The sequence below is a fragment of the Pieris brassicae genome, chromosome 9 (genome assembly GCF_905147105.1).
Source record: "Pieris brassicae chromosome 9, ilPieBrab1.1, whole genome shotgun sequence".
In the NCBI taxonomy this organism is placed as follows: Eukaryota; Metazoa; Arthropoda; class Insecta; order Lepidoptera; family Pieridae; genus Pieris; species Pieris brassicae.
In genome coordinates, this window is record NC_059673.1 from 2,995,847 (window position 1) to 3,099,299 (window position 103,453).

The 103,453-nt window shown below is 33.9% G+C and overlaps 6 protein-coding genes across 7 annotated transcripts; 4 read left to right on the forward strand and 2 right to left on the reverse strand.

Annotated features, from left to right (window-relative positions):
• Nucleotides 1-38,643: 38,643 nt before the first annotated feature.
• On the forward strand, nt 38,644-40,774 carry LOC123714341 (proteasome subunit beta type-5). Its single transcript, XM_045668562.1, has 6 exons — nt 38,644-38,870; nt 38,939-39,040; nt 39,530-39,629; nt 39,738-39,931; nt 40,185-40,323; nt 40,583-40,774. The coding sequence occupies exons 1-6, from the start codon at nt 38,727-38,729 to the stop codon at nt 40,744-40,746; spliced, it is 843 nt and encodes a 280-aa protein (XP_045524518.1). The 5' UTR covers nt 38,644-38,726; the 3' UTR covers nt 40,747-40,774.
• Nucleotides 40,775-41,635: 861 nt separating this feature from the next.
• On the reverse strand, nt 41,636-48,995 carry LOC123714340 (probable enoyl-CoA hydratase). Its single transcript, XM_045668560.1, has 6 exons — nt 48,702-48,995; nt 48,090-48,322; nt 47,555-47,705; nt 46,470-46,619; nt 42,402-42,599; nt 41,636-41,795 (listed from the first exon to the last, which is right to left on the reverse strand). Exons 1-6 carry the CDS (start codon nt 48,838-48,840, stop codon nt 41,677-41,679), a joined length of 990 nt encoding a protein of 329 aa, XP_045524516.1. The 5' UTR covers nt 48,841-48,995; the 3' UTR covers nt 41,636-41,676.
• Nucleotides 48,996-49,461: 466 nt separating this feature from the next.
• Nucleotides 49,462-53,581, forward strand: LOC123714350 (derlin-1). The gene is made up of 5 exons (XM_045668577.1): nt 49,462-49,843; nt 49,983-50,186; nt 50,801-50,949; nt 51,179-51,289; nt 51,733-53,581. The coding sequence occupies exons 1-5, from the start codon at nt 49,691-49,693 to the stop codon at nt 51,866-51,868; spliced, it is 753 nt and encodes a 250-aa protein (XP_045524533.1). The 5' UTR covers nt 49,462-49,690; the 3' UTR covers nt 51,869-53,581.
• Nucleotides 53,582-54,878: 1,297 nt separating this feature from the next.
• LOC123714651 (retinaldehyde-binding protein 1-like) lies at nt 54,879-69,200 on the forward strand. The gene is made up of 6 exons (XM_045669009.1): nt 54,879-54,977; nt 65,587-65,845; nt 66,327-66,548; nt 67,229-67,422; nt 67,573-67,689; nt 68,179-69,200. The coding sequence occupies exons 2-6, from the start codon at nt 65,593-65,595 to the stop codon at nt 68,419-68,421; spliced, it is 1,029 nt and encodes a 342-aa protein (XP_045524965.1). The 5' UTR covers nt 54,879-54,977; nt 65,587-65,592; the 3' UTR covers nt 68,422-69,200.
• An 860-nt stretch (nt 69,201-70,060) lies between these two features.
• Nucleotides 70,061-97,333, forward strand: LOC123714006 (sister chromatid cohesion protein PDS5 homolog B-B). Of its 2 annotated transcripts, XM_045667992.1 has the most exons (20): nt 70,061-70,263; nt 72,108-72,197; nt 73,447-73,641; nt 77,883-78,073; nt 79,862-80,069; nt 80,219-81,265; nt 82,460-82,637; nt 83,863-84,051; nt 84,601-84,694; nt 85,842-86,025; nt 86,390-86,611; nt 87,207-87,344; nt 87,969-88,028; nt 88,242-88,401; nt 88,983-89,101; nt 90,081-90,224; nt 91,053-91,217; nt 91,797-91,901; nt 93,575-93,610; nt 94,835-97,333. In XM_045667992.1, exons 2-20 carry the CDS (start codon nt 72,117-72,119, stop codon nt 94,934-94,936), a joined length of 3,618 nt encoding a protein of 1,205 aa, XP_045523948.1. In that variant the 5' UTR covers nt 70,061-70,263; nt 72,108-72,116; the 3' UTR covers nt 94,937-97,333. The 2 variants fall into 2 exon arrangements, with proteins under 2 accessions (XP_045523948.1, XP_045523949.1); XM_045667993.1 differs by lacking the exon at nt 93,575-93,610.
• Nucleotides 97,334-97,847: 514 nt separating this feature from the next.
• Nucleotides 97,848-103,223, reverse strand: LOC123714654 (trypsin-like). Its single transcript, XM_045669013.1, has 7 exons — nt 103,018-103,223; nt 102,081-102,339; nt 101,107-101,288; nt 100,415-100,512; nt 99,284-99,451; nt 98,274-98,392; nt 97,848-98,066 (listed from the first exon to the last, which is right to left on the reverse strand). The coding sequence occupies exons 1-7, from the start codon at nt 103,094-103,096 to the stop codon at nt 97,901-97,903; spliced, it is 1,071 nt and encodes a 356-aa protein (XP_045524969.1). The 5' UTR covers nt 103,097-103,223; the 3' UTR covers nt 97,848-97,900.
• Nucleotides 103,224-103,453: the final 230 nt, after the last annotated feature.

The following is a 103,453-nucleotide window of genomic DNA, read 5'->3' on the forward strand; positions in this document are numbered from 1 at the left end:
AAGTGATATATGCTTATATATGTTACCCGACTTTGTCTGTCTTTAGGTATTAATTCCGATGTGTCTCGTATTGATTTGCGCACACTATATAAAGATCCTATTTCTCTAGAGATTTTCTTTTAAATGTGTGTGTTTGTATGTGTGCGCCCCGCCCCGAGCGAAAAGCGCCCTCGGTGACGCCATAGGGTACTGAAAAGCTGCGAAACTGAATTTTCTTGGTGATTTTCAGGATTATTTTTTAAATTTGACATACGAGTTTCAGTTAAACATTGTCACAATATATATTTGTATACAATTTTAAGTTTCAAAGAACTTGGGCCAGAGGGGCAGGAGGCTCACCTGATGTTTCGTGATACCGCCGTCCATAGACACTCTCAATGTCCCAGTGCGTTGCCGGCCTTTTAAGAATTAAACTGTCTTTCTATATACACACATTTAAGCAGCAATAATAAAATTAAACAATTTCTCGTATTAATTCATGATATCTTTATTTATTTATTAGCACCACATAACATATTGCTATATCTATAGTATATGTTACAAGTCTTTATAAAATATATGACGATGGTAAACAAATGTCACAAAAAATTAAAATATTACAATAAACTTTTCGTTTTGTATTAAGGAAAAAAGGAGGCATCGTAGATATTGCTTGAGCAATATATAATATATTGTATATTTTATTATAATTAACGCATATATTTAAAAAAAAGTCAATATTATTAGATACAGCATTTTGGATGACAAACGTCACCGTTTACAGTAGACATAGGGCGGGCTACTGTTCACAGCCTGCGGCCTTCCTGACCAATCACAGCGCTCCGAGCTATATTCCCCTCCTTATCTACACCATAGACATACCCATCCAACCGTCCCTCTCTTCTCCCCCGGCGAAAATCCTAGCCATAACAATCAATCACCAAACTTTTAACCTTATCACTTGTGTTTAAAGTTGAATTTCCGTCGCAGAACGCTACGTCGCTTCGGGCAGTACGTGTCTACATCAATGTTTATTTGATATCGAGCGTCAGGCGAGCGATTTTCAAGTTCAGATTTTCCTTTCAAGTGATTGTGAACCTTATTGTTATACACATTGAGACTAACAAGGACAAACGGTATCACGAATCTTATTTACGCGTGCAATGCTGGCGTTTTCATTGTTACAATTCTCGTTATTCATCGCGCAGGGAACAATCGATTCTAGATGCGGTCAATTAAGTTGGAAATCTACTGTGCGATATTGGAGTTACGCCGTTCTATTGTTGTCCAGCAATAGCCTGCGGCAAAAGCTATTTGCGATGACAATTTTGCGAGCGTCCGTGTACGAAATATGCCTTTTATCCGTACTAGAAGCGGGATTAAAGCTGTAAAACGGAATCGTTGTAGCCCGAGTCGAGTTTCGTGAATCATACTTATATCTTGCGATTCCATTAGCAGTTAAATATAATGGTTTGGGGTTATTGTTAAATACTGTTTAATGTTAACTACTAGTCTTATTACAATCACAGTCTAGTGTAGATCACAATCCTGTAGGAAAACCTAGCTCCAAAGTCTATTTATTTTTGACGAAAATCTTGCTCGTTTGTCGTGCGGAAATACTCAGAATTGTACTTAGTAAATTTTTACACGAGTTTATTTGTTACCGAGTTTATGTGTGTGTCTTTACTAAGACATCATGGAACATCACGAGCTAGGTTAGACCTAGAACTTTATACTTTTTGTCTTCTATTTTTTTAATCTCGCCTTCAGACCTTAACTAATTCACCATAGTCAAATACATCACAGTAGAACGTATACCACGGAATAATTTTAATCTAGTGTAAGGCTGGAAGTGAAATGTATCAACTCCCGGCGTCCTAAGCAATGTTTGTAAACAAATGTAACGCCTCAAATAAAAAAATTGTGTGCGTGTACTAGTGTACACACGTAAGAAGTGAAACATTGTTTGTAGTGTTTACAGAAATTGGTTAAATAAAGTTTAATTAGGTAAAGTTTAGCAAAAGGCTTTTATTATCATAGATATTAATACAGATAATACAATTATTTCATTTTACCTTATTACTACTAAGATTATTACAGAATTTCATTAATTGTTACTATCATTGTTATCGTTAAAAAGATGGCGCATAGCGGAAAAATGTGACGCGTAACCGAATAATGTGGCGAGTAATGGAAAAATATACCGATTTAAAGAAGTTTCACTTCAAATCTATACATTATGTGTTCTGTTTGTTTCGTAAATAATAATAAATATAAAATAATTGTCTATGTCTTTGATAACAAAAGGAAAAGGGATGTAAAAACATTGGAAAGATTCTTTCTGATGAATTATTAAACAACATTGTTACAAGAGGGAAAAACCAAAATTAATATAACTGTCACGAGTTGTAACTGAGTTTTTGTAGCGAATTTGTGTTTGCATTCTTCGTGAGCCTTAATATAAGGCATTACAGGTGATGTTCGCTTGTTTTTAATTATATTTGCATTGCCCGAATTTCTATTAAGATACTCCGCAAACAATCTTCTTCCAAAAGAAATTCAGAAAAATGTAATTAGAAATAACATTGTGGCTTTTCTTTTATATTTGTGTGCGTAGATAACAAATATTTGTTTGATGAACATTTATATACACAAAAATAAATTGCGCAGAGCGCGAAACTTGAAGACGGCTGGACGAATTCGAGTGATTCCTTTTATTCTTGAACTCTGAGGAAGGTGTTAATGGAGAGAAAAAAATGGATATAAAAAAAAATCTGACAGTATTTTTTGGACCAATTTTCTTTTTATTTTTATTATTACTTTACTGTATATTTGATTGTTATGTGTAGATTTTTAAATACAATATAATAAAGTAAATGAATGTGCGCTACAACTGTCTTTAGGTCACGATCTTTTGTCAATGTAATAGGCAAGTACGTGAGCAGCCTTCTGTGCCTGACACACGCCGTCGACTTTTTGGTTTCGACATCACTATGTCACTTCCTTCCCCGTTGGAGCTAATGTTAAATGCGCACATAGATCTATTGGTGCACAGCTGGGGATCGAACCAACCACCTCAGTGGTTAGAGTCGCACGCTAAAGCCACTAGGCCAAGACTGCTCATATATTTATATATTAACTTATTAAAATTATATTCCGGCTGAATGACTTGTATCTATAGTCATGTAATAAATTAAAAAAAACGATATAGATAGGTACTACTATACTTTAGAGGTACTTTTAGTCCTTAAGATTTTTCTTTACTGTCTTCGTCATTGGTTTTTCTCCTTTATCCTTTCATCTTTAGCCACTTTTTTAAAATAGATTAACTATCGATTTCAAACTTTATACATTAACAATCTTAAGCAACACCTTCTCATGCGGCTGTAGTTGCTTTTATTACAGAACAAACCGACCGATACTGCTGGCCATGGACACTCAATGCCAGAGGGCTCGCGAGTGTTGCCGGCCTTTTAAGAATTGGTACGCTCTTCTCTTGGAGGACCCTAAGTCGAATTGGTTCGGAAATACTTCAGTACCAGATAGCGTTGGTGCAAGGTGATACGGATGGTATTTTGTACTCTGCCTTGACGTCCGATGACGAAACTCATTAATCCGAACAACTCTTCATCATTAACATCAGATGAGCCTGTTCTATAAAAAAAAAAACGCTAAGTTAAAAAATCTTATTAAGGCGAAACGATGTTCGCGGGGGCAGCTAGTATACTATTGTAATGATTCTCGATGCTTTTATGGACAGAAAAATAATTCTAAGCTATTGCTTTTTTTTAATAAATAAATAATATTCTTGACCACAACATATATACATAAGTAAAATCTTATTAATCAACGCATACATTGCGTAACTTTAGTAACAATCTTTTTCATGTCCTTTCTTTCGTTGTTAGAGTTCCTGATAATTATTTACATATTTTTTGAATGATTAATTTTTTTCCACAGTTGCCTGGAAGAAATCGCTTGAAAACGATAAGGCCGCCAGTGGCCCACCTTTAAATTTGATTATGTCAATTGTATTATATTCTGTATGCACTTCGTTGAATTCGTTAATAAAGTAATAAATATATAATCAGTTGAGTGGCGTCTTTGTATATAATCTTTATAAATGTTCTGTGCGTATATAACTGCTACTGGCTAGACTGATGTTGATGAAATTTTGTGTGTTGAAGTGGATTTGAGAATGATTTACAATTATGTTATTTCTGTATTTAGGATTTGTGTACAGGACTCCGTCTGCTCTGCTAGAATTAAATTAAAAATCCTTAGTACACACTATGTAAATACTAAGTACTGTTTATACTTGTGTAAGTCCTGTACATTTTACCAAATTACGAATTCAGTATCGCTTCGATATAGTCTTTAACAACTATAATAATCCGGTGGTTTTTTTTTGCGAACCGAAAAATACACAACCAATTCATTATGGAGTATTGAAATTCTTAATTCGAATAGTGACAACATGAAAAAGGTTTTAACAAAATACAGATTAAACAAGATCCAATTTTCAAAATCCATAGACAGAACAACAATAAAGTTGTCTATACACAATTTTCACGGTGCATCACAATTCGTTACACTTGTTACATTGGAGGCTTTCAAGTGAACCTTATCTGTGTCCCACGATGATTACAAACATATAGGACATTGGAAACAACTTCGCCTTAAAAAAACCTTTGCGAATTTATGTTCTACTATTCTGTGCAGCTAAAGATTAAAAATCAATTTGCTAAAAACTTCAACAGTCCATTAAATTACCCCTTAATAAGTTAATTTGTGTGTAAACATGGCAACACTACTCGTGGGGTTATAATCCTACAAAGTGACGTCACTCGCATTCTGCCCTTTGATCCACGACATGTGGCAGAAACATGGGTTCAATTGACAAAATTCACAATTAAAGATATTAAATTTAAGTTTATATAGGGAATATTCGAGCAGCATTACTAAAAACAACAGTAAAAGACTAGACAAAGAGTTGAGAAAATAAAAGAAGAAATTATGGCGCGATTCGTCTGAATGTCATTTGTCAAAACGGACAGAAAGCCATCCGTCATTCCGTTTGACAAATAATTAATATAACAGTATAAACAATAACTAGCAGGGACCAAAATGCGTATGAAAAAAAGGAATTAAGCAAAATTATAGTTACTTTTTGCCGAGCACCACCACAGCCTTGCCAGATTTTTTTTATTTTTTATCCAAGTTGGGATTTTGCAAGTTTTGAGTGTAAAAGATCGATTCTTTTTCGAAAGCGGGACATAGTGGAAAAAAATAAAGAATCAATTTTAAATATTAATAGATAATAGTTTTAGAAAATATATTTGAACAAAAATATGAATTTTTAAATCAGATTTACGCCATTGATAAATAGTTGAGTCTTGTTTATATTCCGTTTAAAAAAGAAATGAAAATCAAAAAAGTTTTATTCGAAAGGTATTAGAAAAATATGGCGCTTCAAACAATAGTTCTGAGGAGTGAGTATTACAAATTGCAACTTACAATATGAGAATAATTAATTAGAAGAATTACTTATACATTATATTTCTATGAAGACTGGCCTTCTTTTAAAGTTTTCTTTTTCTCTTGGAGATAAAAGACTTTTTACAGGATAGCTGTAGATTTAATTGAATAATTAACTCTTTGATAAAATTTACGGAGCATTTATTTCTGGCATATGATTGATTTTAAATTCATCTGAATAAAAGGGCGTTCAGGAAAGTCAGTTTGATGTTGGGATACTTAAAATGAAAGACACTAGTCTGAACATATTCCTTGTACCTTTTTTAGGAAACTGGAAAGAGCTTATGCCATTTTTGAGCGGTGGTGGTAGTACACACTTGTCGGTGCTATCCACCCACGCTTCCTCAGCACGCTGCAGGCACGGTTGATTTATTCCCGAAAAGCGGCATTGAGCCGTGTGGGACATTAAATTTTGATTTAAAAATCGAGATGTCTCGCCAAAATTAGAATGTCTGTCATCAGTGATGAGCAAGCAGATGCCCAATGATGTATATATCCGAACCAATATCGACTTAGAGTCCTCCAAGATCAGAACGTCCCGATTATTAAAAGGCTGACAATGCAATTGCTTACTTTCTCTTAAGAGCGTATCAGCAGCTTTGAATACCTTTAAATACCAATATTGACAGAATCTACCTAGATTTCTATATTAGATTTCCTTTAGAAATTCGTGTATATCTAGAAAAATTCAATATAAATTCAGATAGATATAATGGAAATATACCACAATCGACCATTGGATTCTAAAATATTTACTTATAGACACTCACACTTTTTTAAATTTGAGCACAGGTAAGAAGCTGACTAAGTCTTGAATAACAGCAGTTATTTTAGACAGAACAACATACTTAGGCTATTCAAGAACGTCAAACAAACCTTAAGCTAATTTCAGGTGTCAAATTCCTTCTATATTTTTGACACATTTCACAGCGCTCAAGACAACATAGTAAATATAGTGTAACAATATCAAAAACATAAAGTGAAATTGATAATCTTTCATAAAACAATTATCAATAAATTAATTATAATGCAAAAATATGTTATATAATAAAAAAAAACATTTTGCCGTTTCTGCGAACAAAATATGCATATTACAAAACCACAGATAAATATAGATTATAGACACAGTTGAAAGGAAATCAATATTTTCTACGCAGCGTGCGTTGATGCGTTCGCGCGCTTTCGCACTCGTGGCGCGAAAATTATAACCCGCGCCGCTCACAAATCAATGGCGAGAACACGTTACACAGCTTGGTGTAATTGGAAAATGAATCGATATTATGCAAAAAAAATAACAGTTATTTTAAATCAATATTGAATATATTTGTACAGTCATAGGAGTTTGAGCGTGGGTCCCTCATCCCTTAGGTCGTAGGAAGCCGTGCTTATTTTAATACAACCTCGATGTTGGCCTTGACAGTTCAGCTTGACGAGCGTAGCCGGAGTGGGCTTTGCGCGCGCCTAGCGCAAGAACGTCTTCTACGAAACTCGGACCTGAGCTTGAGACGCCGCACCGCAGGATGGTGGCGCCTATAGTGCAGGTCGGAAGCTCACTGGAGTGAGCGAAGTAAAGGACCTTTCCCGATGAAAGCGGTTTCATCTTCAATTCAATCTTCATTATCCAGCTGTACACCAATGTACACCCACCGGAGGAAACCGGCAGGTCTTAGACCCTCCCAGTTAAAAGCTGACTACTTGCCGATTAGACAATAATGGTCACGAACAGATACAGAAACAAGAGCCTAAAACCAAGTAGCTTGTAGCGCCACTGGTTCTATTAAATATCGTAGTTAATTTGTTTTCAGTAATAATGAATTAAATTAGGATTTAGACACAAGACTTAGAACTAAGTCTGACTCTGACATCTCCTCTGACATACAAGTCATAGTTCGTGCCAAGTCTCGTTTCTGAACGTCACCGTTAATGTCAAAATGACGTTTATGCAAGGTGACGCCCATTTATACAACTGCTGTAAAGTGCTCAAAGTTCTAGTGAACTTTTTTTACATTACTAAAAAGCACTCGATAAATATAAGTAATGTTTAAATTTGCATTTATTTAAAATGTAGATTGTCAATACAGATTTTAGGTTTCTAATTTTGACAGTTGCTCTATGTAAAAACTTTTTAGTAAACTGACCTAGCTTCACAAAACACGTCATTAGAGTAAAGCAAACAGGGCCTGAGCGACACAGAACAATAAGCGTATGAAAGGCCCACTAATGACATATGAATGTTTTAGCGGCCCTCACTTGGCTCTTTTGATCGTATGACATGTGTTCTAACAAGAAAAGTCAAGTACTAACATTTTCGAAAAGTATCGAAATGTATGGACTAAGAACTAAATATGCATTACGTTAAGCAAGTCGACGAAAACTTACTTACCTAGCGACAATATCATGTCATCTTTATATAATTATTATTCTAAATAAAATTACAATACGATAATACTGCTAACATAAATTAAATTAATTAAAATATAATCTCCAAGATATGTTATTAAACGGAGTCCCTTTAGACAATGTGCCGAAGATACTGGCAGCGTTCCCCCTTTGAATTACTACTAATCCCTTGTCCGAAGTAGGTGGCAGCTCTTCAGGCTTAAGTCATGTGGACTAACCTTTCTGTTATTTCCTTGAATAGCCTTATAGCTTTAGGACCCACGGACCAAACGTTTCGACACCGAATGGGACAAACTCATTGCTGAATTTGCATTGCGTTAAGTGCATGCCCTTAAACAGAAGTGGCAATGGGCGGGTCATAGCATGAAGCATAGACAAAGTAGGACTTTATAGACAATTTTTTCTTTTTCATGTGTCTTTTTTTATTATTGTCCCGTTCACTGTTTACATGTTTTAATAGTATTGTCTTTGGTTAACATAGCTTTTACACATTGAAAGAACACAAATTTTTAACCGGATTAAAGCTATTTGTATTATTATAAACTTATAATATTTTTTTTACATAATCCGGTTAAAAAATTGTTTTCTTTCAATATGATTTAATTTCATTTTGTATAATTAGTTTTGTCTAAATAACGTCCTAAGTATTTTTGCACTTCTTGCGCTGACCTTATCAATTGTTTTCTCACAATGGTTGCCTGGAAGAGATCGGACGAAAGCGAAAAGGCTTCCAGTCGCCCTCCTTTTCCCTTTGCCAATTGCATTATATAATGTTTCTTTACATGCAACTAAGTGTTAATAAATAAATATATATATATATATAAAGGAGATGAAGGCGCTCTAGAAAAATGTGGATAGGAGATTGGAAACCTGCATCTTCACTTTCACATAGGCTTTATTACATTTCAAAAAAATATACCCAACATGTGAAAAAATTATCCATAAAAAATCTGTCATCGTGTGCGCTGTGTAAACTTGATGATAGAACAAATAAAAATTGTGTAGTGTTATAGAACGTACAAAAAGAATATTTTACCCGTGGGCAATTGTATGTTGGCATTTGCTGAGTCGGAACTCCAAAACATTAAATTATGTATCGGCCACAAAACAAAATTACGTCAAATGTTGTTTATAGGGAAGTTCTAAGACACTGAAGTTCTTCAAATAAATCTCTTCTCTAATATTATAGAAGAAAATTTTGCATTTTTTAACAATTCGTAGATAAAATTCCTGGACTGATTAAAAAAAATTATTTAATTACCTACTTGATTCCTAAAATTTGTCAATTTACTAATAGCAGACATTCTACGTAAATGATGTTGCGAATTTAAATTCTATTAATATTCGTTGTAAAATAAAATCTGTACATTGATTAGATTATAAATGTAAGTGTGTATCTAATATACTGAAAAGAAGTTATTAAAAACTTAAAAAACTCAGTAAAGTAAAACTTTTACGATAACATAAATACATATATGTAGAGTCCGACTTAGTAGACTTTCCACTACCACGAGATCGATATCTAAGCAAACGAAGCCGCGGGGCATTGCTAGAATCTTATACAGACGAAACCACCTGAGTAGTCAAATTTGACAGTGTATAGCAGACTAACTAAAGTACCGTTACCATGGCAACAGTACTCAGAATAACATTGTGTTTCTATGCCGTTTAAACTGACATTTCTCACTGGGCGCCAACCATCATTATCATAGCAGTACTATCAATCAATGATATTGCGTTACAGCCACCGATGTATCAATACACGACAACTTTACGAGTGTACAGTATAGTAATTGAATTACAATATTCTTGTAAACGCAAGGCGTGATGTGAACATATTAATCAAGACGAAATATCAGCGGGAGGCGATATAAAACTAAAAATAAGTTTAATAAAATGTGGTTATAACAGGCTTCTGGATATAGCCGTACGTTGACAAGACTTGAAATAATTTTAAAATCAATTCGCTATTTTGATTTCGGTTAGAACTTTTAAGAATTGTTTGGTGGGGGGAAAAGCTTTTACTCTAAAATGCAAGTCAAATATTGCTTTATTCATAACCTTCAATTAATCCCTATTATTACCAACTAAGGTAGTGATTTTCATGATTGTAGTGCCCCTTAGCCTCTACAAGTATATTTCTTCAATCTTCTTTCGTGCTTCATGTGTTCAATTTTGAACCCCCATTGTTTCGATGTCCTTGTCAACTTCATCCCACGAACGCAGCCTCGCCAGGCTTTCTCTTGCAAGTTGTGAGTTCAGTAAAGACCTTGGGGTGATGTGGTTTGCCAATTGCATTTTATGAATTGTACGTCTATAAGTTGGCGTCGTCAAGAACGTTATAAATTTCATATTACATATAATATATATATATATATATATATATATATATATATATATATATATATAATATATATAGAGTAAAATCAAATATATTAATTAGTAGAGTATATTGTTAGTCAGAACATTACAAACCCTTGCGATTTTCCGCGCCATTTGACGTGTAATTATCGGTAAACACGCCATCTGTCACAGAAGTGGCGAACCAGATAATGAGTAAAAAACTATTCCATGAATAATTGAGATCGGCAAGTGAGAGCTAGTGATGTTTGTATCGATATATTCATTAATTATAATATTTAGGTAAAGGCTTAAACATAAACAAAAAAACGTTGCTAACTTGGTCTACAGTTATTTTTCTGTAGGTGTTTCCTAGATATCACACACATGTATTATTATATATTGCACAGCCAGGATTGGAACCCACATACAGATCTTAAATGATAGATCGCTGACACTGATTAACTTGGCAGTGTTTAAAAAGCAAGAGCAAAATTCAACGCGTTCCGATGGGAAAATGATACATATAAACATAGTAATTAAGATATATCAAACAACAAAAGTAATCTTAATTTTAGTCGTTGTTACTCCTACCAAACGCCCATTGGCGACTTCCTTGGTAACACAATTATATTATAGTGTTTCTTCAACTGATTTTCGTTTTTTGTAACGTAAATATTGAGTTCGAATCAATACAAAGACGTTTAAAAAATAAACCAGAAATATAGATTTATTTTAAGAGAATCCCAACACTACACTTCCGTATATTGATCTATTCGGCACATCACTAGTCAACAGATGGTTCGCCCTCGGCAATCACATACGTGAAGCATCTTGGAATGTTTACCGAAGAGTTGCCAAAACACCGATTGAATAAAATATTGCCTTCGAAATACTTTTGTATAATGTTTACGACCTTTTGCTTCTCATAGGGATTCAGAATTCTGTATCTGTTTCATGATCATTTGTTTTGTGTAGACAAGTAGCTGGTCTTCTGACTGATGGTCCGGTGGAAAGAAATACGGACGCCCACGTGAAACCTGGGAGTATAAAAAGGATAGGAAAGAATTGGAATAGTGGCAAGGATGAGAGACAAGTGGAACGATCAGGAGGAGGCCTTCACTCCTCGGAGGTCGAGTTAATTTTAAACATATTGACAGGGACTTAATGTTATCCGGATTATGTAGTACTGGATATTATTATTTCAGTGTTGGCCTAGTGACGAACGAGACACTTTCATCCTTGAGGTCATAGACATCGAGTCTGTGCACCAATGGACTTTCTTTATATGTGCGCATTTAACATTCGCTGGAACAGTGAAGGGAAATATCATGAGGAAACCGGCTTGCCTCAGACCTAATTAGTCAACGGCGTATGTCAGGAACAGGAGGCCGAACACCTACTCGCCTATTAGATTGACAAATTATCATGAAATCTGAATGACATAAAAAGGTTGTAGCGCTACTGATCTTCTGTACCTGACACGTCGTTTTTGGGTCTACAACCAATACCTTACCATGTTTTTGTTCAACTATATTTTGTTCGGTAGTCCAAGTTTTAATACAAATAGTTTGTCTCTTTTACTTTAATTTAATATAGATAATTTGTTCTGTGTTAACTTTTTGTACTTTTAGTATAGGTAATTTTTTCCAAAAAAAATATTAAAAACTATATATAAATAGATGTAATGCCCATACTCACATTGCCAGAAGGCTCGCCTTTTAAGAATTGGTACGCTCTTTTCTTAAAACACCCTAAGTCGAATTAGTAATTTTTAAATTACGCTATAATCGATTTGGATTCGGAAAAATATCGTAAAATGTTTAAAAATGTTAATCACAATGGTATACATCCCGTTTTACACATACCATTATAACCATTTCACTATTTTAATACAAATTCTGAATACAAAATGATCGAAGAGTAAAAACTATTTTTACAAACGCATGTTAAACGTATTGAATTTATAAAAAAAAGAAATTAAAATTACAGTATCAATATGTCAGAATTCAAAATAAGAACGTAGTAGCGACGGCATTGCGCCCCCGTGGTTGGCGCCCTGCTGCGACAGTGTTACCAGTTACCGCTGTCATTAACCGCCAATGGCCAAGTGTGTCTATGGAATTTAACTTAATGTTACTTTTTTGAATCTTACATTGTTTTTGTTCCGATACTTTATACGGCATATATTCCGGTAATTTAAGAAGTACCTACTTGCGGTACTGTTTTTATTTCTCAATTCACTTTTTAAAAAGAACGCTTAAAACTCATTGTGTTCACTTTAAACCTATGTATGCATTTATATTAAACGAAACAAAGGGTTCGTTTCATATAAGTATGTAGTTATGTACCCCCAATCCCACATATAAACTAAATCCCCCTCCATTACCTAATGAAAGATCGCAGTAATCCTGATTTTGTTGAAGTGCAACGCTCGCAACGTAAATATCTTCAGGCGATAAACGATCGAATTTCGAAAGGGGATTCCAAATTTGAAATCTTTTTATTCATGTATTCTGTGTTGCCAGATGCAAAAAGATTTGAAAAAGGGAAAGATGTAATAATACATACGTTAAGGGAAATTTTGTTACAATAATAAACTCTCTGAAATAGGATTTTTTTCTTAATTTAGACATTATCCATATCAAAAATTATATTTAAGGTAATGCAATTCGATTGCGGCGAATAGTAATTTCAAAATCTATAATATAAAAAAAAAACACATTAACACACAATATTACAACAGAAGACAGGTATTTATTTCTAATGTTTTTACAATTCACCAAAGAGCTGATTCCAGACATAATATATATATATATATATATATATATATCTACAAATCTTCTGTGCGTGGGATTATCTCCACCTAAACGGCTGGACCGATTTTGATGAGATTTTTTATGTGTGTTGGACAACGTCTGTCAGATCTGCTAGTGTAAAATAAAAATTGAGTCCAAATATCGTAATAATTCATATTTGTAAAACAATGTACATTTAAAATAAAAGCTTCCAAAATTACATTTAGTGACAGTTAAATCGAAGACAATAAATATATAAAACATGTTAAAAAATGTAATTTCAAAAATTGTAGAATTCGTTGTGACGCCACGCTTTGACCTATTAGGAAAACAAAACATAGTCTGTGCCTGCTGTGACGCGCGCTCATTTTTCCGAGCTGTCAGATTTGAAAAGAGAATTTTAATTGGGACATATTCGCGCTGATCAATCGTCCTAGGTTTTTTGTTCAGTCTTTGGGGTGCGTTCGCCCGTAGGCTGTTTGGTTTTGAAGAACCCCTGTAATAAACAACAATGGGTGCTTTCGAGAAAAGTTTCGTTTTATGACTGTATTGAGAGAATGGAATGAATACTTGCTCCGCTATTGCGAAACGAATGCACCTTTTTTGACATTGGTCTGTATATGCGTTTTAATCTTTAAACTAGTTTTACGTTTCATTCAGAATTTTTTACATGATTTATGGCCCTAACAAATGGCTCAAACACGCTACACTCATACTTGTACACAACACTGTAAACTGCTAAAGTATAATAACAAAAGTCAATTCAATTAATGTTTAATATAAGACGTATTCCTAAACAGAAATTATTTCCTAATGGATTAGCCAATCAACCAATCAGTCCATTCGAAATTCGAATTCAAATTTCGAATTGTATACGCTCTATTAAAGAGCATAGAGGATAGAGATAAATAGCTGTTTCAGGAAGGCTGTCCAGACTTCTCAAGTGCAGCTAGTACCGGCCAGTGGGGGCGCCTCGCGGCTATCACGACGTATTGTCGTATAAGGACGAGTATATAATGTTTTCTCTTCTAAGTATTGCTGTCCCACTCGTGCACCTTAAAAAATTCTAATTTTACATTTTATGTAATGTCCTTTATATTAACAAATATTTTCGATTCAACAAAATTTAAATTTTAAAAAAGTATTTTATTTAAAACCGTAGAATAAACAAATCGATTATGTTGTAAGTATATCTAACGCTTTCTAGATAAAACTTATATTAAATTGTGTCTGCAATGTGAAGATATCTTTATCCGGCGCGCGACCTCTCGCTCGCGTGCCAGTAATTGTTGGACGTTCCTTTTTTGAATAACTATCACGACTTTTTCGCTCTAAATTCTTTTTTCTCATTCTTCGCATACGGACAGGCAATTTGGTTGCGTTCGAAAATTTCAGGTATTCGGTAATAGCGCGCGTTATGCCTCTTTGTCTGTAATGATGCTTTATGGCTGTTTATGATGTGGTCTGTAATCTGTGGTTATCGAATTTCAAACTTATCAATAACCATTATAAAATAAACACAAGTACTGAGTCTTCTTTTGTTGTTTTGAATAGAAGATTACTGACAAATAAATCATAAACTGGAAAGAAAATTCTAATTATAATTACATAAGTATGTAACTTTTTAAAATTAAGATAATCATTGAATTTAATAGAAATACTATTAAAGTTATAAACAAAAAAACATTTAATATCTTAGATATCTATGGTATCCCTAGACTAGTTTATTTTTTTTATAAATATAAAAAAGTATTTATATTTTTCAAACTATTCCAAATTTAAAACTAAAACACTACACAAAGTTTACGTAATAAATTGTTTAATTAGGTTCATTGTTCAAATTTTGTTGATTTTGAACTTTGTACGCAAGTTGATGTTTAGGTAGCGTGGCCTAAAATAACCAAGAATTTAATATCATTTTATTTAGTAAGTTCCTCATAACTACAGTTGAAATTGGAGTAACTGGCTTTAGGCCTCCAAAGGGAATGATTTTATTGTATATATGTTAATATAAAATAATAGTAATATAATAGTACATATACTATATTTCCTCTCGATGTTTTCTTTCATTGCAATTGCATACGTAGAAATAGTCCATCGGTGCATAGCCGTGGCTGGCCAAAACACTGAACTGAACACAAAACTGAGCTTCGATACTAGTAAAAGAGGCTGGTATATATTATTTTATTAATAATTATTTTTGATGTTCATAACTCTAAAATGCGTTTTAAAACAATACGTTTGATTAGGCGAAACAATATTTATTTCGCCAGATATCGAACTCGGTAGTACGCTTAGTAGACATCAGGGTATATACCTAGTCTAGCCATAAATACTGAAATAAAGTAAAAAAAATCTATTGCAAATAATTAAATTATTACTTTTACAGTGTGTTAGTTTAATACATAAATATAAAACAATATGAAATAAAAAAAGCTGATTCGAAGTGGTCTCCATTGGCTGCAATACAGTCCTTTAAACGTTGAGGCCTGTTATCAATAGAAGCACGCACTCAGTCCATGGGAAAATTCTTCACTGCCAATCGTACGGATTGTGTTAGAGACTCCAAATTATAATGGCGTTTAGAGCAAGCTGTACTCTCTAAAACTGACCATAAATCCAGCGGATTGAGATCGGGACTAGACGACGACCAGTCTTCAGCTCTGATAAAGTCCGAAGCGTTCCAACCAAGACTACGTAGACCGAGCTTTATGACCGAGCGCCGAGTCTTGCTGGAAGGACCATTCTTGGTTATTGAACATGGTGTTTTTAAGGTACTTCACTATTTCAAGAATGGTATCTTGATATACTTGTGCCGAAGTTTTGATAACTTTTTCATAAATGTATGGCTCAGTCACTCCTTCATAGCTCAATCCCACCAACCATCACTGAGTTCGGATAGTGCCCACGTTGCACTCTGTCGACTAATTGGAAAGCTTCCTTAGAGATGTGAGCTTAAATACGGTCTTTTTGATTGTTAAAATGTTGCTCAATCGTAAAAAAATCCTCAACCTTAAACAAAAATCTTCTGTGACCTCTCCTTGCGTACCTCTTCAGTAGTTGTTTCGGTTTTACCACCCTATTATTTTTAAAATATCAATAAATAAATAACTAGTAAATATTTTATAGGTCCTAAGGCATCTTTTAAAATACGCGATATGGTTCTAGGTGTTATCCTCATCTGCCGAGATAAAATATTTTCCTTTCAGACAAGATTTTTTCGTATTCTTTCCCTTACTGCTTTGACCACCTTTTTCGTACGAACACTACCTGCACGGCCAGATCTTTTTCTGTCACAAACAGAGGAGGTCTCGTTGCACCTATTAATAGTGTACCGGTACAAAAACATTTATTAATACCGAGCGTATGGAGAGTTAAAAAAAATGCATTTGGCTCCATACGCATGTGTAACGCACTCACAGCGATTGGCTTCTCTTTATCACCCCACTCCATTTTGAATTTTAAAACCCAAATGAACAAAAATATAGAAATGACAGATTCCAAATTCAAATTTTGTTAATTTTCAATTGTAACAGTATTTATGGCCAGAATAAGTATATGTTATAACGTTATTAATTATTTTTTTCGTATCGAAAGAATCTCCAGATTTTAACATCAAAATATAAATGTTGAAGTCCCTTTGAACATCAAAGAGAGCATTAAATAAACTCCAAATAATATTAAGCTTAACGCCACAGATGTTCTAGTGACGTTCATTCTATCGATATCGATAACTACTTAGATAGTTTTGTTACATAAATAAAAATAGTTTTACGTACGTACGTTTACGTAACTTAACTAATGATGGGTTATCGAACATTAGTTAAGTAACATATCTGTATATTAGTTAATAATTATAAGCACAAATCAAATGTTTGCAATCATCGCACACTTGAGGCCAAAATAGGCCTTTAGGTTTTCCCACACTCATAAATTGTAACTAGGTCAAGTTAGTTTTACCGTAGCGCCATCACCAGCCTGTGTTACACACGCCGTTGACTTTTTGATTCTACGGGAAGCCTCACGGTGACGTATCATAGACTGAACCTAGGACCTCAGGGATGAGAGTAACTCTCTGAAGCCACTAGGCCAACACTGCTCTGTTACTACTAATAATATATGTACAAACCAGCACTGCCACAGAGACCAATCTTTTTTTAATTTGTTTAAATCTTCTATTTATTAATTTACATTAGAAATTGTTAAACAAAATCGTTTTTATTTTCGTTAAGTAAATCATTGTGTCTTAATATTTATAGTAAAATTGCAAACATTGAATATTCATATCAATAGACAAAAAAATAAAGTTTATCGATATGAAGAACGTCACTAGCGCTAAATACACAAAAATCGTGGGGCGAACCCCACTAAGGGGTCGATAAATATTAATCATTTGAATGCTAATTTGGTCTCGTTATGATAATGCTGGTACAGTTTTTGTGTCAAAAATATGCCATAAATATGTATGTTTTTTAATACACAAAACCGAAAAGAAAATACCTTTTTTCGTATAGTCTGCTTTTACGATATAAAACACAGATTTTAAAAAATAATTCAATCTTCAGAAAAGCCAATGTTGTCTAATGTCCTATTATCGATTTTTAATGCTATAAAGAAGTGTTTATCAACGTTTCCCACGCCCCACAGGGGGATTGTTAACATACCCGAGGCACTGTAGGACCTGGTAGGAATAGCCACCTAAACCTAAACCACCATTATGAATACGGAGCATAGCGTATATTGCAAATTCCTCGGTCTAATAAAAACTATTTACGTAACTCACAAATTACCAGCAAATAGATAGAATATTTAATGTGACTAAAGAATGCTCAAAAAGTTATTTAAAAACCTCTAGTATCTTTTATTAATAATGGCTTTGTTAGTCTTCCTTTATATTAAATATTTATTGTAATGATCAATGAATCTTAGAACTTATAATCTAGAATTTAGTATGAATTTGTACTTATATTTTTTGTATAAATAGGTAAAACTGTGCTTTATGTTTATGTTGGAATGTGTATTCCGTTTTTGGCTTTTGTATATAATGTAATTGTTTGAATATTGTTTAATGAGTTAGCTGTAGGAATACTTTAATAAAATAAAATAACTCGCTCAACAAATAAGTTCGACGAACCAATTCGACTTAGGGTCCTTCAAGGAACGAGCGTACCAATTCTTAAAAGGCCGGCACCGCACTCGCGAGCCCCCTGGCATTGAGTCCATGGGTGGCGGTATCATTTAACATCAGATGAGCTTGCCCGTTTGCCTCCTGTATCGCAATACAGCGAGATGTCAACGTTAAAGGTTAGTTTTCCATGCGTTCATTTTAAATTATTATGTAGGCTAAGAATGTTGTAAATACTGTATATTTGTATTGGAAATAAATTTCACATATGAATCAATATTAATAAATTGTGTACCATGAAGTCTTATTTAACTTTCATACAGTACAGTATTTTTCTCGCCAATATTCCTATCGAAAATCTCCAACAAGTAATACATCACAATATGACAAATTAAAACACCGCAAAGGGTCGACAAACAATGGTTTTCATATCTACCCTCGGTTACGTTTGAATGACAAATTTTGCCAATTGACTACCCGCAGCGCGGTAACTAAATTATTGTGCCCCTTGTTTGGAAGAATGGAAAATTACTTTTTAATTTGTTCTTAAGTATGGATGACCTGTCTTTTTATTTTATACTAGCTGCTCAGAACTTCGTTTCGCTTTAATATTTTTACTTAGCCTACCTTTTTATTAAAAAAATTATATACGAGGCAAACGGACAAGACTCACATTGCCAGAAGGCTCCCAAGTGCGTTGTCAGCCTTTTAAGTATCGGTACGCACACCTTATGGAATATATATTTGCTTAATTACATAGAGACGGGTAAGTTACAACAAAATTTTAATATTAGGTCCTTACATATGAAATTGGCGTTTTGTCGTACTCGCCACTTTGACCTTAAATACCTCCTCTTTGGTTAGGAATTTTAAATTCAAATTAGTACAGCTATTTACTCATGTATTTGTGCTTCGATGATCGTCATTCATTTGTTTTTTTCTTGTTTTTTTTTTCTATTTGCGTCACTCATTTTACAAAATGGAAAACTTAAAGTATCGCATTATTTGCGAGTACCAGTTCCGCCGTGGCACTAGTGCTGCGGAAACGACTCGAAGGGTGAATGATGTGTATGGCGGTCATGTTGCAAAAGAAAACACAGTTCGTTTATGGTTCCAACGTTTTCGTTCTGGAAATTTCGACCTGCAGAACCAGCCCCGTGGACGGCCTGAGACCCAAGTTGATAATGAAGTATTGAAGGCTATTGTGGAAGCGGATCCATCGCAAACCACGTCCGAGTTAACTGCAGGCTGCGGTGTTAGTGATAAAACTGTTTTAATTCACTTGAAGCAAATGGGGCAGTCCAAATCGCCTTCACAGATTTTATTGATTGATATTTGTCATGATAACAAAAAAAATAGTTCAATTGTGTAATGCGTGTGTGCTGTGGTTGTAATTGGCCCTGACTCAGCTTTATGCTGAGGAGCAGAGTTGTTTCACAGCGCTGGTCATTCTGCCAGAGACCACATAAATTCATTGTCATGCTTTCCTAGCTCGACGATTTTCACAGTAAGGAAATATCAGTATTGACAACACAACCACAGTGACCAAACTTTTTAAATTTGTTTTATTTTGACGTGACAACGTCTTATAATTCGATGGAGCCGGCTGCACGCACGAAAAAACATGACTCATGCGGCGTTATCTCGCTCTGAGGCGTTCCATTTAAGGCTTGAAGTGCAAGCGAGAGCGCGGAACGAGCGACAAAGAGGCACAATCGGCCTCCGCGTTCGACATCTGTCTCTCTCCCACATGAGTGAGCGATGAAAAAAATTGACATAATTGTATTTATGCGTACAAATTAATGTAGCTTGATCAATTCAATTGTGATTTCCATTTACTTACATATATATCCATACAAAATATCTATCAAACAAATAAAATTGAAATTTTCTTTTGAAAAAGCAACCATTCCATCAGTATTTTCTTATGACGTCGTCACGTTCAACTATCGTCAGTATAGACTTTACAGACAACCGATTTTTTATTAGGTATTATTATAATTAAAACATACAAATGAAAATAGATACAGATTTCTGTATCGTGATCAGCCTTCTGTGCTTGACCTTCGATTTTGGGTCAAAAGTCTTCCTCACGATATTGTTATTCTTATAAATAATAATTAATTGGCGGACAGTTGAGATTCAAACGGACGTCCTCAGTGTTAAGAGGTGCATGCTTAGGGCACTAGGCACTCACCAGCTCAATTATTATATTACCTTTAATCAAACTATGCCTTGTCATTTAACGACTATTAATTTATTCAGGCCTATGTTTTATTACAAGGGTTGATTCGATAATTTGCAATAAATTACACGTTTATAAGCATCGTGGCTTATAACGTAATTGCTTAGTTTTTTTGTTGTGGTAACACAATTATCATCGATTCAAAATTTGCACCAATATATCCACTCCGTTCTAGATATTTCTTCATAAAAACTAGGACTGTCTAATTTGTCCTTTGACTCAGTAATCTCTCTTACTCTCAAGTTATGTAAACGCTGAGATCAAAAGAGACAGGTTAGTACCTTAGTAAAAAAAACTGATAAGTATATAAGGTACTTTACATAATATATATTTTAATCGGCAGCTCATGTCTGAGCGTCGTGATCAGCAAAGATTTATCTGGACTATCTGTGTCCACCGGTTTCTGTCCTCTCTTACGTACACTATCATTGTTTTTAATTTATTTTATTATTGTTTATTTCCTTCAGATGTCACGTGGAACATAGTGTAATGGTTGCAGCTCCTTACAAACGTTGTGTAATACAAAAAAAAAACCAGGCGATTAAAAAGTGTGGCGCAGAGTTTATTGCCAGTTCTTCTTGCTCATAACTGGCAGTAAATGTAAAATTAGAAGCATTTAATATGTATTTCTTTATTTATTAACGTTCATAAGTGTACATTGTGTTACCTATATGAATAAATGATTTTTGATTTTGACTTTTGACAGTTTTCAGGACGATAAGTCTTTTACTTGTTAATTCAGTGTTACCAACCACTCCAAGAATAACATCATTTAAAGCAATCCTATATATCAATTATTTATAGAGCTGAACCTTGTTTCATCAGTAACGGTCCCTGACTGAAAGTCTTCAATGGTCCTTGTATGGGTCTGTGTATCCGGAAGCTATATCCAGGATGCTCCCTTCCCTCGGTGAAATAATATGCGCTGGTTCGGCTGTCGCGTGTCAGTATAATAAAAAAAGGAATCCAATAATCGAAAAGACTAAAACTAGCACTTACTATCAACGGTGGCGGATCTCACTCGAAACACTATCCAGTGTTCAATGATGAATAAAAAAAAGTAAGTGATATACGGTATGCGGTATATATTTAGTGCGCACGCGACAGCGGTTAAAATTTAACTCCGGTTCGTGTGACAAAGTAAAATCGACAATTGTCAATCAAATGACACCGATTTAGCGCGAACAGTCCTCTTCACAAGACATTTATGAACTGTGGACTCCCGGTGGAGGGCTTCCCTGAGAGATAAGCCAATTAAAAAAAGTATACTTCTCCGTCAAAGGCGGGCAACGCACACACTAATATGGCCGTCCCATAGGCAGTTTGCCGTATGTTATGAAAATATAATTCAGAGGTTCGATTTCCAGGGAAATAATAGTAAAATTAAAAATATATTATATTATTTAATTTAAAAATATAAAAACATCCTTTGGTGGCCGTTTTTAATATATAATATACGGTCAATGTAACTGTACACACAGATCGAACGTTTTGATGGCAATACTCCGAGGAAAAGTTATACCACTAAAACTTTGGACTATATAAAACCCTTTTTTACAAGGGACAGAAATACTTGCCTCAATAACAAGTGCCTAGTTGTATAATTATTCTGTTATGATAAGAATAAAAAATACCTAAAATTATATAGAACTTTATAACATACTTGAAGACACCAACATAGTCCAATTCATAACAAGCAACAGAGTAAAGTGGTTGGGACATATGCAAGGCGAACGACAGCTCCCCAAGTACTCAGTACTGAGTTCAGTACTCACACCTTGGTGGCAAGCGAAAACCCGTTAGACTGAGGCTGCGTTTGGGATGTAGTTGTCAAGGATCTCGAAACGATAGAGGTTCGAAATTGGACGCAAGAAGCACGGGATAGACTGCGTTGGCGTAACATACTTGATGAGGCCAAGGGCCACATGGCTGTATTGATGATATTGATGAATAAAAATAAATAAATAAATGATTTTAAAAACCTATGAATATTTATAAGATTTAAACAGAACAACGGAAATAATACTAACAATACCCAATAAATGATATGTATATTTGACGTAAAGACTAGATAGGATCCGTCAAAAATACCAATTCCACCAAAGCATTTGAGAGTGTCCATGTGCGTCACTTAACATCATGTGAGGCCCTTGCCCGTTCGTTATATAAAGAAATAAAATACGCAAAAGTAATCAATACTTTGACGTTTCGATTTTTTTGGATCAAGGTTCCGATAGTCGATATTCTGGAGTATGACCTGGCATTCCCCTAATTGAGCTGCGTACCTGCTCCTGAGCTGGCTCCAGCATTAGCGCGCATTTTCCGGTACCGGTACTTGTCGGGAATTGTCACGAAGTGCTGGATGACCGCTTCAATGTATCCGATCCCTAAATAGGCGATCGCCCTGATTTGTCCAACTATCTCTCAACCTCCAAAATGGAAACCATTATTAATGGAAAGCTCCTGAAGTATCAAGAGGGTCATCAGCTGATTATCAGTACGGCTTAAGTCATGGTTCTATAAAACGAAAATACTTTAACAAAAGCAATCAATAATAACATACAATGTAATAAAAAATTTGAAGCGAATGTTCCTAGTTTCAGTGTTTTCTAAACGTGCGCACGCGTCGATAGCCGATAGCCAAAAGAGCAATAACTAATAACATAGACAACCAGTAATTATGCCCACGCTTTCGACATACATTGAAACATCATGCTTTATAGATCATAGCGATAGGAAATGGTTAAGTGTTGGGCGGACATATTTCTATGTCTGAAGCAGTAACAGTATATGAAAATGCCATCAAAACATAAGTTCTTCTACCATAAAAAGTTGTTAGGTCCATGTAATGCCAAGGCGGTCAATTTATTCAGTCCCTACTTAAGGGCACTGCTGTCTTAGGTTATTACGTAATTAGCCTGAGCTGACAAAATTTTAAACTGACCATATTAATATTCAAAATCTTTAATTAATAATAATTTTATTTATATAAAACACTATACTCTTATTGTATTAGATGTCTACTAAAAGCTGCCTTAGAGTTTTGATTACATGTTTTAGCGAGTGACAAAATTAAGAATACCTATACAGTTGGTAGTAACTGATTAGTAACTAAAAATTTAGGGTACAAATTTTATTTACAGTGCTACTTTTAACTGCTGCGAGAAAAGAATGGTACGGTTGTGGAGCTGTTTTGCTTGACTTGGCGGGCGCACTGTCGGTCGTGCCATGGGACACACAAATAGTAAAGCCGATATAGAAAAGTTAAAATAAACAGATTTTAACTTATAATCTATTTCTTAACTGAATAGTTCCATTTAAAAAAAAACTCTTTATCATTTGTCATCTAAGGAATTTTACGTTCTACGGTGAATTTAAATATAATTGTATGACGTATTTATAATTGTGTAAATTAATACGCGTAAGTGAATTCTGGCAATTTGTAATAAATGTTTGATGAATTCTTTAACAAGTACAAAAATAAATAAGTAGCGGTCGGCAATAACTATTTTATATTTTTTTTCCTTTTCTATTTAAAAGAAGTTACCAATGTAAACAGCTAATAACGAGTGTAACCTCATTCCAAAATCGCAGGTTCAATCTTTCTGAGCATGCTTTTAATCTCGATTTGAGGATACGTTCTCACTCTTCTGAAATTAGGTACTTTTTTTTCCTGATGTTTTCTGCAACCTGCACTGATCTAACTCGTCTCTTTAGAACATCCCAGACAAGCTGAGCATTGAGGTCAAGACTCCGAACTGGCCAATGCTTCTACGTCTTTAGAACGGTGCGGGTGTGCATTGTCATTCATAGAAATGGAAACAATTTATTTGTATTTTTACGATGGATCATTGTTACCTGTTTCAAATTTATAACCTGTATTTTTAGGGGAGCAAACGAGCCAACGAGACGCCTATAAAGGTGTCCAAGGGCAGTCACGACAGCCCAGGGATACCCATTTTAGTGGGTACGTTACCAGCCTTTGAGGAACTATGCTCCTTTTTTAAAACAATTGTATTCGAGTCCACACACGACTTTACTAACTCAGTAAAAAATCAATGAAAATAAAATATGTCGTATTGTCTTTTGTTACACATTAAGAAAAACACTTTTTGAACGGATTGAGCGATGTATTATTATTAAAAACTTATAATTATTTACATAATTCTAAATTTTTTCCGACGTTTCGCGATCCAATAATATCCAAATTAAAACCACAAGACAAATTAAATTAAATTAAATCAAATTAAATCCGCGAAAATAGAGGACACCGTGAGTCATTTTTTCAAAAACCCGTCATCTTTTAGTCGATACCAACTCCGGGGAAATAAATACAGATAACACAACTTTCTCTGCAGCTGTGATACTTTTGACATTTAACACCTTTTGTCTTCAGCACCGTGACCACGCACGCTGAAAAGCACGCGAAACGTCGGAAAAAATTTAAAATTTAGAATTATGTAAATAATTATAAGTTTTTAATAATAATACATAGCTTCAATCCGTTCAAAAAGTGTTTTTCTTAATAAAATATGTCGTTCGTTATAAAATTCACGAAAATTTTGAATGCATTCCGGAAACTGGAACCATCATTTAATGTCAATCAAAATTAATTAACGTGTACACTTTTCAATAGTAAGAAAAATAGGACTCTAATAAAACACTGTAACTTTCAAATTATTAACGATTTCAAGAAAAACACGTGAACAAAAAGGTGTTTTATATCGTGGGAAGTTTTTATGATAAAATATATTTGGAAAGTTTTAATTGTTTTAAGGACCTTAATCACAGAGCGGCACGTGTAAAGGGACAAATAAAAATATTTGTATATATACGTTATGTTTTAATTGTTATCCTATATTTTTCTTAGCAAATTATGTTTGTGTTTTTTGAAATCGACTCTGGGCGTAGTGGAATCAATAATTTCGAAATTTTATTTCCAAAGAGTTTTTAATAATAATAAAGAAAATATACAAGAATCTGCCATCATACACCAAATACAAAATAGTGAACTAGTAATTTCTATTGTTTTTTTTTAATCTATCTTAATTCACGGAAAAATAATTTAGAAAGAAACAATCAGGTTTTATAAACGTTTTTTAGTAGTCTGTTACATTGTTTCTTAGGTTTATTGCAAAATATAGTAATCCCCCTTAGTGACAATATACTTTGTCACTAAGGGGTAGCGAAGAAGGCCAATTTGCTTAATCCATTTATTTTATTCCGATTTTATATTTTTCTTATTCGAAATTTGAAATTTAGATTGTGTAGAACATTGTATCTTTTCTTGGCTGCCAGTTCGGGCTAATTACATTATCATAATATAATAAAAAGCTTTTATATTAGATTAAAATTACATTATAATATTTGAGAGCCTTTGTCTTAGGAACGTTTCAATAAATGTTTGTACCAACACATTATACCGGCACGACAAAAGGTTTAAACATTAATAATCACCCTTAATTGCCCTGACCCACCTTAACCTTAAAAACACATAATGATACCACTCCAACTCTTAATTTTCGACCTTACAACTGTAATTATCTTCGCATTTCCTAAATATAAGGATAGAGTTATCTTTTGATTTATTTTTATAGAAATTACGGGGTTCTGACCGAGCCTTAATGTGACGTTTAGTCGAAATATTTGTTCATGGAAACTATCGGTGTATGTTACCTTTAAACTGAACTTAAAATATCGCGACTAAATACTTTTTGGAACGTTATAATAGGAACACAGATCAGAAGAAAAAACAATAATAAAAACGTCAATAGATGTAAATAGGCGGTTTTGCTCGTGAAACCACTTTCTATATGTATATCTAATATATATATATATGCATAGATATCTAGCTTATATATACATATATTGTATAACAGACGTAATGTTTCGTTGATACGTTTTATGCACCAATTTCAAGTGTGCATGAACTTCATAAAAATGGAACTATTACATCATGGGTTTTTATCAAAATTGTTCTCATGAAACGTGTTAGAGTCGGTGCGCAGGAGTCGTTTTAAGAAATTTGATTTATTGATTTTTATTATTATTGTATTAATCATGAATTTATAGAACATTCACAATAAGTGTATGTAAACCTAATAAGTGGTCGTCCCCTTATCAGCTCCACTCCCAAATCTAGTAGGGACTATAAAAATATCGTATATACAAGAAATCCTAAAAAAAATAATGCAAATCGTCTAAATTTTGCATATCTTTGATACGATATTTAGTACGTTTCCCAAAGGACACTCTACACATCTATAAATCATTTAGCATATTTGCGGGTAGAATAATTTACATCCTACCCCCCAAACCGCGCTTTACTAATTGAGCCATTTCACAGATAAGTAGATAAAACACGGAATAGGGCAAGCCCTAAATTATGCGTATTATTTGCATATAATAACTGTGGGGGTGACATATTTCGAATGTAGGTTCAAATGAGCGTAAGCGACAATTTTTAGTACGGAAATTCCTATCTTAGAATTTCTGAGCAAAGTTGATTTTGTGGTGAGATAATGCAGGAAATAAATATAGAAACAATTGAGTTGGATTCTCTAGGGATGGATTGGGAAGAGTACTGGGAATGCAGTTATGCAGATTTAGTAATGATGCCAGTTATACGTTTGATCGTGTGGTTCCTTTGAGGGGACTATAAAAACACAATAAAATTACAATAATCCTGTCTTTTGACGTTTTGCAATGTCTACAGATACTACACAAGAATATGTATGTAATATATTTCAATATTTTAATATTTTTTATACATATATTTTTCTATACTATGTTCATTCGTCGTCTAAATATCAAATAATAGAATTAAATTAATGAACTGATCGATACAGTTTGAAATAAGTTTTTAAAATATTACATTCCAATTTCAAAAATATACGTTTCCGTGTGGTCGCCTTTGTTGTGTGTGTTCCAAATTTGAAACGAAAATATAACAAGATATATTTACTCTTTGGTGAATTATGACTACAGATAATTCAATAAACATAATATCTACGGAAACCCAGCTAATCATTTGCAAATCCGCAAAAGGGCGGTAACAAGCTTACAATCAGAAGTGTCCAGACTCCCAGGAGGAACGATATTTCATTAGTCCGCCCTGGGAACAGACTCCGCGGTTCTGTTGAGAACAAAAATCAACACTTACATTGTTGATCATTTCCAGTAAAACGAGGAGTTGGAGAAATGGAGGTGGTATTCTGAACCAATTTGTTACGTCATTACCTATCTTTGATTGGGCGAATTAAAGTTATGGAAACCTTGTCTAAGGCTAAATAAGTCAGGCTTACAAAAATAGTTTTATAGCAATGTAATTGTAAGTTTGTTAATTTAATAAAAAAGTACACTCGTATCCGTTAATTATATATACTGAGGATACTGTAGTGATAAGAATATACAGTAATCAATTTAGTCTGTTTATGGTAAATAAATAAAAAAAGGTTTTTTTTTGGTCTGGTCCCCAGATTTCTGTATCTGTTTCATGATCATTTGTCAATATAATAGGAAATAGATGATCAGCCTCTTGTGCTTGACACACGCTGTAGTTTTTTTGGGTCTAAGGCAAGATCTCTTCCTTAAGGTGTTTTCCTTTACCGTTCAAGCCAATGTTAAATTGCACACAGTGAATGAAAGTCCATTGTTGCACAGATGGAGATCGAAATTACGACCTCATCCATCCATCTCGGATGAGAGTTGCACGCTGAAGCCACTAGGCCAATACAGCACTTTTCAGTTTCAATTTCAGTTTATGTTAAATATAAAGATTTACTGAACTTTATTATTTTTTTTTTACTTGTACTACTTACTAAATAGCTCTGTCCACTATAATAATTAAAGCTAATGAAATGTTATCTATTAGCCCGACAATCCATATTCTTAATAAAACAATTTAAATTGGGGAATTCCCTTACTACCTAATTGGTAGTATTAATACGTGATGGAGATGTGTTTCTTAATATAAAATTGCCATATCCAATAAAAGTTTTCGGCACTCCCACATAATCCTGCGGGATTAGCTCTCTCCGAATGTCAAGTGTCACTCAGAGCGCGCGAAATATTGACATTGCAGATTATGTAGGGACTGGCCCAAGTGTTGTCAATTGTCATCTAACCTACCTTATAAATTCATGAGAATGTATACAATTGTAGCCATATTTTCCATAAAATATTTATATTTAAATTAAGAATATAATTCATAACACTTCTCTTAAATAAGTTATTTTATTTAATATATTCACTAACATAGTTAACATTTTGACTAATAAAATTAGTTAAGATAGTCTAGATACAAAACAAACTAAGAGTTTGTCAAAATAATATCGAAAGAAATGCTGTTACTTCTAGTAAAAGACTGAAATGGAAATGGACAGGACACATTATGAGAGAAGACAGAGATAAATGAACGAAGAAGGCGACAAAATAGTTCCCTCGCTTTAACAAAAGAAATTGAGAAAGACAAATAAGGAGATGGAACGATGATAGAAGTAGAGTAGCTGGCCCTATGTAGCTACTTCAAATTAGACACATAGATAATTGAAAGCTCTTAAAGGAGGCCTATGTCTAAGGACACGCTATAAAACCTAAATTAGCCGGCTTGCCGACTAATTATTATGGTTCAGAGTACATTTTTATGTACTTGGATAAATATTTTGCAGCAATAAGGGCTATTATTATTATTTGATAGTAATATGTTTTAAATCAATACAGAAGATTGGTTAATATTAATAACAATATAATAATAATGTTTGTAATGTGTAATAATACGCTTCATATAAATGTAAATAAAAAACGATGTTATGTATGTTAAAAGAGAAAAGTCTTGCGATTCAAATGCGTGTTTTAAATAAAACATTGGAGTGAAAACTCTTTACATAAAACCTCTTCAATGGCAGAAAGTTAATAAAGAACGGTCGGAAGTACAAATAAGATCACGTGACTGAACCACCGCACCCTCTGGCGGTCACGTGGCGGGACACGGATAGGGATCTTTCGCGCGCGAAATTGTCTATGCTCTATCAAATTGTCCATGAATGTAAATTGTCGTGTATAGCTCTGTTTTCTACCGAAGCTTTGTTTAATTCGAAATTTAAATTATTGTTCTAATATGCTTTCATAGTAATGTAATGTATTTCCTTTGCAGAGTATACGTTGATAAATCGTTTAGAATAAAAAGTTTAGCAAATTATAAGACTTATGACGCGCCTTATTTATCATGATATCCATAAATTATAAAAATGTCATTCGGGGAACTCCATTTCATTCCATATCTATTATAATTAGGCAATGTTATTAATGAGCAAAGCACGTGTTCTAACCATCAAGCCAATTTGGGAATTTCTAAGAAAATGAGACAATACTCTGAACAGTCAGGTGTATACTAAATGAAGTACAAACTATTTTTTTTTATATAACAGCGAGGAAACGGACAGGGGGCTCACCTGATGTGATATAAGCATATGAATACTCACATTTCCAGTACATTCGCAAGTGCGTTGCCGGCCTTTTATAAATTTCGACGCTCTTGCCTCGACGTCCGATGATGAAACTCAGCCGAGCAACTCCTCTGACTATTCTCCGTGGTAAATACGGTAGAAGATGAAAGACCATACATGTCTTCGCAACGCCAAGGGGTCAAGCCGCTCGGAAAGTTTCTGGATTCGAATCGCTCATTAATTACGGTTAAGTGGAAGGAGCTGGTACTGGGGAGCATCCACCTAGAGGTCAAAAACTCCATGTGGGGCTGAATTTGCGCAAATAGAGTTGAGTCTTTGAAATTCCTTTTTCCCACCATGAGTCGTGAATTTTTACATCAATTGAGCTTGTGACCGATTCAAACCTATACTTAGCATTTCGCTGTAGGGCTGAACTGTCATTAATGTTATTTTGGTGAGTGATTAAATTGATAATTATAGCAATTACACGCAATTAATCATTGTGAATTGAGATTTTTTGTTTAAGTGTTAATAATTTATACTTTCTACTTTTTAATAATTAAAAATCCATTAATATTTCACCAATTGGCAACAGATAATAGAACAAATTGGGATTCCATACTTTGCACAAGAGAAAAAAAAAAAAAAAAATGAGTGACGCTTCAACCTTTTTAGGTTTGGGCATCAGGTATCTGTTTCATGATCGGTTTTCAATAGGCAAGTAGGTGATCAGCCTCCTGTGCCTGACATACGCCGTTGACTTTTAGGGTCTAAAGCAAGCTCCTCAAGATATTTTCCTTCACCGTTCGAGCGAATGTTAAATACGCACATAGACAGAAATTCCATAATTGCATCGGGGATCGAACCTGGCCTCAGGGATGAAAGTTGCACTCTGAACCCAATAGGCCACCACAGAGCAATAACATCAATATTTTTTTTTAAATGGAAGGACGCGTCACATGGTCAAGATCAGTACAGCATTAGCTAAAATTAAAATAAAAACGTTGTCGAAACAGTCATTTGTATTTTACACAGCATCACGCCGGATCCTGTCCAGATGCCATGATAGTTATCCCCAAGAATCCTGACCTTTCATAAACTACTTACTTTATTTTATTTAGTTTATTTTTTAAACTGGCCATACACAGACTACATTTCTCGCTATTAGTTAAGTGTCATTTTGACATGCGTAGATGACCATAGTTACCCCGGGGGCTTAATTTGAACACCGTGCGATTTACCATTTTCACGCTATTTTATTTTTCTTCATTCGTCAATTTTATCGCCATATCATCGAAAACTGTACTCATAGCTCATTTTTTTTTAAATCTTCTGAGAAAGAAAAATGTCTCGAAGCCCAGCCAGAACATTAAGGCTAATATACGCTGCAAGGGCAGTTGTTTTAGCTATGGACAAAAATACATTACATAGTTACAACAAAATTCCTCGCAACAGTATGATGCTGCATGTATCTAAATTTGACATCAAAACGCCGCAGGGCGCAGCTCATAAAATATTTCCTACAAATAACAATAACGACATAAAGACACGCACGTCCGTCCACTTCAGTGATCGAGAGGATAATGCGCGATAATTCTAAATTTGAATTTGAAGAACGGTCGCGCACGGGCCCGGGTTGCCAGTTATATAATTAGAAAATGAAGGGGTTGCATAGCCTGCGGCGTCACTACTATCGCTCAGCATCGATACGAAGAACCGGCTAGCGATGTATAATATCGATGTTACTTTTTTTTAACGAAATTTATATAAATAAAATTAATGTGTGTTTTATTATATTATTTTATTTGCCTTATACTTTATTAGATGAGACAATAACTCTTTTATTTTTCCATTTTTTTCTACTATAGTTGTAAAAGTCAAAAGTCAAGAATCATTTATTCATGTAGGTAACACAATCAATACTTATGAACGTTAAAAAAAGAAATGCTTCTAATTTTACATTTACTGCCAGTTCTCAAATCAACGGCGTAGAACGGAAGAGGAGAACTGGCAGTAAACTCTCCGCCACGTTTTTTGTTTAACACAACGTTTGTAAGGAGCTGCAACCATTACACAAATCAGAAGACAAAAAGGAATAAATAAATTTCTTACATGGCAATTTTGTTTGACTTTCCATATATTCATGAACTAATTAAACTATAAAGAATCTATCCAACGTAAAAAAAAATTCTAACGATTACATTTCAACCCAACGACCTATGGAGACTATGATCCATATTAAAGTAATTTCTAAGCAATTTCTCTGTCAGTAATATATCATTAGCATACCACCGAAATGCATGACATTGTGACTGCCGGAGGCTGTCAAACTGTTTAAAGTGACTATGCGTTATGATTTCGTAAAGACCTTAACTAAAGATTTATGTTACAAAACAATAAAATATAAAAGATTACGTAAATCTACAGTGATATCGTTAGCAAGCGAATACATCTTTATGTATTTATTTAGATACGAATTCGGTAATTTATCATAAGCAATGATTATTTTATAAACACGTTATTGCGAATATTAGCATGGACTATTGTCATCAATATTAACACGTCAATACCGCATGTTATAGATAAAATCAAAATATCTTTATTTTATTTTTAAAACATCTATCAATGATGCTTCGCTCTTATTCACCATGGCGTATATTGCCTATGTTATTGATAATGTAGCTATATTTGAACATCTATTTAGGGTATCGTATTTAAGCAACATTTATAATATTAATAATTTTTATGTAAAAAAATGGCGTTTGCAGCGCCATCTAGTGATAGTGTTTAAAGTTAAATTTTATTTTCAAATTTTCTGTACTGGTATATAACGATATAGTGCGTATTTAATAAAAACCTAATCCGGTAAAGTCTATTTTTATTTAAAACCGTTATATTCTAATTTAGCGTAAAAACTTTGTACCCCAGGGGCGACTTGTTACTGAACTTACATTAAAATCTTATTGAATATTTACTCACATTATGTTGTCACAGCAGGTTAAGCAGACGAGATCGTGTTTTTTATTGATTTGTCTTCAATGATTTTTTATGGCAAGCCCATTGGTGTGTGGCAAGCCTCTGATGGAAGTGTATACGCTTTCTTTAAACAAATGGAGGTCGTATCTCCCATAGCAGATCCCCACTGGCAGTCCCCACAGTTGAAAAAGAAAAGTCTTGTGAAGCGGCTCGTACGGTGTTGATGGCAGGCTACTTAGTATACTGTAAAACATTTGTATTGAATCTATCAATTGGAAAATGATCTATGAATCGTGTGATTGGTCTAATGGACGTAATGTGTGTATCATATGTCAGGTAATGGATAAAATGTGCATTGGCCAATCACAATCGAACGGAAAGAACAATCGTTTCGTCTTTTGTTTTATTGGGCCCTTGGGCCAGTCGTGTATCATAAAATTATTTTCTAAATGGAGGAGCACTTTCTACATACTCTTTCGCTTTTGGGGCAACAAATGTCGAGTGCCTGCCTCATTTAACATTTATTTAGTACTTACCAAAGGTTTCTTCAAATGTTATTTCGAAAATTGTATATAAATAAATTTAGACATGTGAAAGGAATCAATAATATTTATTATTACAATCAAATATACAGTAAAATTTTCTTAACCCTCATAAAATTATTAAAACAAATTTAATATGCTTGATCCAGTGGAAATGCTGCCCTTTGATGCGGTTGATGATGCACTATGGCAGTTTTGACTTTTAACGCAAATATAAAATGATATTAAAAAATATGGCTCGCTGAATTGCGATACTTATTCGTTGAGCAAGGAAACCACCAGCTCTGAAGACAACTATATTATCTACCAGGCGCTAATTAAAGAATTAAGTGTGCACTTGAACCCCACGACCCAAGAGTCTTTCCTCTGAAGGGAAAACAATCGAAGTTGGAGGAAAGACTCTTTAACTGGAGGCATTTATTACTTTCTGCCTGGGCTGCAGCTTAAAATAAATAAGAAATATATATTAAATAATAATAAAAAAACATATTTATTTTTAAAAACGTTCACAAAGAAATAATTTAAACGGTAACAGCATTCATAGCGCTTCCAAGCAACGGCAATAATTAAGTGTGGTTTTACATTTTAAATTGCAAGAGGACTCGCGAGTGCGTTGCTGGACTTTTAAGATTTGGTACGCCATTTTCTTTAGTCGAATCATTCAGAAATTGTTGGAATGGCCGCTGGTTCCGTAAAGCTATGAATTACAGAATTTCATTAATTGTTATCGTTATTATATATTTTTGTTATTAATGGCTTCAAGCCTCTTCAAATCAACCGTGGTAGGGACAAGAAAAAGATGGCGCGTAACCGAAAAATTACGGCAATTGACGGTAAAAAAATCCTACGCTAATAAAGAAGTTTCATTTCAAAAATATTTTTAAAACGTATCTACGAAATTTAGGTGTGACACTCCAGTAAGTTAAAATATGTATTTGTAATACAAAAACTTAACCAAATCTAGTTTCAATACCTGTCAAAATATTTTTGCTATATTAAGTTTGACAAGGCCCAGTGCGACTGACATGAGACACGAAATAATCTAGCAATCTAGAACCTGGTAACACCCAAATTTGTATTAACACTGTGGGAACGAATAAAATGTTTCAGATTCTCACGTTCATCAGTTATAAGTGGAATACCAGAAGGCATTGATCGCGTGACAAACGTTGAGAAATTATTCCGATGGGAACCGAACCTAATACTGGGCTAACTCTGACAAATTGCAAGGATTTACTCCAAAAATGCGTTAATAAGTTGTAAAATTGGACCTATGTTACACCGTATTGATTATTTATTTTATATTATTTGTTAATGTAAAAAATGTTAAAATTCCTTTGCCTTTTAATTTGTAATTTTAAATGTAAGATCGGAACTACTTCTATACATAATGTTATGAAGGCAAAGTTTATTTGTTTGGGGTAATCTCCAGATTTACTGAACCGATTTTGAAAAATTCGCTTACCAATATATAGCCACGTTATTTTTGAGTGTCCTTGGCTATATAAATTGAAAAATGAACTTTTCGTTGTAGTGGGGTTTGGAAAGTCCGAGATTTAGAGCATTTTTTGTCTAGCTTTTATATAATACAAAAATATTTCGTGAAAAAATACTTATTGGTTTTCACCGATATATAATCTACGTTCCCCGGGTAAGTGGTGATGTTTTAAACAATGTTAAAATATAATGTACACTATTTACTATCAACCAGTATCACTTCAACATTCTGCATGCCACAAGTGAGCGTTTTTTAAGGCAGTTTTTGCCGCGCACCACTGTAGTATTTCCGAACCAATTCAACTTAGGGTCAAAAATTGAGCTACCAAGTTTTTAAATGGTGACAAGGCACTTACGAGCCTTCTGGCAATATGACTGTCCATGGCAGTGGTATCAGTTAACATGAGGTGAACCTTCTGCCCATTTGCCTCCTATTACATAAATGACTGTAATGTAAATGCTAAAGAGACTGCCTGCTCCTGGAATACTCTCGGTGTGTAACTACACGATGTTTATCTTCTTCTTTTAGTGCCTGTCCATTACTGGAGGTTTACCCTGGATTTTGTCCATTATAATGTGTAAAATCAACGGCTTAATATAAGTGGCTCAGGTACACAACTTTATGTTCTGCACGATTTTTTTTAAGTTCCTAAAATTATAGTATACCAATGCTTGACGAAATTGATTAACTCTATGAAGACTTAGCAAAAGTGCACAGCTCTATCTCTACAAACTATCAAACTACCTCTATGGAAGATGTCAATGCACAAATACTTAGGAATGGAGCATGAACATTCAGTTACTAATAGAAAATTGTGGAATGTCTTAGTTGTCTTGTCCATCGTTCAACAACTGAGCGTTTTGTAATACCACCACTATGTGGAACCAGCTTCCCGCTGATTTATTTCCGAACCGATTCGACTTAGGGTTCTTCAAGATAAGAGGGAACAATTTAAAAAAGGATGCAATTGCATAGAGAGAATACATCTTCTTCTTCAGGTGCCAGTTAAATACTATAGATTGGCCGATAACAACTTGAAATGCCATATACCTTGCGCTATACTAAAAAGCTCCTAGGCGGATGTGATGCAGGTCCACTACCATACGTTAATACTGTTCTATAAAAAAATGACTTAAGTAAGCCCGTTTGCCTCCTGTGACATAAAAAAAATGTAGTCCAAAGAGGCCTGTGTTCGAGTTTATGTACTATAAAATTCTAATCTATAATCAAAATACGCGAATGATATCCACGATTTGTGTCTTGTTACACTTCGGTGTAACAAAGCTCTCGTAAGTTGCAATTATGTTATGCTATCATTTCGTTAGACTAGGTTAAGCTCAGTCGTGACTTTCCAAACACGTTTGACGCACTCTTTGATCTGGGTAGGCGTCGGCGCCTAAATTTTAACAAATTATAGGTACGTTTATTGTTTTGAGTCACTGGAAGGGTAAAGGCTGGAAAGGGTATGGGGCATAGTAATTATTATTGCATTTCAGAGAAATAATGTGTAAGGTAAGGCTTAACTTTTTTAAACACTAGGATCTTTTTTGTATCGAAGTTAACATAAACACGGAATATAAACTGGAACAACGCACTATAGGAAGTTTACGTTCTGAAATCGATTTCAATTAGTTAAATTATTTTTCTGACTTTATTAGATTAGATTTATATTATTATTAAACCTTTATTACTAACACCCAGTATTATATTTATAAACATTTGGTTTAGTACATAATCTATTACAACGTATATACAAGTTTTTGTGATCAGCGTTGCATGACACATATCTAGACCTCTTCCAGCTGCTTCTATTATTTAATGTTAACTCTTCTTGTCCAACTTGTGCCTCCAATTCTCTATATATCATCTGCCCATCTCTTGTCAAGACATAGTGTCGTGAAGTGAATTCTGGATTTTTTAAATGATTTTTAATGAATTCTTTAAAACCTGTTTACGATGCTTTCCTTTTTTTATTTAAATAAAGTTACATATGTAAACACCTAATAACGATTGTGATTTCATTTTGCCAAAAACAACGCTTACAAGAAATACATTGTAAATTATTGCGAACCAATTTGACCTAGGGTTCTACGAGCGTAACAATTTTTAAAGGACCAGCAACGCATTTGCCAGCCCTCTGGCATTGAAAGAGTCCATGGGAGTATCACTTAGCATCAGGATAAGGTTTCACGTAACATCAGGTGAGCGTCTTGCCCGTTTGCCCCATGTTCTATTAAAAACTACGCAACGGCCTGGTGCGACGCCATTTTGTCTAGAGAAACGTTTTGCCGGGTTCTTGAAATTTGAATTTTTTAAACCATTTTAAGAGTAAAATAACAATTTGTATAGACTCTAAACACACTAATAAATATGCTGAAATTATTTTTTACATGTTGTCGAATAGCATATTGTGTGTAAAATAATCAGGGATATTGCTAATTAAACAGGCTCCAAAACAAACTGATTTTTTAATTTTTTTCCAAAACCAAATAACAATTTTCCCTTTAAAACCTTACGTTATCTCAAATGGACAATATTCATCCATTGAAAATAGTCCATAGGCTATGAAATATTTTTAAAGCGTAGCTAAAATGTGAATCGACCAATAAGATTATTAAATCGCGTACGCTGCGGAAACTATTGATAATAAAGCAAAGTGATAATACAGTTTTATAGAATACATCTAAAAATCGCACGAAATAAACAAAACATATTTTTGCATTAAAAAGTGTTTTTACTATAGAACATGTGCCACGACCTAATTAATGCGAGTGAATCGAAAAGCACTAATATTATATATAAAGATGGACAATTGTAGTCGTTATATTATTAAATACATATTTATCCTTTGTTTTAAGGTGGTTAGAACTGATTATCTCAATTTATAAATCAGAATTATGTTTTTATACATTTGCTAGCGGTACTTTGTCTACTGATACTACTTAGCTCACCTGCTTTATACAATATCAAAAATGGCGCACTAATATCGATTTGACCATTAGAATAAATAAGCTGTATTCAAAATGGTAATAACAGTGTAGTTCTGATGTTAGATAGCGCAGAGCTATTGAAATTATAGGTTTACAACCACAACTATTTATTTGATAAACTTCGATGAATTTTATAAATTGGTGGTTCGAATATTTGTATGAGTCATTTAGGTTTTATAAGCAATATCAGCCAATTAATTGATTATATTAATAGTGTATGTAGGTTGCGTTCAATAGATGCCACTATAGTAGTTAATATAGGAAATAGGTACCAACTTTTTTCATTTCTATATTTGCGTATGTAATTATTTTATAAAATAAATATATTTGGATTTTCGAAGACTATCTATCCTTAATGTGCAGGCAAAGCATATTGGTATAGAAACATAATACTACAGCCATTTAAAGAATATTAATTACCCTGTCGGAAGTTATAGGGCTAATGCTTATTTCAAAGAGATCTGCCACCTAGTGGTAAGTAGTGGTAGTAAATCATGTAACGCTATCTGTCGTTTATTTGCTATTTGACAACAGATGGCAGCAAGAAAACATTTTAGTATGTAATACTCATTTTGAAATTTTCTTAACATTAAAAATAATTTTCTTAGGTCTGAAAATAATTACCGTAGGCGCTATAAATAATGTATTCAGTATATAAATTATCTTCGTAGACATATAAACCAAAACAAAAAACTTCAACGAATTGTTAATGACATAGTCCTGACAAATGTTTTGTTAATTGTCAAAAGTGAAATTTGATTATAGAAAAATTGTTTGTCATTCCCGTTGCATCTTGAAAACTGTTTGTAATTCTCTAAAAAGAATAATTCTTATATTATAATCACTAAAATGGCTTTGTTAGATTTTTGCCGGTTGGATGAGAAAATTAATTTAAAACCGGCTGACTCTCTTGCTACTTTTCAAAATGATGTCGTAGGCTACACTCAAAACTTCTTAAATAGTGCTCAACTTGCGGCTCCACCGTTCGCAAACGTAAGTAAAGGTTATTTAGTTTAATGAAAAGGCTATTTTATTGAAAATGTAATAAAGTATTTTTGTAGCCAGTAGAGACTTTGGCTCAATTCAGCACTAAGGATGAGACGGGCCGGCAGATTAAAATGGAATTCGATCATGGTACTACAACGCTTGGTTTTCGATACAAGGTATGATTTAGTTTTCGTTTTTGTGGATTTAAATGCACCTATATACAGTGGTACCTCTATATACGAATGTTTTGAGATACGAGAAGCTGAGTGACCGATATCTTGTTTTCGAGAAATCGCACAATGAGTGAAGCCAATAGTTTCTCCTACCGCAGTCTGTTTTCTTGAATACCTCGTTTTCTCTTTGTACATTATCACATTTATTTTCGGGTCTGAAGAACATGAGATCTATTGAATAAAGGTGTAAAATCATTATCTTATTACAAACATACTGAGCTTTATTGTACTGGCACCCAAAACACTATGTTTTGGGTGCTACAATAGATTTATGGCCCTAATTTTAATGGGAAAAAAGTCTTTGAGTTACATGCTATTTGACATAAGAGCATGGTTATGGTTCCATTTAACTTAGTTGGTTTTACAATAGTGCTATATACTTAAATATCATAAATATTATATGTCTTCAATAAGATTTACACTTATGTCCAGGGAGGTGTCCTGTTGGCAGTAGATTCTAGAGCTACAGGGGGCCAGTTTATTGGCTCTCAGTCCATGAAGAAGATTGTAGAAATCAACGATTATCTTCTTGGTGAGTTTAAGATTACATAATATTGCTGAATTTTCTATAATATATTAAGTGACCGTAATTCTGTTTATTGGAATATTTGTCTTTATAAATTAATAATGTTTTAAATAGGAACACTTGCTGGAGGTGCTGCCGATTGTGTCTACTGGGACAGAGTACTAGCAAAACAATGTAGACTGTATGAATTAAGAAATAGAGAACGCATCTCTGTAGCAGCTGCCAGCAAACTGATGGCAAACATGGTTTACAACTATAAGGGTATGGGATTGAGCATGGGCATGATGCTTGCTGGCTTCGATAAGAGGGTATGTAAAAACTACAACACTAAAAGTATATTTAAAATTAAATGTTTCACTGTCATGTGTAACTCCTGTAACTGAAATAACTGTTAGAACATGTATGTGATTGTGTACATATGTGCCTCTTTATAAATTTATTTTTACATTTAATATCAATGTATGTATGTGATTTATTTTTGTTGTATAAGTTTGAAATTTATGACAATCAGAAGCTGCAAACATTTAGGTATTAAAGTAAAATTTACTTGGAAATTTACAGGGTGCACAATTATATTATGTGGACAGTGAGGGAACACGTACACCAGGCAAAGTGTTTTCGGTCGGTTCTGGATCAGTATATGCCTTTGGTGTCCTTGATTCTGGATACCGCTGGGATCTAGAGGATTTAGAAGCACAGGGCAAGTATTCTCTTTTCTTTATACTTTAAAGCTAAGCTTTGTTTTCAGGTTGAAGTTTTTTTTAGTTCACTTATTCCATTGGTTGAAATCTTTTAAAAGCAACTCTAGGCCTTAACATTAGTTATAAAAAAAGATTTAATAATGTTCAATTAGTTGAACATTAGTTCAACTATTTATAATAATAATTGGTAAAAATTGCTTTTCTGTATTATTAAAGAACTTCTCTTGCATAGATAAATTATTGCATTATTATTTCTAGAACTGGGTCGCCGTGCAATCTATCATGCTACTCACCGTGATGCCTATTCAGGTGGTATTATCCGTGTATACCACATCAGTGATAAAGGATGGGTTAACATATCTAATGAGGATTGTTCTGACCTCCACTACAAGTACCAGGCAGAGAAGGGTGTTACTGAATAATTTTGATTAAAATGTATGTTATAAATGATGTGTTACTTATTATTATGTCAATAAACTAGCAGCTTAATAACCTAATACTTGCGTATTTCCGGATTTGGAGGAAATATCCACTCAACACATAACTACTTGTTTGAAGCTCAAAGAGGGTGTGTTAATTACGCTTACCTTATTAAACTACTTGGTTTGGGAGGAAGTTCTTTAGGGAATTTGTATTCATTGAGTGGTATTCAATAAAGTTTTAAAATACTACCACAAACACGTGTGTAAAAAATAAAGAGCTTCTCAATTTCTGGAACATATTGACCAGTAGGAATTTCATAGGTTTCAATGAGATAACCTCTTAATTACCTACTTCCTAAATCAGTAAGATCAAATGCTTTCATATGCTCATTCTAAGGTCTGTCCCTAAGTTTGTTGGACCATTTTTGTGGCTTTTCTTTGAACCCTCTTTCAAGCCTACTATTAAAACAAGAATGTAACTGCTGTTGACCTAGGTGATAAGTATTGTGCCTATGTGCAATATTCTGCACTTATTTATAAATGACAGTAGTTTAGTAGTATCTGTCCACATATGGCACCTGTTCTTGGGAGACTTGTTATTTAGGTAATATGTTTAAACTCGAAGTAACAATACATACGATTTTTAGTATAGTTAGTTTAGTTATTTTTTAAAGCAAATGCACTTATCAAACACCCACACATCTTATGCAGCAAGATTTTAAATGGTAAAATAAATATATTGACAAAAGTTAGCCATTGTAATGGCTATCATATATTATAGTTATGTTTATTAATGTATAAGGTATACCAGTAGGAAATACTGTGGAAAAAAAATGTTATGAAGTGTCAACATCCTTTAAATATTTGAAAAATAAAACTTAAAACAGACTAGATTTAAATAATTAATAAATAAATTAACATAGCATCTTTTTACGGTTTCTTTTCCTTATCTTTAACAACTACTTCTATTTCTTCTAGACTTTCCTCTAATTCCCAGTCTTTAAGTGGCATTTCTGTTAATTTGTAGAATTTGCCGTGTTTTCCTATACCTGCAAAAAGTATGTGTCTAAATAATAGTAACTTAAAAATGTAATACACACGTAAGTGAAACTTCTCTATGAACTTATTTTTCGAAAAATTATCTCTACTATATGCAACTTTACAGAAATTAAGTTTAACAAAAGGTTTTTATCATCATAGACATGAATACAGATAATACAATTATTTCATTTTACCTTATTACTAATAAGATTATTACAGAATTTCATTAAGTGTGAAGCGTGACCGAAAAATGTGACGCGTAACTGAAAAATGTGACGGTTTTTTTTCCAACGCCGATAAAGAAGTTTCACTTTAAAAAATATCAAATGTGACAAAATATCTATCAACTGAAATGGTTACAATAATAGTTTCATTTACCTATTTAGGTACTAAAACAAGATTTTCAAATCAAATCATATAGGTAAATTTAGTTTCTGAATTAATTCTTGAACAAACATGCATACAAACCTAAGAAGCACATGTGTCTGGAAGCCTAAATTATCATCATACCATATTAAACATATACCAAAGACAAAAAGTTGAAGTATTGAAGTTTGATATGCAGAAGTCAACTTGAACTATTCACAGTAAGTCTGAACTCTGTAGTCACTGACCTCCTTTAAACTTCTGAACACCCTTATTAAGGTCTTCAATTGCTGAACCAAGTAGACTGCCCATGATAGCTTCATCCCTCATACTTTCCTCACTATTAGGATTCAATTGGGACATAATAGCTGCTAATTTGTCCATTATTAAGGCATTTTGAGGGAACTTTATTAAAGACTTCGATAATTTGATTGATTCACCTAAAGCTGAAATAAAAAAAAATACATAAAGATGTTGAGGTTCAAACCCGGCCTGAACCAATAATTTCTTTGTATTACTGAAATTTAATTGGTGGCTAATTCATACGCAGACACTAGTATTAAATTTATATGATTTTTACTTAGCCCTAATATTCAAAAGTCATGTGACAATATTTTTTTTTAAATCCACAAAATAATTTTGGATAACTGAAAAAAGCCTATAGTAGGTTCCCTCTTGTCACGCAATTGCGTGCTTATATGAAAAAATAATCCATTAATAAAGAAATATATAATGAAAGGATACAGTAATTTGTCAGTCTCTATACCATAAAACCCATATCGCAAATGTTAATTTAAATAAGTTTTTACGGAACTCTCGGTTCTCACAGAAAACCGGCGTGAAGTGATGCAATAGGTTCATCTTATTGTACTCGCGTTTCGTGCGGTGAGTGAGACTCCCGGAGCCCATCAATTCCCCCCCCCAGAATATGAAGATGCAGTTTAAACAGAGATTACCCCAGGGGGGTACCACACGTTTCCGCTGTGGTGAATCCCCCTCTGAGCGTCCATCATCGGAACAATCAGTATTCGGTGGTGGATGCACAGGCTGCCCTTCGTATTCTGGGGTGGGCAAAAACTGCGCTAAAAACTATAGGTTTCGATCTCGGGGCAAACGGAAGAATTTACCGAAGGCATCCCCTTCCACGCTCTCAGTGGACTTTACCAATGTTAGGGGGCTCAACTCTAATCTTAACGCGGTTCACTTTCACCTCGAAACTGCGAAGCCGGCCTTATTCTTCCTTACTGAGACTCAGATATCCTCCCGGGCTGATACTTCCTACCTCTCCTACCCGGGGTACAAATTGGAACATTCATTTGTGCCGCGGGCGGGAGTTTGCGTGTACGTCAGAGAGGATATCTGTTCTCGTCGCCTCGAGTCGCTTGAAGGAAGGGACCTATCTAGCCTCTGGCTGCGCGTAGACTGCGATGACCATCCGCGATTCTACGCATGCCTGTATAGGTCCCATAGCGGAAATACCGAAACTGACCGACTCATTGAGCACATCCAAATGGCTACAGATTCCCTGCTCGAAGGGGTTCCTACCGCTGAAATCGTGATACTTGGCGATTTTAACGCTCACCATGCCGATTGGCTCGGCTCGGAAACCACCGATCACGCGGGAAGATCCTTTCACGACTTTGCTTTAGCTTACGACCTGTCACAAATGGTCCCTGCGATTACGCGAATACCAGATGTGGATGGTCATAAACCCTCTTTGTTGGACCTTCTGCTGACCTCACATCCGGAGACCTATCAAGTCTCTGTTGACCCGCCATTGGGTTCATCGGATCATTGTGTGGTCCGGAGTACTGTGCCTACTACGCGCCCTCCTCGGCCCCGTTTTTCGGGTTGTCGCCGTATTTGGCACTATCGGTCAGCAGATTGGGATCGGATGCGGTCTTTCTTTGCGTCCTACCCTTGGGGGCCTATGTGCTTTTCGTCGGAAGCTCCAGATTCCGTCGCTGCCTCTGTCGCCGAAGTGGTTCTGCAGGGCATGGAACTCTTTATTCCATTTTCTGCGGTGCCGATCGGTGGCAAGTCACAGCCCTGGTTTAAGCGTTCTTGCAAGGCAGCATCGCGTCGAAAGCGAGAATGCTTTAATGCATGGGCGGAAGCGGCGATATCTCGTGATGCCAATACCAGCGAACATAAAAAAGCATATAACTCAGCCTCCAGGTCCTTCAAACGGGAAATCGCTAGGGCAAAGTCAGAGCACATCGCCAGATTTGGCGAGAGATTGGCCCAACTCCCTTCGGGGACTCGAGCCTTCTGGTCTCTCGCCAAAGCTGTACAAGGGAATTTTTGTCAGCCATCCATTCCACCGCTGCACAGGGAGGATGACTCGCTCGCCCACACTGCGAAGGAGAAGGCCGACCTCTTGGGCTGTCTCTTCGTGTCCAACTCGACTTTGGATGACCGAGGGGAATCACCACCGACGACTTCGCGGTGTGATTATTCAATGCCGGAAATCACATTCCGGCAACGTGCTGTTCGCAAGGCACTATCTTCCTTGGACATTCATAAGTCGAGCGGGCCGGATGGTATCCCTCCAATTGTGCTGCGTACTTGTGCTCCTGAGTTGGCTCCGGTCCTGACGCGCCTATTCCGGTACCTGTACTCGCTCGGCACTGTCCCGAAGTGCTGGAAGACCGCTTCGATACACCCGATCCCTAAAAAAGGCGATCGCTCTGATCGTCCAATAGCTATAACCTCCTTGTTCTCCAAAATAATGGAATCCATTATTAATGGCCAGCTCTTGAGGTATCTAGAGGGCCACCAGCTGATTAGCGCTTATCAGTACGGCTTTCGTCGTGGTCGTTCGGCTGGTGACCTTCTAGTATACCTTACACATAGATGGGCAGAGGCAATTGAGTCCAAGGGGGAGGCGCTAGCGGTTAGTTTGGACATAGCGAAAGCCTTCGATCGGGTGTGGCACAAAGCACTGCTCTCGAAGCTTCCAGCCTACGGGCTTCCCGAGAAATTATGCGACTGGATCTACAGCTTTCTGGCCGATCGGAGCATCAAGGTCGTCGTCGACGGAGCATGTTCCGACCTTAAACCCGTGAATGCTGGGGTCCCACAAGGCTGTGTTCTATCCCCGACCCTGTTTCTTCTGCATATCAATGACATGTTGCAACTTAGCAACATTCATTGCTATGCGGACGACAGCACTTGGGATACTCTTTACACTGGCCGGGCAGGTATTTCTCGGGCAGTTGTCGATGAGTACCGGAACAAACTTGTGTCTGAAGTCGAAACTCTACTACGTGGAGTCTCGGACTGGGGTAGACTAAACCTAGTCCAATTTAACCCCAAGAAGACACAAGGTTGCGCGTTTTCCGCGAAAAAAATACCCTTTGTCGCTACTCCTCTTTTCGAAAAGACTCTTCTTGAAGCCACAGCTAGCATCGGAATACTTGGCGTTGACATATCGAACGACGTTCACTTTCGCGGTCATTTGGAGGGAAAGGCTAAATTAGCCTCCAAAAAGCTTGGTGTGCTCAGTAAGGCGAGACGGTACTTCACTCCGGGCCACCGCTTGCAACTCTATAAAGCGCAAATACGGCCCCACATGGAATACTGTTCTCACCTCTGGGCGGGGACTCCCCAGTACCAGCTCCTTCCACTTGACCGTATCCAACGAAGAGCGGTTCGAATCGTCGATGACCAATCCCTCTCCGAGCGGCTCGATCCTTTGGCGTTGCGTAGAGATGTGGGGTCACTCTGCATCTTCTACCGCATTTACCATGGAGAGTGTTCAGAGGAGTTGTTCGGATTAATACCTACAGCTGAGTTTCATCATCGGACGTCGAGGCAGAATACAAAATTCCACCCGTATCACCTCGACGTCCGCCGTTCCACGACTGAGCGTTTTTCAAGGCAATTTTTGCCGCGCACCACCGCTATGTGGAACCAGCTGCCCACTGAAGTATTTCCGAACCAATTCGACTTAGGGTCCTTCAAGAAAAAAACGTACAGGTTCTTAAAAGGCCGGCAACGCACTCGCGAGCCCTCTGGCATTGAGTGTCCATGGGCGGCGGTATCACTTAACATCAGGTGAGCTTCCTGCCCGTTTGCCCCCTATTTTATAAAAAAAAAAAAAAAAAAAACGGATTTGTAAAACTACGCAAATGTACCTCGAGTATTTGGGTAATTCTGATTTCAACTTATTGTGATATAGTAACACTCAAAAAGAGGTGTATAACAACATAACTATATATAGTTTCTTTTAGTGATCCATAAAATATATAAAAAGGATTTTTTAAGAAATATTATACATACTTCACAGTTTTTAATTATGTCTTAACACTTACCAGTGCCTGTAGCAGTTAATTTACAACCAAGACCCATTGCATATGCGTCTGCGCCAGATATAGGCCGACCCGTCATTAACAAGTCCAAAGACCGTGATAGACCTATGAGAGCTGTAAGACGTCTTCCACCAAATAAGCTTTGTGGTGCACCTAAAATTTATTAGAATATATGTAACTTGAGGACAAACACACAGTAGGACATTATTGGCTATACATACATTGTTATAAACAAACCTAAAAACTCACTAAGATATTCTAGGAATTTAAATAATTTTAAATTAAAATATGTAATTTCAGTGTATCCATATAGTGATACCTCGAAATAGGAGTGCCCTAATATACGTTTTGAGATACAAGCCAAGCAAACAATACTTTGCTTTGAAATGAGAGTAAGATTTGAAATATGAGGAGCCGCACACTATACACTACACTAACAGTTTCTCCCACCTTAAGCCGGATATCCACTATGTTCGCGAACCTCTTGCGCTCCGCGCTCCTGTAACCACTCTGATGGAGACGGTAACGCGTTTCTCCATAGAAACACGCATGCTCGCGTCCACGAACAGACTGAACTCCCCTTTGTGTTCGCCCAATTTACCGCCACCCATTGGAGCGCTGAGGGCGGAGCGCGCACCGTTCGCCAACGTATCCACTACGCGGAGCTGTTGCACGGAGCGCAAGAGGTTCGCGGACATAGTGGATACCCGGCTTTAGACACAACCTCAGTCTGTTTGCTTCTCTCATTTTCAAAGCCTTTTTAATAAGTTGGTTTCATGTTTACTTGCTTTTGGTACATTTACAAAACCTTATCCAAAGATAATGTCTATTAAATACCTCGACAGCTGTAGTGTTTTTGGGTGCTGAAATGGATGTATGACATTTCAATTAATTTCAATTAAAAAAAATTGCTTTAAGATATGAGCAAGGTTACGGAAAAAATTAAACTTGTACCACTGTAAAACACTTGCTGCTCCCTACAATTTTTTGGTAATGTAGATAAAAGAATTTCTATTTCACAGTACTTCTTTAGCATTTATTTTATGAAAAACAAAAAGAATTATATTATATATTGGATTTTGTCATACCAAATCTTCTTCCAAGACAACCTAATATTGCAGTCTCTTCTATAATACGTAAATCACAAGCCAAAGCCAATTCAAAACCTTCGGCAACCGCATATCCTTGAACAGCAGCTATTGTTGGCTTATCACATAGTGGACGACGAAGCAACCTTGCCTGGTAGTATTTCATAATAAAGAAGGGTAAGTGAATTCAAACATATGCATGAATAAAAGTTAAATTAAAAAGAAATGTAATTAAATTAATTTTTTGCTATTTAACACTATTCCAACCTTTTTGAGCAACTCTTTCATTATATATTATGTATTTAATGGCCAACAATAATATGGCCACAGAAACATATTTGAAATTATTAGCTTAATTGGAAATGTCAGTAAGAATATCAGAATAATCCTAGATTGCATTGTCAACAAGTGGAAAGAGCTCTCTTAGACTTTGCTACAAAATAAAAATAGAGCAGATTAAATAATTAACAAAATACTGAGACCTATTTAGGATAATTTGTTCTAGCATTAATATATTATTAGCTATAGTTCTCACCGCAGCATCAGTTAGAACATTATATCCTTTTTCCCCAATCTCGTCCAAATCAAAGCCTGAGCAGAAACTTCCTCCTTCTCCATTAAGCACTAGAACTTTGGCCTCAGAATCTTTATCGAAAGCTTCAATGGCTTGTGTCATTTCTTTTAAAGTTTCTACATCAAGGCTGTTTCTGGTTGTTTGACGATCTATGTTCAGAGTAGTGATGCCAGAATATTTTTCTACAGTAATATCTGTAATATTGAACAGTATATTTTCATTATGTAAACAAACAAAACTTAAAGATTTTAAGACTGAAAGTTAAAATCAATATCAACACAGGAAGATATAATATAATGTTATAGAGTAGATGTATATAGATAAGCATTTGATAAATCTATGAAAAAATACTTGATAAATAAAATTCATAAACATATGTTTTACAATAGTGTCTTAAGATGTTAAATTTCAAACAGCAGAGTACTGCTTAGATTGAATTAATTCTGTAATTGCAAATATATAGAGTTTGTTCAAATCATTTTACATCTAATGACTACTAACTATTAACTTTTATTCAGTATATCATTGCCTTAAATTATTAGCCCTACTTATTATTTCATTATTATAACTTACTTTTTCGTACTTCTTCAGCAGCAGTTTTTATCTGCTCATCCTTTTGTGAATCATTAGAAGAAAAATTGCGGGCAAAGTTATTAAATAGTTGAAAACTAAAAGTAGTTGGCGTTTTTATATGCTTTATAAAAAGTCTCATTTTAAATGAATTAAAATGAAATTCTTTGTTTTCGACAGTACTTCTATTCTAAATTCAACTTTATTTTTTGTTATACAATTATTTGGGTTTTACTTTTTATATTTATATTTTATTCGCCCGTAATGCACGCTAGTCTTGACTTTTAAATTATATGTTTTTTTCTATTTATTATTTAGACTTGATCTGTCAATTGACATTGTCCACGAGTTAGAGTTGCCAGTGCGTCAACGCATATATGTATATCGAATTATAGTTAATAAGTTGTATATAATTAATATCGGTCGGAAATACTCAATAAAGATTTTTTTTATAATAAAACCAGGAGATCGTTAAGTATACACAGGTAAATTGGAACAGGAATAAGGTAAATGAAAAAATCCTAATTTAATAGAGACACTGCAAATGGGTGGCCGCAAAGAGAAAGACGTCCAGCTTGGACTGGTGAGTGGTGACTACGTGGTAAAATTCAAAATCATTTATTCATATAGGTAGCACAATATGAACCGGTTGCAAAGCAAAGTTTATTAAGGTCTATATTTGGATAAGCTATGGAATATGAAATTTCCAAATTCTATACTTAAAAGTCAAATGTCAACTCAATATTGCAATGTGTCATGGACTATTGTGATTTATCATCATCTTTATTTTGTGTCATTTGTAAATGAATATGAAAGACAAATTTGTTCCTTTTTGTCTAAGTCTAAACAAATTCCCATAGGACACGTGTACTCAATTTTCAGTTTCACAATTTAAAGCTTTTATTGCAAGTCTGTCAAACGCACTCGTTCCACGGATTGTGTGTTGGGGTTTGAAGTGGTTCAAAATATATTTGTAACAACTAGCGACAACAATGTCCGAATTCAAGGATTGGTTTAATAGTGTTCCCTTTTTTACGCGGTATTGGCTTGCAGCGACAATTATATTGAGCGTGTTGGGAAGATTCGGAATTTTCAATTATTATTACTTTATTCTGGATTTTAATCTGATATTTTATAAATTTCAGGTAAAGTATTCTTTGAAATGTAATTAGCTTTATTTATAGATTAAGGATTTTTTATAATTGGTCTTACTTTCAATTTATCCTATTCACACTATGAATCTTGTGTGTTGACTAATATTTCAATATAATGTTTTTATTCTAGATATGGCGACCGATCACTGCAGTCTTCTATTATCCAATCAGCCCCTCAACAGGTTTTCATTTTCTAATAAACTGCTACTTCTTGTACAGTTATTCACAGCGACTGGAGTCAGGGATGTTTGCAGGGAAACCAGCTGATTACTTATATATGCTTTTATTTAATTGGCTGTGCTGTGTTCTACTTGGCCTTTTTACAGGATTGCCAGTAAGTATATATTAAATGTTTGCCTGTATTATTTTAATGAAATAGGCTAGATATAGTATGTGTATTTATTAATATTAGCCATGAAACTTAAGCTCCATATAACATATGAAAACAATGAACTTTCATGTATTGCTACAATAAGTTTTACATACACTCCATACTATTAAATGATACTAAAAGTGCTATGCTAACTAGTATGAACATTGTACTGTTGAAATCATAAAAATATAATTTTTACTAATAACTAATATTGCAGACAGAAATTACCAGATAAAGCAGGCAGTTCATATGGAATACATGTTCAGAGACTGCTTAAATATAAGAATAATACTACAAATCCCAGCCATACTATAATGCCAAGGGGAACTTATGAAACTGCTTAAGTTTCTTAAAACTAATCATGAACATGCTAATGAGATATTATGCCTTTATCAGTCTTGTTATCTAAAGTCCACTAACAACTAGAGTCTTTTAATTACTGTCTATACAACTTACCCATGTTTGCACAAGCCCTGTAGAGCATTAAAAAAAACTTTTTATATGATCTTTCCTTGCCCTTATTTAAAAGAATAGACAGTAATGGAAGATGTAATATTTATTTGTTTTAATTCCAGATAATTATGGACCCAATGGTGTTATCAGTACTATATGTGTGGTGTCAACTCAACAAAGATGTGATTGTGTCTTTCTGGTTTGGGACACGGTTCAAGGCTATGTATTTGCCCTGGGTTTTGCTGGCTTTCAATTTAATTATTAGTGGAGGGTAAGTAACATCATTACTATGGCTTTGTCTTACTGGAGAGATAAAAAGCTCTTTTACTACCTAATGGGGCTTTAAAATAAATATAGAGTCTTTAAGAAATCCTCATAGCCAAGTTAAGATTAATGATACATCATTACTTTTATGATCATATATACTGTACCACTGCTGATTGGTGATTAGAACTAAAAAAATCTGTTAATAATTGTTTAATGTTTTTTTAACTTTGTAGTGGTATTCTGGACATAATGGGAATCCTTGTCGGTCACCTGGCATTCTTCTTATTATTCAAATATCCACAAGAATTGGGTGGACCCTCTCTGTTAACACCACCTGCATTTTTGTAAGTATAGCTGCTTTGTACTATCTTTGTTATAGCTAACCATACTTTTCTTCTCTTGTATGCCCAGAGTCAAAAATAATATATATATATATGATAAACAAATCAATATTGTTTATGAAGGTCTGCATATGGGTATGGGGTCTACATAAATGGCAATGTATCTTATACAAAATCATTTAGGAAAAAAATATTTAAAAGTAATAACTTGTAATGCTGTGAGCATGAATTGCAAAACTAATTGTGACTTCAAACACACTTTTAAATATTTAAATTTGTTAAAAGAAATGGTTTTTTAAATAAAATTTGTAACCTTTTAATTAAAAAGAGTGACTTATGCTAAAATAATGTATTACTTATATGAACCTATAAGTAATAAGTTGATAATGCATACATTACATCTAACTGTCAAAGGTTATTCAAATTACTGTTTTTTGTTCTTACAGAAAACAGATTTTCCCTGATACACGGTATATGGGGGGCTTTGGTACTGCTCCACAAGAGAGAGTGCCCACTAGGCCAGGATCCACAGTCCTTGGGGGACATAATTGGGGCAGAGGGCATGCATTGGGGGGTAACTGAGTGATTAAGTTAGTGTTTGGAAATAGACTGTGTTATTTAATTTTTTTTAATAAAGTGTTTGAATTTAAAAGATTTTTCTTACCTATTCAGTGTAATGTAATTTTTTTCTTGTTATAGGGAAAGCCCCCTTTTGTTAAACAAGAAAGATATTGTATGTTAACAGGCCATATTTTCTTTTATATATATTATCGAGGAAAAGTAACATAGTCTATTTCCTTCATAGATTTTGACATTATGAAATTCACATTTTATTTTGAGAGAAAGGAGATTCTTTCTTTGAAAATTAAAATGGATTTATACAAATATTTAGTCAACAATATTTTATTCTAGTTGATAAAGATGTATCTATGTTATAGTTTGTTTAATAATTTAGGTTAATTGTACCCTTTACAATTGAATAGTTAAAACTAACAGCGATCCGTAGGCGCATTTGGAACTAATGGGACTAATGGCAAGAGGCATGATGTTTGCTTTCGAGTTGTATTCCTTAAGTAAACTATAACAAATATAAGATAGGAAAATTTACAAGAAATTAACCCAAGCACTCATCCGTCTCTTTCTACCAAATTCTGTTTACAGTGTTATAAAAAGAGACAACAGTGTGTATTGTAAAATCAGTGTGATGACTGAATCGCGAATGTTGAGTAACGTAAGTCTAACCACTGACGGTCTCGCTCGAAGGCCATAGGTGCTTCAGTATTTTTTTACTTTTCAATAAACAGTAATGATAAAATTTATGCATTTCTTAGGTATTTGTGGTTTGTAGCTTGCGGAATGTATCGGTGAATCCCGATTGGGCCCAGACATAATTTTAGACCATTCTATAATTTTGTAAAATTATTAAGTTAACGTAAAATACTAGAATAATAAAAATATATAGAAGAATCTTTGCGTTGTTGGTCATGTTATAGATTAGCGATGCATCATACCTTGTACCGGCTTAGTCACTGTCAAAATTTTCCCAACAACCAATAGTTTGCCACTTGGTCATTGTGACATTTTTGACAGTGACAGCCGGTGCACTCAATCCTCGCTCAGACTTATGCTGAAAATAACGCGTTCATAGATTTACACTTACAAATTGAATGATAATATTAATTCTTGCTTAACGTGAGTTAAGTTCGGTTGCGGTTGTTAGGGGGATGTTCAAATGTATGTACTCTACCCATATAATAATAATAACTAACATAATATTAGGCGTAGTGGGGTTGAGACACTGAATTAACAAAACACTAGCTTGACCTAGTTATGGGTTCTTAAATCTAAGTGACACTTCTATTACCTATAAAGAATATAACTGTAGTCGACCCATTGGACATTATAGGAAAAGAGAATGTTAACATGTATGAGTGTGGGAAAACTAAAGGGCTCATTTTGGCTTCAAGTGTGCGATGGTTGGTAACAATTGGTTTCCGCTTCTAATTATTAGCTAATATATATGTAACTTGATTAATGTTAGCTTACATATCTCGTGCGCTGGATAAATTCTAAGCACAAAGGAATAAATCGATATTTAAGAAAAAAAAGAACTCGCCTATGGTAAAGGCAAGGTCTAAGTACTGAGGTATAAATATCAGCGTTCGTGCTCCAAACATTGAGATGTATATAAACATTATTTTGAACCAGGTATATCAAAATTATACTAACTAATGATTAACTTTTGAATATATTATAATAGATAATAGATTCAATAACTTTTATATATATTGTATTTTGTTAAAACGTAGGTTAATGTACCTTGTAACAATTAAAAATAAAATTATTTTATCATATTGTGTTGTTTATTTCACATTATTTATTTAATCAGTTATTGATTAACAACAAAGAAGTGGTAACCCTAATGTGCTATGTTTGTTTTACGACGAATAATACGAATATAGGCACAGATGGCTGATCCCTCACTTGTTTTATAAAACGTGCAGATGCAAAGACAAACCCAATGGGACGGACTTCAAATGAAACTAATATAATATATAACCGATAATTATTTTTTCTGGTGCTGAAAATGAGAAGAACCTCAATATTTTTTGTACATATGTAGTATTTGTATTGAGCAGTTAATCGTAACAATATACGTTTATGAAAAGGCCTTGAAATAAGAGAGGACGGAGACGTCTCAAAACTGTTACGAGGTTAAATACGAAAAATAATGACAGTATTGCTCGACTGTTTTGAATGGGTTTTGTTAAATATGGGTAAGAAAGTATGGTCACTCGACAAGGCTACCCCCTGTCTTAAATACCCAAATTTAATAATAATTAAATACAATGTCCCATCTTAAATACTCATTACTCACAAACAATAAGAATATATATATATATAATGTGAATATAAATTACTTATTTTCAAAGATCAGCTGGCATAAACCGGCACTCCACAGCACTAGACCGACAAAAATGGGCATCTTTGGCGACCTCTACCCAAACCGGGGTTCCTGTTAATTCATAAATAAATAATGTATATATATACTAACATAATCTTAGCTAACAAACAAAAATCAATATTTTTGGTAACTGTAATATAGCAACTACCAACTATTGTAAAACGGCGTATAAAAAGGCTTATTCATATTATTAATAATTACTTATTAAACATACTTATGTTAATAATATTATTATTTAATTTCATTGAATGAGTTATTTAGCAGTACGACCTGCGCTGTATATGTAGGTATATAGAACCATAAGATATTATTCATGCTTTAAATAATTGCTGGTTTCCTACACTAATAAAAATTATAAAACTATTTGTCAAGTGGAGCAATAGTTGCTTCCTGTTTCCCTCGTGACATTGAAATTAGAAAACATCGCATTGAGGTCGAAGAAAGTTAGAAAAACGCAGTGGCCAATCGGCGGGAACCGGTCGAGTCATACCCACTCGCCAGTTCCATTTTCAAAAAATCATTTTATTTTTATTTTTTTATTCTAGAAAGTAATGTCTTTTGGGTGATGTAAGCCTGTAGTTTAGTATTCCTTCTACTCTTTGATCTTATGATCTTATGACAGTTGTAAAACGACTCTCACAGCGGTGAGTTGTGTGCATTGATTTAACTATTTTGTCGTGTGTGTTTGCTAAGATTCTGTGTGGATTGGACAATTATAATTACGAGGTAAGCTGGTATGTATTTTATTTAAAATCAATGAATACGTTTAATTACTAGCAACAACTTTAATTTGTCGGTTTGAAACGGGTGCTTACACTACAAGTATTATTGAAATAAAACCGTATTTTATCAATGGATGAACCGTAAATTATGTATTTAAATAGATATTTGTTGTAAATACGCATTCATTGGTTTTATAACAATTATTATTTATTAAAAAATGTTGTTAATATTTGATCCTGTTGTAGTCTGTTTCTGTATTAAGAAAATACATTTACAAATATTTAAAAAATACAGAAACAATATTGAAATTCACAATTTATTCATATTGGTTATGAATGTACATACTAAGTAATGTACTATGTACGCTTAAAAACGTTAATTTTATAAAATAAATATTGAGCTTTTATTCATACTACTGTAGCATTGAAAAATTGATAAGTACACAATATTTTTTCTTTAGATATATACATACGCACCGCATGGTACAATACCCAATAATATTACAAAAAAATCAAAATATTAATTCATAGAGGTAACTTAATGAAGACATATGGACGTCAATAAAAAAATGATTCAAAATTTACATTTACTGCGAGTTCTCAAATCATAGGCGTAGAGCGGACCAGAGAAACTACAAATACTCTCCGTCTTTAAAAAAAATCAGTTCCGTTTTAGGTCTGGACACACGCCGTCGAATTTCGTTTTAGTCGGTTTCCTCACGCTGTGTTCTTTCATCGTGTGAGGAAGTGTAAGTGTGAGTGTCCATGGGCGGCGGTATCGCTTCACATCAGGTGAGCCTCTTGCCCGTTTGCCTGCTATTACATTAAAAAAAAAAATCGTTCGTGCGAATGTAAATGCGTAGATAGAAACTCCATCGGTGCACAGCCGGCGATGGAACCTAGGACCTCAGGCATGACATTACAACACTGTTCCTTTAAAATCGCCATGGTTTTTTTTTAAATCTCTATAACTATTTGAAACCCGTTAATGAGAAAACGCAGAGCGTTTCAAAGGGATTTCCCTACTAAATTACCTATAGTATTAATATATAGGATGTAGAAAGAGCAATTTTTGTCTTTTTGTAAAGTACAATTGTAAAAGTCGTCAGCCTTGTACCTCTTGACCCTGGTTATTTGATATAAATGCAATTTGAGTCTTGCGTTTTACACCAGTGCGTGATCAATTAACACGCCCTAGTACAAACAAATCATTGTTAGTTTTTTTTTACATTTTATAGATAAAATCTCTTAATTCAAGCAATAAAGAAATGAACTCTTAATGGTTTGGTAATATATATAGCTACTCAGGATTAAAACATGGTAGAATTGTATATTCGCTCACAAGCAAAAGTTATCTTATAAGTACAGACTAGGCAAATAACAAAAACAATATAAGAATTTTTATAATTATTTTTTTTGTAATGTCGATTCTCGATTATTTTAGGGTCGTATACAGCACTATTTGTTTCATTCAAAAGGTTTACTATTTTTTCTTATAATGAAATCTCTTCCTACATATAATAATAATAATAAAGCCACTTTAATTCCATAATGTTAAAAATTGCATATCAAAATGGGTGTGAGTTTTGTTATTTCTGTTTCTACGTGATCTGCGTGCCTTTTGGGCAAAGGCCTCTTCCTGAACTTCCTTCCTTGCTTCCCCAAAAACCTTAACTATGTCGTCAGCCCATCGCTTTTGTTTCCACATTTTTTTCTGGCGGTCCAGCGGCCAAATAATATAATATAATATCTGGTCATCTCTCTCTTTAAGCGGCAGTTCATTACTGGGCGTCGGATCCAGCAAGGAAGCACCTGGAGCGGACTATCTGTTTCCATCTATCCAGCACCTCTCTTATAACAGTGTACAGTTTTGAGGAAGATGAGTCTTTCACCTGATCGGTCCATCTGGTTGGTGAACGGCCACGTGATCTTTTGCCTCATGTCGTAAATATCAGACATTAATCTGTTCACCAGGGAGAATTTCCGGATTCAACCCACCAGCTCCTATTCCAAAGTTCAGCCTTTATTATTAACATTTATTCGTACAAATTTGTTTTCTCTTTGACTTAAGATCTGGGTCACGTTACAATTTATCGTTGAAAGTGAAATCTGACGCCCAACTGCTTTCATTTTCGTGGATCATTTGGTAATTTTAAATTTTTTATTATTACTAAATATACTAGGCTATATATATTTAGGCCATACACTCCGAAGGAATCCCAAACATATTCCCAAGCAGGTACTTGATTGGTATCCGCGGAAGAGTGGCCGTTCCAAACAAATCTGGCGCCGAACAGTTGCAGACGAGGCAAAGAGAGCCGGAAAGACTTGGAGCGAGGTGAAACACGAGGCTCAATACCGAACGCGATGGCGACTGACTGTGGACGCCATCTGCCCCATCCAGGGTTATAGGACATTAAGAAGAAGAGAAGATGTTGATATAGATTGAATAATTGCTAGAAGGAAGAACAAAGATCCTCATGTAATAGTTTTCTTGTACAGCCTCTTGTCTCAACTTAAAGCCGCTCTTGATTTAGTCAGTTAGGCTGCAACAGTTTTTTGTTTTTTAAATAGTTTTGTCACTATGTATACAATATGGACTCAGTTTCCGCACATCGACGCCCAGTTGCATATCCGTTAAGTCCTGGCTAATTAAGCGAGCCTAGCTTATTCTAGACGCCTGACAGCCTCTACACAAGGCACTGTCTATCGCACCAAGAACATGGCACAGTTATGCCACTATGTACATCAGATTTACGAGATAAATATGTTTTTATAGAATTTCGTCTTGTAATAAAGTTTCCAATAGTTATAGTGCAAAGGTTAAACGATCACAATAAATTTTTTTTCGTTACATTTTTTAAGATCCACAAATGTTGGTTATAGGATTATAAAAGGCGTGTTATAACAAATGTTGTATGTAACAGGTATATTTTCTTAGTTTATATTACGACATCAGCAACGAAACTGTGCTGATGGACTGTGTCAACATAAGCGTGTTTTCAAGGCTGCACAAGTCATAGTTGATGTCAACAAGTCTTGATTTTCAGTAAGATTTAAATCGAATTTCGTGTCGTGGTCCCGACACTAAAATTATTTTCTTACCTTAACACGCTCTGCATGTATTGTTTGTTTTACGAGTGTGCATTTACCACGAATTTATTTATTAACAGATATATTACGAAATAAATAATATTTGATGTACCTATCCTGAATCAGTTTCACAGATAACAAAAATTATGTATACAAACATGACATGGCAACCTTAAGACCAGTAGACAATTTAATATTTAGGCGATCACATAGAGAAGACGTCGTACACAATATTATAATTATATAATGTATGCTTAAATGTAGTAGTAGAGGAATACAAAAACAGGTCGACTACAATGTGAGAATTGTGTAAAGAATACATTATGTGAAAAGGCGCGCGAAACCTAATGTACTGAATATCGTGTGTGTTAATCCTTCTTTTGCATAACTTAAAGAGTAAAAGGTGGTATATTTTTTTTAACTGGTACGCTAAGATATTCATAGTTGCGTTAGTCATACAATTATGTAGCAATAGATGTGACATAAATTCTACTGGGTTTAATAAGGAAACGTACGCTCAGATTGCCTTAATAATATTGCTATGAGAAATTTAAATAGCGTATTTAATCGATTGATTTTATAAATTCTATAACGAAACACCATTTATTTTAAATAATTCCTGGCCATACGTAAAGGTTTTTAAGAAAGTTTTATATTTGTTGGCTGATTGTAGAAAAAATCAGAACACAGAACCTTTTTTTTACAAAGTTCGATATGTGCGTTGCTGGCTAGTTATAAAAAAAATAAAAACATGACAGATTTTTTTTAAATAGAACATACCTTTAAGAATCCTTAGAATTAGAATAAACATTTTAAAAAGTATGTATATTGTTAGGAGCCTATGCAAATTATCTTCTCCTAGAAACATTTACTATGCGTGAATTTAATAAGATTTATTGTTACAAAACAAAAACGTAAAATTATTTTAGAAAATACATATGAAGACATTCTTGTTGCTGCCTAAAGCGCATATCCGGATAACTGGATAACATTGTAACACAAGTACACGGGCTTGTGCGTATTAACTGTATTTATATAAAAAATCAGCTTGCTTAAAGACCACTGCAATCCGGTATCTATGTCGCGGCGAATCGTAAAATTTAACGTTTCATAAAGTGGCCAGCTAATATCGATCCATACATATTAAATAATTGTTTTTTTTAATAATTTCATAAATGTTTATTAGTAATCATAACAATCAAGTATACAGTATTTACAATTTAACCTTTAACACTGGCAGCATTTACTCGCTGTATTGCTCTGAGGTCACCGGTTTTATCTACCAGGCGGCAACTAAAATCTGTAATATGTACTTCTGTGTACCCCACGGCCCAAGATATTTACTTTGTAAATACAGTATACTTGATTGTTAAATAAATTAAATTCTATAAGAAACATGATATGTTAAATACAAGGCTAAAGAGGGCCGGCGGCTCTTGGATTGGAACTCCCAACGACTTTGGAAATATACAGCCATGACTCATACAGTAACTATATATATATATATTGTGTTCGGGCGATAAGCTGTTTTTATAATTAAACTCTGATTATTTCTTATTCTTGATTGCATATAATGGTTAGGTTTTTAAGTAAATGCTTTTGAGTGAAATAGCCAAAGAAAGAAAAGATCAATTTAAGGATCCGGCCACGACATATCAACTTACTTACAGTGTTGCCGACCTAAAATAATAAATCACAATTCACAATGGTATGATTCACTCGGTCTCATTACGCTTGGCTGGCCTGTACTTTCTCCTGAGATTTCCACTAGGTCAACTAATCTGACGCTTATATACTATTAGTACACAAATTTGAAAAGCCTAATTAATTTGTAGGAAAAGTTGTTAAATTGCAAAATTGTTTTTTAATTAGAGGTGAAATTTACAATTCGAAATTCGTATAAGTGAACATCGTATGCTTTTATAAATTTGTGTATGGTAACATTGGTGTAACCATTTTCATTGGCTACCTTTTTAAGTAAAACATACTTGTGCAAGGCTTTTATACGGACAGGTATATTGTGAAATACACCTAAACATAAAGTAATAAAGATGTCTTTACAACAAGTATTTAAGCCATTACAAATAGTTAATAGTGGAAGCATAAAAATGTACAGCATTCAAGTTATAAACCCAAATGGTTAATGAAGATTAACATATGAGACGTTATATGCGTGGGTACCGTCAAATTTTATGAATGACTTAATCCCCTGGCGTTGCGTAGATGTGGGGTCTTTTTACATCTTCTACCGCACTTGTTCGGATTAATAGATGAATACAATTACCCAAGTTTCATTATCGGAAGTCGTCAAATTATGAAATTCCATCCGCATCACCTAGACGTGCGTAGTTCCACAATGGAGCCTTTTACAAGGCACCTTTTGCTACTACTATGTGGAGCCAGTTGTGCACTGAAGGATTTTCGACTTAGTCCTTCAAGAGAGGAGCGTACCAATTCTTATAAGGCCGGCAACGCACTTGCGACTTTCTGGCAATGTGGCGATGGGCGGCGGTATTACTGACCATCAGATAAGCCTCTTCCCCATTTGCCCCCTGTCCTAAAAAAAAATTAGCAAAAAAATGAAGTTTTGTCTCCAACATACAACTGATATATGTTGGAAACAAAAGAATGTTGCACGCAGCAATTACTTACGCGGTTGTATGCCAGGGGCTTAGGTAGAATGCCTAGAGCCATCTTCGGGCCAAGGTACATTTTAATAGTGTAAATTGAACTAAGTGTAGACTGTAGAGATTACACCATTTAGTATGAGCGTGATAATTTATATTGACGCATCACATGTCACTAATTATATGATGACCTTTCTAGATTAAAGGTCTGTAAGGTAGGAAAAGTCCCTCCCCTTACGGTCGGCCAGTCTAATCACTGACTAGCCGGTGCAAAGCCCACAGTCGAAAATAGTCCAAAGGCATGATTCAGGGATTCCCATATCACCAAAAGAGCGTACGGATTCTTAAAAGGCAAGAAATGCAGTTAGAAGTCCTCTGGCAATGTGAGTGAGGGCGGCGGTGTCACTTAACATCAGGTGAGCTTCTTGCTCGTCTACCCCCAGTTATATAAAAGAGAATGACGTAGTCGTACAGATTATAGATGTTGCTACAGATATATGGAAATATTGCAGATTTTTCTTATTTTTTTTGAGTATATCATATTAACGCGATCAAAACAATATGTCTGTCGTGGTACCCATAAACATGGTTCCTGGTACTTAGAATTTATTGTTATTGTAATTGATACATATATGGCATGTAATGGTTCGCATGACAAAAGGACGACTTCAATATATATGTTAATTTTAATGAGTGATTTGTTGTTGGAATTTTCCGATAACTATTGGTATGGATTGGTTCACGTGATCAAGTTTATTAAAATGTGTTCAGCGAGGGGCGCAAGGAATTTATGTTTTACCAGAAATTAATGTTATTATCGTAACAAGAAAATAGCATACAATTTACTAAAAGGCGCGAATGTGCAGGTATAACTTAACATCAGGTGAGACTTCTGCCCGTTTGCCCCTAGATATAAAAATCAGACTTCCTGTGGTTCATTATGCAATTGGTTTAATACAGACACAGGAAAATATTTTATTTAATGTGATTAACATTGAACAATATTGTTTGCTTTAGTACAATGATTATTTGTTAATATATGAGAAATTAATTCTCGATGGTAAGCACGTGTAACCCTCGGACCTCAATAGAACCAGGTGCCCAGTACTCAATGTCGCAATATTTCGGGAGGTAACGGTGAAAACTGGGTGCATCGACCGGGCATCAGTCGGGTTTAATAAACCGTGGTGTGATGTTCTATCCCGAAATTCGAATTTTGAAAATGTGATTGTAAGTTGGTTGGCTTTTTACTTTTTTGTACTATCAAAGACAATTCAAAATGGGTTTAAAAATTAACATAGTCTGTGTCACTTGTAGCGTCTTTAAACAAGCAAATATTGCGTAGCTTTGAACAGGATTGTAGAATTTGCTTAATCGCGTGAAATCATACGTAAGGCGTTAAAATAATTTAGCCTGGCTGGAAGGCGATTATTTTAATAAGTTAATTACATTAAAAGTTGTTATGACGCATTTAATGTTTGAAAAGTTGTTAACATTTCTTAATCGTAATTATAAGTTGCATAAGTAGTTTGATCTAGAATGCCTCAGATTAATTATTATTATTTAATTATTTATAGGCAAGTAGGTTTCTTTGTGATAATTGTTTGAACCAAGTTGATGTTTACCTACATCCATAGATATAGTATTAATGGACTTCGGCCGGGGTTTAAACGCTACAATACTTATGCCAACTCCTACTTAACTTCAAATACCTATAAATTTCGATTAAACATAAAAATTTTTTTTAATAAAGTAATTTAGCAAATTAGCATTAACAATACAGTCAAGTAGTATAAAATAGCTGTAATTTCGATCTTGGAGTCTTGCAACCTTTTTCATATTTCATTTATTATGCTTGGAGTTTATATATAATGTAGTTTGTTGATTAGGTTCTAGGCTAAATATAAATTGTATATAATGTGCCTTAAATTACCCCCTAACTAAATGTACCTACCAAAAAGTCGTCTATTTTGATTCCCCCTAACTCTGGGGGGAAAGAAGTTGGCATCACTGTTACAATATTCTCTTCGGAATATGAACTATACTTTGAAATAACTAAAGCGCGTCGTTTTGTACTTAATTTTTATGCGATTTACATACATATCAAACTACACTGGACTTGTAATACGAGTATATCCATTTCATTATCCTGCATACCATTTTCGTCTTTATTTTGAGATGTATAAATATCATTGTTCCTTGCGTTTTGTAACCTTTAGTATGTTACTGGTACGCTTCTAGACTTTAAATTGCTTTTAACCTTTTGATACAGTTCTTGGAAAATCAATGACATTTGTAAACTTTATAAATTTAGCTATATTTTTTAAATATAGCAGTATGTCTTAATCTCTATCGCTAGTAGCCTCGCTGATACATTATGGAAGGAACTGTCAGCTCTGGATTGCCATGACAGTCGAATTACTATAATATATTGTTTGTGGATTGTATAAAAAATCTTGTTGTAAGCTGTCATAGTACCTATTACGTTCTGGAAGCTAGCGATCACAGAACTGTGCCGTGCCTTCTTTGGGTGAGGTGTTGCACTTGTAAATGATTACATATTGATTTTATAATAAGATAAGTCCAAACATTTATAAATCCATATTTAGTCACAATGAAATATATCATTTTCTAAACAGACATATAAGGAAAGAAATGGTTTCCATTTCATTTAACGCGTATCTGATATTATATTGCGAAACTAAAAGGATTTAACCTTCAAACTTATGCGCACTTTCACTTAAGTCAACTTTCTCATGGTAAAAGTTGTAAATTTATATCACAATGGGTTCATGCAATTTGCTCAAATTTGCTTTAAATCTTAAGTTACTTAAAGAAAGTAACTGCGTACTTGCAGAGCTATTTCCACCACGCTCACATATCTAATTAGTAAAAGGTATACCAGGATTTTGATAGGTTGTCATGTAGAACGGATGAATGAGAAGTGGATTACAAGTATGATTTACATACCAGGCAACCGTGAATGAAGCCGGGCTGGGTAGTCCCTGACGATACCTGGACGTATTAGATAAGGGCCAAGTTACAAGTTCCCAAAACTGACGAGTTTCCATGGTGGGTGAAGCGATAGTGGTATTTTGGGACCGTAGTAAGTGGTCATCCATGGTATTTGCCTACCCCTTCGGTAAAGACGTTAATACATAAATAAAAGTATTTTGATCGAAAAAGAAAGTATACTGTTGTGTTAGGCTCTCGTATACGATTTGTATCTTTCGGTCTTACTTCTGAGGCTTACTCCAGGTTCATAAGAGTCCTTGTCTTCCTTGTAAATAATGAATATTTTGAAATGAGATATATTAAGGCTCTACCTAGCTTGGTTATGCAGCGAACCCAGTATTTTTTCAGTGTAATGTGATATTGCAGATATATTGTATTCAAAGCTAACGAAAACCCCTTTAAAATAGGACGCGTGGCAGGTGCGCGTCATATTGTAGAAGCGAAATGTCCTCAATTTTTCATATTGTGTCTGTGTAAAGATTGAACATCTTCTTGAAGAGTATAGAGTAGAAACTATATGTTTTTTGGTATACAAGGAACAAACCAAACTTTGAAAATTGTTTAATTTTTTTTTAATACTGTATATTTGTGTTGGAAATAAATACTTAGGTATATTCTTCAATTAATCTTGGTGTCGCATACAGCTTCCATGGCCCATACGAGCTAGGGATAATGAAATCTTTCATAATGGAACTGTTATGTTGTAATATTATTATATAATCTGTACAATATAAAGGCTGTATTATGTAACTGCTGGTCAGTAGATCATGGGGTCTCGAATGTGGGCCAGTGGTGTAATGAATAAAATACCGTTTCTTTGAAGATGTTACGGTATTCTGCTCCATAACTTGGGAGTTTTGAAATACGCATTGATGGATTTCAAGGTCACACCTACATTTTGTTTATGTTGATTTTCTGATATCGGATATTTTGATCATTTTGACACGGGCCGTACTATTCTTACTTAATTAATGCAAGGTGGATAAAATCTATTCCCAGGTATCAGATTTCATTTGAGCATTGATCAACTGCCGACATAGCTCACGTGGCTGTGCCAAATTTTAATAGCTGAGGATGCGCAATACATCTTACAGAGTTGTTTTAAAATGTCTTAATAGGTTCAAGAAGTATTTAAGATGGTGTTTTATAACGATACATTTTTATATCGCTCTGTCATATTCCTTCGCCTGCTGATGTTAGGCTACATCTGTAGGGCTTAAGGATCCGTTCTTCGGGAGGAGGAGGAGGTTCTTAGGTCTCTCACCCTCTCGTGTACTTAGTTATATAGAGCAGTTTGCTTATACACACACTTCTTCTTATATATATTATACTCGTGTCACGGTGTTTGTAAATAAACTCCTCCGAAATGACCTGACCGATATACGTTAAATTTTGTATATATTTTTCGACACCGTAAATTGTTAATTAAATTTTTTCTATAAAAATACATACAACCCTTAATTTTTACTCCTCTACAATCAAAATTATTTTTTTATTTGTTAATAAAAACTTATTTTTATGTAGAGTACATCTTTACATAAACTGAGTTTTATGTAGAGAAAAATTGTCAGAAAAATCTAAAAAGTTTTCAAGTCAAAAGTCTCTTGGATAGCATAGCAAAATGGTATGTACTAAAAAGGTTGGCTAAGTCAAATCATAGTAAGGAGAAACGAAGTTCGCGGGGGCAATTAGATACAGAACAAATACTCCTAACATTTAATATACATATATCAATTTAAATACACATTTCACAGTCCACTGGATCGCAAGCTGTACATTGTCCTATTTCATCCACCTTTATAAGTTATAAACGCGCGACGAAGAATAAAACAGAACAGTTATTTGGCAAATTAAAATCACGTAATCTTTGATTTTCAGTTAAACATGGCAACATCAGTCCTACAACCTGCTGAATGTCGTCGTGACCCAAAACTTGACCATCCCTCTCTCAGGCTCTCTGAAGATGAGCGCCAAGCTATTCTGGAAGCTAAGGAAAGGGAAACAGGGGAACTACCTCCTGAGCTTCGTGAAAGGGCCAGGGTAGAGATAAGGGAAGAATCTGCGTTAAGGGAGGAGGCTCTCGCGCAAATGAGGCATTTTATTGAGAAGCATCCAGCGATTAAGAAGTGTAGAACTGGTGAGTTAATTTACAAGTTCTTTTTAATATAGAATATAATTATTATAATTGTTAGTTCGTAATTAGTGTTTATAGGAATTTAATTAAACGTAATTTATAGGAAACTAAGAAGTACATCTGTTTATTTCAGTAAGTGTAAATATGCTAGAACTACGCCCATTGTATCGTAGGTAATTCTCGTTTATCTATTTATCTAACCGAATTCTCTGTGAAATGTTGACAACACTCAGAACTAGATTGTGATAAATTACACGTATTGCAATATTTATTTATTTCGTTGAACGTTAGATATTGCAACGAAAAAAAACAATCATACTAAACATATAGCCAAAGATGGTATACATAATATAAACAAAAGGGTTCAAATATTTTGTAAAAGTGTAAAGTGTAAACAAGTCAAGGCTTAAATAATGGTCGTTGTATGTACGGGTATTTTTTACATAGTTGAGTTTTTGTAGTTATGGCGTTTTTTTTTCTTCAGATACCCCCTTCCTACTGAGATTCCTACGTACCAAGAAATTCTCAATACCACAAGCCTGTTCCATGCTCGAGCGCTACCTGACAATACGCCAAATGTATCCCCAGTGGTTCCAGAAGTTAGATCCATTGGACCCTAAGTTGGCGGCAGTTATAGATGCTGGCTACCTGGTGCCTTTACCCAAAAGAGATTCAGAAGGGAGACGGGTCGTGCTTTCTTGTATGGGTGAGTATTGTATATATTTTCTATTTAAACTAACTTCATTCGAACACTAAATAGATTACACTCTGAACTTGAGTACTTCTTCGTCGTTTTCTGTCAAATTGTGTTAACGGTTTGATAAAACGAGACAGATAGTAATTTCTTTCATACTCCTGCGCCATTATGATAGTTAAGTATTTATTTTATGAGGGTTTAGCAAAGAAAGAGTAAATTAAATAGAATCTCCAATTAAACCCGTAAATAAGATCTGTAAAATTGGAATATATAAAAAGCACTTATTTAGTTTGATTAATCATAATTAATTTTTCAGTTAGTCATAGTCAAAAGTTTTTTGGGTACATGGTGACTGACACATTTTAGAATCACTGCGGGAAAGCAGTGTATGTGCAGTGTGTACAGCGATTAAGACAAAATATATAATGCCTATTTTAACTTTTAATTTACAAAATTAAATTATTTATTAGTATTTAACACGTATTTGTGATGATGTTAAAATTAATCCGGTAATGTTGATATGATTATCAAAAAGGATCTTTCTGTTCTTAATTTGAATACTTTCTTAAGAATAAATTATTAAAATTGGTTCACTGACGTAACGTATACTTTTTAAGTCTCTGTAAAATTAGCAACATTTTTAAAGATATTACAGCTATTTTACATCACTCAATTAATCATATTTTTAGGTCGATTTGATCCTTACGGATATGACAGTTGTGTGATGGCGCGAATCCATTCTATGATCGTTGAGTTGCTTTTGGATGAGCCTCGATCTCAACTCCTTGGATACACACATGTGAACGACGAGGCTGGTATGCAGATGCCCCACGTGTCATTATGGTCACTAAGTGATGTCAAAGTCATGCTCAATTGTATACAGGTAATATCTATGGTTAAGACTTTATGTATATGAAATACTTTGAATACGTACATGGTTATTATATTTGCATTTGTGTTTATCCCCATAATTTAAAATTATAATTGATTCAATTTTGTATCTTGTCGTAATAGTGATATCTACGTTTTGCAGAACTCTACCCCAATGCGCCACAAATGCACGCATTTCGTCAATATTCCCCACTATGGTGTCAAATTCTTCGAGTTTGCGGTTTCTTTATTGAGCGACAAATTAAAAGATCGTGTTATGGTAAGTTTTAATTGTAGTTAAGAAGTAAGCAGAGGCAGAAAAGCAGATAACTTTTGTGAAAATAATTTATTTACCACGCATATCCTCGCTTGCTAAGTCCTGACATGCCCCTCTCGCTTCATCCACTTTCACAATATTTATACCAATGCATGCTATTCGATAATGGAAACATTTCTGAAAAAACTTAATATTAAGAATTATTTAAATCGAAGGTATATTAATTTAATGTATTTTGATCGAGCTCCCTGAAAACATAATTAAAGTAGTACATAATTTATAGTTATTTTATTATTTTCAAAAAACAACATGACCAATTTATATTTCGCGCCTTTAGCCGTGCTTAGTTACCATAGAGTATAGGTTAGTTGTTCTAGAAAGATTAGGTCGAGGCAAGCCAAAAGGGTTGCCAGATGGTCTATTCACAGATTGATAGGATAAACATTTAAAAAAAAACTCATATATGTATGTATATATTACTTTTATTTCCAGTTTCACCGGAATACCGACGATTTGAACAAGCATGTTGATGCCTCAATACTGCCCAAGGAGTACGGAGGCACCGTTCCTTTGAAAGACATGATCGAAGAACTAAAACGCAAGTTACTGAAGCATAGAGAAGACTTACTTGCACTTGATGACTTGTGTATAGATTTACATGCATTAGGAAAAAATGATTTGACACAAGATATACATTCTACTGCTGGTTCTTTTCGAAAACTTGAATTAGACTAGGTTTTTATCTCTTAAAATGCCTACTTATTCGTATATAAATTGGGTGGTATTAGTCTACTTATGTCTATGAAATAAATATTTTAGTTGTTTTATGTTCAGCACCTAATTTAGATATGTTTTGATATTTATAGTGTTTAAAAGCAGGCTTTAACGAAATATAATATATATTTATAATAATTAACAATGAATCCTTGTGATATTATTTGAAATTTTAACTGAAACATCGACTTCTTAGTAATGTAAGTTTAAGTATGATAATCAATATAAAAACAAAACAATTGTTTTACTTAACATAAAAATATATAAAACAGTTAACTTGCCAGCTGCATTCATTGTGAAATATTTATATATTCGTTCAAGTTTACGAAATTAACATTCAGAATAAATATAGACCCATTTAGATCAGGTTTAGATCTCACTTTATAAAATTAAGTTGTAATATTGTAAAATCATAAAGCAAATTGAAAAAAAAAATTGGTTGACTATGGTATATACGCGTTAATTTAACGAATAGTTTGTATTATTTTGTTAAATTCACAACATAATGTATTAACATATAACTAAGTTTTTTTTTATAAAGGGGAAATGGTAGCCCTCGGTGGAGTCACGTTACCACTAATGGATTACAAAAAGGAACGAGGAAATTTTATTTTGATGACAATGATTATATGATATTTCATAAATATTGTTAATGCATAATCTATGCAGTATTCTATTTTCTACGTTTGAAGTTCTCTATTACAAGTTTTAGTTATTTTTAAGTTAATTTTGTTTGAATAATAAAATAAATTTCAGGGAAAAACAGTTTTTTACTCACCTTGGACGGCCTGAATGCAATTAATAAAAATATCCTTGAGTACTGTTAGCAAGTTAATAATCATACTATCCTAAGTAGTAACTAATCGAGATGACTGTTTCTTACTCATTCATAATCTCAATCATTAAAATTGTAAACTATATTTAGTTTCGTTATAGTTATTAAATCATGTTATAATTTTATTTATATCAATTAGGGTAAGATCTGTGATCAGTTTCAAATTGACTACGGCATAGCAATCTATTTAAAAAGATTTTAGAGCGCGATGCGAGGAAACCCACGATGTTTGCTTTCACCGTAGGAGCAAGTATTAAAAATGCACACAGACAAATAGAATCATCCGTGTATAAAACATACGATTTCTGTCAACCATTGGTCCTGTGTGGTTGAGACTTGAGAGTCGCGTGCTTAAGCCACTAGGCAAACACTGGTCGCATTTCAATTAAGAATTAGATTTAAAATGACGCACCAGGCCCAATGATGTACCTTGCTTGTAAACACGTATACAAATCATGATTTTAAGAGTTAAAATCACTCCAAGACAGTATTGCGATTTGGCAGGTGAAGACATTTATAATTATTATATATTTTTTATTCCTTAGCGCTTTTTAAAGTCAACACTTTTACTTACAATACTCTTAATAATACTATGTTCAAAACTATCAAATCACCTATTGGACGGAATATAGAGCTATGTTGCCAGTACAAAAAAATAAAACATTTTCGTGGTTCTGGATTTTTGAACGAAAAGCATAGACACGACAGCTTTGAATTGCGACAGCTATGAAAAGTAGCTAACTTCAAAGTAGTTTTTCCCGCAGTTTGGCGTCCACCGATCCAAAAAAATTTTGATACGTTTTTCTACTTTATTTAAATCAATGAAACATTTGTTAGTGCTATGATTTATTTCTAAGTGCATGTTTTATGAATTGATTATGTTATTTCGGTGATTGTTTCGTTACATTAGACTTAAATAGTTGATTTTGTAAACATCGGGAACACGGAGCACACGTCTATGACTTCTTGTACGTATTTGTGCCATTTTCACTGTATTTTTTCTGTTATTCGATAATTGTATATACAAATTTAACTTGTATCATGTTCCATCACATGTTTTCATTATAATGCCATAGGAAATCTTGTTAAGAGTTCTTGAAAGATGCGTTTGCAGTCATTGCTAAACAAATATGTTTTGTTAGTGTCGAACATGACAGATTACGAAAGCCATTATTGCATTAAATTTGCTTCATACGCTTAAATTTAAAGCATTTTATATTCCAAACTGATGACCGACTCTGATTTTCATAACATCTACTAGTGACGTGTGGCATCTCTGTTGCCAAACATGCTGTTTTATAAGGATCAAAATCCTAACAGTACTACATATTGATACCAACTGAATTTATACAAAAGTGTTGTACAAACAGAATATTTTGGTGTATCAGCCACAATTCCTGTTTTGGAATGTCCCTTACAATTATATTTTAGGAAGAAGTCTGTAAGAAAGAATATGTTAAATTAGATAAAAATCATTACTAATAACCATGAATAGTTGAAGTATATTTATGTTGATAGTTGTCAACATTGATGTAGATAAATAATGACTACAATAAATTTCAGTTCAACCTGTCTTTAGATTTTTTAAAATACATGTAAGTATAAATCAACAGCCTTGTATGCTAAGCAGGGCACTCTCTGTGTATTTTATTAATTTTTACTTAAGTTATCTAGAATATCATATTTTTAGAGTTACGATACTGACAAGACAAACATAAATATAATATTGCCCTAGAAATTTGACCGTGGCATTATAATATATTATTGTCTTCATAATGCCAAATTACTTTACTAGGTTGTACTAATATTTTTGTTATAAATTATTTTGCATAAGCCATACACTTGTAGTTTGGATGCTACAAGGTTTGCATAACCTTGAAGCAAGAACTTATCTCTTTTAAAAGCCTCTTAACTGAGAATGGCATTCTTCTTTAAACTCCCTATAAATTTTGAGACAGCTAAAGTTCTTGCTTACATAACAAATTGAGTGACTTTCTGTGTCAATTATTTTAATCATAATAATGTATAAGTTTTATAATAGTACAGTGAACATCAATCAAATTGAAATCTATGAGTAAAAATCTAGTAAATTATTTCTTAATACTTGAATATACATAAGTGGTTTTGGATTTTCTGACCTCATATCTTATACACATGGTATCTATTATCTTTAACATTATAATGTGTCATTTTTATGTGTATATTTCTTATCAGGCAGTCAATAATTATGTTAAGTATGCCTATCTAGTTATTCCATACTTAATATGACTAGATTTTAGGATAACTAATACAGTTTCATCTATATACTATTAAAGTATTGAGGTACTTTACATTGAGTCATAAAATGCAAATAAAAGCAAATATTTTATAAGTACAAAGCTACTAATAGTACTATCTAGATTTCAGTATAGGTTTAACTCATAAATATTAAGCATTCTAATATCTATGCATGGCTTGCAAAAGTGATTAACAAATTAGGTCAAATTTCTACATTTTAGTCTATTACCCAAAATTTACAAGTGTATGGTTATTTTTGTTTTAAATATATTATATTTTGTTGTAAACTATTTTATTATTATAATCAATACTTTTGTTTAGATATTAGAAGTTTGATATACACATTAACAAAGAAATTTTGGAAATAAAATACTTTAGATATGTCTTACTTATACAGTTTTAATAGCTAAGCATATCACACCAAACAATTAGGATTAATTAGAAAAGAAATAAACTCTGCATTATATTCAGCCTAAGCTTTTATGCAGAAAACAATAGAAGAAAAGACTATTATCTATATTTTTCTACAATGCAGATTGGCAGCATGGCGGAAATAGTGTACCCGCAAGGCTGCCGCCCAATAACCGATGACCTAGGTCCAGATGAACTTGTCCGAAGGCTTAAGGTAAGCTATGAAATGAAGGCTATTATTCATAACAGTCACATGGATTGATGTTCCAAATGGTGTAAATTGCCATTTTATGTTGGCATGGCCCACTCTTAGTTCTTCTTAAGTTCTACTCTTACTTACAAAAAGTGCATATATGTCCCTTTAACTTTTTTATTATAAAGTATTTTCTATGGGTTGTGTAATATAAAACTGTATTAATAGCTGACACATCATTGCATTACGTTTTTAATAAGAATTTGCTTATATCACTTTTGGTTAATAATAGTCTTTAATCATGCATGTGTGCCATTTGCATAGAGAATAGATAAGCATGTGTAAATTAATTTCTTAAGACCTTCTCTAGATTGTGTAAATTCTTTAGGGTAAAAGGCGGCGGCGTAGAACAATTTTTTGTATCATTTTATACTTTGATAACTGATGCATGTAATAAGCAAGTTAGTGATCAAACTTTTAGTGTTATTTTTTGCCAGAAAACGTTAGTGACGATGGCAGTAATAATGCTAAGTGATCTTAATATCACCAAAAAATTTAATGAAAAACTTTCTGCAGATATAATAATTGTATTTTAGGGTTTACATTTAAGTAGCCTTAATGATCATGCGCAGAGGCTCAATTGATCCAATCGTGGTTTATATAAGGCACGATGGGTTTAAAGGCCGGCAACTCGCGAGCCCTCTGTCATTAAAGGTCCATAATTTAACATCAGGTGAGCCTCCTGCCCGTTTGTCCCCTGTTCTATAAAAAAATTTAAAGACTTCGAAATTGGTAGTATTAAGTGTTGCTGGTGTGAGGATATTTCATTTCATATGTGAAATTTTAAAATTTACGTGAGATTCTTTAATAATTAATACTTAGATGATTGCGACACGCAAGCCGTATCTATCCCCCCTTTATCGTTATCTGGTTTGTGGAAAAAAAGGCGCTACAACCTATTTAGGTCTGGGCCTCAGATTTCTGCATCTGTTTCATGCCCATTTGCAAATTGAATAGGCAAGTAGGTGATCAGCCTTCTGTGCCTGATGCACGCCGTCGACTTTTTGGGTCTAAGGCAAGCTGGTTTCCTCACGATGTTTACTTCTCCGTTCGAGCGAATGTTAAATGCGCACATAGAAAGAAAATCCATGAGTGCACAGCCGGGGATCGAACCTCAGGAATCTGGAATGAGGGTCGCACGCTGGAGCCCCTAGGCCAACACTGTTCTCGGTTGCGAAACAAACTAAAAATAATATCACATTAATTTCAGGCGCTCGCCCACACCTTACAAGGTCTTGGGCAAGATGAGGGCATGTACCAACAGTATATACCACTGGCATTACATCTGGCCGATGACTTCTTCCTCTCACACCCCTCCAGGGACGTGCAACTGCTTATCGCTTGCTGCATCGCTGATGTGTTGCGAGTATATGCACCAGAGGCACCATATAAGGATCAGGAGCAGGTAATATTCTTTTTTAAAGCATTCAAACAATAAACTGGCACAAAATAAGATTTACGATCAAATTATAAAGATTTAATACATAGTATATACCCACATATACTATTAGAACTAAATTAAGTAATTTTATTTATTTATTTACACTTTATTACCATCATATACATAATTATACATATACAACAGCAAAAAAGCAGGTTACATAAGTTAGGGAATGGACGGCCTTATCGCTAACAAGCGATTTCTTCCAGTCAATTAAATAATTATCTACAATAGAAATACTAATATAGAAGCTCGCACAAAATAGTATCCAAGACTAGTATTTGCGTGTTGTTTCCACGAGAATGTAAGTGCGTGCTCCTATTTCACCATGCCTCCTGCTGATAGAGGATCTTTGACAATCTGAGACAAATCTTAGCTTTTAATTTATTTTATTATTATTTATTACTTAAGATGTCATGTGGACCATGGTGTAATGGTTGCAGCTCCTTACAAACTTTGTGTAAAAAAAAAAAAAACGTCGCGATTAAAAAGAGTGGCGGAGAGTTTATTGCCAGTTCTTCTCTTCCGTTCTACGCCCTTGATTTGAGAACTGGCAGTAAATATAAAATTAGAAGCATTTCATGTATATCTCTTTTTTATTGACGTTCATAAGTGTGCATTGTGTTACCTATATGAATAAATGATTTTTTGACTTTGACATTAGTCACATTCATGTTTCGTTAGTATTAATAGTAAAAATAATAATATCGAAGAAAATAAAATTACACGAGAAAATATTCTTTTTTTTCAATGAAATATTTTAGTTAATATTTTAGTTCAGGGAAGGTTTAAAGGGTGGAAAATATGAATATTAAGTAAAGGAAAATAATGGATTTTACAATAAACACTGTCTAGCAGGGAAATATTTAATGATTTTTGTCTTTTTAGAACTAATAATTGTCACTTGGTTGTCATATGTATTGATTATTTGTATGAAGTCCGATCTTAAAAATGTTGTATTTACTCTTGACAGTAATATATGTTATCTGTGATTTTTCATCCCGTAGAATTCTGACATTTCATAAGTACTATAAAAGTTCACCGTAAAATGGTGTAATTTGACCAAATTTAGGACAATAGGATAAAATGCTACGTATTATTTTATGTTTTACCTACAAAAACGTACATCTTAATATTTACTGAAAATAAAATTACACGAGAAAATATTCTTTTTTTAAATGAAATATTTTAAGTAATATTATTACACCCTGGTCCCACACTAATAATCTAATCGGTAAGTAGGTGATCCGCCTCCTGTGATTGACATACGCCATCGATATTTTGGGTATAAGGTAAGCCGGTTTCAGAGCGAATGCGCACATAGCCAGAAAATCCATTGGTGCACTGCCGAGGATTGAACCTACAACCTCAAGGATGAATGTCGCGCGCTGAAGCCACTAGACTAATGCTGCTGCAACACACAAAAATAAATAAACAAAAATTCAAAAAAATCAAATCTTATATAAAACTAGCGGACCGGACCAGACGTTGCCCTGTCTTAACTATTAATATTGATTTCGAATTGGTTGGAAAAAATTAACTAAAATATATTTGAAACTTACCAAAACTCCATATTGAATGTTTAATATTAGGCGTGATAGCTCTGAACTAACGGTGATGTGCACTAGGAAATTCAGATAATTAATATAATTATTTTATATGTATTTTATCAATATAATAACTCCGATCGAAGCATTTGTTTTAAACGATATTCATTTTTCTTACATCCTCTTTGACAATATTTGCAGCACACATTCTGTCAATGTTATGTCAAACGCCATAAGGTTACATCAAAAAAGATTGAATGAAATGAAAAAAATGGCTATCGTAACAAAAGTCAGGATTACTTAATATGGTGGTTAAGTTTGCTTAAATTTACTAATTTTCCGCGCTATTTTCTTAATTTTTTTTCTTTCATAAGAACCTTCTCCTGCTAACAAATACAAAAAAAAATTGGCGAAATCAGTCCAGCCGTTCACGCGTGATGCCGTGGCCAAGGGTAATAGGGATTCATTCTTATATATGTAGATTAGAGAACCAAGTGTTCAAACTATTACTAAATCTTTTATATTTTTTATCTAATTATTGTTACACTATATACGTGTATGTAAATAGTTTTATGTGGGTTTAGTTTGCCATTCGAAATATAGTTTTTACAAATTAAACACCATAAAAGTTAATTCAAAAGAAATTAAATAATGATTTAAGAAAAGGGAAAATTGAATTCATACAAAAGTAATAAGCCGAGCATTCAAGACCTGTATTTTAACAATGATAAAACTAGGTCGTCGCAACTGAATAATAGATATACATTGTCTACATAGAAAAATGTTACTTATGCCTGTTATTTTAGGGTGTATAATACTTGATGGTCTAAATATTTTAATTGAAATAACTAAGGATCGATAAGGAGGAAAATGTATGGTTTAGACGAGAGATTACCTAAATGTAACGGATAGTTATCTTATATTTTCCTTCTTGGTATAATAAGTTCATGCGTAGTAGGCATTTTTACCTCCTGTCCTATAAAACCTTAAAAAAATCTATACATTTTCGAGCAATTTTGATAGTAATATAAATAATTAAAAAATCATATTTTATTCGTTAAGAAAAAATCTCAAGTATCTAGTATAATAGTTGTCTAATAGTTAGTTAGTAATAGTTGTCTGTTGTTTTAATTCTTGGCCTTAGCCGTGTTGGCCTAGTGGCTTTAGCGTGCGACTCTCATCCCCGAGGTCGTAGGTTCGATCCCCGGCCGTGTACCAATGGATTTTCTGTCTTGCATTTAACATTTGCCCGAACGGTGAAGGAAAACGTCGTGAGGAAACCGGCTTGCCTTCAATCCAAAAAGTCGACGGCGTATGTCAATCACAGGAGGCTGATCATCTACTTGCCTATTTGATTGTCAAATAAGCATGAAACAGATATCTGAGGCCCTGACCTAAAAAGTTTCTAGCCACAGTGGTTTTTTTAAATTATTATTCTTGGCCTTACATAATTTGTTTTTTAAGTTTAATAAACCTTTGAAAGGTGTGTTTTTTATCCTCTTAAGTTGTTAACGACAACAGTTGTAGAGCAATGTACGTAAAAATTAAATCGAATATATTTGTACCCGAGAAAATCTCAAATGCTACCCAAATGTCTCCGTGACCACGCACGCTGTATTGCACGCGAAAAGTCGAAAAAAAATTCTAAATTATGTAAAATAATTATATGTTTATAATAATACATAACTTCAATTCGTTGAAAAAGTGTTATCTTTAAATGTGTAAAAGTTATTTTAATAAAAGACAACACTATATCTCAAACGCTTTCATGCTGCTCAAAAGACTTTCTTAAAAAATATACAATATTACCGAATTTAATATATAAATATATGCATAGTTAATAATTGTATGTCGTTAGTTTTGTCCCGATAAACTTTAAACAGTTTTTGTCAACATTTTTACTTTGCCCTAAGTTTGACTTATTGTTATAGAAAAATCCTTACGCCAATAACGTCTTGAATTTGATTTATGAAAGTCATAGTTCGAGCCTAATCTTGACTTCGTACATTACCTTAAGAATGGTAATTAAAGAGCTGTTATTCTCTATAATAAGCGTTTTAGAGTAATTTTGTCCTAGTTCAGTCTATACGTAGTATAATTATATAATTATGTTTAATATAGATAGAGATGGCGTTAATATACATTTACCAATGACTAATCATATTATGAAATTTTTATTTATATATACTTAGAAATCGACAATGCTATAGTTGTGTAACTTAAAAAAAATATAATAGTTGTATGTCAAATTGATTTTCCAGGATCTTGCTGACGGCGATTTATGAGAATAATAAATTCGCGTTTATATATGTTTAATAATTATATGTAACCCGCGTAAATTACTTAACGTTTTATGTTTCATGTGTCATTTTTTAGTTTTGTTTGTTTTGTTGTACGTGTTTAGTTTTGTCTTAATAACTATATGTGATATGTATTTTTGCACTTCTTGCCTACTTGATCTAATTTAATAATAAAAACATCTTCTCACAGTTGGTTGCCTGGAAGAGATCGCTAGAAAGCGATATGGCAACTGGCCATCCTTTTGATTTAATTATGTTTATGTAATGCAACGAAGTGGTAATAAATAAATCAAAATCCAAATTTTAGTCGCCTTTAATGTAAATAAAAAACACGGTATAACTAGTCTTATAATTACAGGTGAAAACGATATTCCTGTTCCTGATCAATCAGTTACAAGGTCTAAAGGACCCGAAGGATCCAGCGTTTAAGAGATACTTCTATCTTCTGGAAAACCTGGCCTATGTGAAGTCATTTAATATGTGCTTCGAACTTGAGGACTGCCAGGAGATATTCTGCGCACTTTTCTCGCTTATGTTCAAAATTGTTAAGTAAGTATATATTGCATTTAGTTGTTTTGCTATATATCCTTTGCCAAGGCCCTATTACTGTACTGTTAATTATTATTAGTATAATTTATTAAGCGTGAAGGTCTTGCGACTGATTAGACTTACTCTAGAACAATATTCATTAAAATTGTGACAGTCTTTTTAATAAAGAAGAACTATTTCATTAAGAAATGTTTGTTTCGCTAATTTTGAAATATTTGTGGAAGTTCAGGGAAGGTTTAAAGGGTGGAAAATATAAATATTAAGTAAAGGAAAATAATGGATTTTACAATAAACACTGTCTAGCCGGAAAATATTTAATGATTTTTGTCTTTTTAGAACTAATAATTGTCACTTGGTTGTCATATGTATTGATTATTTGTATGAAGTCCGATCTTAAAAATGTTGTATTTACTCTTGACAGTAATATATGTTATCTGTGATTTTTCATCCCGTAGAATTCTGACATTTCATAAGTACTATAAAAGTTCACCGTAAAATGGTGTAATTTGACCAAATTTAGGACAATAGGATAAAATGCTAAGTATTATTTTATGTTTTACCTACAAAAACGTACATCTTAATATTTACTTACTAAAGTGACCTAACATAAAAATAACAATATATCGAATTAAGTTAAATACTTTATTTTATTATTTTGCTGGCATCACTGCCTATTAATCCCAGGTTTAGTAGAGTTTAAAAAAAAATACTATCTTTACTTATTTAAAGAAAACACTTTTTTACCAGATCGAAGCTATGTATTATTGTAAACTTATAAATATTTTACATAATTTAAATTTTTTATTCTCTTTAAATGTGTAAAAGCGATGTTAAAGAAAGACAATATTATTATCTTAGCTTGTTTACTGATTTTAATGAAAAAGGACCTAATTATCACTCGCCTTAAATGCACCTCGTGGACCACCTTAATGAAACGGATACATTCACTAACAAATAAAATGTATGCATAGACTAAGATGTTCACTCGTATTAAAATTGAAAAATGTGCCCGGCCAGAAAGGTTTGTAATCTCTGACATGTCTAAAAATGATAGCTGTCAGAATTCTACGGAATTAAAAATCAGAGTATAGGTGTTACCATCATGTAGTTGATTAATATTTACTAAGTGAATAATGAAGAGGTAAAGAATGAAATTAGTTTCTTTTTATTCAATGCAATTGTTATCTGTGCTATTAATTTACGTGGACACATTTATAAATATACTCTATTGTTCCATATAAAAATAGTATCTCTTCTCTATATTATATGTAAAATTCTCGTGTCACAATGTTTTTTCCCATACTCCTCCGAAGCGGCTCGACCGATTCTTATGAAATTTTTTATGCATATTCAGTAAGTTTGATCGGATGCTATCTATATTTCAAAGCCCTTAGTGATAAGGGGTGTCCACCCCAAATTTAATTATTTTATTTTTTGTTTTTTTATGATACAACATACAAAAATACATACAACCCTTAATTGTCACTCCTCTACGATCAACCCCTATTTTTTTATTATAGTAGATAGTAGTTATTTTAATTGAACTAAAAAAAAATCATATATTTGGCAAAAGGATGTTTGCCGGGTCAGCTAGTTTTAATATAAAGTTTTAAATCATTTTTCGTATTATAATGTTTGCATTTATTAACAAGTTTCATAAGGATTGGCGGTAATTCGTTAGATAGCTAAGGCCGCCCTTTGTACCATGCAATTGATTTCGTGAACTGTAATAAAAATGTTAATTTTTCTTCAAATTCTTATTTATTAAGTATTATATTTCACCAACAGCTCAGAACACTCATCCAAGGTGAAATCCTTTATGCTGGACGTCCTCTGTCCGCTTATCACAGAATCAGACGTTGTCTCGAACGAGTTATTGAATGTTATACTAATTAATCTAGTGGAGCCCAATAAAAGGGATAACAAACATGCATACGCACTTGCTAAAGAACTCTTGGCTAAGACTTGTGATACCCTGGAGCCATATATACAAGCGGTAAGTGTGTAATAATATTTCCGGGTTCAAAATTCTATTTGGTTTGGTGAGGGAACTTTTACGTCAATTTTTTTACCTTAGAATCTTTATATCAAAAGAAAAAAAGTAAACCTTAGAGCTTGATTTATTAACCTTGATTTATTTTTCAGTTCTTCAACCACGTTCTAATCCTAGGCAAGGAAGAGAAAGGTCTTCTTATATTTTCAAAAGTTTATGAATTAATTTACGAGTTAAATCAGTGCTGTCCTACGGTCCTGCTGTCTGTCCTTCCTCAGCTCGAATGCAAGCTGAAATCGGCTCAATTCCAAGAGCGGTTAAGCGCCGTTGCCTTACTGGCTAGAATGTTCTCTGAACCCGGCTCGGAGCTTGCCAAGCAATATCCGGCTTTGTGGCGTGCGTTTTTGGGCCGATTCAACGATATCTCAGTTCCCATTCGAATCAAATGTGTCCAATATTGTATGCATTTCCTTGTCCACCACCGGGATTTGAGGCAGGATATCACAGATACGCTTAAAATGAGACAGCACGATGCGCACGAGCAAGTGCGGTACGAAGTCGTTATGGCGATAATAGCGACTGCTCAAAGAGATTTCGAAGCGGTCGCCGAGTCTGAAGATTTGCTCCACTTCGTCAAAGAGAGGACTTTGGATAAAAAGTTCAAGATACGCAAAGAGGCCATGTCAGGTCTAGCAATGATTTACAAGAAATTCTTAACTGAGGACAGCGTACCGCCTGCTACAGAGAAGGCGGTCGAATGGATCAAAGACAAAATCCTCCACGGGTACTACATGACAGCGATCGAAGATCGACTACTCGTTGAGAGGCTCCTGAACACGTCCCTGGTACCATACACCCTCCCGCCGCAGACCAGAATGAAGAAACTCTACTATCTGATGTCAAATGTCGGTGATAATGCAACTAAAGCGTTTATTGAATTGCAAAAACACCAACTGGCAGTGCGTAGGACTGTGGCTGAGTGGGTGGAGTTGCATAGGAAGCCGCCGACCCCGCAGGTGCAGAAGGAAATGATAACTAAAGTGCTGCACATCAGCTCCAAGTTCTTGCCGGAGTCTGTGAAGGCGCAGGAGTTTTTAAATCAGTTTTCGGAGCATATGAAAAAGGCTCCGGAGTTGTTGCAGGGAATGGAAACGATTTTGAATCCGAATGTTAGCTGTGAAGTCTGTGTTCGGACGACTGTGAGTATGAATCTGTTTTTATAGTGATTAATTTAATTGAAATTAATCTTTTTTTACACGTTATTTGCCGGGCATGATTCTTGTAACAGTTTGTCTATAGTTTACTGTGTATATTTGAGGATGCTTGGTAGAACAATGCGATTATTCAATATAAAAAGTTCCCTCGTGAGTTGTCTGTGCTATATTGCTACTCGATTAAGAAAGGTGCGGACTGGGGAAGGTCCATTGATCTGGTCTGGCGCCATCTTAAGTTCTCATGTCATTTTCACGCGTTAATAGATCCTTTTTATAACATGTTTTCATAAATATCTCCTTGTAACGCAAAAATTAAATAAAATAATTACATAATTACAACTATAATAATATCAAAATCAGTTGGTAAACAGTAATCCCTATTGTTGCCGCACAGTTCATGTAGGTATATACAGTGTACACTCCATGTAACGTCCCTGGATTTAACGACTGCCTAAAGCATCGAAATCAATTGGCATTGGTTGGTTTAGTTTGTCTTCCATACAATGATACACTCTACATAGCATTACATCCACTCTCAATAACGACAAATATATAGTAATAAAGTAATTATTAAGTTGCGCGCATTGCTACTGCGCAGCTTTGTACGTTCTTTAAAATTGACTGTCGGCATCATGCACGAAATTTCTAAGAAATTCGCTCTTTCGTTTACAAATTGGGATTGCTTGCACGTGTAGACTGACAGACCATGACTAATAAATAGGCGTCATGGATGATCTATACGTTTTTCTTCTCTTTTCTTCACAAATTTCTATAACGCCATAAATTGCACAGTCTGAATAGACGGAGGGTAGGCAAGGGGTGTCGGTACAAAGAGTTTACACTGTATTTTAGATTTGTTAACGTATGCACCAGCGAAAATTTTTTGTTTGCCAATAGGCCCGAAACGTAGACGAACGCCGCTTATTGGCATGGTTACTGTACATTTTTATTCGAAGTTATCAATTCGACTGTAAAATCTTAAACGTAACCCGTAACCTTATCACAATGGTCCTTAAGCCATGTTCTACTTATTATAAGACTATTTGTGTTTAATAATTAAAAAAAAAACATCTCAATTATCAAATAACATATTTCTTTTTAGTCTTAATTTAATAGAAATATGTCCTCTTGGTTAATTAAATCTCAATTTGTTCTATCATCTATGACTTTTTTTTTCAGTCAAGCGTCCTTAAAAAGTTAGGTCAACCAGTGATGACCAATATATATTATAATACAGTGAAAATGCTCCTTGAGCGAGTGAGTTCAGTGATGGTAGACCATGAATCGTTGTTAATCCTTGTCGGTTATGTGGAAGGTGCTGTGAGGGGAACGGATACTTCAATAGCTGAAGAATGTGGTAAGTATTTATTTATTAACACTCCGTGACATTACTATAAAAAAATTGAACATAATTAAATCAAAAGGAGGTCAATTGGCGGCCTTATCGCTTTCGAGCGATCTCTTACAGGCAACCAATGTGAGTAAAGAAAAAAAATGTATTAAATTACATACGATAGGCAAGAAGTGCGAAAATACATGTTATATACAGTTATTAAGACAAAACTAAATAGGAACAAAAAAAAACCAAACGAAAAAGATGATACATGAAAATTAAAAAGTAAAAAGTGCACATGAATCACGATAAACCAATTCAAGATCAGTCTCACGTCAGTTAGTAGTTAGTACGAAAGTTACGGATACGGTGTGGACAGGTAATGTATGTACAGAAGAAATTTAAAGGAAGATAGAGAAGGAGCTAAGCGAATAGGGACGGGAAGTAAAGTTTCTATAGACTCACCAACTAAATACAAAATTACAAATAGCCCACCTGAAACACATACTCGCCCTTAAAGGTAGGCAGCGAGTAACTCACAACGAACTAAGAACAACATCATAAACAACAGAATATTATCTTTGGTATTACCTTATCTATAGGTAACATTACTCTATATAAAAATAATAATCTATGTAGCCAATGCTCGCTTAAATGTCATCGCTTGACATTTCATGGTCCATGCTGTTGTCTCTCTCTCTCTAATATATGGCGAAAGGGCCGATGTCTGGCCATGCGTGATACTCGTGAACTTTGCAGCTCCTTACAAACATTTTGTAAAATAAAAACTTGGCAATTAAAAAGAGTGGCAGATAGGTTATTGCGATTTCTTCTCTTCCGTTCTACGCTCTTGCTTTGAGAACTGGCAGTAAATATAAAATTAGAAGCATTAATATGTATTTCTATTTCACGTTCATAAGTATACATTGTGTTACTTAAAAAAATACATGATTTTGAATTTGAATTGTTTTTGGCAGCACTTGTTGAGTTTCATCCATTAATAATTCAGATACAGTATTATAGTTGTGTTAAAAATTCTAACAAAAATGCTTCTTGTAAAAATTCAAGTGACAATCCAAAACTAGCGTTTTTCCACAGACTAACTAACTGTAAAAGTAATGTAATTATTTTTTCACATACACGGAACAGGAATGTTTCGAGTTCATTTGCGTCTTTTCTTTAATATATCATTACTACTGGAATCCCAATATAATATTCCTCTGTCTAAAAAAACTTTTGTCAATTACAGGTATAGACATAAAAAAGGCCGCATCGCGCGGTCTCAAGCTGATAGTGATGTTGTCGTTTGTGTTTCCGGCGCATTTCTTACACGAGGACGTCCTGAATCGTCTCACTTCACTGTTGGAGTTGGATGATGAAACCATAGCCCCACATATTCTCGCTGCGTTGACTTTCCTCGGAAAATATAGGCCTTTGGGTGAGTTATAATTCATAGTAACAATTATTAAAACATGAATATATTTAAAAAAATACGAATATTACCTATATTATATATGTCCCCTTTAAAATCGTTACCACCAAAAAAACTAATGAATTGTTTTTATTAAATGATTGATAATTGATATGTTCCCTAGTTGGAAAATACTTTATTAAAATCGAATGATTTTTTAGTTTCGAAGAAATTTGTTGACAAACATGCATTTATGACATTTAGCAATATATTTGAAGCCTCAAAAAACATCACATATCTATATATCTTTCTCCTATATTTTTGCTCCCCTGCTTTACTTCTGATGTCTGAGCCAATTCCGACACACTCACCAACTTTAAGATCAAAAGGTTTTATATTTATTTCACTGACATTACTTTTTTATTTTTTTCGAAAGATATTTATTATTGACACTAGATTCGCCACTGCATCGATTATTGAACATTTTGAAATTCGTTTGGAATAGGCTATATTTTGTATTAGGGAATTTAGAAAGAAAAATATTATATTTATAGTTTGTATGATTTTATATTACAGGTGAAGCATGCCCGACATTGTTTCCAAAATTAATAACATTATGCAAAGCATATGCTGAAGTTGGAACTCCGAAACAAGCCAAAAATGCCGTTAGGTATGTTTCTATTATATATTCAATAGACATAGGACCTGTGCAATAATTGGTTAGAATTGAAAAATCACAGAGTTATTTCTACTTTCTAATTATTTTCTTAGCCTCTGTCGCATCAGTATTACGAATCCAAGACCTCCGTATGATAGCTTATGTCTACGTTACGCGTACGTTAACGCAACGTATTATACGTTAACCGTATCAAATATGTCCGCAATTTTTTTAAATTTTATTGGATTAATATATTTGTAATAAAATAATTGTCTTCATTCACATGGAGATGTCATATACTAGCCCTTTTAGTGCCAATGCGCTGCGTTCGCTATTTTTTAAAAATGCCAGCGTTGCGATAGCGCTCGTTTTGACAGTGAATATGTAGTGTTCAATTTCTGTGTTTTTTATTATTGTATTTTTTTTAAATATTTATGTATTGTAACGGGAATTGTGAATATTTATCTTGTTCATATAAATTTTCTATAAAAATGCACTGGCATTTTGACCAATATATTGGTAAAACTTGTATGCGCACTAAAAGGGCTAGGGACAAAATCTCTGGTTAGGTATATATCTTAAAGATAGTTCTGACCAAATATTACTATTAAGGTGAGATTCACAATTGAGACACTCCTAATCATGACTTCAGTAAGTATAAATTATAAGTATAAGTTTTTGACATAAATAAAAACATCGCCTTTATTCAAGATTAGATTACATTAAGTCCATGTAATGTTTAAAATTAGTATTCGATCACCAACGTAAGGCCTCAAAATTCTTCAACTTGTCTCTCATAAATGGTGACCACGCACGCCGTAAAGCACGCGAAACGTCGAAAAAAAAAATTTAAAATTATGTAAAATAATTATATATTTATATCATACATAGTTTCAATCCGGTTAAAAAGTGTTTTCTTTCAATGTGTAAAAGCTATGTTAACAAAAGACAATACTATGTTACTATTTTATTTGTCCTTAAATTTAAATTCCAATCATAATAAGTAATTTAAATATATATACATTTTAAGTAATAAATGAATAAAAAAATCAAAATCGTTAATAACATACCTGAGTGTTATTCCAAAGTCGGCTTTAAGGGTGTGAAGATTGACGATTAAATTAAGCTGTGTTATTTAGTACCGATTTAATATTTCCAGGTGTCTCTTTGTGAACGTCCCGGAGCAGAGGACACAGATATTTACAGAAATACTTGAGACTTTGAAGAGTACCCTGAATCCTCAGTCGGAGCACTACAGGACAGCGATAGTCACATTGGGACACATTGCACACAATTTGCCTGATAACTTCCCTGTTCATATCAAGAATATTGTTTCTAGAAAGGTTTGTCTTGTTTGTATAAAAAAAATCTTTACATGAGAGATAGCTTCTACCTCGTTGAGGTTACTTGGCAACCACGCGCGATAGTTGTGAAAAAAAATGACAACACAGTTTACGCTGATGTGTTGCCGACCTTTAGCATCCGGCCGGATGTTATAACATCCATGGGCGGCCATTATCACTTCGTTCAAAGTGGCCTGCTTGTTGGTCTCCTGTTAAGAAAGCTACATTTGTAGAGTTCAGAAGCAATCGCAATATCAGCAGTGATTTTTTTTTAATTTAAAATCGTCAAGAGGCTTATTTTATTCACACTAATTCAAAGTTCAAAATTGAACGCATAAACATTAAAATATATTATTTATTCCAGATTGTAAAAGAGCTGCTAGTCCGCGAAGGTGGCGGCGGCCCCAATGCCCCACAAGGGGATTGGTGTTCTGAAGATGAATTGCCCGAAGAGACCCGATGCAAGTTGGAAGGTCTCAAATGTATGGCACGATGGCTGTTGGGGCTGAAGAAGGATGAACTGTCCGCTCAGAAGACGTTTAGGATGCTGAACGCGTTCATCACGCATAAAGGCGATTTGTTGCAGGTGATGATCGCATCTATAAAATCAACAATAATTCATGCTGAAACAACCTCTTTAGGTTTGGGCCTCAGACTTCTTAGTATGTTGATGATCATTTGTCAATCTAATAATGTCAATAATAGGCCTCCTGTATCTCACACATGCACTCAACTTTAAGGGTCTAAGGCAAGCCGGTTTTCTCACGATGGTTTTCTTCACCGTTCGAGCGAATGTTAAATGCGCACATAGAAAGAAAGTCCATTGGTGCACAGCCGGGTATCGAACCTACGACCTCAGAGATGAGAGTCGCACGCTTAATTCACAAGGCCGACACTGTCGAAATCTAAATAATATAATTAAATAAATATTATTTGATTAATTTCAAAAAGTGTAAACTGAATTGAAAAAACAATTAGACTGAATTTGTTGTTTATGGTACATAACATATGTATGCTTTGTCAGACTCAGGCAGGAAAGTCTCTTCAACAGATACACTTTAACTAAGAAAGGGTTTTGATAACTTTTAATCCAGTATTTAACATAATTTTATATCTAAATCGAAAATACAATTGTTTATTTTATTCTGAAGTCTTGAGATTTATTTCAAAAGTTTTCACAGCAAAACCAGTTATCTAAAGCGGAAATGGCGCACCTGAGGCTGGCTGCGGGCGCGGCCATGTTGAAAATCTGTGAACAGAAAGGGGTCGGGGATCAATTCACCGCAGAGCAGTTTTATAATTTGTCTCATCTCATTGTGGTATGCATATATATTTTTTTATCACGGGTTTAAAATTGTCTGTAAATCTTGAACGGCTTCACAAGACGAAGACCTGTGGAATCAGTCGGTAGGGGTCTTCTCTGAAAGATACGACCTTCAACTATGTAAAAAAAGCATACTTCCTAAAAAGCCGGCAACGCACCTTCCAAAATTGGTGGCGATGGGCTGCGATGACTGAGCTTTTTCCGTTCACTAGGCTCTGTTGACTCTTACTCTTTGAATGATGAAGTCCTGATGAACTTCATCATTCGAAGTTGATGAAGAATTAAACATTAAATGTAAAAGGCTTTTATCGTCTATCTTGTCTGTTGGTATTTAAATTGATATTAAAAAAAATAAGCAGGTGTCAACAACTAAACAAAAATCTTAATTATTTACACTTTGTTATAAGAAATACAATATAATTAAAATAATTCATTCAACAGTAGAATTTTATATTATAATAAAATAATTAGTAAAATGAGATTAGTACATAAATCTCACTAAAATTAAAACATGGTCTGTGTTTTCGTCACACACATACATTCACAGTAACTAAAGTAAGTTAAAACACTAATCAAACTAATTAAGTGACAGAAATACTAAATTAATATTCTATTTCAGGATGATGTATTACAAGTCAGAGAAACATTTGCTTCAAAATTACATAAAGGATTATCGAAGGTAAATAATTAAATTTACAGTATATAAGAAAAAAATATTAGTTTCAAAAGCCGGCAACGCACTTGCAAAATGATAAATGAACAGGCGATAATAATTTAATAATGGGCAGAGTTTAATTTCGCCCAACTAAAGTTTCTTATAATATTAAATCATAGATGGCGCTATTTGTATAAGAAATTAATATTGGAGATGTAAAATTTATTATTATTTCAGGGTATACCAAACAAATGCCTGCCTCTGGACTTCATGGGTATGTACGCACTGGCGGGCCGAGAGCCGGACAGACGCGTGCGGGGCATCATACGGCAATATATGTTAGCAGATGTAGTGCGGCGTAGGGAATATGTACGAAATATTACCATTGGGACCAAGGGTGAGTTATTTCATATATCTTTCCTAACTCGGGCGTGTGTGAATCTAATGTGTACCCCGAAGCAATTTTTCTTTGACACAATTCATATTGCTTGTATGGTATAAGATCCTAAAATATATTACAAAATTGGCGTAGGTCAGTCACAGATGGCTTGGATGGATTACCCATTTATTATTTTATACAAAGACGTAAATATCAAATTACGTCACAAGTATATTATATGTTGGCTGTCATTTCCTAACACAATAAAAAAGTCCCTGTTTAGAAATGGGGTGATTTCGACATTCCCCTGCTGCTTGGCTTCTCGGTCACACATCTGAGTGATTGCGTGTCTGATAGGCTATGATGTAGGGGTCCCTGTTTATAAAGAAAAAATCTACAAACATTAAGAAACTGTATTTTTTTATTAAGGTTAATTGTAAATTTTTAAATTTGCTTTTTTACAAACTATCAGAATTTATACACTATTAATCTGTCAACAACAAAATGATCATATCTACGCAATTTGTAATAAATAATTTTTAGATGGTAAGAGCAAAATTTATATAAAAATTACATAAAAAGCATTTTTATACCTGCAGTGGAGCAAGCGGTGAGCCAGCTTCCGCACATAATGCCGGACTACATGCTGGTGTTTGCTGTACCGGTGTTGACACACGACCCGATGTTCACCAACTACGATAATGTCGCACAGCTTAAGGTATATTCCGGCTCGAAGGACCATTGTTTTCTTTGATTCTTTTTCTGGGAAAAATAATTAAGTTTCGCATTTGAAGACAAATTGTTGTACCCAATTGCTATATACGGACCATTAAAACACAATTGGCATGGCATTTTTTAAATTCTAAACTTTTTTTTGTTAACCAAGGTTAGAAAAGTTTTTTGTTGTTTGTCAGCTAGAACCCATTTTCCTCTAAACTCTTAAAAAATGTTTTTAAATATTGGGAACCAACACATATAAAAATTACAAAACCAAATATATAATAATAATCAACAAAAACAGCCTACCCTAGTAAAATATATAACTTAATAATAATGGTGTATCAGTGCGTACGTAAGTGTTTGTCGGCGTATTTGTGTGTGACTATTTATTTAATATACAATAATTATTTATAGAGAACAAATTAATCAAATATTTTAATTTCATGTCTGTTGCCAGTGTTATTAAGGGCTTAAACGACGTAAATTTTTAAAAGCTTTATCCTGCTGGGGATTCTTAAATGCTCCTTGAAGCAATTAGAATAATTAAAAAAATGTGTGCGTGTATACACACGTAAGAAGTGACACTTCTTTATGACCTTATTTTCCTAAAAATGATCTACGATATGCAACTTTACAGATATTGGTTATATAAAGTTAAATTAGATAAAGTTTAACAAAAGGCTATTATTATCATAGACATGAATACAAATATTACAATTATTTCATTTTGCCTTATTACTACTAAGATTATTACAGAATTTCATTAATTGTAATAGAATTATCACTATAATTGTTATCAAGAATCAACCGAGGTAGGGACAAGAAAAATATGGCACGGAACGGAAAAATGTGACGCGTAACGCAAAAATGTGACGGTATTCTTTTTCCCAACGCCGAGAAGTTTCACTTCAAAAATCAACCGTTCTTCAGAAATGTTTAACTAACTAAAAAAACTGTCAATCAATTTGTGTTTTTAGACGGTGAAGCAGTGCCTCTGGTTCATCCTGGAGCCGCTGATCACGCGGAATGACTTCTATTGCTACAGCTTCTATAAGAACCTTGTCGAAAAGATGAAATTACACAAGGACGCGCTGAATGAGACGGACGATAGTGTTAACTTTGTGAGTGTTTATATTTGCAATCTTATTTTATATGGGAAGAAATTTGTCTTAATGCGATTTATCATAAGGTTTATAATTGTATGGAATTTTAAAGTCTAATAAAGACTAGTTTGTCTTTATTTTGCAAGATAATTGTTGAAAATTCGAAAGTTTTATTAAATTCCAATATTTATATTTAATAAAATGTATTTGCCAGAATTTTGGTAGAATTTGATGAAGTTGCCATTATTTAAATAAAAAATCTTTAAAAATGATATTTACATATTATCTGCCATATTAGAAATTACTTATTTAAAAATAAAATTGATTCATTGTAAGAATGTTCCGGTGAGCGAGTTCCTTTAGTCTTCGATAAAAAATTTTTATGTAAAATAATTTAATTAAATTTTGTATATGTTTCAGAAAAATAGTTAAATCAGAGAGTGAATTGAGTCTCAAGACAGTTAATTAAAGATCGATATTCAATCAAGTCGCTAAAGTTCCGTCAGACAAGTGAGTGAACGAAACGTTTAACGAGTTTCCTAAACGTTTCCTAGGCAACAACACTAACCTAACCTAACCATTTACAATAAAGCAAAACACGGAATTTCCAAGCTCTTAGTTCTTCATGATCACACCGAAATCACAATGACAAATTGTGTTACATTGTTAATCAACTCGCTGGCTTTCGGTCAGACAGATAGTTAAACGTTTTCGATGCTGCTTTATTTAAATCGAAATGCTAGCGACTTGATTGAATATCGACATTTTCTAGAGATTCAATTAACCCTCTGATTTAACTCCTTTACAGCGACATGCATATAAATCATAATTATTTGTTAATTTCAGAAATTATGGGCAATCTGTGACCTATCGATGTCCGTGATATGGTCTCGGTCCACGAGCTTCGAAATGCGAGAGTTCCCTTCGGACGTCCGCATTCCCACGATGTACTTTGCGCCTCAGAGCGAGTGCTTCGTTAACACGAGGGTCTTTTTACCGCCTGAATTACAGGTACTATATTAATTAATATAAAAGAGTCGAATTTTACTTGTTATCAAGGGCTCTCTTTTCATCACAGTGTAAATACAATGTGAGAGAAAGAGACGAAATAATATGTAATAAAAAAACAATTTTTTTTAAAGTCACGGTGCCTTTATAGCGTGGGCCCATAAGTTTGACAGCAAATAATTATAAATACCTTGACTTATATGACAGAAGACTTAAGGAAAATTAATGTGACATTTGCATGCCTATTTTTGTGTGGCTGATTATGCGGCTTTTTATAATTGATCGATATGTACCACTTTCTTGCAAAAAAAATGATTTATTACTATTTTTTATAATATAATTTTTTTAATGTTTATTGTATTATACTTATATAGATATATCAATATATATGTGTTCTATGAAAAGCAAACATTAAACGTGTGTCAATTGTCATATAGTTTGACAAAAAATGTTTTTAAAATGTGGCATATACAGAATGCATTTGACATTTTTGTATCTTCAGAAATGGAATCGCGGACCTTTGAACTTATAGCAAAAGATCTGATCTGAGCATTATCCGAAATCGTATAATTTTTTTAATAGTTCCAACCAAAACGCGGTCAGCAAATGGAGCACACGGTGGCGCCCCGTGGCAGAAAGAGAGTTCGGCCCATACAAAATAAAGAAGACAATTCTAACGAATGCGAGGTGAGTTGACTCTTTCTCTTACTTCACACAAGTCTTTTCAAAGAGTAATGAAATGTTATTGTGTGTTCATTTGTTGCTATCTTGGTGTATAATGTTTTACTTAATTCACTTTGTGTTGCCATTTATGAAATGGCCGACTAATATTAAGATTTTTTTCATCATTACATTGTATTATCGAGAACTGCAATGGCAACTCTATTGCCTTGTGTTAATTCTAAAAGATCATATTATATGTTGTGTTATATTTGCATCAAACTGGGGTTTATATGTCAATACGTACGCCTATTGTAAAACCAGTAAAGTTTAGTTTATAGAGCAGTTGCCTAGTGGCTTCAGCGTGCGCCTCTCATCCCTGAGGTCGTAGGTTCGATCCCCGACTGTGCACCAATGGACTTTCTTTCTATGTGCGCATTTAGCATTAGCTCGAACGGTGAAGGAAAACATCGTGAGGAAACCGGCTTGCCTTAGACCCAAAGAGTCGACGGCGTGCGTCAGACACAGAAGGCCACCTTGCCTATTTGATTAAAAAATGATTATGACACAGATTCAGAAATCTGAGGGCCAGGTCTAAAGAGGTTGTAGCGCCATTGATTCTTTTTTCTTCTTTTTTTTGTTGTAAAGTTTAGTTTATAATACGAACTAACTGAATGTAATTGCTAAAGCCTTGATAACTGCAGTAATTTTAACATTGTTGTAGTGTATTTGTTAAATTATATGTTTTTGAGTTTATGTAACTTAGGAATTGAACTATTATTGAATTATGTAAATGGTGTTTGTCTGGAGTTAAAACTTGACAAGAATTCTGTGTTTTCTAATCCATATGTCAGTAATTAATTGATTTAATATTTTACTGACGTTCAGTTGACAGTTGACATTCCTTTAGAAGTTGAGTGTTAAGTGTCAAAACTAGTGATAAAATCATTAATGTGTTACGCATTCACTATTATATTGTTGCTATACTCCCTATACTGACAACGTACTAACGTAAATGACTACTTCGTTAAATATTTACGTAACAACTGGAATTTCAACGAGTCGATTCAAAGAAATTTATTACTAGAACCAACGTTAACGACCAACTATATTTTTAACGTCCATTCTAGTTTAAGGAGGCTCCGTTTTAAAAGAACGAGTGTGGTTTAATACGTCTAAATTAGTATACGTTATCAAATCTCTATCCAATTAATTTTTACCTTTTTAGTAAGGTTTTGAAATGATGGGCTAGCTTCAGAGCTTCAGTGTGGATTGGACAATGCATTTTTGTCTATGTGCGTATTTAACACTCGCCGTCAGGAAACCGTAAAGCCTTAAACCCAATAATAGAGTGCGTCAGGCACAGAAGGCTCATTTACTTGTCTGTTATTAAAAATAAATGTCTGCAAAACACAACAACAGATATACAAGAATGAGATGAGCCGAAAACGTTTTGGCAACTAGTTTATTTTTAAATATTTTAGGAAGGTAGTTCGTCGATATTATGTTACCAATCAGCTCTATGGTGTGACGTGTTAATATTAATTAGCTGGTGATGCGGGACCTGAACTTCTTTCTTTTTTAGTATTTTTAGCTCATGGGCAATAAAAAAAAATTTGCTCAATTTGAAAAAGCCATAAACTTCGTTCAAATAATTCACATCAAAGGGCTGATTTTATTGAAATGATTATTGTTACAAGCTTGTCATTGGACGATCGGGGAGTATTGATGCCAAGGTAAATAGAAATGTAGATTTTTGGTTGGAAATTTGTTATGCGATTTGTTTTGAGTTGCATCCAATCTTGCTTGTAACGATTTTTATATTTTTTCATTTGTAGTCAGACGCGTCTTGTTGCATGGCTAAATTGATATTTATAAATGTTAAGAAAACACTTTTTAAACGGATTGAAGCTATGCAGTATTATTATAAACTTATAATTATATATATTAAATTTACTTGTAAAAAAAAACCAACGTTTCGCGTGCTTTACAGCGTGCGTGGTCACGCACGCGAAACGTCGGTAAAAGAATTAAATTTAAAATTATGTAAATAATTATAAGTTTATAATACATAGCTTCAATCCGTTTAAAAAGTGTTTTCTTAATGTGTAAAAGCTATGTTAACAAAAGACAATACTATTTATAAATGTTTTTAATCTTTTCGTTAATTGACGAATGTAAGATAATTTGTATGTCAAAGTCATTTAAAAATGGACTAAACGTTACGATTTTGTGGTTGTAAGACAGCTTAGGGTCACGGCTTTGTCTTAAAAAATTGAATATTTTTATTCTCAGTAGAGGGCGCTGTTCTTTTAATATTCATATAGTCCAGACGGAAAGAACGCGGATGTTTCACCTTACAGCATATAGGCTTAAGATTAAGAGTATGGTTCAGTATCGAAACCTAGCGCGAACTATGACTCCCGTATGTCAAAATACAACACGTTTTTTGACATACGGAAGAAAGTCATGTGTATAATTATGGTGTATGCTTGTTGTTTAATGTAAGGATAAGTCCTTATCACAAACAGATAAGATTTGTTCTCCATTGAAAATAATTATGAGTCTTACCTTAAGAAAACACTTTTTAAACGGATTGAAGCTATGATTTATTATTATAAACTTATAATTATGTACATAATTTTTTTTTCCGACGTCAAAAACCCGTCATCTTTTAGTCGATATCAACTTCCGGGTAATAAATACAGATAACACAACTTTCTCTACAGCTGTGATACTTTTGGCATTCAACACCTTTTGTCTTCAGTCAACGTGACCACGCACACTGTAAAGCACGCGAAACGTCGGAAAAAGTGTAAATTTAAAATTATGTAAATAATTATAAGTTTATAATAATAATACATAGCTTCAATCCGTGTATAAAGTGTTTTCTTAATGTGTAAAAGCTATGTTAACAAAAGACAATACTATGTGTCTTACCTTAATATTTTTGTTTCCAGCCGTCAGAAGCGTCAGATACACAGATAATAGTGCCAGGATTGGAACACCCGCCTGAGACTGAATTAGAAGAGCCACAGGCGAAGAGAAATATGACTGACTGAATATTGGTTTGAATAACTTATTCAGTTTGAGTTCATCGCGATATATGCGCGGGCGCGGCTTAGTTTTAGAATTTGATTATATTAACTAAAATTTAATAATCCAAGGCCGACCAATATTATCTACTTATTACTGTTATGAATTGTAACGTCGCCTTTTAAGGTATATTACAATGCATCAACAATTTAAAGTATTTTGTAGTATTTTTCGGACATGGTAACACTTCTATGGGAAAGAAACTACGGGAAACAACCTCGACGTTAACAAATCTATGCTTAATTGTTTTTTTCTATAAATATTACTGTAAGTATTTTTATAATCTATGTTCGTGCCCGCGTATTTACGTGCGCGTAAAGGGACGTTCGAGCGAGATTTTATTTGTCAATTTATGTTGAGAATATTTAACATGAAAATCGTGTGAATGTACTTGGTACTGTGTAATACTAGCGGCGTAACACACAAATATTTATTTATTTTTTTTGTACTCGGGCACGGCTATTTTCTGAATTATATAGATGTGATACAAATGATAGCTTACACAAGAGTTTTAGTGATAAAACACTATTTAATATTCCTCTAGATTTTTGGCTATGGGTGACGTGATAATGTAATAAGGAGGCCTGAAAACAATAAAGACGATGTTGGCTCTAGAATTGTGAACCATTTTTTTTGCCATTAAAAATAAGCCTAGAATATGTTCAGAAAATTTTCTGTTTAATACATATATCTGCACAATGATTGCTCTGTAAGGTTTTTTTATTTGTATACGAAATGATGTTTATTTACATAATTATAATTGTAAATATATAAATTTATATCGTTTCAAGAACCATTATACAGGGTATGGTCTAATTTATCAAGTTATAGTCGATCTAAATACAACTATTACATTTTTTATGGCCTCTTAATCTGCCCCAACATTGTTACGTCACTAGTAAACTACTCGTAATACTTAAATATGTCTCTGAAATTACAACACAGACGAGCGTCTATCTCGCTCACTCTTTATCTAAATATATGGTTTGTCTCTTTCGCACCAGCCAAGAGTGGGCAAACGCTGTGTGAATTTTTGTTTGAGACGAATTTAAAATTGAAAACTTATTTTGTTGCATTTTTATGTTTACAATTTTTATATGAGGCTCAATTTAGGGTTTCGTTTTCAAGCCGATAAATTAATTGTGAAAGTATGTATATATTTGCACAACGGGAGGTAGTACCAGAGCGGTTTCATACGGATCTTTGATTCTCAGATATCAAGTTCGGGTGAGGTTCACAAATGTCCATTTCGGTAAAAAAAAATGGCTGGAAATTCCACATAAATCAACAAAAGTGTGTATGTGCTGTGCACTCGATTTTATTATCTTCACTCGTAAAACTAAAGCTGGGACTTGTATGAAATTTCAGAATTCATTTTTTTTTTAAATCATGTTCAAAAGATGGCGCTGATAAATTCCGAATTATTTTGATAAACTGTCACGCCAATTACATCGGAAAGAACGTATAAGACCTATTTTGTAAGTTCATGGCGCACAATGAGTGTTGCCATTACAGATTATGACAGATTTATAGTCGCATTTCTCACTTGATTATAATGTATTCTCTCGTGAGAACTTGGTTATTTTAAGGCTATTTTGACAGTGTGGACGTCGTCGCCTTAGTTAAGATTATGTGTGATACAGCATTTGTTTTTAATTTAGGTTAGTTGTACACCCAGTTGTGTAACTAGCAAACAGATTTTAACTGTATGCGTTATAATTATGTTTATTTTGGGCTGTCGTAATTGAACCAATTTGCTAGTTACACTGGGCTGGCTATCATTGTTACGTTAGATTTTTCTCCATTTCCTGTAACATCTTTTAGAATGTTTGGAAAATAAGTAAAAATCTATAAGTTTTAAAAATACTCCCTTTTTAATTAAATTCTAAAGAATTGTTTTTATTTGAAAATAAAATCAATATAATATTGTCAATTTAAAAAAAAATGAATAAATTGTATTGTTAAATTGTAGATTTGCCACAGATAATAGAATGATGGTGTTGCCACGTTAAAATAATTTTTACATTAATTCATCTGAAATGATTGTTTAGTTTTATTGATTGACAGTGATAGCCTTCTGTATATTGACAGCGTCTGTCATTTCATATTTAGGTATTTTTCCAATAATTTATGGAACTGTCATTTTAAAAGCATTTTTAGTTTATTTATGGTTTCCTATGTACATGATGTAGAGATAATCATTTAGCTTTAGTCTTACAGAATATTTTGTGTGACTAATTTTGTTACGCGTCGATGTCCACCATTTTTTTTTATTTGTATCGTTTAAGTGTACCAAATATCTGAGAGGCGATAGCTCGCTCGATGTCGCAATGATTCTCTGTAGTTATGTATTAAATAATTAAATAAATGACGAGGCTTTTATTTCTAATACTGGAAACGATTTATAACAAAATTAAGCATTGGTGATTCATAATGCATATTTGAAATATAATTAAAGTGATATAATGAACACTTCATGTTTTAATATATTGACTATTACGATCAAGAGTTCCTAAGAGTCCTATTTGCGCAGGAAAAACAAAAGAAGTGAATAACTGATCTATAAAAAACAAAACTACCCACCAAAGGAGGTTCTTATGGTAATTATTTCTGAATGTTGTGTATTCATTATAATTAGTTCCGATATCCTTTAATATAGACTAAACAAAGATAATGTAACTTTTCATAAATGATTTAGTATTTTTCTCAATACGTGATATCGCTTGTAATTTATCATTATATATGGTATGTTTTTCATATATAATTTGTGGGTTCTTATTGCTCAGCTCTACTATGCAGTTTCGGGTCCTCAGACCAAGTATATATAGAAATGGCAATTTGCAATGTCGAGATCACTATTATAAGTTAACAGATTAATAGTGTAATAATAGTATATTTCTTTTACAAAAATCAAATATATTTCACAACAATTAATCATGTCTGTCATCTGGTTTAGTGACTTCATCCATATGTCCTGGGCCTATCTCGTCACTTTGCACGTGAACTGGGGGGATTATTGACGGATCTATATCTCTTATAGCCTCTATTAGGTCAGCTGTTGACTTGTATGACGATATTGTATGTTTTACAAAGTCCCTGAAAACGAATTATCGTTCAATTAATAACTGTGTATAATATGTTCAAGCAAGATCTAGGTGACTCTGTGCTTTAATAGGCGATATTATAAATAATTAAAAAGAAATTGTTATTGAAAGAAGTGTTATAAAAATTACTCACAAAACAAGCAATATTAATATAAATTTAGATCGAGTTTATTAACTTTTAGGAAAAATATATTTGTACCTAAAATAAAATGCCTTGACAAATACAGCTGGCTGATACTCATGTCCACATCTCTCTGGTCCAAAACTCATCACCCCCATCAGCTTATTGTGTTGCACTGCTGGGGCACCAGCGTCGAACTAAATATAGGATAATTAGGTTTTGTTACCTTAGAAATCATCTAATTAACCTAAGAACATATCGAAACATTAAATTATTAAGAGTCGTAACTCGTTCTAATGACTAACACACACAAACTCAAAAGTTATTTAGTAAAATTAAATTGCTTTTTGTGACGGCGAAAACTATTAGACCCAACATTGTTTTATAACACTTTAATATATGGAAAAATTAAAAAAAGGTTTTTAGAATCTACAGGGGATACTATTGATGCTGAGATCTTCCTGACTACGCTCTTGGCTCTCGAGCGGAACCAATACAGGGTCAAAAACGTCAATGAAAACAAGTTTCGATCGTGGCGTAAGCATTTTTTGCGCATGGAAATTTACCTGTTTAATTGATACTTTTTGTATACATTAGAAAATACCAAAAGAGGAAAAGCCACAGCCATTTACGATTTCTAAAAACAATTGAGAGGCTTCTATCGCCAGCAGCGTCTACGTCACTTTCTGATGAAATCAGACTAAAAGAGAAACTTCAAAACAAAAAGTCTAAAATTGTTTGGACCATAATAAGGCTTGAGTTATGCGGAAATTTGTATTGCTATGGTACATGTCCTGATAAACCTAGGATGCAACTTAGATATTGTCTCATTGAATATCATACCAAAGTAATTACAGACTGCAATATTTATCAAAGTTTGTTTTTAACATGAATATAATGATATTTTATATATATTATATCTTTATATATGTTTGTTGTTGATAGTTGGCGGTTCGTGCAAGCGAAAAAGGTCCCGCGCAAAGTGCAAATGGTTAAAATGGACATAAATCTGTATATAATTTGTAAATATGTACATAAATTCATTATTTAATTAATCCTTCAATTTTGAAGGACGAATATGTTCTTACCAAGCAAGCATCTCTAGTTCCATTCCTTAAAGAAGCGCAGAAGAAGTCTGGTGTGAATTGGAAGCCGTTTACTAGCTGATATGCGTCTCTGCAATAGTTGCGCGTACGCACTTTAAGTCGTGCTGTTAGGAGATCTGGCGTATGATCACGGAATGCTGTATCTCCTCCCTGTAATGATTGTTGGCTAAGCATACTTTTAACAATAAATATAAAATAACCGACCAATATAGATGTTTATTTGAAAAGTAAAAGTCCTCCAGTAAACAGCGTTATAAAATATCACACTTTCGTTGCGATATTTTCATTACGACCAAAATTATGATGGACAGCCTGGAATCCAACGCATGTAAAACTAATATGGATATATGTAAATTAGATGTCTGATTAACATGGTGCTGCATCATCATTGTTCAATTCATCTTTCTATTGAAAAGAATAACCTTATGCTTTCATATGAATGTGTACCTAACCATCTTCGAGCGGCTCGAATACCAAGCGGATTCCGTCATAAATAAGGGAGACGTACGTCGTCTCCATTGATTACTAAACTAAGGCGAAAAACTTGATACGAATGTGCGAAACATAACGTAACGATTGTAGATAGACATAAAAGATAAATGTTTCATCATCCTAATTGTTAAAGTCATAATACATCGCAACCTCTTCATATATATGACCATGGTTATGCTTGTTATTTTTGATGTTACTCTTGCGAAAACTCGGAGAAATCTCTTGTTATAACTATCTTTATCATATTTATTAGATTCTCCAATCTTCAGCTCTCCTACTGTACAACAAAAACATTCCACTTCAAGTCTAATATGTGTGTTTTTTGTAATTATTAAACAAATTCAAGAAGCAAGCTGTGTTCTCTTGTGCTGTGTTCTGTGCGACTCTCATCTCTGAGGTCGTAGGTTCGATGCCGGGTTGTGCAACAATGGACTTCTTTCGATGTTTAGGAGAACATTGTGGGGAAACCGGCTTAGACCAAAATAGTCGACAGTGTGTGTGAGCACAGAAGTCTGATCTCCTGCTTGCCTATTAGATTGACAAACAGATAGGTAAAGCTGAGGTTTAAACCTAAAAAGGTTGTAGCGCCACTGATAAATGACATTAATAAAATTTACTTACTCTACGGGCTCCCCAACCCGTGACGACGACGAAACTTTGTGAATACGGCTCTCTCATACCTTCATAGATCTTGATTAGATTTATATCGGAGCCGAACACTGTATATGAAAGCGCTATATAATTTATGGTATTAATAATTATTATGAAGCGGTTCAAATTCTCCATTATCAGAAAATAATATATGTTTAAAGAAAACACTTTTTCAACGGATTGAAGTTATGTATTATTACAGAAGTTATGTATAAACTTATAATTATTTAAGAAAAATACCGTGACCACGACCGCTGAAAAGCACGCGAAACGTCGGAAAAAACATTTAAAATTTAGAATTATGTAAATAATTATAAGTTTTAATAATAATACATAGCGTTAATCCGTTCAAAAAGTGTTTTTCTTAATGTGTAAAAGCTATTTTAACAAAAGACAATATTATAATTATTTTACAAACGGGCAGGAATTTAGGAATTGGTAAAATGGTTGAGTAGGCCTTGTCGTACATACACGGACCAAATCCAGGAGGTACTAGAGAAGGGACTAGTGAAGTTCCCAAAACTGACGAGATGCAGGTGGTTGTTATGAATGTTGATGAAGAGAGGATATGTCAGGACCGTAGGAAGGAGATGCGTGGTCTTTGCCTACCGGGAAAATGATAATGATATAAATAAATAAATCTATTAGTTTGAAAAATATACCAAGATTCTCAGAGAGTTTAAGCAGTGCTATATCCGCGTGGGGAACTGGTTCTTCCTCAAATTTTGGATGCCTTACTGCTCCAGCCACGTCCATTAATACACCGCCTTCATGAGGCCGGGCACTACCCACCCGGACTTTTACGTATCTGCCAAGCGTTTTCATCGGCGAGACGTGGAGGACGCTACAAAAAAACATATATCTATCATTGTGTTGGGATTTCGAATTAAAAATTGAGTTCACGTACCTCATACTGTACACCACGGGATTGGGAGAATTATGTTAATAAACTTTTTTAGGGAGGGCCAATGAGAATAATTATAAAATAAGATCAATCATAATCGTTTGAAATGGTTGTATTCTGTCTAGAGTGTAGTTTTATAGGAAGTGACTCTGTGCACATAATGAATATAACAAATATTACTTTATCTATTAAAACCAAGACCAGTTTTCAGAACACATATTTCGAGAACTGCTAGGGACTTGCTAAACTTCACAAGAAACTTTGACGGCTTCATTTTCTTTACGAAAGTCTTGTCTGGAAACAAGATTGTGCCTTGAGATACGTTAATAATTATGAGCTTTATTGTAACTCTATTGGTATAGGACAGGTTTGAGCACTCTGTATTTGTTTTGCCTTTTATAAAAAATAACATGAACGCATTTAAAATGTTTAATTCACATTAAAATACATGACATGAATAATACTTTCGTAAACCAGAGATGAATACGCAACTTCAACTAGGCTAAACACCAGTTTAGCCTTGTTGAAGTTTTTGTTTTTGTGATGGTTTACAACCCGCACTTCGTTCACCCCAGTGAACTTCCGTCCTGCCGTTCAGGCGATTGACCACCTCGCGGCGGACCAAGCCGATGTTGGAGTCTCGCAGGAGCCACGAGCTACCAGCCGAGCTACGCTGTCAAGGCCCTGCAGGCCAACAGGGAGAGGGCAAAAAAAACAGGGCCGACTACTTACTAATTCAAGCAATGTGCCGCAGTTAACACCCAATTCTCATCAACAATGACACCAGCGCACCACAGCCTTCCATTAATTATAATAGCAGCCATATAAGGATAATTTTTAGTGTCCGACACATTCCCCCCTCGTATTCGAAGACCGTCAGGTTTCTGTATTTTCACCGAATAATCGTTGCGTATACGCAATGGGTCTTTTGGATGCATTCGCCGGCGGCCATCTTGATTTGGTTCATTATAAAATTTCATTCTGAAATTAACTAGAAACAGTGGTTTAGAAATTACAAATCTGATGAAGTCGTTCTATATCCGTGGAGATGCACTTAATAACTAATGTGTTACGTTGGCATATTGGCCAACTCTTATACACTGAACACATTTTTTATGGTTGTATCTTGTGTGTAAAATGGATATCGGGAGGTCAGGTTTGATCGATTCCTATAGCTATTTTTGGTTTTTTTAGTAAAGGAAAAAAATATACTATATTAAGTGTTTAAGTCCTAATAATTAAATTTATAAGTTCAGTATATTTCGTGATTTTATGAGCTATTGTTTTTTGTAAGTTGTGGTTGTTGGGTATGACAATATCTATTAGATGTGCTGTTACCTATCTGGTCTATTGTACAGATACCGGCAATTTTCTTGAGCATTAAACAAAGGAGTGGGGGAAAGTTTGCGCATCGTACGCAGCGCGCGACAAGAACGTCCACTGATTTACCAATCATGCGATCGACACGTCACTCTCCCGCCGCCTCGCACCCCCCTCCCCAGCCCTCCCAGAACATTTGTTCAAGATGCTTGCCGGTATCTATAATGTATTGTGTGTTATGGCTATTTATAAGTTTAACGTTCTAGAATTGTTTCTGGAATATATTTATAATACGGTACGGGTAATATCATTGTTAATACATGACTTCATACGTATATAAAATACTTACATGTAGTGACATCTTTGGGCTCGTTGTGAGCATACGTCGAAATGAAAAATAAAATTATAATTTGATTTAAAATAAACATTTCAATACACTTGCAAGTAAATCTTATCGCACGTATTTATTACAAATCAAATATTCTAAATCGTTTTGTAAAATCGGATTATATGATATTGCAGCGTTGCTTACGCGAAATTGTTTTTACAACTACGATTTTCATACAAAAGTTGTCGTTCAATTTTGTTTAGTTGGGTCACACGGAGTAACCCAGTGGTTGGCAAAAAAGACTGGCATATAAGCTTGTTCGGTGGAGAAGGCTAATCACTTATAATGTTGAGTAGCGATTTTGAAACTGTTAACCTTTACAGAATAAATTCAGATTTATTTCTGATAACTAATTAATAAATAATGTAATAAAAATTGAAAGACTTGGGTGAACAAG

What these genes read in the sequence shown, in the direction of transcription:
- LOC123714654 (XM_045669013.1), bottom strand. Translation starts at nt 103,096, where the DNA reads ATGTTTATTTTAAATCAAATTATAATTTTATTTTTCATTTCGACGTAT. An exon ending in TAAACTCTCTGAGAATCTTG is followed by an intron (nt 100,513 to 101,106) that starts GTATATTTTTCA and finishes TTTCATATACAG; the next exon opens with TGTTCGGCTCCGATATAAAT. An exon ending in GTCAAGGCATTTTATTTTAG is followed by an intron (nt 98,067 to 98,273) that starts GTACAAATATAT and finishes ATTCGTTTTCAG; the next exon opens with GGACTTTGTAAAACATACAA.
- LOC123714651 (XM_045669009.1), top strand. Translation starts at nt 65,593, where the DNA reads ATGGCAACATCAGTCCTACAACCTGCTGAATGTCGTCGTGACCCAAAA. An exon ending in TCATGCTCAATTGTATACAG is followed by an intron (nt 67,423 to 67,572) that starts GTAATATCTATG and finishes TACGTTTTGCAG; the next exon opens with AACTCTACCCCAATGCGCCA. An exon ending in AATTAAAAGATCGTGTTATG is followed by an intron (nt 67,690 to 68,178) that starts GTAAGTTTTAAT and finishes TTTTATTTCCAG; the next exon opens with TTTCACCGGAATACCGACGA.
- LOC123714350 (XM_045668577.1), top strand. Translation starts at nt 49,691, where the DNA reads ATGTCCGAATTCAAGGATTGGTTTAATAGTGTTCCCTTTTTTACGCGG. An exon ending in TGATATTTTATAAATTTCAG is followed by an intron (nt 49,844 to 49,982) that starts GTAAAGTATTCT and finishes TTTTTATTCTAG; the next exon opens with ATATGGCGACCGATCACTGC. An exon ending in AATTTAATTATTAGTGGAGG is followed by an intron (nt 50,950 to 51,178) that starts GTAAGTAACATC and finishes TTAACTTTGTAG; the next exon opens with TGGTATTCTGGACATAATGG.
- LOC123714341 (XM_045668562.1), top strand. Translation starts at nt 38,727, where the DNA reads ATGGCTTTGTTAGATTTTTGCCGGTTGGATGAGAAAATTAATTTAAAA. An exon ending in CGGCTCCACCGTTCGCAAAC is followed by an intron (nt 38,871 to 38,938) that starts GTAAGTAAAGGT and finishes GTATTTTTGTAG; the next exon opens with CCAGTAGAGACTTTGGCTCA. An exon ending in AGAGGATTTAGAAGCACAGG is followed by an intron (nt 40,324 to 40,582) that starts GCAAGTATTCTC and finishes TATTATTTCTAG; the next exon opens with AACTGGGTCGCCGTGCAATC.
- LOC123714340 (XM_045668560.1), bottom strand. Translation starts at nt 48,840, where the DNA reads ATGAGACTTTTTATAAAGCATATAAAAACGCCAACTACTTTTAGTTTT. An exon ending in TGCTGAAGAAGTACGAAAAA is followed by an intron (nt 48,323 to 48,701) that starts GTAAGTTATAAT and finishes TCAATATTACAG; the next exon opens with ATATTACTGTAGAAAAATAT. An exon ending in TGTTCAGAAGTTTAAAGGAG is followed by an intron (nt 41,796 to 42,401) that starts GTCAGTGACTAC and finishes TACTTTTTGCAG; the next exon opens with GTATAGGAAAACACGGCAAA.
- LOC123714006 (XM_045667992.1), top strand. Translation starts at nt 72,117, where the DNA reads ATGGCGGAAATAGTGTACCCGCAAGGCTGCCGCCCAATAACCGATGAC. An exon ending in CGGACGATAGTGTTAACTTT is followed by an intron (nt 90,225 to 91,052) that starts GTGAGTGTTTAT and finishes TGTTAATTTCAG; the next exon opens with AAATTATGGGCAATCTGTGA. An exon ending in ACAATTCTAACGAATGCGAG is followed by an intron (nt 91,902 to 93,574) that starts GTGAGTTGACTC and finishes TATTGTTACAAG; the next exon opens with CTTGTCATTGGACGATCGGG.